The sequence below is a fragment of the Callithrix jacchus genome, chromosome 10, assembly GCF_049354715.1.
Source record: "Callithrix jacchus isolate 240 chromosome 10, calJac240_pri, whole genome shotgun sequence".
NCBI lineage: Eukaryota > Metazoa > Chordata > Mammalia > Primates > Cebidae > Callithrix > Callithrix jacchus.
Window position 1 is genome coordinate 24,181,143 of NC_133511.1, and position 121,896 is coordinate 24,303,038.

A 121,896-nucleotide genomic window follows, 5' to 3' on the forward strand; every position below is an offset into this window, starting at 1 on the left:
ATTTGCACATGTGACCCATGAGATAGCAAGAAGAAACAATTGCACATACCCAAGGGCTTTCCAGACCTCCCCTTTACTTCCACCCATCACCTACTAATCGCGAAATCCACCCCCTGTACATTTCTAATAAAAATGCTACCTTTAAGTCAGCGTGGGGAGACAGATTTGGGCTTGACACTCCTGTCTCCTTGTGAGTCAACTTGCAATACAAAACTTTTCTTTTCTCAAAAATCTGGTGTCATAGTATTGGCTTCTAGCATATCGGGCAAAGAGCTCCTTTTGCTCAGTAACAACTGCACTACAAGAGATGTTACAAGAAGTCATCTAGGCAAAAGAAAACAGATACTAGTTGGAAGTAGTACTAGTTGGAAGCAGGGAGAGTTCCTGAAATTGCAAAAAGTAACCTTAGAGATATGAACTAAATGTAAACTCAAAGAGTACTTGAAATCATAAGTGTATGGATAAATATAAAAAATATTTTTCCTAATTTTTAATATCCTTAAAAATAAATCAAGGAAAAATGATAGAGCAGGGATATAGGTTGCAGTTTTCAATCAGGTAGTGAGGTTAGGCCTCATTGTGAAGGTGATATTTGTTTAACAACTTGAAAAAGATGATCAGAGCTTTTTGCAATAATATCAGCTACCCTAATGTACTATTGAGTAATCATGGCTAAATGAAACATCTGTCTCAGGCAATAAATTTTATCAGACATCTTAGTAACTATGTCTAAATCCAAACCACCAGATCTAAAGGGAGAAAAATTTGGACATACTGAGAGTTTAAATGAGCAAAATATCTGAGCATTTTAAGAAATCACAAGTAATATAATGAAGGTAACTGTTAACACCCAATTCTCTTCTGCAGACACCCAGCTATGGCTGCTCTCAATTCCATCTAAGGGTACTCAGCTTCAGAAAGGGATCTCATAACAATCAGTCTTTCAGGGACTAATAAACTTGGTATATGACCACCTGTAGTCCACATTTCTTATTTTTTGTATTAGGAATATATAGTATATTAATATTATATTTGTATTTAAAATAATTTATATTTTAATGAGGACAGGCATTTTACCCAAAGCAATAAATTTCTATTTGGAGAAACTGAAATCTCAGTTAGCAGATGGGTTATAGATGTTTCCGGTCAGAGTTAAGAGATAGAGCCCTCATGGAGAAGTTATAAAATTATAACACAAAGGCCAAAGCCCATGTTCTTCCTAGCAAGGCCTAATTATGGTTATGAGTATATGCACAAACTTATGATTGCTTATCTTCCTCCACGGCCCATATTCAACCAAGGCTCAGCAGTAACAATGCCTCATATGTAGATTTTCAGTGAGAATGTTGCCACATCCTTCAGTGTTATTAATAAATCCCATTCCTTGTTCTCAATCCCACTACACAAAAATTTACATCTAGAGAAAACAATTCATTATGAACATCAAATAAGCCCCATAAGGTAGAATCTCCTTGAGACTCAAAAGCAAATAAGACCTCAGGGATTCATTAAGAGTTGACTTTTCTCTAAGACCCTTTGGGGATTCTTGTCTGGATGATGCAACGCTAGTGCAAGTTCCTCTGAGTTGATGTCACTTCAGAGACTGTTGCCATGGAGGCTTCATTTCAAATGCATCTCAAAATTTAGCGTATTGCCTTTTTGTTTATTTTTATTTTTGTTGAGATAAAATTCACCATTTTAAGCCTTTTAAAGTATACATACCGTGGTGTTTAGTACATTCTCAATGCTCTGCAACCATCAACACATTTTTGTACCAGAATATTTTATAACCCCCAAACAGAAACCTCATAGCTAGCAAACACCCCTATTCCTTCCTACTTCCAGCCCCTGGAAACCACTAATTGGCTTTTCATCTGTACTGATGTGGCTATTCAGGACATTTCATATAAATAAATTTATACAATATGCAACCTTTTGTGTCTGGCTTCTTTCACTTAGCATAATGTTTCCAAGGTTCACCCAGGTTGTAGCATATATCGGTACGTCACTCCATTTTTATGGCTGAATAATATTATATTCTATGTATATGCATTTTATTTATCTTTTCATCAGTTCATGGTCATTTGGATTACTTCCACTTTTTGGCAATTATAAATAATACTACCTGAAGGTCAGCCAAAGGTGAGATCTTAGAGCTAGCGCCTTCTCAGATCTTTTCTGAGTAGTGGTCAGCCTTGAGTATGCATGTGACCTTCTAGGTTCCCGGGAATACATGGGGGCTTTTCAGAGTTTGTATTTCCTAAAGCATCTCATTCTCAGTCTACTGTGTCAGGCTTTTGGTTCGTCTATTTTTTTGTCCCCGTTGTTATCTCTTGCTTTTAACTGTGTCTACTACATTTGCCTTTGAATACTTATAAGAAGCCCCACTTCCATACTCCCATTTGGCACCCTACAAAGCCACCTTAGCCCTGGGAGAGTCCCAGGTTAGGCAGGATACAGGCAAATCCCTTGAGCTGATCTTTCAAAGAGCCACCGGGGAAGCCAAAACAAACATCAATTTTTTTTTTAAATCATCCATGGAAGGATGAGTGGATAAAGAAGCTGTAATACACACACACACACACACACACACACACACATGCACGCACACACAGGAATGAGTATTATTTAGCTTTAAAAAAGGAGATTTTGCCCTTTGAGGAAACATGAATGAACACAAATCTAGAGGATGTTATGCTAAGTGAAATAAGCTAGATGCAGAAGGAAAAATATTGCACACAATCTCTCTTATATGTAGAATCTAAAAAAATGTCAAACATATAGAAGCAAAAAAGAACAGTGGTTACCAGCAGCAGGTGGGGAACTGTGGAAAAATTTGTGTCAAAAGGTACAAAATTGCAGTTATGTACCATGAATAATCTAGAGATCTAATAAATCTAGTTCTCTGTAGCATGAGAACTACAGTTAATAATATTGTATACTGAAAAATTTTCCAAAAGAGGATTTTTGGTGCTCTTACCACACACCCACACACACACAAAGGTAACTATGTGAGATTATGGATATGTTAAACTGGTTATGATAGTAATTATTTCAGTATGATATGCATGTCAAAAATCATGTTGCACACCGTAAGTTTCTACAATTTTTTTTAATCTCAATTTTTTGAGAATATGATCTGTGTTATACTACCTCAGGTACTGGGTACTTGTGCTAGGAATGTGGTCTCCTGTCTTCAAGACTGTTGCCAACTAGGAAAGAGCTGGAGAAGCCCCCAGAATGAGTTAAAATGCCACCAAGCTCTCGTATGAACTTCAGCTTTTTTTGCTTAAGTGTTTCCTTGGTTGATGCAAGTTTTCTTTTACTGGTATTCATAATTCTAAGCAAGTTGATTCTGAAAGTTTTTAGCAGTTTATTTGTTGCTTTTGTAGGTGCAAAAAAGAGTTTTGGAGTTCCCTACTCTGCCATTTTTGCTGACATCACTCTAAAATCAACCCCCTTTGTATCCCACTTGGATAACAAATTATATAGCATTACTAAGTATTCAGACAATAAACTGGAATCAGACTGATCTAAGTAAAAATGCTGGCTCTGCCACATCCTAGCTGAACACAGTGATAAATTTGTTTAACTTCTCTCTGGACTTCAAATCCCTTAACTTAAAATAAAGATAATAATGCCTAAACTCAAAGAATTATAGTGATAAATTAATGGTGCTATTTCTGGCACCATTATGATGTAATGTGCTTTCTCTGTCTTTACTACTGCAACATAAAGCTTAAAGACCTTTTCCCACACCTAAGAAGGAATATAGGATAGGTATTGTTATTGGGTGTGGGGGTAGGAAGGGTAAGTGAAATAAAATAAAACTATGTGTTTTATTTCTTTTCTTTTCTTTCCTTTTCTTTTTCTTTTTTTTTTTTTTTTTTTTACACAAGGTGTCAATCTGCCACGCACGCTGGACTGGTATAGTGGTGTGATCTTGGCTCACTGTAGCCTCAACCTTCCAGGTTCAAGGGATTCTCCCACCTCAGCCCCTAGAAAATGCAAAAAAAGAAAAAAAGAAGAAAGAAAGAAATACAGGATTCTTCTTTTTTCCTATGCTAGACAATCAAGAGTATCAAGAGTAGAAGCACTTGTCTTTCAGGTCATCAGGTGGGCCCTCTTACAAGTGTACTAAAAAGAAAATAATAATAATATTTTAAAAGAGTAAAGCTGGTGCAATCACAATGCCTAAGAGACACAGGTGCACAGATATGAGGCTGCAAACTAGAGGCTTAGTTCTCAAATGTTAACATGCATTAGAGTTGCCTAGAAAAGTTGTTAAAACTCAGATTTCTTGGCCCCATCTGCAGAGTTTTTGATTCAGTAGGTCTGTGGGTGGAGCCCAAGAATGTATGTGACAAGTTCCCAGGCAGTGCTGATGATGCTAGTCTGAAGACCACAAGCTGAGAACCACTGAGCTAGAGGCAAGGCAAGACCACAAGCTCAGGCTCTTCAGGCTTAAGTTCCAAGTCATCTCCATTACCTCTGTGACCTTGGGAAAATCTCTTAATCTGTAATTCAACTTCTTCACCAACTAAAAGCATAATTCTAGCTAATAAATATCACCTTTCCCCAAGATACATATGAGAATGAAATGACTTAAATGTGTGAAAGAAATGCCCAAACTCTACTTAATTATGAAGTATCATTAATTATATAAGTTAAGCAACTATCATAGCTAGAATTTACATTATTTCCATATTAGGAAATGAACAGTGAAGATCCATGTTTCTAGAATACATGTTTGAAATGTGAATACTTTGTTACTAGGAAGATAATAGTGCCTTGGTTAGACACATGATGTGAACACGTGAATGATAATAATAATCACAATAGTTAAAATATATTGAATGTTTCCTATTTATTAGACACTGCACTAATTTAAACCTCACAGTCCTATGAGGAAGCCACTTGTAATAATTTAAAATTTGTAGCTTAAGAAAGCTTAGGCTTCAAATGGTCAAGTACCTTTCTCAGGCTCACACAGAAAAGATCAGAAGCAAGGTTTCTAAATAGTATGCTTACAGTGCTATTTGCTGATTCATCTAATTTAGACATGATTGATTTATGGTCCAAAATAGTAGCTAACTCATAATAATTATTCAATTATTTATTGTATGTTATTTTATTTTATTTTATTAAGATGGAGTCTCACTCTGTCACCCAGACTGGAGTGCAGTTGTACAATCTTGGCTCACTGCAACCCTCACCTCCCAGGTTCCAGCAATCCTCCTGCCTCAGCCTCCCAAGTAACTGGGATTATAGGCTTCTGCCACCATGCCCTGCTAATTTTGTATTTTTAGTAGACATGGGGCTTCGCCACATTGCCCAGGCTGATCTCAAACTCCTGACCTCAAGGGATCTACTGGCCTCAGCCTCCCAAGGTGCTGGGATTACAGGCATGAGCCACTGGCCTTCAATAATTTTTTGCTAAAAGAATTGCTACCAATTAGATTTGATTGGAATTTACTTTTCTTATGTCCCCCATCCCTAAACTTTCTCTCCTATCTTCCCAATATAGATAAATCACAATATTCATTTTTCAACACTAAATGTCTACTGTACATGGGGATTTTTTTTACTTGTTCTATTTTCTTTTTCCCAGAGTAAATATTGTCCTCATAGCTTTCTACGTGCTGCTTCTTAATATTTCCACACACTCCATTATAACTGTCAAGTACCCATCAATATTATTTCCCAAAAGCACAAACACATGAGACAATATGTCAATTTCATTTTCTCCTGGAGGACTCCCTTTTCCTATTCCCACCTGGATTGCTCTCCAGGCTTGAAGCATAGCTGTCATCCTGCAACTTCCTTTTGCTGCACTCTTGGGTTGGATCTGCTCTTTTCTGAATTCCATGTCTTGGTTTAGAATCAGACCTTTGTTTTGCTAGAACACTTTATTCAAAAGCTCCCTTAAAGAAAAGAAAGGAGGAGGAGGAGGAGGAGAATGCGGAGAAGGAAGGTGGGAGATAATTTTTTGAGTTCTTATTTTTGAACATATGTTTAGTTCTAACCCTTATATTTAAAAACATTAAGAATAATTTTTGCCATGGAATATTGAAAGGATTCCTCTGTTGTCTTTTATTATGGTAATCACTATTACCATTCAGATTTTGAATTCCATTCTCATTTCTCTTATGTGCAGAACTATCAAATCTAACAAATAAAAATACATAATACTCAGTTAAATTTGGCTTTCAGGTAACAAAATATTATTGGTATAAATATGTCCCAGGCAATATTTGGGATATACTAAAAATTTGTTCCTGTTTATTTAAAAAACAAATTTAATTGGGTACTCTGTATTTGACCTGGAAGCTCTATTTCCATGTAATATTTTTCTCTCTCCCTGGAAGCTTTCAATATATTCTCTTCTCCAGAGTGTTCTAAAATTTCTCAACAATGTATGATCTCTTTTTCTTACTTATTGAATGCTTATGAATACAGTATATTCAGTGAGTTCTTAATGTGGGGGGAAAAACTTTCAGCCCTAGGAAATTTTCTTAATTATTATTTTCTTCCCATTTGCTATTTCTGTTTCTTTTTCTTTCTGGAATCCATGTTATTGACAGATTGAACCTCCCCTCCTAGTTTCCATTTTTTTTTTAATTTTTGTTCATTTCCCTAGGAGACTTTTATCAACTTCACTTTGTAGGCTTTCTATTGGAATTAGAACTTTGCCTGTCATATTTTTATTTTCAAAAAAAATCCTCTTTATATAGACTGTTTATTTTTCATATCATTCTGTTCCTATTATGTGCACATAACAAAGGACACTTTTCAACAATAAATATTAAATAAAGATTCCCAGAAATACTAATACCTTGTAACTAGGTTACTTCACTCACTATCTTTATTCTGAATTATTGTATTATATAATCCTTCAGACTTGAGAGAAAATAGCTTTTTCACCTGCATTGAACCTTTCTTTCCTCATCCATATCTTAAAATCACAAAATCAGAGGATTAGCGAGATATAGAGTCATTTTGTCCAATCATCCAACCACCCATCTTGTCTAGGACTCTTTATGAGTTATCTGAATTGGGGTAACAATTACACAAATTTAGGAGCTTGAAACAACAGACATTGATTATCTCACAGCTCCTATGGGTCAGGGATCCAAGCCCAGCTTAGCTGGGTCTTCTGTTTAGGGTTTCACCAGGCTGCAATCAAGGGATTGCCAGGGCTGGATTCTCATCTAGAGGCTTGACTAGGGAAAGATCTGTTTCCAAGCCCACTCATGTTGGCAGCATTCTGTTTCTTGTGGCTGTAAGAATCACAGAAGCTTGCTTCTTCAAAGCCAGCAACAGAGACAGACTCCAGAAAAATGGGAACTAACATTCTTACACAATCATACACACAGAATCACATCCATACCATCGCCTTTGCATTCCATTGTCATGAACCTCAATTCACAAACCCACCCACACTCAAGATGAGCAGATGACACTAAGGTATGACTACCAGAAGGCAGGGATCGTGGGGACTACCTTAAAATCTCAACCTTGGCACTATTAACATTTGAGAGCCAAGAATTCTTTGTTTTGAAGGGCGGTCTTGTGCATTGTAAGATACTTAGCAGCCTGTCTGGCCCCTAGATGCCAGTAATACACTGCAACCCCAGGTAAAAAATATCTCCAGACAGTGCCAAGAGTTCCTTTGGGGCAAAATCACCCCCTTTTGAGAATCGCTTCTCTGTAGGAATAATCCAATCACAGCAAACAACTTTCTCAAAAGAAAAGTCCTATTTGTTCTTACAAGTTATGCATTTCTTCTACAGCATTTTTTCTGAATAGCAAAAATAAATAAAAAATAAACGTGTGTGTATTTGTATGTGTGTGTCAGAAGAAGGTGTAAAATCCAGTGATACAGTGATAGCAATTGCTTTTTTAAAAACTGAGACATTCACATACTGTGAAACTCATCATTTTAACAAGTACAATTCAGTACTTTTTAGTATATTCATAAGGTTTTGTGACTTTTACCACCATCTAACTCAGAATATTTTCACCATCCCAAAAAGAAACCCTGCACACACTAGCAATCACTCCCACTTCCTCTCTTCCCCCAGCTTCTGACAAACACTGATCTACTTTCTATCTCTATAGATTTTCCTATTTGGATCAGTTCATGTAAGTGGAATCATAGATAGGTATGTAGATAGATATACAGATATAGATATATAGATATAGATATACAGCCTTTTGCACCTGGCTTCTTTCACTTAACATAATGTTTTCTGTGTTGTAATATGTATCAGTACTTCATTACTTTTTATGGTTGAATAACATTCCATTGCATGGAAATACCACATTTTGTTGATTCCTTCATCAGTTAATGGACATTGGGGCTGTTTTCACTCTGTGGCTATTATGAATAATGCTACCAGGAATATTTATGTTCTTGTGTAAGCTTATATTTTAATACTCTTGGGTATATACTTAGGAATGGACTCACTGGGTCACATGTTTAACTTGTTGAGTGACAGCCAAAATTTTCCACAGTAGCTGTACCATTGTATAATGCGTTCCAATTTCTCCACATTCTCAGTAACAATTTTCCACATTTTTATTATAGTTATCCCACTGGATGTAAAGTGACATCTCATTGTAGGTTTAAGTTGTGTTCCTTGATGGCTAATGATGTTGAGCACTTTTCCATGTGCTTGTTAGCCATTTATATATTTACTTTACAGAAATATTTGGTCAAGCCCCTTCCCCATTTAATTAAATTTGTCTTTCATTGTTGAATTTTAAGAGTTATTTATATATTCTGAATCCTAGACTCTTATCAGATATATAACTTCCAAATATATTCTCCCATTTTGTAGATTGCTTTTCACTTTTTTGATAGTGTCCTTTAAATGCACAAAAATGAACTCAATTTTGATAAAGTCTAATTTATCTATTTTGAATTTTGTTGCTCCTGCTTTTGGTGTTGTATCTAAGAATCAACTGCCAAATCCAAGGTCAGAAAAACTTATTCCTGTGTTTTCTTCTAAGAGTTGTATAGTTTTAAAAGCAATTGCTTTTTAAAGACCAAACTTCAACCTGCATTTTTGTCTTAAATATCCCAAGATTCCTCTAGCAGTCCTCTTGGCCAGCAACATACAATTATCATCAGCTACAAGCCTTTCTGCCCTAACCATGGGTTGACCCTAAAAATGGAAAACCAATAAACAGTGATTTGGGAATCAAAGCTAAAAACTAGAAAAATGGTGAAGCAATGAGAGCAGCTGAGATTTTGCAGGGGTAAAATGTGAAATGGGAAGAGGAAGTCAAGGGCATAAAGACTTTTTGGGACTTCAATGTAAAGTGCACACAGAGGAAGGTAATCCAGTTCAAATTACTTCGCTTTTGATTTGTGAGCATTTATATTCTATTTCTAGATCCACCTACTTCTAACCTTGACCTAACCTGAATTTTCCTGAGCTCCTCTGAGCATAGGAGGCAATAGATCCTACCTATTTTTCTTAGTTCCTTTATTTTACTCAGGATAAACTACATTCCAAGTCTAATTTGCCCAACTAAACAACAAAATTCTCAGTTGACATTAATTAATCCTTCTGTGGCAGAACACAACCTGTCTAGAGTCATAAATGCTGGCTTTTCCACAACCACATGGCTTAAGCCCAACTACAAGTTTATTGGATTCAATTTCATATGCGAAGCAAACCTACTTATTGGCATAAATACACAAAGTGACATATCCTATTTCTTTTCATATTTTCTTTCATTTTCAATACATATCCCCACAAACATATATATAATTTTTCACAAATACATAACTGTAATATCATGTACACTTTTGTGGGTGTGTACAATTCTTTGTTCTTTTCTTTCTTCTTTGGTGACATTGAGCCAATACCACAGACATGACACATGCAGACACCTATAGCAATGTTTCTTCATGGTCTTCTAACTTTCACATCTGTGTGCATTAAAATTCAATTCATTGAGCTCCATTAATACTGATATGCATGGCCTGTCAGAGTGCAGATTGTACTTCTTTTTGAAATGATTTCTCAGGAACCACACCATATGACATTTTCATGCCATCAACTTCCCTGTAATTTCGCTGCTAACTAACCTCCCCAAAGTGAAAGGATACCTACTATGTTAGATCATAGGGCTTCAAGTCCAGGGAAAAACTAAGGATGATTTACAGATGCTTGAGGGCAACTTATGTTTCTACAGCAACTGAGCATTTGAAAAATATGTTCATACACATCGTCCCCCTTTATGCTTACAACATGCCTTGGGAGTTGACATTGTAACTCTTCATTTTACAGATAAGGAAATGACTTGTCACTCCATAAGTAGTTTAACCACACTACACTGTACTCTCTAGATTTGGAATAATGTCAGTTTTATATTGTCAAAGTCTAGTGAATATTTTGGGATTGCCTATACAAAAAGAGAGATTAAATTTCAGAAGCAAAGAAACATCCAAACATAAGAAGTAAAACATAAAAAATTTTATCTTTAAATATGTGAAAAGTTTATAGGCAGGGAAAACACCAGGTCTATCTCATTTATTCTAACCAATTTAATCTCTGGAACATTCTGTGGCTGGTCTGACTCCTAGAGAACATTAGTAGTAATGGCATGAGTGAAATGCAGGAAACAGCGCAGCCGGTCGAGATGCTCACTCCTAGCTCCATCAGGAGAATGGCTGCGGGAAGTCACTCTACAGTGACAGAGTTAATTCTCAGGAAAAAGCCAGCGAGGGCTCCAGCTCCCCTTGTCCTAGGGATCTGTTTTAGCTCTATAATGGAGGCCCTCATCTTGATCACTCTAGTTTTCCTTAATTCTCAGCTTCACCCTCCCATATATAACTTCATCAGAAATGTATCATTTGTGGATCACTGCAATTGCTCTACTAGTACCTTTAAAATACTGATGAAGTTTGTGTTTCAGAAGACCATCATCTCCTAAGAGGACAGCATGTCACAGCTTTGTAATACTTCTTGTTTATATTGTCATGGCCAAATGTAACATGTGGCCCAGCAACTACAGTCATCACATTTCATCAAGTTAGCTTGCTGCTGGTAGTTGTATATTTATATGGAGTTGACTAGTACAACAACATATATTGTGCCTTGTATTAAAACAGTAGTAGTGTGAGTTACTGTCAGTCATACTTATCTCATGCGTTAGCATGTATATTTATAGGATAATTTTTTTACTTGATTCAACATTATAGTCACCAGATTAACAATTTTTGTTTTTTAATCCATTTCTCTCCAGCATTCTTCACATCAGCTTTACAAAGGGCAAATTCTAGGATTTTTCTATGGGTCTGATGCATTCATGCTGTTGCCTTGTCCTCTCTTGGACTGCGTGATCCAGAGAAAGGCGGGTGCCATGTAGTGAGAACATTCAATCAGCTCTATGGAAAGGGCCATATGGTGAGGCACTGAGGCCTCCTGCCACACTGAGGCCTTCTGCCAAAAGACACATGAGACAGCCATCCAGAATATGAATCTTCCAACCCCAACCAAGACATAAGATGACCAAAGCCAATCTCTTGACTGTAACCTTTGAGCAACTCTGAGCCACAGCAACCCAGCTAAGATGCTACCAAAAACAACCCAGCTAAGATCCTACCAAAAACAACCCAGCTAAGATGCTACCAAATGCCTGACCTGCAGAACCTGGAAAATAACAAATGCTTGTTGCTTTAAGATGTTAATTTTTAAGGTAATTTATTACTCAGAAATAAGGCACATATGAAAAGCTCAAAGTCATTACTAATCAGGAGAAAAGCCAATTAAAGTAATAAGATATCATTTTATACCAGTAGCCCTAAAGGACCTAGAAATTCTAGTCCTGGACATGTATCCCAACTGAATTTTCTTTTAGGACCAAAAGGGGAAATGTATGTTATTTGTGGAAGCAAAATGAGTCTCCAGCAACAGGCAAGTGAATAGATAAAGTGTTTGCAGCAGTAGAAACAGATTCGCTGTGGACATAACAATATGGATTGACTTTAGAGGCACAGTGCTGAGTGTTTTTAAAAATAAGAAACAGAATGAAATATAATATGGAATATTACTTACGTATTTTAAAATTATGAAGCACAGACTTTCAGGCAAGGTGCAATATGTCATGGCAGGTGAATGCTCCTGCAGCAACACATAGAAAAAGCTATATCAATAATAAAAAGTATGTTTATGGATATCTGGAAGCTACGAAATAAATGAGAATGAGATTAATTGAAATTCCAGAGGAGACAGAACCATTTTGCAGTAAGATAACAAGTTTTTTCTGTTTCTGGGAGACTTGGTCCAAGAAAAGGGCCTCAGCTGAGAAAAAAAATGAACCTTCAAAGCTTTTAATGATTGTTACCAGATGGAGTGACAATTAGAAACTTGAGAGACTTCACACACATGGCCAGTTTTCCCCAGAGGACATGGTCTGTGCACTGGAGTCATGTGGACTGAAGACTAGAATAGAATAGAAATTTCTAAAATACAAAGTGAAAACTCCTACACTCTGTGATGCTTAGTAAACAAAGACCCTCCAGAAGGATGGGGTCTGCATTGAACTCACTGATCCAAACTCACTGAGCCAGTGTTTTCTTAAAAACATTCACCAGATTTTGAAGCAGTAGGAATCTAAAGTGCCAAAGGAAACCCTCTAAAGAGGATAATAGAATCTCTCAATCTTTCATAGCTTAAGAGAAAAGACCCAACAGGTTCTCAATCAAAAACCTGGAAAGGTCAAGCTTAGGAATGGGGAAAACTAAATGTAGACAGAGCCTGACTAAAATTCCAACACAGGACTAACCATGCTCAGTTCCTGGTAGAATTGAATCAGCTTCTCATCCTATTTACCTAATAGAAGGACGAGCCATCTTTGGTGAATGATAACATCATCTAGAACGTCTATGGTTATGGTTTTGTATACACAATCTTCAGCATACAAGGTGAAACTACTAGATGTACAATGAGATAAGACCATATGATCAATAAAAAAGATTAAAACGTAGACAGTAAAAGCAGATCCATAGACTTAGATTCTAAGGTTAGCAATAAGAATTTTTAAATAACTCTGATTAGCAAGATCAAGAAAATATAAGATGGGTGAATTGGATGAAAGCTGTGGATATTTCTGCCAGAAAACTAGGATCTTTAAAAAATAATCAAGCAGAATTTTCCGAAGTGATGATAATATTCTAATTGTAATGGGGTGTGGATTACACAGGCTTATTCATTCATCAAACTCGATGTATGCACACCTCAACTTTGTTCATTTAATTATATGTAAATTTTACCTCTAAAAAAACTGTAAATAGGCCAGGCACAGTGGCTCACACCTCTAATCCCAACACTTTGGGAGGCCAAAGCCAACAGATCATGAGGTCAGGAGTTTGAGACCAGCCTGGCCAACATAGTGAAACCTCGTCTCTACTAAAAATGCAAAAAATTAGCAGGCATCTGTAATCCCAGCTACTTGGGCGGCTGAGGCAGTAGAATTGCTTGACCCAGGAGGCAGAGGTTTTAGTGAGCCGAGATCACATTACTGCACTCCAGCACGAGCTACAGTGAGAGACTCCATCTCAAAAAAATAAATAAATAAAGGCCAGACACAGTGGCTCACACCTGCAATCCCAGCATTTTGGGAGTCCAAGGCAGGTGAATTACCTGAGGTTAGGAGTTCAAGACCACCCAAACCAATGTGGTGAAACCTGTCTCTAGTAAAATACAAAAATTAGCTGGGTGTGGTGGAACATGCCTATAGTCCCAGCTACTCGGGAGGCTGAGGCAGAAGAATGACTTGAACCCAGGAAGTGGAGGTTGCAATGAGCCAAGATCACACCATCGCACTCCAGCCTGGGCAACAAGAGTGAAATTCCATCTCAAAAAAAAAAAAAAACTAAATTAACATTGAGGTACAGTTGATGTGCATGCTGAAATGTTTAGGGAAGAGAATATCAATGTCTGCAAGTTACTTTGAAATGCATCCAAAAAAAGATGAGTTAATGGATGCACAGAGGGCTGGATAGATGAATAACAAATCAAACCATGTGAAGTGCTAATGATAGACTTAAGGATTGCATGCATTCACTATAAAATTATTTCAACTTTGCTGTATATTTAAAATTGCATAACACAATTTGATACAATAAGAAGACATGATTAATAGCATGCCAACAAATTTGACAGTTTGAATGGAAAATGGACAATATTCTCAAATTTTTAACTTATTAATGTAACAGTTTAAAATAGTTTGCAAATTCTTTGACACTCCTTCAAACTGTGTAGTGTAACTCCCTTCCCTGTGCATATGGAGACTTAATGACTTCCTCCTAGTGAACAGCAAAAAGCAGAAACAGCAGTTTCAACTTCAGAGATTAGGTCATGCAAGGGACTGTCACTTCCTGTTTGCTTTCTGAATTGAATCATCTGCTCTGGGAAAACCAGCACCCATGTCACCCTAAGGAGAAGCCTATGAAGTAAGGAATTGAGGCCTACCGCCAACACTCAACAAGAAACTAAGACTCCCAGCCAGTAACTGCTTAGTGGTACAAAAGTGGACCCTGCAGCTAGTAAACCCCTTAGATGTCTGCAACTCTGATCAACGCCTTCACTAGACCCTGAGCCACAACAACCTAGCTAAGCCCCTCCAAATTCTGATCTATAGAATATTTGAGATAACAATTTTTTTTATTTGTTTTAAGGCATACATTTGGGGGTAGTTTCTTATGCAACAAGAGAAAACTAGTGCATTTAAGCTATGATAAGAGAAACTAGAAAATCTGATTAGTCAGGCCGGGCATGGTGGCTAATGCCCATTATCCCAGCACTTTGGGAGGCTGAGGCAAGTGGACTACCTGAGATCGGGAAGCTCAAGACCAGCCTGGCCAACATAGTGAAACCCTGCTTCTACTAAAAATACAAAAATTAGCTAGGCATGGTGGTGCATACTTGTAATCCCAGCTACTCAGGAAGCTGAGGTGAGAGAATCGCTTGAAGTTGGGAGTCAGAGGTTGCAGTGATCCAAGATTGTGCCACTGCACTCCAGCCTGGGCAACTGAGTGAGACTCCATATCAAAAAGAAAAAAGAAAGAAAAAAGAGAAAATATGAATAGTCAAATATTGACTAAGGAAATTGAATCCATTACTAAAATTCCACACTAAGAAAATCCTAAGACTAGATGGTTTTACCTGTAAATTCTTCCAAATATTTAGTGAAGAAATAATACCAATATTGCACAAGCTTTTACAAGAGAAGGCAGATCAAGAAGAAATACTTCCTAACTCTGTTGGCCATGCAAAACCTGCCGATGACCTTATAAGAAAGGAAAATTAAATCAAACTCTCTTTTTTTTAAATGGAAATGTAAAAATCCTTAACAAAATATTAGCAAACTGAAACCAACAAAAAATTTAAAAGGTAATATATCTGAACCAAGTGAGATTTATTCCACAGATGCAAGAGTAATTTAACGTTCAAAATAGATCAATATATTTCATCACAATAATGAATGTAAAGATGAAAATTACATGAGCATCTCAAAGCATGCAGAATATTTTTAAAAATTAAATGTTTATTCATACCCAGAACACTTAGCAAGCTAGGAATAAAGGAGAACTTGTTTAATGTGCAAAAGAGGCCGGGCGCGGTGGCTCACGCCTATAATCCCAGGACTTTGGGAGGCAGAGGCGGGGGGATCACGAGGTCAAGAGATCGAGACCATCCTGGTCAACATGGTGAAACCCCGTCTCTACTAAAAATACAAAAATTAGCTGGGCATGGTGGCGCATGCCTGTAGTCCCAGCTACTCGGGAGGCTGAGGCAGGAGAATTGCTTGAACCCAGGAGGCAGAGGTTGCAGTGAGCCGAGATCGCGCCATTGCACTCCAGCCTGGGTAACAAGAGTGAAACTCTGTCTCAAAAAAAAAAAGAAAAAGAAAAAGAATGCCTACCAATCAAGAAAAGCAAAGAAAAAACTACCATGAACATCCTGCTCAATAATAACTGAAAATTTTCCCCCTGAGAGGGGCAGTAAAATGGAAGATTCTCATAAATACAATGTGGAGCAAAAGAAGCCAGACACAAAGGAGTATATACAGTTGATTGCATTTTCATAATGTATAAAAAGGCAAAAGTAATCTATTAGAAGTTTATATAATGATTACCATTTGGAAAAGCTAGAAGAAAGGAGCAGAGAGCTGGTTTCCAGGGTGTTCGTAATGTTCTGTTTATTGATCAGATGAATATGTATTAAACTGTATCCTTGTGGTATGTGAATGTTTCTCTAGTTTTTGTTTTTCAAATTTTTTATTTAAATAGCTTTTGGGATACAAATAGTTTTTGGTTACACGGATAAAGTGTATGGTGGAGAAGTCTGAGATTCTAGTCACCCACGTAGTGTACACTATACACAATATTAAGGTGTGTATATTATTCCTCAATAAAAATGTATTTTTAAAAAGCTAAAGAAGATACATACATACAAACCAACAATAAACATTTGCAAAAACATACCTAATTAAAAGAGATGTGGTGTGGGGAGGGTAATGGGGAATAGAAATAAAGGATCCTTCTGCTGCCCCATGCCTGATACACTCCAGTTAGCACACACAGGGCAGCTCTGAATCCAAGTTGGCCTCTAGCCTGTGGGATGGGGAGAGAGGTAAGCCCAACCCAAACGTCTGTGGCCTAGGAAAAAAAAAAAAAAACGTTCAAATAGAGGTCCAAACACCAGATATCTATAAATATTAAAAGTTATAAAGCCAGTTAACAAACTGTTGAATAAAATGTTATCCTTGCTCACTTTGACATACATAAACACACACACCGAGCTTCATAATGATCAGGAATGCCAGGTTCAAATTTAGAATCCTCAGACTCTCCCAGGCCCCTGGCCCAATCTTCTCTTCCCAACCCTGCTAACGCCCACATTGCAAAAGAACCTCACAATTGCACATGTGGACACCCCGTCTTATAAATTGCATCCAAACCCCAACAACCAGCCATTCCTTTGGCCTAGAAGTGCATACCAGCAGCACAATCTTTCCTTGGGAGGTTACTGCTGAGAAAAAGGCCCACACAGCTCCAGGAAGAAGGCTGGGGCTATTTGGACAGGGCCTTACAGAGTTGTTTCTAGCTGGGTACACGGACTCTGAATGGACGTATCCCCCTGACCCCACATACTCCTTGCCTCAAGAGAGAACACAAAAAAAGACAATAAGGTTAAGAGCCTCTGTTGCCAAGTTTAAGGGCAGCACTAGAGACAAGAGTGCCCTATTCTCTACTCACCCAACCCCACCAAATTGATGTAAGAGCTGACACTTGCGCTACACTTTACAGTTTACAAAGTGCCTTCACAAACAACACTCTTAATCAATCCCCACAATCTTGTAAGTTTATTACATACAACTATTTGAGAGATGGTGAAACTGAGCTAAAAGTGATTTGCCTGAAGTCACACAGTTAAAATCTGAGTACTCCTAGGTCTCCAGTGAAGGAGTTTTCCCTCCAAACTTTAAAGGCTGTGCTTTTTCCACAACTCAACACTTCCTTGCATCCCCCAGCTTTCCAAAAAATTGATGGGCTAAAAAGGAATTGGAAAATGTAAATATGTAGTTGAAACATTTTGGAAAAAAGACCAGAGTCAGGGAAGGAAATATAACACCAAATACAGAGCAGTTTCTGGGAAAGAGTCTGGGCCCAGAGCAAAAATCATCACTGGGACAAAGACTACCATGTAGGGTAGCAATCCCAGCTGGGTCATGGGGGCTCCATTCCCACCCCAAACCACAAAATGAGGGCCTTCAACACATTTAAGCAATCCTAACCCAAATTCTACACCAATTACACGGGGGGGGGCCTGGCTCCACAGCCCTCCTTCTCTCCACCACCCTGCTGAAAATACTTTATTAATGACAAGGCAGCATAAAGCCACAGAACTCCATCTGCTCTAGGATGATCCAGACAGCAGCGTGGCACCAGCTCCAGGTGAGGCCCGACCCTCCTCCAGCAAGGACCCGCTAAGGCTATGCCTCCCTCTAATTAGCATGGCCTGGCTCAGGGCCTGGGCAGTTATTTAGGGAACCATCGCCTGCTCCCAGCATAGATATCCATAAGGCTGGGGCATCAGGCACTTTCTGCTCAAAGCCAGCTGCCTGAAGCTGCCATCTCCTCATTCCACCATCCCAGGACCCCTCCTGCCACCTCTGCACCCCCAAGTTCAGCAGCATCATGTCACTTGCACACACAGCTGCAGAGTACATGCTCTCGGATGCCCTGCTGCCTGACCGCAGGGGTCCCCGCCTCAAAGGACTGCGCCTGGAACTTCCCCTGGACCGGATAGTCAAGTTCGTAGCTGTGGGCTCCCCCTTGTTGCTGATGTCCCTGGCATTCGCCCAGGAGTTCTCCTCCGGTAAGTCGCTTCCAAGACCCAGTGCACAAGAGAGACATCTCTTCACGTCACTCTCTGAATGGGCTCTGAAGGGAGATGGTGTGCACAGTGACTGGATTCCATGATTTCGAGCTTGGCTGGATTACCCAAAAGGCAGATGATGCATGAGTTCAGGGCACCAGCAAAGGAGAGGCACCAAAATGTTTGAAAGTCATCTCCAAAATATTACAGTAAAAAAATTAGTTGTAATTTTAGTATTCGTATATGTTACTTCATTTCAAGCAATTAAATGTTTATTTTGGTTTTCAGTATGGATGCCCTTGGCGATGCTTTTAAGACTTTAGACCTCTTCATCTTATCTGGGCTGTCGCCAAGTCTCTTATTTGCTCTGGGCCCTCTTCCCACCCATAGCCCCGCAGCTCCAAAGTTACTGATTTGAGAACACGTGTTAAGTGCCTGAGACCCAGACACATCGGAGATGCTGGATGAACCCACTGCTTCCTGTCTACAAACCCCAGCCGCACACACAGACAAGAGCATACACATACATCTAGGGTTTCAGGTGCTGGATTCACTCAGCAAATCCACTACCTTTTTTAAAGAGAATGTGGACTTCCTGAGAACTGAGACTTCTGGCTTTCCTTTCTGGCAATGCTTACTACAGTTCCCAAAAAGGTATGCCAGCCTCCCACTGCCTCTTCATTCATCCACACCAGGGGAGAAGAAATGGCTCCCACTTCTGCCTCTTTCTGGAGAATGATGTGAAAACAAAAGACAGGAACTCTCCTCCAAGCCCACTTTCCTTCCGGCATAATTTGCCCACTCTTTCTCTTCATTTAGGCTCAGAAGCCCAGGCAATCAATCCTCAACATTTTAGAGCCTAAAGGATGTCAGTTATTTAAGGAAAGGGACATCACCATCAAACTGCAAGCCTTCTGGTACCAGACTACAGGAGCACAAGGAGCCCAGGGGGTGCACTGAGAGCAAAGAACTGCCAGACCCAAAAGGATGAGTCAGCACTGGCAGGCCCAGGCCATATAGTGAGATATGTCCAGGAGTGCCCTGTCCTACTGTGACATGGCAGTGCTCAACCCAGAAAACTAAGGTGTGGGAAGAAGACAGTCCCTGCCAGAAGCAGAAACTGGGGAAGAGTTACATGATTGCCCCTGAGTGCCCACTCCTCCACTCTCAACGGCCTCAAAGCTGTATTACTGTTGCAGGGTCTCCGATCAGCTGCTTCTCTCCCAGTAACTTCAGTGTCCGGCAGGCGGCCTACGTGGACAGCTCCTGTTGGGACTCACTGGTTCACCATGAGCAGGACGGGCCTGGCCAGAACAAGATGAAATCTCTCTGGCCCCACAAGGTAAAGCAAACCACTGTAAGGCCGGCTTCACAGCTGAGTGGAGTAGGGCAGAACCGCTTCATTTTACTCCTTCTTGCCTCTATCTCCCCCATCCCCAACCCATGTATTTTCATCACTTACTTTCACATTTCAGGCAGTCTCTGAATCTGGTGATCTTTTGTTGCTGAATTTTATCTAATTGGAAGCTTTGTGCCTATGGGTGAGGCATATAAACAGGCAGACTTCGGTTTAAGGTGATCCCTTTGGTCTATTTCGTTAGTATCTGAAATATTGACTCTGTAGTCCTCTCTCCTGGGCTTATGAGTTTCCTCCTAGAAGAGTCATTCAATCCTTAATTTGTGGGAAGGGGCAGGGTGCAACTGGAATTAAGCCTGTCTGCCAACCCTCTGGGAACTTGGCTGTGGGTCTCACCATTCAGAGTTCACTCAGCTGCTCACTCTGTCCTCAGCATGTTTCCCCTGCCTCAGTGGACCCAAGAGCAGAGTTTAATCTGGTTTAATCTCTCCAGGGAGTAACCAACAGCCTCTGTTAGGGGAGGGAAAGAACAGCTACTTGTCTGCCTCACATAACAGAAAAGATACACAGGCTGTTTCTTACACAAATTTTTCCAAAAAGTTCCGTTTTGAGCCCCTCCAGCATGCTTGTTTTCAGAAGTATCTGGTGTGTCCAATTCCTGGTTCTGTGGTGAAAGCAGCCTGCCTGTTCCTGCTGCTCTCCCATCCTCCGCATGGCTGGCGTCTTCTATCCTGCCACTTCCCAGTTTTCAATATTGGGTTCCTTTGTCTCTTCTCCTGTTCTCCCTAATCTTATAAAGATACGTCTTCTTTTATGCCTCATTGACATTCTAATGGGGCTTTAGGAGGCAGCAGTGGTAACATGGATGTTTGATTCACGATGTTTAGTCAGAAGACACTCGTAGCATTTTCTAGGCATGACAGTTTACAGGGGCTAAAATTGCCACAGTTCTAGGACTGAGACAAAACCAGATACTTAATGGAAAGAGTTCATGAGATTTCTGTCACTAGAAGTTCAGGAAGGATCTAGATAGTTAAAAAAAAAAAAAATAGGTCTATGGTAGAGGAATTCGTATATCAGAAAAGGGTCAGATTGCCTGATAATCAAAATCACCAGAAGCTCTTTTTTTTTCTCTTTTTTTTTTTTTTTTTTTTTGAGACGGAGTTGGTTCCCTCTTGCTGCCCAGGCTGGAGGTCAGTGGCACAATCTTGGCTCACTGCAACCTTTACTTCCAGAGTTCAAGCAATTCTCCTGCCTCAGCCTTCCGAGTAGCTGGGATTACAGGCACATGCCACCATGCCTGGATATTTTTTTGTACTTTTAGTAGAGATGGGGTTTTACTATGTTGATCAGGCTGGCCTTGAACTCCTGACCTCAAGTGGTCTACTTGCCTCAGCCTCCCAAAGTGCTGGGAATACAGGCTTGAGCCACCACGCCCAGCCACCAGGAAGCTCTTTAAACCCAAATTCTCAGGCCCCACTTCAGCCTACTACAACAGAATCCCTAAGCGTGAAGGGTTTATTTTCAAGAAATGTCCTTTTTTAGGAGCAAAACGGTTCTAATTTTCTCTAGAGCCTGGTGTGCCTTTCTTAACATGTCTTTCCTGTTTAATTCAGAAAACATAAACACACACCTTTCTTTTCTACCCCGATGCGATCAATTATGTATCCTCCCTTTTTCTTCAAACTGTCTTCTGAAAACCATCCCTGGTTCAGGAGAAGCTATAAGTGAGGTGGTCATTCAGGGAATAAGCTCCAAAATCAAGACAGCGTATAGTTCCAAATCCTGGCTCTCCTACCTACTTGATGTCCAACTCTGCACGAGTTACTTAATTGTTTTATGCTTCGGTTTCTGTATCTGTAAAACAGAGATGCTAACTATATCTACCTGATGACATCCTTATGAAAACCAAGTAAAATAATCCATGTTTAACCCCTAGCAAAAATGTAGCTTTTAAAAAATTTTTGCAGGCTGAACATGGTAGCTCACACCTGTAATCCAGCACTTTAGGAGGCCAAGGCAGGTAGATTACTTGAGAAATGAAGACCAGCCTGGCCAACATGGTGAAATCCTGTCTCTACTAAAAACACAAAAAATAGCCAAGTGTGGTAGCAAGCGCCTGTAATCCCAGCTACTCAGGAGGCTGAGGCAGGAGAACTGCTTGAACCCAAGAGGTGGAGGTTGCAGTGAGCCAAAATCGTGCCACAGCACTCCAGCCTGGGTGACAGAAACGAGACTCCATCTCAAAGAAAAAACAAAAAGAAAAAAATCTTTTTTTTACTGTAGCCAAAATAGTTGTCCAACCCTGCTAGGTATGGTAAGTATGATGAGGAAACCTAAGGAAAAGTCCCTATATTTTGCTAGGGCTGCCGAAACAAAGCTGGGGTGGCTTCAACAATGAAAATTACTGTCTTGTGGTTCTGGAGACTGAAGTCCAAGATCAAAGTGTCATCAGTATTGGCTCCTCTGAGGGCTGTGAGGGAAAGGTCTGCCAGGTCCCACTCCTCAGCTTGTAGATGCAGTGACCTGGGCAGTCTCCCGGCATGCATGTCTGCTTCTTTAAGTGGCTTTTTTTTTTAAAGCACATCAGTCATAATGAATTAGGGGCCCACCCTATTACACTATGACCTCATTTTAAATTAACTAATTGCATCCACAACAAACCCATTTCCAAATAAGGTTTCATTCTGAAGTACTAAGAATTAGGACTTCAGTGTATGAATGGAGGGAGGTGGACATGGACACCATTCAACCCATATCAGTCCCTTATTGCCGGTAGATAATGATACAGTCATTGAGGAGACAATTCCTAAAAGTACGCTTATAGATTTACATACCTGAAAGAGCCCCCAAAGAGTCCCGAGACAGTGTCTGATGGTGTAGTTTGGCATTACCAAGAATCCAAAAATCAGAAAAGACCACTGTGCATCAGACAAGTCCAGGAAGGTGACAGGAAAGAAATGGGATTTTCTCTCCCTTAAGAAAACATGGCCTTTGCTGGCCAGGATCCCTAGCTAGCTAGCTGCCCAAACTACTTTGAGGGAGGTAGGGAGATAGCTCTCTCTCCCTCCCTATCTCTCTATATGTATCTCCCCATTCTCCTTCTCCTTCCCCTTCTCTTTTCTCTTCCCCCTCCCCTCTCCCCTCCTCTTCTTCCTGGCACCCCACACAGACCCTGGGTCAGAAAAGTGAACCAGGGGAGCATGAAGGTGCACATCCCTTCTCAAGCAGCCCTCCCTATACTCAGCCAGGTCAGTAGGGAGCCTCAGGGCCTCGGCCTGGGCGAACCCATTCCCCACACAGCCTTCCTCTGCTGAGGCAGGAACTGAGAAAAGGAGAGCCCTTCACTCAATGCTGTCACTCGGGGGGTCTCAGCAGCCCCAGCCTCCCTTCAGCTGCTCTCACCCTGCAGGCCCTCCCCTACTCCCTGCTGGCCCTGGCCTTGCTCATGTACCTGCCAGTGCTGCTGTGGCAGTATGCAGCTGTGCCAGCCCTCAGCTCCGATCTGCTGTTCATCATCAGTGAACTGGACAAATCCTATAATCGCTCCATCCGCCTGGTGCAGCACATGCTGAAGATCCGGCAGAAGAGCTCTGACCCCTATGTGTTCTGGGATGAGCTGGAGAAGTGAGTTGTCTCTTCCGTCTTTTTCTGAAAAATTCACTCAAGCATTAAAATGGTATTTTTGCATAGTCATCTTTAAATGATCTTCCATGCCATCCTTCGTAAGAAAGCAAAGTGCTTAACACATCATCTTATTAACTTTCTAGTGTTTCTGTAAAGGAAGAGAGAAAGGAGTCTTTCTCTAGTGTACAAGTGACCACACTGAGCCCACAAAGGAATTCATCTCTCTGGAATTCCACCTTCATACACTACTCCCTTCAGAAACCTTAAATAGCTTTCTTCATGCCCATCAAAAGTACCCAAACTTTCCCAAATATATGTTCAAGGCCCTCAGCACACTGTCAGCAACTACCTTTTCAAAATTCTAACTACCAGGTGACAAAACCTTCCATTGCACCTAGGCAGCCTCCTCCTTTTCCCCTGAACAAATCATTTATCTATGTAATCATTCCTCCACCTGCATGCAGGCACTGTCCTGGGTGCTTCTGATACATTCGTGTGTATGTGTTGGGGGTGAGGGCAGGAGAGACAAAGCCGTACCTACCCATGTGGGGCTTACATTCTATTAAGGAAAAACAGACAAATAAACAGAACACAGGAGTGAAATATAAGTTCTGAGATAATAAGTGGAATGAAGAAAAGAAAAAGTAGGGGCAGGAGGAAGCTGGAGGGATAGAGTGCTGTAGTTTTATACAGAGTGGCCAGGCTAGACCACGCAAGGGGACAGTTGCATTAACATTTGAATCATGTTGTCCCGTATTTATGCACATACTCTACCCTCTGAAAAATATTCATCTCTATCTTTTGAAGCCCAGATTTCAGTCAATATTTTTCTTAAGGGTTTCTGAACACTGAAGGCCACACTGCTACCTCTGTCTCCTAAATTTTGCAGCTACTATGGTTTATGTCCATGATTTTAGCAACAAACCAAGTGTCATTTTTAGTCCATATTTGCATGTCTTATCTGCCCCTTCCCCAAAAGCCAGGCTCTAAGCTTCTTCAGAGCACAGACTGGCTTACATGTACCTGAACACCACAGCTCTCAACAAACATTTGTGAGCCAAATTATTTATGTAAAATGAATGAATTACCCCAAGAATCATACACATAGTACACAAGCCAAGAACCAGAATGAACTTTTTTTTTTTTTTTGGAGACAAGGTCTCGCTCTGTTGCCTAGGCTGGAATGCAGTGGCACGTTGGCTCGTTATAGCCTCAGTCTCCTGGGCACAAGCAATCCTCCCTCTCAGCCTCCCAAGTAACTGGGACGATAGGTGTGCACTACCACACCCAGCTAATTTTTGTATTTTTTCATTGGATGGGGTCTCACTATGTTTCCCAGGGTGGTCTCAAACTCCTGGGTTTAAGGGACCCTTCTACCTCAGCCTCCCAAAATGCTGGGATTATAGGCATGAGCCACCATGCCTGGTCCAGAATACACTTAGCTAGACTCCCAGTCCAGTGCTAATTTCATAAGCCTATTCTAGAGCTGCTGCTTCAGCTTAGAACTTCTGTCTGCCTTCCTAGGCAGAAATCCAGTGTAACAAATCATTAATCACTGATCATTCACTGGGTTTATCACATTGCAGTTAGTACTTGGAGAATCAGGATATACTCACATGCCTCTGTTTTAGGGAGAAGTATGGTTATGCTTGGGGAAGGCAGATTTTCATGGCAGCCAAGAATGCCATGTTGAAAACACAGATCTGTTGCTTTGTCATATGGCTCTCTTGGAGTATGGTTCTAAATGGTCACTACTAACCTTGCCTCCTTTCTTCCACTGCCTAGGGCTCGGAAAGAACGATACTTTGAATTCCCTTTGCTAGAGCGATACCTGGCATGTAAGCAGCGTTCACATTCACTAGTGGCTACCTACCTTCTGAGGAACTCCCTATTGCTCCTCTTCACCTCCACCACTTACCTATACCTTGGGCATTTCCATCTGGATATCTTCTTCCAGGAAGAATTCAGCTGCTCCATCAAGACAGGACTGCTAAGTGATGAGACCCATGTCCCCAATTTAATCACATGCAGGCTGACACTGCTGTCTGTTTTCCAGATTGTTAGCCTCTCCAGCATAGCAATATACACCATATTGGTTCCAGTGATAATATACAACCTCACACGACTATGTCGGTGGGACAAACGACTCTTATCTGTCTATGAGATGCTCCCAGCTTTTGACCTCCTCAGCAGAAAGATGCTAGGATGTCCCATCAATGACCTCAATGTGATCCTTCTTTTCCTCCGAGCTAACATCTCTGAGCTCATCTCTTTTAGCTGGCTGAGTGTCTTATGTGTGTTAAAGGAAACAACCACCCAGAAGCACAATATTGACACAGTAGTTGATTTTATGACTTTATTGGCTGGCTTAGAACCCTCAAAACCCAAACACCTCACCCACCCAGCATGTGATGAACACCCGTAGTTAAAAAGCCGTGGAGCAAGAAATTTTGTGGAAATTCTCTCTCCTTCCTCATAATACATGCATACTAATACACACACACACAACGCACTTTAGAATTGCTATGTTTGGATTTAACTGAATATCTTTTATCATATTGTCCTAAAAGTAAGAAGATATAATCAAGACATGGAAATAAATGTGAAAGCTGGAGCTGAAGAGTCAAAGAGATAAAAAATTAAATCTAGAGCATTCTATGACGATAGTATAAATAAAAAGAAATGAAGTCTAGATATGCTGCAAGGAAAGAAGATTCTAAAGGCCATTTATGGAGGCAATTCCATAATCCTTCTAGGATGTACATTCTGCTGACCCCAGAGAGCAAGTGAGGCAAGCTGTCAAGAGATTAATAAAGATGTAAACCCCTGGAAACCCTTTGGTGTGGCCTGAAATTCTAGGAGTTTACCCAGCTTACTCTGTGGAAGTTATCAACCTTGCCCAAGTCCTCTGTAGCCTCCAAAGTGCACTGGGAGATGATGGCTTCAATTTGTAATCTGCTCTTGGGATGTAAGGACATAGTAGAAAAAGACCAGGGCCATGTCTCAGCCATGAGTAGGGCCTTCAGATACCCAGATACACTTTCACCATCTAAACCAGGAACTCATTTCACCAGGGGCTGTGATTATGGGCTATGGACTCCTTCACAGCTGTTAATGGGGCCAGGTATGCTTTTAATACTCCAGAGGACACTATACCTTCCCTTATAGCCAATCACTGCATAGCAAGCACTTAGAAATGGGTAGACAGTAAAGTGCTATTGAACTTCTTTCTCTCCTGATTTATCACCCCATTTTACCTTCTAACTCCTATTCCTACACCTATAGTTAATGGAACTTTGATCTGACTTCAAAGATGACACTCAAATACAATATCATGTTGTCTGCCATTTTATATTTCTTTTTAGGGCTGCATATTATGCACTTCATTGGAGAATTTTTGTGTAGGCCATTTACACCCTTCTTCATAAAGTTAAGTAGAAAAGTTTTGTTACTTCTGACAAATTCAGGTAAATTTACCTAAAACAAGCAAAGAGCTGATAGACATTCATCGATGGTTTCCTATTGTCACTGGGTTCAAGTCCAACTCTTCAGTTGGTACACAAGACTTTCCATGACTCAACCCCTACTTACCGCTTCAGTCTCCTCTCTTGCTTCTCTCTACACACATCTTTCACACTGATCAACTACTTGCAGTTTCCATGCTTCTCACGATGCTGAGCCTTTGAATATGCTGTCTCTACCACCCAGCATGCCCTCCTTTGTTCTTCACTGGGCCAGCCAACTACTACCATTCCTTCAGAGTCTGCCCAGATAGATCTCCTTTAAGAAACGTTTCCTATCTCCTCCCTCCTACCCTGACTGGATGCTGCCAAATAAAATAAAACCTATGAAATAAACTTATTACACCATATTAACATTGCCAATTTACTTCTCTGTATTTCCTTCTTAAACTAAGGTTCTTAAAGGTGGTATCATAATTGGCACTAAGTAAATATTCTTCTAAACATATAAGGAATGAGTTGCTCAGTGGAATCACCTTTTTGAGCACACAGATCCAGCCTCTAAACAGTCCTACATGGAAAAAGCTTTGTACACAAAGACGTGTTTTCAATGGAATTGACCAAAAAGCCAAAGAACATGGAAGTAATTATGCAAAATATAATACAGCCATAACTGGAATATTAACCAGCTACTTTAAATTATGCTTAAAAAGAAGCTATAGTAACACTTGTGAAATTGAAATGACATAATGGTAAATGAACAAAAAGGAAACTTTACTTTTCAGTATTCTCTAATCTATATAAAAATTCATGTAACATTATGGATTTTTTAAACCTTTCTTGTACTATATTTTCTAAATTTCTAAAGTTCAAATGAAATGCTTTGTAAGTGTTAGGAAATGCTTCCAATGAAGAAGAAACGAAAAATATTTTCATGCAAATCCCACTGAAGTCCATTGGCCAGAACAGCCTGCAAACTAGGACAAAGGATAGCACTTTTCTTCCCACTAGATGTGATACACATATATGAACATAAATAATACAAATGAAGTCAGATCCCAAAGCCTGCAAGGACAAAATACAGTACAACAGCAAATAAATCAGGCAATTAACAAACAAGATTAAAAAAAAAAAAAGGAAAAGAAAGAAAAGTCTCTTCCTATTACAGGGATTATTTTCAGGTTCCAAGGTAAAGCACCAGTCTATATTATCAAAGGCATTAATGTGGATATTTTAGGAGCTAAAAATAATCCTGGTATTTTCCAAAACTGAATAGATATGGCTGCCTTAAGTATGTTTGTGAAACACTGGCACCTTGAAGAGTTAGTGCTCTATCAAAAATTCACTCAGGTCCAACAAGAGCAGTTTACAATATGGATGATCATAAAAAGAATTCTATAAGCTTTCCTCTGTATTAAACCGATTTTGCCAAGACCCTGTCATTGCTTTTACTATTTTCAGAAATTAAGTACCTGGGTCATCAGTTCTAAACATGTTTTTTATTCTGACGATACATTACGTATTATAGTGTTAGATTTTTCTCCAGTAGTGAACTTATTGTTTTAGCTATGTAACATACTTCCTGAATTTCTACACTTCTAAAAGTCTACATTTTGAGCCGGTTATGATGGCTCACCCTGTAACACAACGCAGGCAGATTATCTGAGGTCAGGAGTTTGAGACCAGCCTGGCCAACATGGTAAAAACACATTTCTACTAAAGATACAAAAAGTAGCGGGCAGTGGTGGCAGGCGTCTGTAATCCCAGCTACTCGGGAGGCTGAGGCAGGAGAATCACTTGAATCCACGAGGCAGAGGCTGAAGTGAGCCGAGATCGCAACACTGCACTCCAGCCTGGGTGGCAAAGCCAGACTCCGTCTCAAAAAAAAAAAAAAAGAAAAGAAAAGTCTACATTTTGAAAATATAACAGTCATTATGTATCAGTAGAGTACTTCACAATGTAGAGATCCCATTCACCTCCACTATTACAAACTTCAGAATCCAAAGACTATATTCAGTTTAGAGAGAAAAAAGCCAGAGTTACTAAACTAGGTATTGCCATCACTGGTAGAAGATGCAAGCCTTCTGCTATCCGGCCTGGGTCATTTACCAATACCGCACCATAAAGATTTGTCTATCCTCCTTAATTTTAAATAGACCTTGGTTATAAAGTTAGAACCACATAAATGTACATATTATGTACAGAAATATACTTCTGGCTTCAGTAGGCAAACATTTACTGAGTGTCTACTTAGTGCTAGTATTAAAACCGCGTGTTAAATCTTTCATCTTCCCTATTAGAAAGAGCCAGGGCCTTTCTTCCTATTCACTACTGTGTTCTCAGCTCCTAGGAAGATCATAGCATTAGAAGGCCCTGTAAACACATTTCTGTGAGCTGCATAAAGGAACGAGGTGGGGAAGGAAGCAGAGCACTTGGCCTTCCCTTTGTTCTATAGTCTGGGAAAGCCGGTCTGCACGACGCATGAAAAACGTGTTGAAATGCAGTGGCCCTGCGGGGGAGCGTGAACCAGAGCTCGCGTTGGTAAGCTTTTTGTTTGTTCGTGAGTTAGTTTAACAATAGTACCCTTCAGCTAAGCACAAAGGCGCCCGACACCCGGATTCCGATCCCGGCCATTGGCCATCCCTCCGCTCCTCAGCCCTCTCTTTCCGCCAAGCTGGCCAGGGATTGCACACCCACTCTCCCTGCCCCGGAAGTTACACGCTGCCGGCACCGTGACGTACCTTCCGGGAATGGCTTACTTCCGAGACAGACACGGAAGTGCTGAGAGGATCCGGGAGCCGGGTGGGTTGTTAGGGCCTCTGGCGCTGCGGTCAGCCCTGGGAACGTCTCGGAGAGCTGGATTCCTAGAGGCCCGATTCCACTAGCTCCGAACAAACGAAACCAGCGCTCCTGCCTGCTCCCTGACCTAGGATCCGATGCCGGCCGCGTCCTGGGGCCCCCGTAGCGGGGCTGGACCATGAGCCTGCTGGACGGCCTCGCCTCTTCGCCGCGGGCCCAGCTGCAGTCCAGCAAGGCCAGGATGAAAAAGCTTCCGAAGAAGAGCCAGAACGAGAAGTACCGGCTGAAGTACCTGCGGCTGCGCAAAGCGGCCAAGGCCACGGTGTTTGTGAGTCTGACCCGCATCCAGCCGGTCTCCGCCTGGAGACTCGCTCACGAAGTCTTTCCCCAAGCGTTCCCCCTCTTCCCAGGGTGACAGTATTAATATAGTGTTGGCTTTTCCGTATACATTACCACTTGTTAGCCTTGTGTCCTTGGACATATTACGTGATTTCTCTGTGTCCTAATCTGTAAATGAGGTAATAACTACCTTGCAGAATAATGAAGATTAAATGAGCAAAGAAAAGTGCTTGGTGCCTAGAAGATATGTTAATAAATTTTAGTCGTTATTATTGCAAAACTCTAGGAAATGTGTTTGATTCTCGAGATACAGCCCTGATAATTAGGCATTATTTTTAAAGTGAGAACACTGAAGCCCAGAGAGATGATTTGCCCAAGGGTAGTGTGTCAGAGCCCTGACTCCAACTTAGATGCCGTGATTCTATTTTATAACTTTCACTACACAGCCTATTTTCTGAGCACCTTACTTCCCCATAACTGACCCCTTGCCCAAACATGTACATAAAACTTTCAATAATTTCCCCCCTCTAAGCTTTGAGTGTTCCAAATGTTTCTTCCTTTTATTGTAGAAGCACTGGGTTTATTGAATGAATACACTTACTATAGCTTGCCAGCCATAACTTTATATTAGAATATTTTGGCTTGCCTCAGTGCTTGGAAATAGAGGTGGAGTCCTCAAATGTCCTACCACATCCAAGTCAACAGTTTATCTCTTCCCTTTACCAAAAGCTCAGATGTCTCTCAGCATTTTTGGAAGCATAAGGAAAGGTGCAGAAATTATAATACACGTTCCAAAAACGCTTATCCAGCACTTGCTATGTGCATTGCTTACTAGTTGCACTGGAGAGGAACGAGAAAAGTAGAACTAAGAGGACTTGGCATCTGATTGTTCCCTTTCTTTTATCCCCTGTATGTCAAAGGTACCTAAAGCTTGGAATTTATTTCCAGGATGTTGGTTCCATCAAATACATGAAGGTTGTGTGAAGAAAAGGGATGTTGTTTTGAACATTGAGAGTTTGAGGTTCCACCTATGGAGCATTCAGATTCAGCATTCCCTTCAGGATTGGTGCTTGGGAGATAGATTGAGACATCAGTTAAAAAAAAAAAAAAAAGATGATACTTGAATACATATAAGTATTTCTCTATTTGGGTTAGATAGGCTTTCTAAGTTTCTCAAGAATTGAGGCACTTGGGAATAGACAGTCTTTATTTTACAGTATTGAATTTAAGCATCTATGGATTTAAGCAGTATGCCTTTTTCTCTACCAAACGCTATACTAATTAGGGTGACCATTAATCTTGGCTTGCCCAGGACAGTCTTGGTTTACCATATTGTTCTGGCATAAGCATTAATAGCACCCCCTTTTCACTCAAAGGTGTCCCAGACTGGATAATAAATTAGTTACCCTGCCCATAGTAGAACCTTACTACCTTTACGTATGGATCTATTTATAGCTTGTCACAAGGTGGAATAACTCTTCTTTCTCACTCAGCAATACAAGGTTTTTGATTTGAAATATAGATTCTCTTCCCAGCATATTAATGTAATTGTTTATTCATTTTATATGATTGTATTCAAAATTTTACTTAAAGGAAAATGCTGCTATTTGTGATGAAATTGCTCGTCTTGAGGAAAAATTTCTTAAAGCAAAAGAAGAAAGAAGGTGAGCTGGCTTCATTTTGTGTTCATCACATTTTTGGAGCTTGATAATGGTGTTACTGCTCTGGAGATTTTTCTTCCCACTGGGATTTACATGCACCGCATAGTCCCTTGGCCACTTGATCAAACACAGAGAAACTCACAACCTGTGGCATTGGTTCCTGCACACCCAAGTTATGTTGGGCCATGATGATGCGACAGCTCCTCTACTCATCTTTCTGAAAAAGCCATCTTGCCACATCTAGTAAATAATCTTATTTAAACCCCCCAATTATAAAAGCTAAATGATAAAAGCAACTGCCTCTCATTCTACAAACATTTATTCTGTACATACTATTCTGTGCAAAGCAAAATGGGTATATATACATCTGTAAATCATGTGCCTTTTAGAAGCCTAACACTGTCCAACATCAAGGTAGAGAAGCCGTCCAGATGCAAGAGATAAGCTACAGTTCTTATCCTATCTGTGGCTTCTTGGAAGTATTCATTATCCTCTAGGGTTTTATGGTTGAGAATCACAGGGTCCAATTAAGAACCTTACTTTTATGAGTGTAGTAATCTCATATACAATTCTGGCTTTTCCCAGTACTTGAGTATAATACTGAATTTAGACAATTGATTAAGTTCATTCCTCTGCTCCTTTTCCTTTCTGACCTCAGGTACTTGCTAAAGAAGCTCCTCCAGCTTCAGGCTCTAACTGAAGGGGAAGTGCAGACTGCAGCTCCCTCCCACAGCTCCAGTTTGCCCCTGACTTACAGTGTGGCCAGCTCTGTGGGAACTATACAGGGAGCTGGGCCGATTTCTGGGCCCAGCACTGGGGCTGAGGAACCATTTGGGAAGAAATCCAAGAAGGAGAAAAAAGAAAAAGGCAAAGAGAACAACAAACTGGAAGGTACTTTGGGGAGATGTTATCAGTTGCCCCAGTGACTCACCTACTAATGACAGACCTGGTACTAACTGAGAGATACATATGGCTACAGATAGACTTCGAGTCTCATCTGGTTAAGGAACCCTAATAGCCCTGAAGAAATAAATGTATTAGAGCCACTTTGGGTGGAGAAATTCTGGCTAGACTTCCTTAAATGCAAGTGGAGCAGACAGACTTCCTCCTTCCCTCAGCTCTCTGGGTTGCATTCCATTTGGTCTTTCCTAGAGGCAGGGAAATGGGCTAGGTGGCCTTTTGAGCACACTGCTGGTTTGGGAAATTTCTGATCTTACAAATGAAATAAGAGGCCTTAAAATGTATAAGGCTTTTAGCTCCTAAACACTAATATGGGCAAGTTAGAAAGCTACTCAGGGCTTTGGGGGAATACCCCATATGCCCATTCAGTAAGTATGTAAAACCAGGATTGGCTTATTGCCCTTACCATTCACATGCAAATTTTTCCCTTCCCTTCAACATTGGGATGTGACTAAAGTGGGTGACCCCAGATTTGCGTTTCAGTTCTGAAGAAAACATGCAAGAAAAAGAAAATGGAGGGAGGTGCTCGCAAGCTGGTTCAGCCCATTGCCCTGGATCCCTCAGGACGGCCTGTGTTCCCCATCGGACTAGGGGGTCTAACAGTATATAGCCTGGGGGAGGTGAGTGAGACCAGCGATATATAGAGAGGAGAATCAGAGAAATGTGGGAATGGGGTTGAGCCTTCCCTCCCTGTTCCCATTAGCAGCAGCCCCTTGCTGAGTTATACCAACCCCAGAATATCTCCAGTCCCTGCAAAACCAGGTCAGTGTTGTCTGCTACATAGCCTGCTCTCTGTCTCTGATTTGTCACTCTTTGCAGCCCCAAAGTGGTTCTAAAGGCTACCACAGGAAACTGGACTTCTAAATTCTTCAGTGACCTCAATCCTAGGTTGGGGGAATGTTTTTTATAGATCATCACCGACCGACCTGGCTTTCATGATGAGAGTGCCATCTACCCCGTGGGCTACTGCAGTACTCGAATATATGCCAGCATGAAGTGTCCAGACCAGAAGTGTCTATATACCTGTCAGATAAAGGATGGTGGTGTGCAGCCTCAGGTACCCTAATAACCACTGTTTGTCTTTAGAACCTTCTCTGTGCTAGGCACTTAATATGTATTACCTGTTCTGATACCTTACAAGGTGGATACGTATAATCACCATTTGGGTAATCCCAAAATGCAGAAAAGTAAGTGGCCCTAAGTCACACCTCTGCTAATAAGTGGTTGAGCTTGGATGTGAGTCTGTTATCTGTCTAATTCTCAAACTGAGGCTCTTTTCTCTTGAACCATGCTACTTCAACTGCTGACTTTGTGACTATGTAAGCCTTGATCAAGCCTACTTATGTGAAGTACAGGCCAAAATACAGGGAAGGTATGGTTTGATACATTGCCATTTCAAGTTGGACTATTATGGAGTTGGCAAAGAAACTGCATATTAGTTTCTGGCTGTACATACTCTTAGACCTTAGAGTCTTAAATCCTAGTCTTACTAACTACCTTTTTCATCATTTTGAGACAGTTCATTTTCTCTAACCATCACCTCCTGATTTTGGGGGGTGAATAGACCATTTTCAGAGTTTTAAACTTCATTGAGGAAGTTACAGATCACTAGAGAGTAAGGTGGAAGGAAGTAGAGGCAAGGCAAGGAATCTTTCAGCAGAAACTGGGAGAACCCTGAGACTGCTCGACTCTTGTAGATAATACTGCATCACGCCTATCACAGCACTGTTAGGCATAGTTGAGAGCTCATATGACCTTAATTATGCAAGTTTCTTTAGAAAGACTCATTTTAATGGTATACCATATTTATAATATATCTATAAATGCAATGCAAATTTAATTGAAATCCTAATAGAAATTGATGAGTCAATTCTTAATTTCCTCTGAGAAACAAAATGCTAAAACATTTTTGAAAAAGAAGAATCCGTTGTGTTTTTAGTTTTTTAGCTCATTAACCTAATTGGACATTATTTTTAGGTTTGTGAGCTAGGAAACTAGCTTCAAATTTTGTTCCAACTAACGTCAAGTGGCTGAAGTGTGTGTGTGTGTGTGTGTGTGTGTGTGTGTGTGTGTGTGTACTTGCATATAAATATATGTAATACTTGCATCTGTTTCCAGATGATTTCATTTTATTGATATATTTGTCTACAAGTGGCAATATGACTTTTTATTACTTTAGCATTGTCAAATATTTTATTTTACAGATATGTTAAAAGAAAATGTAAAAGAATTTCTTATACTCTTAGGGTGAGATGAAAGGCTTTCTTTAGCAAGACATGAAATTTAGAAGCCATAATGGAAAATAATAACATACTTAACTATTAAAAATGTAAACACTTCTGAATGGCAAAAGGCCCCATGATCAGAGTTAAAACACAAGCAATAAACAGGAAGAAAACATATGCCAAAGGATTACTACTAGATAAAATGCTCCCGTAGAGTAAGAAAAAGCAATATTTAAAAAAAAAAAAACCCACAGGCATTTCACAGAAGTAGTACAGATGGTAAAGAGTGGGCCTGCCTCATCAGTAAGTGAGGAAATGCAAATAAAACAAAAATGATATCTTATTTGATCCTATTTTGCTCATAGGCACCTATCAGAGGGATTAAAAATATCCAGTGCTGGCTGGGGTGGAGGAAAACAAGTACACGTTAGTAGGAGTGAAAATTGGTAGTCTTTTGGGAGGGCAGGTTGGCAGTGTCAACAATTTTAATATGTATATCATTTGACCCAGAATATGTCTAGATAGTCCGGTATCTAGACTGCACTAGGTACACATTTGCACCTAGAGAAATGTGCACATGTGAACAAAGTAACACGTAACAAGGTGCATTGCAGCAGTATTTGCAATAGCAGGAAATCAGAAATAGCCTAAATACCCATCAACCAGAAAATGGTTAAGTAAAATACATCCATCCTTCTATGTACAGCAATTGAAAGAATGAGGTAGAGTTACACATTAGTACTAACAAGGAAGTATCTTTAAGACTAAAGTGTAACATTTCTACCCTTAATGCTCCTTACTCAAGTAGGGTAAAAATTTCAATACAAAAAAGTAATTGAAATGGACATGGTGGATACTAAATAGTAGAGCAGTGCTGGACTACTTGAAATTAATTGCTCACAGTGTTTTCATTAATTAGCTGAGAAATAAATATAAAACATTAGAATCTTAACCTGGCAAGATATGCCATTGGTTGAAATAAGAAAACCACCATTAACTAAAACTACTCACAGGATAATTTATTACTTATACAATTGACAGATCTCTAAAATTTGACACAGTAAATTTAATCCAGTGAAATAGTAACCACAGAAGAAAACTAACAGTAATAGAATCTATACTCAGTAAAATCTGCTTTGACTTTTTTAGAAATCAGTAATGTTCAATATTCTAAAAAATTATACAGAAAATAAAGTAATAGCACTCAGGATAATTTGAATGAAGTAAACATTGAAGAACTAGAAATTGTTTAACTGAACTTTATAACTAGTCAAGGAATTTAATTGGCTAGGTAGAACTTATTACAGAAATATTTTCCTGGCAAAAATATCATTGAACTTTATAGAAAACTGGCCACATAATTAAATCAGCTAGTTAGCTTCTTACAGTTATTGCAAAAATATTTTCTTGGCAGAAATTCCTCAGGATTAGTTTAATTTCAATGCAACAGTTTCTTTTTATAAACACAATCAAGACTTTAACACTCAAAGCAAATATAAGGAAATGGCAGTTTGCAGTCAGCCTGTTTTTCTAGATCTTGTAAAACTGACAAGACTCCATGGAGAGTAATCTCATTTGTTTTTAAAATACCATTTGTATTTGTACTTAAGGATGTAAGTGGATTGGAAAGGTATATAACAAATTAAATGCTCACCTTTGGAAAGCTGTCAACCAAGAAAGGTAGAATTGAAACAATCAAAGGACTTTCTCTATGGACTTGGATTTTTTTTTAATTTTTAGCAGCCCTGTAGGAAAGTATTTGTGTCCCTTTCGAGGATGGTATACATCAGCTTCAAGCTCCAGAGTAAAGAAATATTTACAGGAGTAGTATGCTTCTCTCTCCTTTCTTCTTGAGGATTGATCTCATTGTTCGTTTATCTTTCTCAGTTTGAAATTGTTCCTGAAGATGACCCCCAGAATCCCATTGTCAGCTCTTCTGCAGATGCTTGCCATGCAGAACTGCTCAAGACTATAAGCGCTACTATGTAAGTTGACCAAAAGCTTGAAAACAGGCTAAAAGATCACTGCTGGTACAGTGAAACCCTTACTCTCGCTTTTAATGAGTGGAGGTCCCTTATTTTATAGAAACCTATCCTGGATTCTCCTGACATCATACCAACTAGAGCCTCCACATTAACAAAGTCAAGAAAGCTTATCCTATGTGTTCATACCACTATTCTGTTCTTAAACCCATCTTCATCTCCCTCTAAGCTCTCAAACTAAAATTATCCCTCTCCTGTTTAGGGGGAAACTAATGCCTAACCTGCTTCCAGCTGGAGCTGACTTTTTTAGGTTTTCTCATCCAGCCATCCACAACCTGATCCAGAGTTGCCCAGGAGCTCGAAAATGCATGAAGTAAGTGTAGTCAAATTCATTCCCTTTAGAAAAGCTCAGTGATCAGCCAGGGCAGGGACTGACAGTTACTACTTTGTTCACTGAGCTTCTTTGTCCAGAGCCTGCTTGCTTCTTGACCAGTATGGCTCAGTATTGGCCCTCTTAGCCCTCTGTTCAGGTTAGCAAGAGCCAGGACCCCACTGTTCTCTTGATTATGACTATTTTCTGTGTATACCATGACAGCAAAAGAGGTGGGAAATCTAGCGGAATAATTTGTCACTAAGAGGCCTGCTTTTAGATTTTTGTTAGCTAATACGTGTTTTAGATATATATGGGAGGAATATAAAGAAAAAATACCTGATCCCTTTGGAGGTGAGAATGGGTATTTATGGCTAGCAGATAACTCTCAAGAGTGATTTCCTTTGACTCCACAGTTACCAGTGGGTGAAATTTGATGTGTGCAAACCTGGAGATGGGCAGCTACCCGAGGGGCTGCCGGAGAATGATGCAGCTATGAGCTTTGAAGCCTTTCAGAGACACACCTTTAATGGAGATCAGAATGATTGCCTTCTGCCAGGTATCTTTAATTTCACCCTTCTGGTTTGAGAATTGACTGTTTAGGCTACCTTCCCATCTTCACACATAGCTGAGTTACCCTAAATATCTAGGTATTGAGTGATAAAAGCTTTCACTGAATCAGCCTTGCAGAATGCTGAGTCAGAGGGGAACCTGTGGCCTGCATAGCTTCCTAGGTTACTCACAGATGTCACAGGGAGCACCTGCAATCATAGTAAGGCAGGGTGCCCCAGAAACTAAGGTATCTCATTCTGTAACCTAAGCAAGACCAGAGCAGAACACCAGGGGAAGGTTTACCATTCAGGGAATAACATTCAAGTAAAGTCAAAGCCTTGGCCCTGCCTGTGTTCCATGAATTCCTCCCACAAATGAGTGATCAGGGGTTCAGGCTTTGGGGTCATATAGGGAAAACTATGGGTTAAAAAATGGAATTGAAATCATCACTCTTTGCCTAATATACTATATAACCCACTTAATGCGTTTCAGTTTTCATTGTAAAAGTATCTTTCCTATCCTAACAAAGGCAAAATTGAGCTGACAGATGCAAGGGTGTTGAGGAATTGATTGAAAGGACATGTACATGTCTGACCACAACAGTCTCCTCAGACTCCCAAGCAGCAGTGGAACTTAAGGAATTGTTTTCTCCAGGATCCTTGGACCTCCCGGAGCTTCAGCCTGCAGCCTTTGTGTCGTCTTACCAGCCTGTGTTCCTGACACATGAACCCTTGGTAGATACTCACCTGCAGCACTTGAAGTCTCCATCACAGTGTAACCCAATTAAGTCTTCAGATTGAACAGGAAGGGATCAGATGCCACATCATTTTCATCATGATTAATTTAACTTAAACTAAGATTTCAGATATGTGGAAGAAAGCAGCAATTCAGAAGCAAAGAAGATATTAACATATTTCATCATGGATCCTGTGGTGATAGTTTTCCCTGGGAAAAACTTCAGCTCCTTTATTTTTAGTAATAAATTTCTCTTGTCAATTCTGTTTATTTTCATCTTGTTGTAATCAGGATATAATCTTTTTTGCTTGGCTCTGCCTGAGGTAGAGTAAACTTCAACCCCTTATAAGCAAGAGTGATAGAGAGCTGCTATCTTAGTCTATTCAGACTGCTACCACAAATACCATAGACTGGGTAGTTTATAAATAACATGAATTTATTTCTCACAGTTCTGGATGCTGGGAAGTCCATTCAGGGTGCCAGCAAATTCAGTGTCTGGTGAGAGCCCACTTCTTAGTTCTTAGACGAGTTCTTAGTCTTAGAACTTCCCAATTGTTACTCTCTGTGTCCTCACATGGCAGAAGGGGAAGGTAGCTCTCCGGGATCACTTTTTTTTTTTTTTTTGAGACAGGGTCTTGCTCTGTCTTCCAGGCTGGAGTGCAATGGCATGATCTTGGCTTACTGCAACCTCTACCTCCCAGGTTCAAGCAATTCTCCTGCCTCAGCTTCCCAAGTAGCTGGGATTAAAGGCATGTGCCACCACGCCTGGCTAATTTTTTATATTTTTAGTAGAGATGGGGTTTCACCATGTTAGCCAAGATGGTCTTGATCTGACCTCGTGATCTGCCCACCTTGGCCTCCCAAAGTGCTGGGATTACAGGCGTGAGCCACCGCGCCCAGCCTCAGGGTGACACTAAGCCCATTTGAGAGGTCTCCCCTTCCAAAGGCCCAGCCTCAGGGTGACACTAAGCCCATTTGAGAGGTCTGCCCTTCCAAAGGCCCAGCCTCAGGTGACACTAAGCCCGTTTGAGAGGTCTGCCCTTCCAAAGGCCCCACCTCCCAATACCGTCACACTGGGGGTTAGAATTTAACTTATGAATTGTAGGGAGAAAAAAACACTAAGTCTGTAGCAGCAGCTGACTAACGAGGGAGATGGGGAGATTGTGATAAACTTCTACTCTTGATTCTGGTCCTAATTCAAGGAGTATCAAGTCTCAGCCCCTGCAACCCAGGCTGCTGCTTTATTTTCATGTATCATCAGTCAAATCTGCTTTAACTCAAGATGGAAAGTCTAGTCCAAGGTACACTGTTCATCTTTTTCTTCACATTTTGCACATTCTTCAAGGGGAGCTTTAAGCCTTTGTTTCACACCTCAGAGAATGTGCTTTTCAATACATTGAAACCATATAATAACACAAATTCATATATAACATAATTAGGGGTTAGTCCCATCCTCTGAAACAGACTTAGTCCTGTCTTTTCATTAGCCATGTAATAATATAATTCCGTGTTCCATGCAACTGGATTTTTGGACCCTGTTAATAGCATTAAGGTAGAGTTTCCCTGTGTCACCTAACAACTCATCACTACTTGTGGGATGCCTTAGCTACTCATCACCAGGTTACCAAGGGCTGTCTGGAAAGGGAGGAACAAAAGGACCCAGAGGTAGAAGAATAGGGAAGCAGTGGTGAGAACTGAATGGTTAATACACTACTGTTTATAATTGCCAATTGAGGACAACACAAATGGGACTGGTATTTTATAGTAATAAATCTGACCAGCGGAGGGAGGGATCAGGCAGCAGCATTTAGAGCACACCACACTGGCCACTGTAAACTCAGAAGCAAAGTTAACTGGCATTTTATGATTTTGAGTATAGTCTTTTTATAAGTTGTATATGTTTTACAATGTAAAGGAAACAATCTAATGAATTTTGTATAATGGCAAATCAGGTGGGAAGGGGATTGCTTAAAATATTAATGTAGTGTTTTTCTTTTTTTCTCTGCATAAATTGAGAATACTGGCACTTATACAAAAGTGATAGATGCTTTTTTCATATAATAAATATTTTCCCACTATTATAGCCTGAGTAATACCCATATTAAAAGAGCCTCATTTTAGAAAGACATTCAAATTTTTTGGAACGTATCACATAAAGAAACATTGAAACTTTTTTCAGCTACAGTGCGTATACAACTATAATGTATAGGTATACCACATATACCTGTATGGATAGATGTATAAAATGTTTTTACTATGGATTGATTTAAGAAACCTGAAAAATACTGCCATAATATACTTAAACTACCTTTTCATGTATCAGATTATTTCATTTTATTTATTTATTTATTTTTATTTTGAGACAGAGTCTCATTCTGTCACCAGGCTGGAGTGCAGTGGCACGATCTTGGCTCATTGCAAACTCTGACTCCCTGGTTCAAGCTATTCTCTGCCTCAGCCTCTCAAGTAACTGGGATCACAGGCACATACTACCACGCCCAGCTAATTTTTGTATTTTTAATAGAGACAGGGTTTCACCATGTTGGCCAGGATAGTCTTGATCTACTAACCTCATGATCCAGCCACCTTGGCTTCCCAAAGTGCTGGGAATACAGGCATGAGCCACCGTGCCCGGCCAATGATTTTTTTAAATTTGACAACATCCAGTGTCAATGATGGTGAAGGAAAAAAGGACTACCTTGGTGAGAATGTAAGTTGTTTAATCCTTTGGGAGGTTTAAACTGTAGATATCAAAATTTTAAATACATATTTATTCCATTCAACATTAAGGACCCTAAGAAATAATTGGACAAGTGTGGTATGATGTTTGCATGTGATATTCATTATACTATCATTTTAATAGTAAAAATTGTTAAAAATCTATATGTCCATTAATAGGAAATTGGTTAAAGTATGAGGCTTCCCCAAATTGAAACACTCTAAATCTATATTCTGTTTACATAAGAAAATTATTTTGGTAAAGTAAGTCAAAAACACAGATTACAACATAATATGTAGTATATAAAATTATATAACTCAAATGAATGGTTCAGCAAAATAGTGTTTCTCTGAATGATGAATTTGGGGGTGATTTTTACTTGCTTATACTTTAATGTCCAAATTTTTTAAAGTGATTATAAATTCCATTTTAAAACTAAAACGTTCTTATATTTGGGGAAATACAGTGAATTCCCACATAATGTTTTAAATTATTCAGCCACTAAAAATAAATGTACATGATTTCATTAACAGTAACATATTCGCTACCTAAACCAAGTTTTTCACACTATGTATTCTAGGTTCCTGGAGGTGAAAGAAACCCGGACTTAAAGAGTTCTTGGCTACCTCTAGCTGCCTCCGAATTAGAACAGCCCATGGGGGTATGTGTATTGGGGGTGGAAGGGTGGACAGGCATATTGATGTTTTCATAGGCATCAATCTGTTACGAGGTTCATGGTTTCTATCGGACCAGATGCATGAGAGGTCAAAGCACGGGCAATAGGAGTTAATTGAATGAACTGAACGCTAGGAAGTCCTCAGGGGAGCCAAAGTTCTTTGTAGAGTATAGATTTTTTGTTTCTTAACTAAATAAAATCTTGGCACTGACAAAAGCTATGCCTGCTGTTTGGAGCTATACCAGAACCCCTTGGAACTCTACAAAGGGGTAGAACTAAAGCAAAAACCATCACTCACTCTACAAACTGATTATAAATTTCCTTTTCAAACAGTAAAAAGTTCCTAAATTGGGGGAAATTTAGTGAATTCCTACATAAGGTTTTAAATTATTCAGCCACTAATAATAAATTTACATATGACTTCATTAATACATTCACTACCTAAACCATATTTTTTACACTGTGTAAAATACATTATATATGTAGAGTGAGTGATACTTTTTGCTTTAGTTCTCATTTTTCACATTAAGGGGAGGAAAGCTACCCAGAGATAGCATTATTTCTTTTCACATGCTTCAAGGACAATTTGCAAGTTTTGACTGGAAATAAATATATAGACATCGCTAGTGATTATTATTTTATTTCTAACTTCTAATAGGTAATATAATTTTCAAGTACCGTTAGCTGTTTTTCATCCATCAATAAACTGCATTAAGATTCTTAATAATAAACACAAAAGGCCTCTTTCACATTTGTATCATCTGCATTATTTTTCTACATGCTTGTTATGCGGCTTTACTTTCAGCCTCACTCTTTTCTTCCAAATGGATTATCCTTAAATCTTTTACCTTTAAAGAGTCTGAGATTTATATTTAACTTGAACGACACATTTGCCTCTGTTGCCTCTACGTTCATGTTTTCATAAGCCAGAGTTTCTCAGCTCTCCTGTTTATGGCAGCCCAAGTGCCTTCCCTGGGCTACTACCACCTGGCCCTTGCTTTTCATTCCTTAGGGCAGTCCCTTAGCACCTCCCAAAGTGCCTGCATGTGTTTCTTATTTCTTAAACATTCATATTATCATTACTTAGATTGAAGGAAGAGAACTGGTTTTGGTTTGAAGAGAATACAAATAGATCTGTCTTAAATAATCTGAAAGACTCTAATAGTAATAAAGTTTCACAGGAGAAAGACTTCAGTTCCACAAAAGGAAAAACTTGGGAAGTTTTGAATGGAAAGTTCATACAGAGATTCAGTAATCACCTGTCAGAAATTTTGTAAAGAACATGTAACACCAGCTGGCCTATGCGGCCTTTAAAATCTCTTCCAATCCTAAGATCCCACAACTCTGGATAAAAGGGGACAAAAGTATTAGACATTTCACTCCCAATTAATATGAGGGAAGTGAATGACATTGAGGTCCAATTTGTCTGTAGTTCAGAATTTGTCCAATACAGACCTTAGACTCAGGGACAAAACGCAAGCATTTCAAGTTACCTACCAGCCTGGGCTCATCAGAATATAGAAACAGCCATGTGCTAGCTGGAAGCCATTCAATGAGGCTTTCTATTAGTTTCCTTTAAAAGCAACGGTTATTATTGAAACTCCTAAATGCTAAAATCTAAAGAGCCCATCCTTATAGCTAAGTTCTGATCATACTGAAACGGTCATTTGGCATCATTGCTCTGATGAGCAGGAACCTAGTCTGTAATGAAAGCAATGAAGGGAGGGGCTGGCAGGGCACTGCTGGGGTGATACAGGGGACACTGCTTATATTCGCAAGGCCATGTGGTCCAGGCATAGCGCAGAGCAACCACAGTGCCATGACAAGAATTGGTTGTCAGGGTCAGGGTCTGGGTGGAGAAGGCGTTCATGGAAGCTGGAAGCCACTTGCATTGATGGTCACTGCAGCAGGAGATCTAACAAGAGAACCATAAAATAGGAACGATCAGAAGGGTGTTCTAAGGAATGATCAGAAGGGTGATCTAAGGAATGATCAGAAGGGTGATCTAAGGAATGATCAGAAGGGTGATCTTCTAAGAAACTAGGTGCTGCTCTTTCAGACAGAATGGATGGAAGTGGAGGAAGGAGCCACTCTTCACCAAGGACCTATTCCTACAGTAACCAGAACAAACCTGAGCCCACTTTGGATCTAGTCAGCAGTCACAGGTTGATAATAGATTTCCATGTGGTTAAATAAATAATAAATAAAACATTTGCTGGGGGAGACAAGGAAGCATGATCACATGAGGCATTTAGGGAAGGGCTCCCTGAACATTCTTTGGGTGATCCCTCCTGCTAAACAGCGAGGCAGGTGGGAATTTAAGTGAACAGAGTGGCTCAGCTACTGCTGTTCCTCTCTGGTACTCCCAGGGAGCTGCAGAATGAAGAAGGGGCACAAAGGAACTCTAGATACAAAGCCTTTCTGAAGCCAGAAGGCAATCTGGAAGAGGGAATACAAATTATCTAGAACCCAAAGGCTAAATTCTGTCCTGGACCAGATGATGGGCAGACCACCAGCAACTGACAAAAGAGGAGAGCTCAGAATGCAGACTTCTAAATTCACCTAGAACCCAGTGTGGAAAGAAGCTAAGTGGGGTAAGTGCCAACCAAGCATCTGAGGCAGGTGGATACTGTAGTTAGAATTCCAGAAACAGCAGCCCTCAACTCCTGTGTAAAGTTTGCCTTGAATATTCTTTTCTCTCCTCCAATGCATTCTTTTCACACACCCCTTTCCAGCCTAAGACCTCATGATTCCCAAAGTCACTCATTTAAATGTTCCATGCAGGAATGCCTCCACCCCCCCACCCTCAACTATAGAAGACTCCTGAATAACCTCCTTCATCAGTGGCCCCAATTCCACAGCAGAATGACCCCTGCTAGGTATTAAAAGGAGTCTCATTATATTAAATCACACGAAGTTACAAATCACTAAAAATAACCCTCTCAAAGGAGAACCTGAACTCAGAAAATGTCAAAATTTAGGATAGTGTAACAAAAAAATACACCTGAGGATGAGGTAAATATTCTGGAGCAAGGATCTTTCAATAGGTGACCTACAAATAAAGCTGTAGGTCCAGCCCTGAGCAAAGATAGTTGCTCTGGGAGAAAATATTTGAAAGGAAATTTAAAATTTTTTTTTTTTTGAGACGGAGTTTCGCTCTTGTTACCTAGGCTGGAGTGCAATGGCGCAATCTCGGCTCACCGCAATCTCCGCCTCCTGGGTTCAGGCAATTCTCCTGCCTCAGTCTATTTTAATATGGACTTGTCTTCCCTTCCTTGATCGTTCTATCAAAACTGCCTTTAATCTAATGAATTAACAGCTGTTTATGTGTGGCTCTGAGATGAGCTCAGCCCCCAATCAACCAAGACCCACCATATTGTAATGTTACAATGAAAGAGATGGCCTCAGTGTGGAGGAAATCTTGACTCCACCACAAGATGAACCCCTGTTTTTACTGTTGTTCTCACCTCAAATATCTTGTTGTCCCTTTTCTGCACCTGGATTTCCTGGTAATATGTGATGTTGAGCAGCCCCTTATGACCCAAGAGTTCTATCTTCTCAGGCAGTGGTCCTTGAAAGGTCAAATTCTTCTCACCGTAAGCCAGAGCACGGGCTCCCAAGTGCAGCCGATAGGCCACAGTCTGTTTATCTCGAGGGTGGATGCTACAGGATAAGGAAAAAGTAGAGAACTTTGGGTTTAAGCTCAACAATAACCACATATTTTTTTAAAGGGGAATTATACAAAGCACCCTTTATGAAAGTAGGAATGAATTTGACTGACCCTGATCAGTGGCTAGTCAGCTTAAGAGAAATGGTGAATGGTAACCATAGATGGGGCTCTGGGTCTTCTATGGGTTGGAAACCTTGAAACAATAGATGGTTTGGAAGGAAGGAATAAAAGGAGGGATGGGAGGAGGGAAGGAGACACAGGGGAAGGAAAGATACTGGAACTAACCTAGGAGAGCTAACTCATAAGACTGTTCCTAACCACTAAAAGGTTTCTTCTGAATCAACTGTTCATTATTTGGTCCCCTAGAGCTTTTATTCATTTATTCAATAAATCAGTCAAGTTCTTCCTACAATCCAGACGTCGTGTGTTGGACTCCTCTCACATCCTAAGTTAGTGTGTGGTATTCACTGGGGCTGATCACAGATATTCCAGTATTCCTCCTCTGAGGCTAGAGGAATGCTGGAATCCCATTTCCTGCTGTCACAGAAGTTAACCACGGTCTTGTGACTTGGTTTGGCCAGTGCAATGTGAGCAGAAATGACTTGTGTGGGAGCACTGAATTGCCAGGATGAGACTTTAAGATGACTGTGGAAGCACAGGTCAACTTGCCGCCTCTATTGCTCTGGGTCTGTGAATGATTACAGTGAGCAAAGTCTCTCTTGACCTTCTTTTAACATAGAGTGTGAGCAAGAAATAAATTTTTGTTGCATCAAAGAACTGAGATGTTGAGGGTGTTTGTTGTTACTGCGGCACATCCCAGCAGACATGATTCTAAGTGCCAATCCTCAGTCTAATTTGCCCCTCACAAGTGAACATCAGAGTGAAAGACTATAAAGAACATACACTGTTCATGCAAAGCCCAAGAAGCCATCGTACCTGCCAAAAGGCGAGTCTCTATCACAGAGATCCATAGCTACGGCCATGAAAGTTTTGGGCATCTTTAGATTGGGGACATAGCCGAAGTCTGCTGTTTGATGCCAGCGGATCTGGGGAAAACCATCTGAGCGTATCTTAGACAAATACGAAGATAACTAGAAAGCAGAGACATTGTTAATTTTATTGCATCTGATTCCCATGCTGGAGTTTTTTCACTGGCAGACTCTGCTTCTGCTTCTCTCATTGCGTTCAAATGCTCATTCAACAAGTATTTACTGAGCTTCTTATCACTGTGGCAGTGTCTTTCCAAAGACAGCTGCAGCAGTTCCTCTAATCCCATGTGCCCTCTTGGAATGCAACTTTGCCACACCTCTCATCAAGCAGCAGGGTCTTCTCTTTGAATCTGGGATCTGTTCCGACCCACAGAATACAGGAGAAATGATGTTATACAGCTACTGAGTCTTGGCCTTATGAGGTCTTGCCTTCTGATTTCATCCTCTTTTAACCCTGAGCTGGTCATGCTGCCCAGCTACTGCTGGAGAGATTATGCAGAGAGAAGGTCCTTGGAAATTGGAAGATCATAGAAAGAGAGACTCTAGTGTTCCAGGAATCCCAGATAAGAGACCAGTCATGTGGATTTCTAGATCCTCCAGTTCAAATTGCAGCCACATAAACAAGCCCAGCTGGCATCACGTAAGGCAGAGATGAGCTATCCCAGGTAAGCCCTACATGCCCAACCCAAGGAATCATGAGCAAAAACTATGGCTGATGGTTTAAGCCACTAAGTTTTGGGGTAGCTTGTTACAAAGCAATAGATAACTGATATATCTGTATACAATACGCTAGGCACTGTGGGGAAGCAGAGAAGAATCTGCCCTTGAGCATGTGCCGAATCGCATCAAAGACCCCAATTCTTCACTCCTTCCTATATCCACACCCTCTTGCCATGTGGCTTTGCAGTTCCTCCTGCTATCAAGACAAGTATGTTTCCCAACCCCTTGATTCTAAGCTCAGCCATGTGGTTTGCTTTGACCAATAGACAGAAGCAGAAATGATGATGTGTCACTTCCTAGCCTAGGCCTCAAGAGACCCCACATGGCTTCACTTGCTATCGCCACAAGAAGGACAAAGCTAGCCTGGGCTAGCCTGATGCTCCCTGGAGAAGGACAAGAGATACAGAATACAGCTGCTGCGTCTAATCCACTCCAGCACCCCAGACTGGAGCAGAGCTTCCCCATTGACCCACAGAGGTATGAAAGAGCCCAAAAATCTGCAGCTTAGCCAAATCCCCCGAACCCCAGCTCCCTAGACAGAGCTATCTATGAAAGGCTATTTTAGGCCGGGGGTTTTTGAGGTAGTTTGTTACATGGCAGTAGCTAACTGGTACAAGTACTTTACAGCTTTGTTGCGGACAGACCTACACATAAGAAATAAACATAAGGGTTTAATGGGTTTATGGTTCATAAACCTATAAAATAGTATGGAATAAATGCTAAATCAGTGGCACAGATGGCAAGTACCAAACATTTAGAACAGGCAAATATTATTATAGGAAAACGTGGCCTTAGAATTCATAAAAACATTAAATGGGCACCAAAAATATGAGAAATCACTACCGGCAGTACAGCTCACACTTCACATGTCAGGACCATGTAAGATGCAAAGGTGGGGAAGAGAATGGTCATTCTGAGAGAAGGGCAATCCAGCTGGACTGGGGGATTTGTGAAGGAAAGGCAAACCCGGAAAGACAGCAAGGCAAGTGTTTGTATAATTGATACTTTTGCATTAAGCAATAAAGAACTGTAGAGGTGACAGCTGCACAACATTGTGAATGTGCTAAATGCTGCTGAACTCAACTGAACTGAACTGAGCACTGTTAAGTGGTCAATTGTACATTACGTGAATTTCATCTCAATTAAGTAATTAACAGAGCCACTGAAATTATTGACATGATCAAAGGACCATTTCAGTAGATTGCTCTAACAATCATACATACGGCTGTGGCAAAAAAACAAATAAAGGACTTACCGCACAGAGACTAATTCGTTAAGTAGCTATGATAATATTCTAGACACAAAACAACAAAGGTCTAATCTACAAAGATAGTAATGGAATGAGATGATGAGACATAAGATAAACCGACAGAACTGGGCAACCAGCTGGATATGGGGCAAGAAGAGAAAGGCTAAAATCCATCACTCGGAAGCCACAGCATCTGAATTAACTGTATGGCATCTCAGGCATCCAAGTAGCACCAGAATATTTGGGGAATAATATTGTTCCAGAAAGGACCTGTGAAGGATCCTCAGCTCATGCAATATCAGTCAGCTTGTTTATTTATTCATGCTTTTAACAAATATTTACTGAACACCAACTCTGTGTCATGCACTAATATTGGCCTAGGAGATAGTGAACAAAATACAAAAATCCCTTCCCATTCCTATATTCTAGTGGGGAGAGACAACCAATAACACAATAGATCTGTAAACTACATATCCTATGAGAAAGTGATAAGTGTGCTGGAGGAAAATATAATGGGGGAAGAGGAGAGAGTGTCAGAGTTGAATAAAGACTAGAAGGAGGTGTACAAAGAAGCTATGAGGGTATCTGGGTATGTTAGGCAGATGACCCACAGTGACCCACATTCTTATTCAATACTCTCCTCTTTGTGGTGATGGGGGGACTCATACCTGATTCTAACCAATTGGCTATGGCAAAGGTAATGGGATATCATCCTGTAATTATGCTGTATATGGCAAAAGTGAAGGGCTTTTGTAGATGTTACAAGTAAAGTCCTCAGTCAGCTGACTTCACATTCATCAAAAGGGAGAGTATCATGGTGAGCCCAACCCAGTCAGGTGAGTCTTTTCAAAGAGGATCTACAAGTCAGACCCTCTCCCCTGCTGGCCTTCAAGAAGTAAGCTGCCATGAGTTCTACAGTTTCAAGGAAGTGAATTCTGCCAACAACCACATGAGCTTAGAGAAGAACTCCAAGCCTCAGATGAGACCCCAGCTCTGTCTGACACCTTCACTTCCACACTGAGCAGAAGGCTCAGACATCTCACCCACAGAAACTGAGATAATAAACGTGTGTTGTATCATTTTAAGTTGCTAACTATGCATTCATTTCTTACTCAGCAACAGAAAACTAGAACAGCAGAAAAAGAACTTCCCAGGAAGAATGGAAAAGAAAATAGCAGGCCCTATGAGGGGAGTATGCCTAGCATGCTTAAAGAAAAGTAAGGCAGCCAGTGTAGCTGGAGCAGCGTTTGCAAGGCAGAGAGAATTAGGAGGTGAGGTTGGCGGGTAACGCAGGCAGGGGGCACAACATGTATGGCCTTGTTGACCTCAGCACACGAGGACCCACTGGAGCCTTCCAATGTGACTTACACTTCAAAGGATCACTTTGATATACTGAGCATATCCTAAAGAGGGAGAAGAAAAGGTAGAAGCAGGAAGAAGACCAGTTAGGAGGCAGTAAGTCAAGGGAGAGATGATGGTGGCATAGACTAGCGTAGGAGGAGTAAAGGTAGTGAGAAGTGGTCAGATTCTGAATGCAGAGTGAGTTAACAGGATTTGTTTTCATCTAAACGGAAAGTTGATATACTCCTACTCCTGCAAAACACAGAGGCTCCAGAAAAAATTCTTTACTATTACTATGATACATGCAGTCCAGCTTCCTTCCTTTTCTCATGTTTACATCACCCTGTCCTTTGATTTAGATAGCATTTTATTCTTAGCCCCAGTTCCAGCCAATGAGAGGCATCAACCTGTTATCTCTCTTTTACAAGCGATGATCTTACTGTAAGTCAAACCACAAACTGGGAAGCAGTCTGGGCCTGCAACAACAGTTTTTTGACTCCATTTCAAAATGTCTGACCCCATCAGAGGACTGCATTTTACACAGACTGTTCCACCAGCCTATTACTCACACAGCCCAGAAAATACCTGACATCATCCCTACAAATGCGGCCAAATGCAACTTTGAATCGAGGATATTTTCTGCTCTCTGAGTTGCTCCAGAAAGATGAGAAAATCATCAGGAGAACACAGAGAGGTTGCAATAGTAAAGAGAAAGGAGCCTTAGATATGGTATGGAACTAATAGGATATTTCCAATTCTCTTATTAAAATTCTCTTAGGCAAATCAGCTTTAATATAAGAAATGCAAAAAGATGTTTCTGGAGCTTCACAGTGGAATCTCATGAAGACTAGAAGATGGAAATAAAAAGATCTAGTAAGTCACCCTACTTCTTCCACACAACACCCAGAAGGCAAAGTAGAACCACGTGCACCAGCCAGGGTCACAATGAAGATCACAGCAACAAAGCCACAGGAAAGAGCCTGTGGTAAAAACCAGCCTGAAGCTCAACAGGGAGCAAGCTAATAGCCTCTCAAGCCAAAAGAATTTTCTCAAAATGGCAGTTTGCTGAGAATTCTTGCAGCAATTCACTCTATTTCATTAACTGCACTACTATATACTCGCCACATGGCGGCATCAGCGTATTCCACACCCAAATGAAATTCCTGTTTTCCTAATCTGAGATAGAGTGGGGCACTAATCCCTCTCCCACAGTGGCTGGTAGATATACTGCGGCTAATAAAGGCATAGATCAGCCAAAGAATATAAAACCGGCCACGCTCAGAGGATTTCACAAATAACATGCTGCAGTTTGTAGTCTGTTCAACTGTTCCTCCAAATCCCTTTTTAAAAAGCACACTCCTTGGGACTCCAGCCCCTAGCCTCCTGCTTTCTCTCCCAGGCTGCAGGTGGCCTCTCTAATAATAACTCAGATACACATGTCTAGCCCTGGTCTCTCCACGGAGCTCACGTCCTCAATCTCTAGCTGTACTCTAGTGACTGTAACCATCATTTCAAACTCAGCACTTCTATGAAGCCAGTTCCTCTTTCCTTACAGACCAACTATCCCTCCAGATTTTCTGATTTCTCTCATCAATAATATTCAACACTAACATTATCTGGCATGTTCTGGGCTTTATATGAATTAACTCATTCAATATTTAAAATAACAAAGAGGTCCAATATCGTGTTCAAAATCACATAGGTCAAGAAGTGTCAGAGCTAGCATTTGAATGCAGTTAATCTAGCTCTGACTCAGTCTGAACCATTATGTTGTCATGTTGGGTATTTCCCTTTGGAGGGATATGTTTATAGTTCCAGTCTTCCACAAGTAACCAGAATGTTTGTGCTGGTAATAAGAAAGTTAAAGCCTGGAGCTTAAGGGACTTCCACTAAACTGTAAGGCATAAGTACAAGGACCAGGTCTCTCTGTTGCTATATTTCTAGCATCTCACAAGATTCACAGCATATAATAAGCATTCAACACATACTTTTGATTTGAGTTGACTAAAGTCATATTCAAATCACCATGTGCACAGGCCAAGAGAGGAAAAAAGTACTTCCAAAGCCCAAGCGTAGTTTCCACCAACAGTGATGCAGCACTGGTGACAGCAGCTGCTACTTTGAAAATAATGAGAAGAATAATCTTATTTCAAAGTCAAAACAAATGCAAGAAAGAAGAAAATAATCATAAGACATTTTAAGTGAAAAGAAAGTCTATACAAATTTAAAAAAAAAAGCAGTGAAATAGGACAAGGTAGAGGAGATGGGAGGATGGTAAGAAGAAGGCATCTGTGGGGCATGCGGAGGCAGGTGTCTGCAACTACGTATGTCCCATTTACACAGTAAAGCCTCTCTTGTCATGTTGTAAGATAGGCATTGTTTTTATATCACCTTACTTGTTTGATTTCCTATGTTCTAGAAAAACCAGAACTACCACCCTCCTAAAAGGTGTAGGTCATGTGAACAGATGGAGGCTAGGCAATTATGAACTTGGTCAAATGTTTATTCTTTTTATGCAAGGCTGAAAGCAGAATCTTTCTGACTAGTTATCTCTAATTAAATGTATGGTTTCAGATGGACACAGGGAGGGGAACATCACACACCAGGGCCTGTCGGAGGGTGGGGGGCTGGAGGAGGGATAGCAGGGGGTTGGGGGATAGGGGAGGGATAGCATTAGGAGAAATACCTAATGTAGATGATGGGGTGATGGATGCAGCAAACCACCATGGCACGTGTATACCTATGTAACAAACCTGCACACTCTGCATATGTACCCCAGAAGTATAATAATAATAATAATAGTAAATAAAATAAAATAAATGTATGGTTTCTCTTGCTATCTTCTTTCATTCACGTGTTAAGCCGCGATTTAATGAGTGCCAACCAGCTACATACACACCAGGGATATAAGTGTGACCCAGGAAAATATAGTCACGTAGGAAACCTCATGCAAATAAAAAGGGAAGTAGAGAAAAAAGGAGCATCTAACCCAGACTCTGGATAGTCACAAAAGGCTTCCTAAATAATATGTAGGCTGAAAGTTAAATATTATTAGAGTTTACTAGGAAAGTATGTGCCTGGGAGTGACAGAGCATGGTGCATTCCAGGGAGTGGAAGGGATAACACCACGTTGGGAAGGGGGAGGGAAAATGGACTTTCTTACAGACACTTGCTAAGAGTATAAGTTTATACAAATTCCTGAATTTCTACAGAGAAATCTGGGGACATGTTCAAAGCTTTATAAAAGTGTACCTTTTGACCTAGCAATTTCATTTCTGGGAATTTACCTTAGGGAAATAATCAAGCATATATGCAATGACTTAGCAACAAGGAAAATAAACATGCTAAAGCTTATTAAAGCAAACTTTTAAAACAACATAAATGCCCATCTATAGAGAGCTAATCAAATAAACTACAATATAACCATATTTCAGACTCTGCAATCATTACAAACTGCATTGAAAATTAATATTTATTGACATAAAAAATTTACTACTCTCTAATTGAGATACTACTTTAAGAGAAAATGCAAGATACAGTAAAGATCTATTTCAAAAATGAATGAGCTTATTTCTGGATTATAAAATTATCAATGTTTTTAGCTTTTTTGCTTATCTTTTTAATATTTCCTCAATGAAACTGTAATGCTTTTTTAATAATATTAGTTACTTATCAACATTTTTTGAAGATTTAATTGTCCTATCAGTGAACTGAGATGAAGTAAGTCTTACATTCAGATCCTTATCAGTACATTATGAGGACAAAAAACAGAATATGAACTCAGGAAAAACATCTAAATAGCACATCCCCACACCAATGCCCATAAACCTCCTCCTCTCAATACAGGATCATGTACTGACATGGTCAGAGAAACCTTTGCCCACATCATACCTGGACAAATCCAAATGGGAAGAACTGCTCTGTCTGCCCCTGGGAACCATGGTGGAAGGTCTGGCGCCAGTCTTCAATGAGTGCAGGGAATGTGCAATTGTACAGATCCGTGTTATAATTTATATTGGATTCCCCTAAAACAGTCCAAATTGTAAGTGGAGTTTGGAGTAGACTGCAAATGGCCACACATTACTCTCCTCCCTCTATCCATGCCCTGAATTAGTGGTCTTCCCATGGTCTGTCTAGACTGGCCTTGTGACTTGTTCTGACCAATGGGGCATCGGCAAATGTGGTACAAGCAGAGGCTTGAAAAGCACTTCAGGTTTGGGCTCTGCCCTCTCCTGGAACCCTGAGACTATTATATAAATAATAAATGAGTCTACACTGGCTTGCTGAAGGATAAGAGGCCACCTCAGAACCATGTTACAACAGTCCCCAGACAACACATGGGAGGGAGAGACCATCCTAGGTCATCCAGACATCATACAACCTGCCAGGTGGCCAAAGACACATAAGAGGTCCCAGCAGGAATTAGCTGAAGTAGCCCAGAAAGGAAAACTACCCTGATAACCCACAGAACAGTGAGCTGAATAAAATTATAAAGTTATTGTTGCTTTAAGCCACTAAGTTCTAGGGTGCTGTTATACAGCAAACACTATCTGATACAATGGAGAAAGAGTACACTCAACACTTACCCTGGTACCATACCACCCCTTTCAGGGTCATATTGCACAGTGGATGGATCATGGCATTCCAGAGAACAGAGTGCTTCCTGGGACCAGTTACTGTATCAGATGAAACTGATCTGAAATCATACCATGCACAAGTGTCACCAGAGAGCCAGTAACTGATCACATAAGGGTCCCTAATTGGGCATCTATCCCCTTTCCCTTGTGGCAAACTTCTGACAAAAGCAACACAGAATTAAAATTGAATTGAGGCTGGGCACGGTGACTCACGCCTGTAACCCCAGCACTTTGGGAGGCTGAGGTAGGGGGTGGATCATGAGGTCAGGAGTTCAAGACCAGCCTGACCAATATAGTGAAACCCCATCTTTACTAAAAATACAAAAAATTTATCCAGGTGTGGTGGTGCAGACCTATAATCCAAGCTACTCAGGAGGCTGAGGCAGGAGAATCTCTTGAACCGGGGAGGTGGAGGTTGCAGTGAGCCGAGATCATGCCACTGTACTCCAGCCTGGGGAAAAGAGCAAGTCTCAGTCTCAAAAAAAAAAAAAATTGAATTGAAACTCTTTTACTTGAAAACATGTGAACAGTCTCCGAATTTTACCTCCAGGTTATTCCCAAAATAAGTGTATCGGTCAGCTTTTCATGAGTCCGGAGTGGGTCATCCCAGTTTCCAGATAAGGTAATTAAAGTCCCAGGGAAGGAGTGCTTTATTGTTGAGCATCTCACATGGGCAATACATTGATTTAACTTTTATTAAATAAGCCTTTATTTAATGGACAGCCATTTAGGTTGTTTTAAACTTTTTGCTTTTATAAGCAATGCCAGGATTATCTTCTTTGTAGCTAAGTCATTGCATACATGCTTAACTATATCCATAAAATACATTCCCAGAAATGAAACTGCTGTGTCAAAGGGCATCTTTTTTAAGGCTCTGAACACGTTCTCAAATTTCTCTGTAGATTATTTATATGAATTTATCCTGTAGCTGCCGCGTGTGAGAAGCCCACTTCCCCACACCCTCAGTATTATCCCTTCCACCCCCAGAGATCTGGTCTAACGCTCCCTCCTACTCTACTGCAGGCCATTCTTCCTCTTCCAAAGTTGAACATCTTCACTCCTCCACAGGCAAGCTTGTACCCAAACTATACCAAGAGCTCAAGCCCATCCTCTTCCCACAGGCCTTCTCAGTGTGAGTGAGACATGGTCCATGAAAGCAGGTCACATACTGCTCATCTCTATGTTGATGTTAGTATCGGGATTTATATTAACTAGCCCTTTCTCTCCCACGTATTCTTCTTGATTCAGCCTTTCCTAAGTGGGTGTTCATAGTCAGTATACTGATACATTTCTCTGAGTACATGTTTATAGCATTTGTTCTTCCTGTTGGCCTGTTTATTTTTCTAGGCAATGCAGCACAGTGGTTAGGTGCACAGACATTGAAGCCAGACTTGCCACTTCCTAGTCATGCCCATGAACGAGTTACTAAATCTCTCTGAAACTTAGTGTCTTCATCCACAGTCTTTAATAGTCTCTATACTTCAATATATCAATATATAATATGTATTCATTATATTAATACTTAATATATATAAAGTGCTTAGTACAGTGTCTGCCATATAAAAAGCTTTCAGTAACTACTAGCTATTACTATTATTATGGAAAAAGATAATTTCTTTTACATGTTCTCAAATGATTGTGATGGCATGACATGAAAATAATGCTTTCCCTATGCTTGAATAAATCACATACATTTAACATATACTGGGACATTCAACATATACTTAACTCCCCACAGACAAACATGAATCTCTCTTACATAATTCCCTGGTAGGCTCTTTCTCAGACTGGAGAATGCTGTCTTACCCTTGTTTAGGGACCCCACAGGCTTTCAGTGACCGTCCAGATGACCAGGCTTCAATGGGTGTCCCGCCCCAGCTGGAGGAGATCAATCCGATGGGATACTGCAGAGTGTCATAGAGGTGACGCCCAAAGAGCCAGCACACTGCTGACATGTACTTGAAATTTCCATGGCCTAAGTTTTCTGTTCAGAGAAACAGTAAAAAAAAAAAAAAAGAGTCAGGTGTGGTGGCGCATGCCTGTAATCCAAGCTACTCAGGAGGCTGAGGCAGGAGAATCGCTTGAACCCGGGAGCTGAAGGTTGCAGTGAGCTGAGATCGTGCCACTGCACTCTGGCCTGGGGAAAAGAGCGAGACTCCGTCTCAAAAAAAAAAAAGGTGGATGGATACAAACTGCAGCTGCTAGGTGGGTCTAGGTGAGAAGGGTGAGCCGAGGTCATTCTTCTGTTCTTTTCTAAGACTTTTAAAAGTAGGATAAGATTGAGAGGCACAGAGAAGATACAGCATCAAGACTAACATGCCGGTCTGGACACTATCATCTCTTCCAAACCTTCCCTAAGGAGAATCTTTTCCAAGGAAGAAAACCATAATCTTAGTGATAGTTCCCTTTTATCTGTCTTCATGTTTTTTCAGTTGCTCAAAATGCTAGTTCTCATAACAAGGAAAGAGCGCTCTCTGCCTGGGAGAGAGGCAGATACAATAGCGATTTTGCTCTCAGCCTGAGTATAAATAATTCACTTATATAACATGAAAGTTAAAGCTCTCTGGCTAGGCAATAGGCTTCCCCGTGCTTCCCATCACTTACAGGCTCTGCAGACTCTCGGATAATCAATCATCTCCCTCAAATAAATGAGAGGTGGGAAGGCCATCACGTCCCCATGCTACTCACTCTCTTCTATGTCTCCCCTCTTACTCAGCCACTCATTCCCACCTAGCTCTGTGGAAGGGAAAAAGCAAGCAGGGGGCAACTTAAGAAGAAACATGTATTTTTTTTTCTGGGTAGCTTAATACCCAATTTTATAGCTATGGTAAAGAGGGTGGGCAGGGTGGCTCACACCTGTAATTCCAGCACTTTGGGAAGATGAGGCGGGTGGATCATCAGAAGTCAGGAGTTTGAGAACAGCGTGGCAAATATGGTGAAACACTGTCTCTACTAAAAATACAAAAATTAGCTAGGCATGGTGGTAGGCACCTGTAATCCCAGCTACTTGGGAGGCTGAGGCAGGAGAATTGCTTGAACCCAGGAGGTGGAGGCTTCAGTGAGCCAAGATTGTGCCACTGTACTCCAGCCTGGGCAACAAGAGCAAAACTCAGTCTCAACAAATAAATAAATAATAAAATAAAATAAAAATAAATAGCTATGGTAAAGAAAACATGCAGAGATAAGTAATGGAAAATTTGGCCCAAAAAGGCAACAGAAGCCAAAACTAATGTTTAAATTCTCAGCACAGTCTAACTCATTCGTCCAATTACACTGCCCAGTAACCAACAGAGGCAAGAGTGAGAAATTTCATGTTAGAGGAAAGCTGGTGAAGAGCGGAACATGCATATATACACAAGGATGGGATCAGTTCAGCCTAAGGTTTATTAAAGACATACTATGGCTAAGTCACTGGCACTCCAATACTTGATAGAATAGGACAAGTATTTAGTTGAATAAAATATATGGCAAAAGATGGCAAGTGCCTCAAGAGGTACAAACAAGTATTAAAAAGTTTTAACACCAAGAAAGAATATCAAATGAGAGGCAGATCCTAAAAGTTCTGCTAAAGACTGACCTCCCCTCCCCACACTGTGCTTCCACAATACTCTGAGCATTGCTCCATCACTAGACTTTGCAATAACCCTCTGTTTAGTGTTTCCCTTAGCCCACTACACTATTAGCAGGGACTTTACCTGATTGACGTCTATATCCTCAGTGTCCAGGACACAATGGAGAGTCAGTGTTTGCTGACTGGTGGAGGGTGGCTGTGCCTATCTGGTATAAAGGTGTTTTCACTGGCAGTAGATAGAGGGGAGTGGCAAACAGGAAGGAAGAGAAGAGCTGGGAAAGCCTTAAACCACCAATAGAAGTTTAATAAACAGAGCTGGCACTTTAGGCAGAAGAAAAAATACACAAAAAGGCACACAGAATAGGAAATATTCTGAAAGTATTTGGCTGGAGCAGACATTACAAAAGAGAACAGTGGAAGATAAGACTGGAGGGGAGGTTGGAGCCACATCTTGGAGTAAAGAAAATGGAAAGCCACTTGGAAATGCTTGAGAATAAGAATGTAGCGGGTAGGCAAAATAACAGACCCAAAAGACATCCACACACTCATCCCTGAAACCTATGGATGTGTTATCTCACATGGCTAAAGGCACTCTGTAGATGTGATAAAGGTTAAAAACCTGAGATGTGGGGAGTGTCCTCGATTATCCAGGTGGATCCAATCTAATTACAAGAGCCCTTAAAATCAGAAAACCTTTCCCAGCAGCAGTGATGTGATGACAGAAGAGGTGGGAGGCCTGGCACGGTGACTCATGCCTGTAATCCCAGCACTTTGGGAGTCTTAGGCAGGCAGATCACTTGAGGCCAGGAGTTCAAGACCATCCTGGCCAACATGGTGAAACTCTGTCTCTACCAAAAATACAAATATTAGCTGGGTGCAATGGCATACACCTATAATCCCAGCTACTTGGGAGGCTGAGGCAGAAGAATCACTTGAACCCGGGAGGTGGAGGTTGCAGTGAATCAAGAGCATGCCACTGCCCTCCAGCCTGGGTGACAGAGTGAGATTCTCTCTCAAAAAAAAAAAAAAATGAAGAAGAGGCAGGAGAGAATCTCAGTGTGGGAGAGATGGATCCTCTGTGCCCTTCTTAGATATCTGCCTTGCCTCGCCTCTTTCAGGCTGCTACTGAAATGTCGCCTTTCTCAGTTGGGTCTTCCCTGGCTACTCTAAATTGCAAACCACTCTCCCATTCCAGCATCAACACTCCCTATTGCCTCCCTTCCCTGGTATATTTGATTTATTTATTTTTGTCTCATTAGTACATATCACCCATTAACCTATCCTGTGATATCCACATTTATTCATTCCATTTCTGATTTCACAAAGTGAAAACAAATTCAGATAGCAAGGCATGATGCGTTATCCAAATTTGATTGAGTCCTGAGTTTTGGATACCATGTAGTAAGAGTTCATAGAGCAAAGGATTCATCCAAAAATTTACCTGAATCCATTCAGTTCCCGAGCTCTTTTATATAGAGAGTTCAGATAGTGTGAGACTGGATAGCATCAGATACTTTGCCATAATTTACTAATTTTATGATTCACTTTCAGTATTTCCTCACACTAGACTGTAAGCTCCATGAGGTCAGGCATTCTTGCCTGTTTTACTCACTATGATATCCCAAGCACTTGGAATAGTGCTGAGCACACAGCAGACACTCAAATATTTATTTGTTAAGTGAATTAATACTTGAAAATGTTGGAGCATCTGAGCACCAAGGAAAGCATGCATAGGAAAAAAAGAAAAAGTCCAGGGAGGACACAAGGACCACATCTGAAAGAAGGGAATGAAGAAGCAAAGAAAAAGGGACAGAGAAGCCAGAGGAGGAGAACTAGGAAAGGAAAGGAAATCACCAGGCAAGTGAGGAGGAACATGCAGTTTCTAAAGGAGGTGGTCCACAGTGCTGAACGCAGCAGAGGTCTCTAGGTTTACCATTAGAAGAACAGTAGTGTCTATGGCCATACCACCCTGAACCGACCCAATCTCATCTGATCTTGGAAGCTAAGCAGGGCTGGGCCTGGTTAGTACTTGGATGGGAGGCTGACTGGGAATACAGGGTGCTGTAGGCTTTTTAAAAATAAAATAAAAAAAGAACAGTAGGAACTTCCAGGTGAACAAATTGTTGAGGTGGAAGCAGAAGCCTGGTGACAAAGGGCTGAAGAGTGAACACAGAGAAAGGCAGTGAAAAGCATGAAAACAGGAGATGTTCTAGAACGGTTTAACAAAGCAAAGGAGAAAGATGAAGCATCTGAGAAGGGTGTTTGTGAGGTTTACTACTGTTTTGTTTCATGAGAATAAAAGAAAGGCTAAGCTCAGAGAGCAGGGGCTGTGTGTTTGGTCACTTCTTTGTCCCTGGGGCCTGGCACAGATCCTGACACAGAGCAGTCATGAAATGCTGAATGGACTGAGGGGGAAACCACACCGCCTATGGGATTAAAGAAGGCTCTGGAGAAAGCAGAACCCAAATCAGAGTTAGCCCTGAAAAGAGACCAGTCAGTTGTCTAGAGACACAGAAACAAGGGAAGAAAGAGAAGAGGATTTGGAGCGAAGGCACTGGCGAGAGATGCTGGCAGAGACCATGCCGAGGGGCCTCGATATTTTCACTGCAGGTGTCGATGGAAGAGTCATTTCCCACAGCAAGAGGGAAGATTTGTTGGTAGTCTTGGTAAGAAATCTGAAATAATCACCATCAGGAAGGATCAAGAATCAATAAGAAAGGAAGACATGAGTGGTAATAGACAGATAAGAACCAAATTCAGTCTTATAAATTCCACTTAGGACACTAATCCATTATATAAGAGACAGCATGTTCAAGTGCTGTGTCACATACCTTTAGTGGGCTTAGACCACTGCAAGTCAACGGCGACAAGGTCCTCCAGCTCCTGCTCTGCTTGAATGGGGGAGACAGAGAAGATGCGGACAGACTGGTAGGCAGCTGTGTTAGACAACTCCCTTGTAGCATTTAATATCTGGAAAAGAAATTGAAACATCATTTAACCTAGTGGGTGGCGAACTAGCCTGACATCTCTTAGTAAACATCAATCCTCTGAGCTCCTGAGCCTTCAATACATTAAGATCAAATTAATAGCCAAAACCAATATGCAGACTGGATCACCTTGATCCACTTTTACCAAAAGAGACCATGATGAATCATGTTCCCAAAAAGGATAGGAATATAATGAAATCTGTGATCTTAAAAAGCCTTGAAGTAGCTTAGGCTAAAGAATATTGCCCCGCATTCAGCACACTCTGATACCTTGAAACTATTTCTGCTCTGAAAAAGTATCTCATAACACAAAACCATGCCAATTAACTTCTTTTTAAAATAGTGGTTAGGATACTCTGTGGAACCAAAAAGGCCATGGGAAGGTAGAATTGTCCAATCCATACCACAAAGAGAAGCGTGCTCAGCACCTAAGAAGTGACTGTTAAACTACTGAAACATGCTGGAGTAAGTCTCAGTTATCCTTCATATCTACAGGGTGTTGGTTCCAAGAACCCCCCCACCCCACCTACCCACCAAACCCCAGCATGCCAAAATCTGAGGATTCATGTCCCTTATGTAAAATGCCATCTTTGTTTATAGCCTACAAACATCCTCCTATACTTTCAATCATCTCTAGATTACTTATACCTAATGCAATGTAAATGCTACTTAATAGTTATATGTTGAGCAACCCTAATCTGAAAATCCAAAATCCAAAATGCCCCAAAATCCAAATTTTTTTTTGTGTCAACATGATGTCAACAAGTGGAAAATTCCACACATAAATACTTAACACAAATTTTGTTTCATGCATAAAGTTATTTTAAAATATGGTACAAAATTACCTTCAGGCTATGTGCATAAGGTATATAGGAAACATAAATGAATTTCATGTTTAGACTCGGGTACTGTCCCTAAGATATCTCATTATGTCTATGCAAATATTGCAAAATCCAAAAAAATCCAAAATCCGAAACACTTCTGATCTCAAGCAACTTCAGATAAGGGATACTCAACCTGTATATATTGTTTTTTCAATGTGTATTATTTATTGTTGTATTGTCACTTTTAATTTTTATTCTTCAAATATTTTCCATCTAAAAATATTGAGGTCGGGTCTGCACATGTGGTACTGGTGGATACTCAAGGCTGACGGTATCCTCATCTTGGTCTTGGTAAATCACCAAAGAAAAGCAAGGGAGGCATGGAGATTGGAAAGATGGTGCTCAGGGTAACAGCTCAGAACAGCCCCAAGGAATTAAACAAAGAAAAGGGTTCATCCAGAGATAAATCATGTTTTCCCAAATCACTTTATTACACTTCATCAACTGTCAGGAGTATGAAAGGAGTGACTGAGAGTTTTTCTGGACAAGAATGTGGGTGCTATACCTAGTACCTTCTTTGTTAGTGCAGTGAAGAAGCATCCTTCCTCTATGAGCTTATGCATAAGTGCTATTTCCTTTCATCCTGACATTTTAGTTATTTTTTTATTTTAAAACAAATATGTCAGAAATATTTTATTCTGCTTTTTAATTTGTGTGTTTCTTCTTGAGTCCCTTCTATCCCCCTGGACTGGCCCAGCTTCTCCCAAAACAAAGGACTAACAGGAGCATCAGGAAGCCGTTACCACTTGCCTCAGGGAACAGGCGCTCCAGCTGAGTCGGGGTTGCCACAGTGGCCAGAAGCATAGGAAGCCGGATACGTTCCATTGGCTGCTGGTCACAGAGTTTGCAGCTGGCTTGCTTTCTGCCCCCACCCACCACAGAGAACACAGCTGGCCCTCCAGCCACAGCATAAAAGAAACTCTCAAGCAGCTGGGTGCCCCTATGGTGCATTTCACTGAAAGATGCTGCCCCTTGAATCGCTTTGGACTTGCCAATGAGCCTGCAGCACCCAGTAAGATGATCAGATGGAAATGAGATGGCTCTTTTGGTCACAGTGGGAGCCACAACCTGAAATGCTCCCTTGGAAATGGCAGCTCTAGGGTGTCAGGGCTACTGGTCTTCCCATTTTCCAGACAGATTACATACGGTCTCAGGAAAATTCCACAGGAAATCCATACCTGGCAGGTTTAATGTAAAGTAAACATGAAGGAGTAAGAACAGGCTAATGCACTCACAGTGTATCTGGCAGGGAAATTATTTTTCAGCAGCAAGTACCTGTAAAAAGCCGCCTCCTTTGGAATTCAGTTCTGCACTAAGCACTCAGGATTGTATGTTGCTTCCATGGAAACAGAGGATGAAACTGCTTTCATTCTCTCCACCCACACTAGCTTCCGCACTGACTGGGAACTCAAGTGCCTCATCGCAGTGAGACGCCAGCTTGGGAGGCAGTATGGGAGAACATGCTACGTGTCTTTTAGACCCGTTGCTAACACTGTAGAGTGCTGTGAGGCCAATAGAGTCAGAATGGTTGGCATTCTCCTATATTGATACCAGCACACAGAACTGGATCCAAAACATTAACTGGAAAACTTCCATTTTCAGACACATTTGTGTGTAATTTCAAGCCAAAACTTGAAAGCCACAGAGAGTGTCAGCAAAAATGGGGGTGGGGACCATTCCTTCTGTACCTGACAACATAATGACAATTACTTCAGAAATTGGTATCCTTTCCCAATAAATAGGCCTTTTTGATGAAAGCATTTCCTCAGGGATATGGGCAGCAAACTTAGGAATAAAGAGATTGCAGGAAGATTTTCATTTAAATGACACTTGGTTTCCCTGCTGATGAAAGGGGAAGCCTTACTCCATCTGCTGAGATCAGATTTCATCTCATCAAACACCTCAGTGTAATTATTTTTCTACCAAGTATTTAAATGAGGATGTAAATGAATACCAAGGTATTTGAAGTCATTAACGCCTCAGAGGCTGGGAGAGAGAACCGCTGCCTCTCTAGGGACTGGACCGTTCACCATCAAAGCAGCTGCTCACTGGTGTTCGTTTTGTAACCTTTATACCACATTCTTGAATTAATGAAGACACGTCAAGAATCTATTTCCTCAGAGGATCTTGGCATGGGGTCTACATAGGGGAGTAAAGCATGTATGTGAGTCTGTGTGTGCATACACACACACTGAAGGACAGAAACTTTACTTAAAAGAATTTGGAAATTCTGTACGTTATTTTACCTTCTACTATGGCACAGTTCTAAAATTGAGGAGATAACTATAAAAAAAAGCCACCCTCATAAGTCCTGTGAATCTTCTGTTGGAATGTGGTACCAGCCCTTCTCTTCTGGATCTTAATTTCTCTATTTGTAAAGAAGGAACGTGGGGAGTTCTGAGATATTGGAAAATGGGTTTCCTGATGGATATTGGCCATCTTTTTCTGAGCACAACTAGAAATATCCAAGTCTTAAGACCTACCCTGACTTAGGAGGCGACAGATGAACATTTAGACTTTTCTCCATTTATAAACATCTCACTCAGCGTTATAAATAACACTCAATTTTAAAATTCCACTTTACCCTAACAACAAGATGGGCACGCAATCTGCCATTTCCTTGATTTGAATGTGAAGAGTGGTAGGTTATAGTGGAAATCTTACCTCCTCAGAAAAGTCATATGGAAGGAGGGAAGGAGAAAGACGTGTGTGTGTGTGTGTGTGTGTGTGTGTTGGGGGTTTGTAGGAGGAAAGGAGCAAAAGGAATAAAGGAGAAGCCATGTAGAACATCCTTTTAGTCAAAATATAAGGTTTCATAGGCTGTTAAGAGACTAGAAAACTTGGCTTTTGGTACTGTCAGCACCTAAAATGTTATCTTGCAAACTAAGTGTATGATTTAAACAAAAATAAAAAATAAAAATTACCACTTTTTCAGATGGAATTTTTCCTATTCCCCTATATCTCAGAGCTTGGAGCCCTAGCTTTATACAGAAGATGCTTAGGGGTAAATTCTAGGCAGGAAAAATATGTTTACTCTTAACAATCAAAATCTGATTTAGCTTGACAGAAAATGGGACGGGATCCCCTGGCATAGACTGCTGTTGAGAAAGTGACTACATAGATACAAACATATCCGGTCCATGCCTTACTGTGCAAACAGGGAACTGCAATTATAGCATTAAGAAAAGTACTGTTTACCTTAATGAGTTAACAGCAATTCTGCTCTATACAAAAACCATCTTTTCTATCAAGAAATAAAACTTCAATTTTGCCTCCACTCTATTATGCTAAAAGATAGTCCAGTCAAAGTTCAGTTTAATAAGCATTTTAATTCAAAAAGCCCAGCTTGGGCAACATAGCAAGACCCTATCTCTATAAAAAATAAAAAATTAGCTGGGCATGGTGGCTCAGACCTGTAATCCCAGCTACTTAGGAGGCTGAGACAGAAGGATCCCTTCAGCACAGGAGTTCTAGGCTGCAGTGAGCTATGATCACACCACTGCACTCCAGCCTGAGTGACAGAGAAGAACCTTATCTCTTTAAAAAAAAATAGGGGGGCTTCCATATATATAAATAAGACAGAAAGTAAGCATAAATAAAATGTTGATAAAGAAGACTTCAATGTAAGAATTTAAATTCTAAATCAGAAAACTAATGATGAAATAAAGTATATATGTTCATTTTGGTATCATTAGTTAGCAGTAGGCTACAAAAAAAAGAAAAACTAAGAAATAGAAGCAAAACAACAAATCATAGAGTACATGAATGTATCGAATTTCACACATTTTTCAAAAAGAGATGAATTGAAATCATGGTCTAGTTGTACAGAGGTTTACATCTCAAATTTAATATTTCTCAAAGGAATGATTAAAAGCCAAGAAAATAGGCCCAGCTTGGTGGCTCACACCTGTAATTCCAGCACTTTGGGGGGCCGAGGCAGGTGGATCACCTGAGGTCAAGAATTTGAGACCAGCCTGACCAACATAGCAAAACTTCATCTCTAGTAAAAATACAAAAATTAGCCGGGCATGGTGGCACATGTCTGTAATCACAGCTACTCGGGAGACTGAGGCAGGAGAATCAATTGAATCCAGGAGATGGAGGTTGCTGTGAGCTGAGATTGTGCCATTGAACTCCAGCCTGGGAAACAAGAGAGAAACTTCATCTCCAAAAAAAAAAAGGCAAGAAAATAAAAATCAACTTGAGAAGAAACTCTCAGTTTTTAAAAAAGTGCTAGAGAAAACAATACTCCTTCTAGGTTCCTAACCTTTTAAGTTCTTAACCTATGTAGAATATATTAGCACCAGTCAATAACTACCTATTTAATCAATAAATTATCTCTTAAGATGGTTAAGTCAAATTAATGAATTCATTCAAAGCACTTAGAACAGATCTTGGCTCATGGTATTCAGTAAATAGAAACAGTCCTGATTCTCCTCGTTGCCCCTTTATTCCTCCTTCTTCTCCTTCTTCATCACCAACACTGTGTATTATTGCTGAGACTCTGCAAATTACCTGTAAAACAGTCATCTGCATGTTACTCTGCCCACTACAGAGCCAGACATCTCCAAACAGGACATCATGAACTCTCATGGTGAAGTTTATTTTCTCCAAAGTCTGTTGTGCCATCACTTCGAAAGGTCCTCCAGGCTTCATAGGATCCAGTACCACCATCCAGGTGTTAGAATGAGCTGAAATAGTAACAGGACTCCAAGGAATTAATCAATCAATTAAAATGAAATTAAAGCCCAATTATACTCATTTGTGGCTATTCCCAGCCTCTATAATAAACTGAACTTAAAGCTATGAAGATTGGCCAAATTTCAGACAAGAGGATAAAACTAACAAGAGCAGCAACATTTTTATCCTTAATCTGTACCAATCCCTCTTTAGTTTTAACTGAAGCATTTACAAAAAAAGTAAGTTACCCAGTTATAATCCTAAATGAGGATAGACAAAAATATGCACAGATTAAAATTCAAGAGTTTAATAGAAAACATAAAAGAGAAATTTTTATTATACTATCCAGCTGTCAAAATTAACATAATTTCATCTTTTAGATTAGCATAATGTCCCAAACTAACCTGCAATTACTCAATCAAATGTGACCACAGGGTAGAGAAAATCACTGATAATCTGGAACTTCCCCTGGCTTGACAGTATCAGCCTTGTCTTCACTCCCCACCTCCTCCTGTGTTGCTAACAAGGATTAACACTACCACTGGTCCAGGTTCTCCTAACAGCAAACTGTTGAGTGGAGAAACTGACACATCAAAAAGTAGTGGGAGGCATATAAATTAATCTTTCTGTGAAAAAGATATTCCAATAGGCCCAATTAATTATTTTTACAGAGTTGTCTACAAGATTTAAGTCTTTGGGACTCAATTAGGGAGATGAGAAGCTATCCGAGACCCAATTTCAGAAATTCATAGCATATTCCCTAGAACCACCCTTACCACCCTGCTCCTTCTCATCATTCACCAGACCACCTCTGCCATCAAGAAACTTAGAAGCTTCAGGAAAATATCTGCAAAATGGCAAAAATTATGCCAAGGAGAACCAAGCAACATGAACAAAGTTGATGAAACAAGAGTGGGAAAATAGAAAAAAATGAGATATTAACATTTTAAAATAAATATTCTTGGCATTATGCCAAAGAAGATGAACTTATTTATAATTTGTACCCATCAGATCAATGTAAATTTGTAAATTCAAAGGGAAAGAATGATAAGAATTGGAAATGAAGCATCCTAAAATTACTACATCCAATATGAGAAACAATAATTCTAAATATACCATCCAAGTGCCTCCTATGTGCTAGACACTGCAAAGTTCTTTCTAATCAGCAAGAGCTAAACAGAAGCATGAGATGTCCCAGTGCACAACAGGTGACTAGCAAAAACTCAATTCATAAAATACTACTCAGAGTTCTGGGGAAAATGTCCAAAAGCCCCAAGTCATCAGGGAAAGGGTGCATGTTTGCTCCTCTTAAAAGCATAAGCAATTGAGCTTGCTACTCCCATGCCTAAGAGGTTAATTAAACCCTAGACCAAATGTTCAATATTGTTTTTATCCCATCAATAGCTACAAGTCAACATATTAAATGTATAATTCACCTAAACCAGAAAAATCACTGTTTTGGAAACAGTGGGCAGCTAGGACAGATTGTGTCGCACAGGTGTGATGTGTTCCATATGGCTCACACTTCTGAGCAGGCAGACACTCCAATCTGTCCCAACTCCAGGCTTGCCAAGGTCTTTCCAGGCTGCCTACACTGACACATCTTACTGGTGCTCTGTCCTTCTGCCACCAACGTTACTCACTTATGATGGTGAGGTCAACCCCCAGAAAACCAAGGACTATTTCTTAGTCTTCTATGGTTATACTATTTATTCCTATTCAGTGCTATTAATTAGGTATTTACCCCTAGCCTCAATCCAGCAACATAGCTGGTAAAGAAAACTACCTTCACCAGAGGTTCTGAAAAATTTTGCTACCCAGTAATAAAAAGACAATGCCCAAACTATTTGGGCAAAACATGGCAATACCATCCTACTACAGCCATAGGATGCACTCCCTCTAGGGCCTAAGGAGTCAAAAAACTAGGCATCAAGGCCTGAGCCTTATTCCCAAGATTGCCCTCCCAGAGAAACCTCCTTCCAACTTCCTCAAAGACCTTGGAAAACTTCCTTCTGTGCTAGTCCTCAAGATGTTACTTTCGAGTTTTTTTTTCTTTCCTACTTGATAAAAGAAAAGTAACCTCTGGCCAGGCGTTGTGGCTCATGCCTGTAATCCCAGCACTTTGGGAGGCTGAGGTGGGTGTATCATCTGAGATCAAGAGTTTGAGACTAGCCTGGACAACATGGTGAAACCCCATCTCTACTAAAAATACAAAATTTAGCTGGGCATGGTGGTGGGCACCTGTAATCCCAGCTACTTGGGAGGTTGAGGCAGGAGAATCACGTGAACCCAGGAGGCAGAGGTTGCAGTGAGCTGAGATCACACCATTATAGTCCAGCCTGGGCAGCAAGAGCAAAACTCCATCTAAAAGAAAAGAAAGAAAGAGAGAGAGAGAAAGAAAGAAAGAGAAAGAAAAGAAAGAAAGAAGGAAGGAAGGAAGGAAGGAAGGAAGGAAGGAAGGAAGGAAGGAAGGAAGGAGAAAGAAAGAAAGAAAGAGAAAAAGAAAAGAAAAGGAAAGAAAAAGTAAACTCTGACAATAACAAGTGTTAAGAACAGTTAACTTCCAGACAAAGCAGGGAAAACTTGATGCACACCAGAGAGGTTACTAATGGTTAAACCAATTCAGAGACAGTTCATTTAAAACAATAAGGATTTGCTCCTATGTAGTACATACAAAGAACAGTGCACCTGTGAAGACTGTTTCTTAGACCAAAAGCAAGGGTGAGATTAAAAAGGGAAAACCCACCACGTTTCTTATCAGTTCAGGACTGGTTGGTTGAAATGGAGCTCACCACAGGCGAATGAAGTCCATTTAAGAGGTATTAGAAACGGTATTGACCCATGAAGTCCATAAGCTTGAGTCCAAATAATAGACGACCAACTAACCACAAAGAGTTCGCCATCCAGCTGGCTTTCTGCTGATCCAGATCAGCTTTCTGAACAAGTGGCTCTGCATCCTTCTTCTGGGCCCTAATCACTTGCTATCAGCTATTTCAGGCCAGGCCCAGGTTTCTGTAAATTTTCATTTTCAGTGCATTCAAATCTCTGCTTCCTTGCATTTTTTCTTGTACCACCTAGGAAGATTAATTTCCTTTTTTCATTATACAGCTATTTAGAGTGCTTAATGTGGCAGGCACTCCATCAAGTAAATATTAGGAAGTAAACCCCATCCCTGGGTTACACTGGAAAGACAGCCATGTAAATTGACTAGGGCTTTATGTTTTCATATCTAAAGGTTAGCATTTCTGGTAGCCTATTTCTTTATTTCTTTTTTTCTTTTCTTTTTTCTGAGACAGTCTTGCTCTGTTTCCCAGGCTGGAGTGCAGTGGCATAATCTCGACTCACTGCAACCTCCACCTCCCAAGTTCAGGCAATTCTCCTGTCTCAGCCTCCCGAGTAGCTGGGATTACAGGCACACGCCACCATGTCCAACAAATTTTTGTATTTTTAGTAGAGACAGGGTTTCACCGTGTTGACAAAGCTGGTTGCAAACTCCTGAGCTCAGTCAATCTGCCCGCCTAGGCCTCCCAAAGTGCTAGGATTACAGGCGTGAACCACGTGCCCGGCCTCTGGTGGCCTATTTCTTATTGTTGCTCTTCCCAGCCAAGGGCAGTGAAGAACTCTCTGTCTCCACCTTCTCTCCACCTCCCAATTAACTCCCACCTCCAAATGGGAAGAACAAGCAAACAAAAGAAACAATGAAAATAATTTGTCTAGAGACATAGTCAAAAAGTGCTGTCTTGCTTTCCTTTTCGACATTGATATCATATGTTAATTATTTTGTTCTATTATTGTGCCAAAATCTCAGATGCTAAGAAGAGAAAAAGGAAAATTATCCATGACCTTTCCCTTCTTAAGAATAACCTAGAAATGAACAAAGCAGACCTCTTCACTCCCCACCCCCAACCAAACCACCCAACAGAACCCTAGTTCCTCACTAGCTGCAAAGTGGCTCAGTGTTTTGTAGAACTGGCTTGGAAGTCAAGAAGGCCTTACTGACTACACTGCCCCTCACCAATCTACATTTATTCTGTAGTAACCTGAAGTTCATCTCCACCACAAAATATGAATGCAAAGGGAAAAGGTTTAAATGCTTTTGTATCAATAAAACTGCTCATACAAGTTATTTACACTATAGCCTGTGGTGGCAGACATATCCTAAGGTGACACCCCAAAGTCAGACAGTTGTGTGGCTGGCAGAATCTGTGACTGGCTTCTAATCAACAGAAAATGGCAAAGGGAATGAGATGTCACTCTTGTGATTAGATACTGTTCTATGGAAAAGGTGAAGGGATTTTGCAGTTGTGATTAAAGTCCCTAATCATTTGACTTTAATAAAAATCCAGATTTTCCTGGGTTGGCATACATCATCAGGTGAGCTCTTTCAAAGAGGCTCTAGAGGTCAGAGATCTGAAACAGCAGAGGTGTTGCCATGAACTCAACACCTAACTGAATTCTGCCAGCAACACAAGGGAGCTTGGAAGCAGGTAACTCGCTACTCACCCCTCCAGATGGGAACACAGCCTGGCCTACACCTTGATTTCAGCCTTGTGAGACCCTGAATAGAGAATCCGGCTAAACCATGATTAGACTTCAGACCTGCAGAAATTGTGAGAGTGTAGAAGCATGTTGTTTTAAGCACCTAAGTTTGTGGCAATTTACTATGCAGCATAGAAAACTAGTATGCAAATTAGCCTGGCATGGTGGCAGGTGCCTGTAACGCCAGCTACTCAGGAGGCTGAGGCACAAGGATCACTTGAACCTGGGAGGTAGAGGTTGCAGTGAGCCGAGATCACACCTCTGCACTCCTGCCTGGGTGACAGAGCAAGACTCTATCCTTAAAAAAAAAAAAAAAAAAAAAAAAAGGGAAAAGAAAGAAAATTGGTATGCATGACAACCAGGGGCAGGGAGGGCTTTAGGCTTTTGCATTATTTTAAGTTAGAGAAAATATATCTATTTACCTCAATCATGATGATAAATATAGACAGACACACTGTCATTTTATCACCTATGTCAAAGTGAGAGGATATGCCCTATTTTCCCTGATTGGATTCCTTGTGTCTGAAAGAATCATCTTGCATCATTTGACAACATCGTGTGAACCAACCCAGTACCTGACCATGGTCCCAATCATCCCCCAGGTGTTAATTTTCCCAATTTCTAAGTGTCAGTCTGCTAGAAAAAAACCTTTATACTGTTATATCTTACTTTGTCCTGGGTACCTAGGGGACTATGGGTAATAAGTTAAATATTACCAGAGGTAGAAAAAGCAGCAAATTGAGGTAATGTGGCTGAAAATCTCAGAGTCCTCATTAAAATCTAAACCAAAAATGCACCCTCCAGTATTCTCTGTGATATCTCTTTTGAGAGATATTTTCTGCCTATGAAATTTCTTACATGTCTACTTCCTTTATTCCAATTAACACTTCATCTGTTTTGCTTCATGGGCAGAACAAAGTAGGAAATCCATTGAAGCAGGTTTACAGATCTCTCTAAACTCAAATACCTTGCCCTTTTCTATCAAGTAAATGAGGAAAGTCTAATAAATAGGTTCCCCCCACCACCACCAATAACATCAACCCCTTTTCTTGTGAAATTATCATCAGTATCCATGAATCACTCAATTATCCTAAGTTACTGCTGGTTATTTTAACTACAAATAATACATTCCTTTGCAGTGAAGTTGCTGGAGCACTAGCTGAGCCTAAATTACTAAATGTGAAAGGATGGAACGGGGGAGTGAGTTCTTGAAAGATGGGCACATTTGAAAGATAGGTATTCTTCTTTATGCTTTCCTAGGGTTTCTGGCTCAGTGTTTTAGGCATAGTAAGACCTCACTCAGTGTTTATCGAATTGAACTCAAGACAAATGACCAGCTTCATCATCACTGTAAAGGAAAAGGGAGGCTCCTCTCCTACTTACTACCTTTCATTCCACCTAGCCTCCTGCTTCATCTCTGCCCACCTCAAATACTAGGTCTGAAACAGGCATGAAGGGAGGAAAAACTCAAAAAATAATGTACAGGGACTTTTTAAACTGAAACCCTATGTAATAATGTGTGCTTTCTGTATGTATCTCTACAGCACTATCTTGTCTCTGTCACCTAAATATGTATTGGTAACTTAACTGTTAGTACCATGTAAATCCCATTTCTTATTTTTAAATCACAGCAGTTCTTTGGATTTCTAAGTCAGCATCATTTACTGAGAGGGCCATTATTTGTACACAATGCTCCATTTCCAAGGTGGCCCAGCACAAACAGAAAGCACTGAGAGTCCCTTGAATCCTTGTCACCAACAGCATTTAGTTCAACAGAGAAGCACGTCTCAATCAGCTGAAGCTTCACTTTCAGGTCTCTTAGTTTACCCAATAACATTCTTATCTTAAAAAGTCTTAAAACCCAAGAATTAGAAGCACTTACCTTACATCTATGCCTGGCATATTGTATTTTTAAATATTTGCTGAATGGAAATGAATTTTGAAGAGATTGCATCAGGGTATGGCTCACTCTGGATTGGATCATCGGTTCTATATATTGATAAAACTAACCAGGCAAGCCTTGCTTTCAGGGGCCAGTACAATTCCCACAGGCAGCCCTGTCACATATATATGCTAGCCATTGCTCAAACCACCAATTTGTACCTGAACTCTACCTCCACCTCTGAGCAGCCTCCTCGTCTGTCTCATTCTCACCTCCACTTCACACAGTTATAGAGTTCTCTGTAACATCCAGCCCTGAGCATGCCTTCCTGCATCCCATAACTTCTAGCTTCACCTCCTCCGCACTGTCTTCTACATCTTCATCTCTTCTAGACAGAGACTCACTCCTTTGTAAGATCTCCCTGCTCGTGAAAACTGCTAATTCTCACCTTCCTGAACATCGTCATAGCCACTCTATGAGGTCAAGCCCTCATCATCTCCTGCTTGGATATCATAGCAGCCTGCCCACAGGACCCACCACCTCTATCTTACTGATCTCCAATCCATCTTCCACAGGTTGCCAGAGTAAGCTTTCTAAAATATCTGATCATATTATTTTGCTGTTTAAAAATCTGTCAGTTTAGAAAAAAACATACACTCCTTAACAATGACAAACGAGCCTTTCCAACCTATCTCCTGTCATCTGCCCAGTCACACACCCACAGTGTTCCAGACCAACCAATCTGCCTGGCATCTCTCTCATGGCCCAGGTATAGTCAGGCCTCCACACCTTTGCCTGGCTATTCTCACTAGCCGGTGTGCCCTGCTCACCTCTTGAGATGAGCCTCAGACTATGTAATTATCCCTAATCTCTACAAAGTACTCCCATCGCACCTTGTTCTTCCTCACTATAGCACTTATCACACTTAACTGTAACTGCTTATTGTCTTCCTGTCTAACCTGCACACCTCATTGAGGGAGAGGCCGTATCTGTTTTACTCATTGCTGTATCAGCAGTACCTAGCACAGTATGGAGCACATAGTAGGCTCTCAATAGATATTTGAATGACTGACTAATAATATTGGTGGTAACAATCATGACTGCTAAAACTTACTCTGCAATTGTGCGCCAGGCACTGTTACAAGAACTTTATACCTGTTAGTTCACTGAATTCTCACAGCAATCCTGTAGGTATTATGAGGACCTCCACTTCACATATAAACTGTGACATGGAGATATTACATTACACGTCCAAGATTACGCAGCCATATAAATGACAGAATCAGGATCTGAATGTAATCACTTCCAGAGCCTACGTTCTTACCCTTTTTCCTCCACACTGTCTCTCCCTTTATATACAATTCAGCTCAAATATCACCTTCTGTGGAAACCTTCCCTTACCACCCAGTCTGAGTTCAGTGTTTCTCCTCTGTACCCCAGGACATCCCACATGTATCTTCATCATAGCATTCATCATACTGTCCTATATAACTTGGTATCTATTTCCATTATTCAACAAGTTTCTTGAGAACAGGAACTTTGAATCCATCTTATTTTTCTTTGTATCCTCCGTGCCTAGCACGTGGCAAATATTCAAATAACTTTTACGGATGAATGGACAGACGGATGTACAGACGGAGGGATGGATAACATGAGCTGGAGCATTAGCATTCATTTTCAGATAATCCAGCAGGTGGCAGAAGAAGGCAATAGCTGAAGAGAAATGGACTGCCTTACCTTTCACACTGGTCACTTTCTTCATGATGGTTTCCTGACCTTGGCACAGGGTCACGGTCACTGTGGCTCCAGGAGTACCGAAGCCCCATATCACTGCCCCAGCAGGCTCCTTCTGCAGCACCACGTTATTACTGATGTATGAAGCAAAGCGAAAACCAATACCTAAAAAATTTAGCAAACACTGAGGGGAGCATCATCTGATTCAGCACCAACTAGATTGAGTGAAACAGCAAAGAACATACGGTCTTTATGCAAGAGAATTTTAACATGCTAAGTCCTTTTGATCGTCTAAAACTAGATCTTCTTCCTCCTAATTAGGCAAGCAACATAACAAGAACACTTTCCAGCAGTATGCATCACAGAACACAATGACCACTAAGGAAAACTCCCAGAGCTCAAGGCAACCAACGAAACAGTCGTCTTTCCCTTTCAGAGCTCTTGATCTTTCTTTGCTCTTAGGCTTGGCCCTAACATTGGGCTCTCTCCCCCTAAACCACCAAAATGCTCCTTTCATGCACCCTACAGATGGTGTTTATAAGAAAAATAAACTACTTCCTTTCCCTACTTTCCATTACCACACCCACTCCTAATGGCTGGGAGTAAAGCAGCATACCTCACTCCAAACAGCCTTCCCTAATCTTTTTCTCCTTCTCTATCTCCCCCTTTCCATGCCACTGATGCCAATTTCCTTCAAATAATGCCCTTTATCACGGTTTTCTGTCAAGCCACTGTACTGCACCGAAAATTCTAAATAAGCCTTTATAAATATTCATGATAAGTCAGCTTCCTTCTCAGGTAAATTCAGATAATTCAAGACACAGAAATAAGGTCAGTGAGAGACAGAAGGTCAATGTGTCTGAACAAAGGTCTTCTGTCACAATTTTACCCATTCCACAACCTAAATTATACAAAAAGGACAAGAGAAAGCATACTAGAAACTGGATTCTATTCTAGAGAGTCACTAACAAGACTGAATAAGAACTCACTTTAACGAGATCATTCCTATTTTTAACATCCAGCCTATATAGAAGTATTTTCTTAATAACAAACATCCATCCAAATTATCTCAGCGCATTCCTCATCAAAACTTAACAAGGAAAAAAACAAGTTACATTCCAATTTGTCTAAACAGACTCCAAACTACCTAAAAGAAAATTAGTTAACAAAATTAAGATGTTTTTAAGCATTTTAAACAAACAAAAAGAAAATGATAGGCAGAAAAGAGAATCAGAATTAACAAGGCTGACATTTTCCTCCCTGGAAGCTACAAATGATGATGGCCCCTTAGGCTATACTTAACAGGGCAGCACAGCTAATGCAGTCGCCTACACAGCTCTGTGGCCTATTTATCCTGCTCTTGGAATAACAGCCCAGTCCCTAAAAACTCTCAGCTCTCTCTTATGAGCTAGTGTGATCATGAAACCTACATGACAATGAAAGATCACCCAGAAGGCCTACTAGGCTGGAGTTGCACAGTTACCATGAGCAAAATGCTCTAAGAAAAGAATACAACGCCCCAGAATTGCATAAGCAGGTTGGCAGCCTGCTGGGGGGAAGGGGGAGGCACATGTGTGGGAGGGCCTTGTCTTAGGTAGGTGCTTCATATGGAACCAAAAAAAGGAAAACCACAGACATAAATAAGAGCTAAGCAGAGAGAGGGTGGGGGTAGGGGAATGGAGTGAAGAAAACCGGTTGCAGCTTGCACATTTGCATGCAGTCAGTAGCCCATCGGCTAGGGGAAATACCTTTCCAAGTCAGTCCATTTTCACCAGCATACACTTAGTGAACATCTTTGTGGATGACTCTGCAGGGGCTAAAGAGTTTTAGAGATGGAAAGGATCTTCACAGTTGTGGTACAAACATGTTACTTACTGATCAAGTAGTATGATCATATTACTGATCAAGAAACTGAGACCAAAGCAGATTTTTTTTAATAGCATGCATGTTCATCAGTTAATTTAACAAATATTTATTGATGCCTACTATTTTAAGCATTGGGGATATAACAATGAAAAAATAATCTAGTAACAGACAAAAATCCTTGCCCACAGGGAGCTTCCACTCTACTGGAGACTTTACCTGTGGCAGGCATGGTGCTAAACTCACCACAAACATTAATGTCCTTTGGTCTCAAATCACATAGCTTATGACAAAGTTAGAAAACAAGTCACTTGATTCCAAACTTGAAATTCCCACTTTACCGAAATTAGATACTTGTGACAAATCAAAGAAAAGTCATACTTCTTGTCCTTGTAAAGCTTAAATTTTAAGCTCATTAGAGTAGACAGTGGAACATCAAGGAATCGAGCAATGGACAAAAAACAAAAAGAGAATGAGAAAGAGAGCAAGGCTGATCATTCTTTGTGTCAAACACAAGACACATACATTTAACAGTTGATCTTGTTTGTTTGTTTGTTTGTTGTTTGTTTGAGACAGTCTTGCTCTGTTGCCCAGACTGGAGTGTAGTGGCCCAATCTCAGCTCACTGCAACTTCCACCTCCTGGGTTCAAGCGATTCTCCTGCCTCAGCCTCCTGAGTAGCTGGGATTACAGGCACCCGCCACCACACCTGGCTATTTTTTTTTTTTTTTTTTTAATTTTTAGTAGAGACAAGGTTTCCCCATGTTGGCTAGGCTGGTCTTGAACTCCTGACCTCAAGTGATCCGCCCACCTCAGCCTCCCAAAGCGCTGGGAATACAGGCACGAGCCAACATTTGGATTTTTCAGGTCTTCAGTTTTTTCCTTCATTTAGCGCTGGAGTAGAAAAACAGGAAATAGTATTTTGGGGAAGAGACCATCATTAAAAGTGGAATAACACAGATAGGACAGTGGTTACCTCTGGTGAGGAACTGTGGATGCATTGGCAAGGGGCACAATGGCAGGCTGAATAGACTGACAGTGTTCTAGTTCTGAAGTTGGGTGCTGCTCTCATGGGTGTTTATTTTATTGTGTCACTGTTACATATAATTTTGTGCACCTCCAGTATTACGTGGTAAACATGGGCACAGGAAGAATGCCTTAAAGGAAAGATGTCAGGATATGCAACCAAGTAGAGTACTAATGAATGAAAAATGTAATTAATGAAGGTGATATAACAGTAAGACCCAAAGGAGGAGATGAAATACTGACACTAAAATAAATAGCTTTTAACTGAAAACCTCCCCACCTCATATGATGGATCTCAAAGGTCACTGAGTGGAGATAAGAGTCAGCAGATGGCATACAGAGTGCTAGCAGTTTGCGCTTTTGTTAAACTCTGAACAATCATTTATGGGCTGCAGTTTGTCTGAATCTAGGTACTTCTCTGGCTCTCAGGTGGAGCAGCAGACATTTTTCTGCATGCTGTTCTCCTGCCCCAACTTTCATTTCTTAACATCTCCAGGGTCCACTCTTTGAGTGTTTTGAAAAAGAAAGGAAGAAAATCAACATTATCACTTTAGTTTGCATTAGCAGATAGATTCCATCTTCTGCTTCCTCCATACTGTGACCCAGTGTCCAGCCTAGGGTATTCGAATGGCAAGATCTAACCTGCACAACAGCCAAATCGAGCCACCCTCCTCCTCTATGCCACTCATATTATCCCACCACCAATATCTGTAAGCTGCACCAGAAAGCAAAACTGAGCCTTAAATAGTCTGAGCTAGTGAGGAGGTTGTATTTCTTAGCCCTAATAACCACTTAAACTAGTAAAATTTAATTCCCCCACGGAACCCCGCCTGAAGCAAACTCTCCCCAAGGGCACCACTGAGGGGGCAGCGCTGAATGAAATGTTTTGGATGATTCAGTCACCTGTTTCCAAATATTATCTAACTAGCTTCGCCCCCTTCCCTGAGCTCCTCTGCAGTTACTCCAGGACCCCGAAAGTCTCTTTCTGGGCACATTTGGGCCTCCCCACTGAGACAAACGGCACTTTCTCCTTGCTCACACGCTGTATGTTAGGGATGGTGAGTGGGAGTGGAGAAAGCGGAGAGGCCGGGGTCCTGCAGCGGATCCCTGCAGACCAGGCCTAGGTCTGAAATAAGAGTCCCTAGCCAAGCTAGGTTCCTTGGTCGACCTTTGAGAAAGGGGCACTGGTCCGTATCCCTGAGGGGACGCGGAGTCTCGGAGCCCGTACAGGCTGAGGGGCAGGGGTCCAGCCGAGCCGGGCCGCCTCACCTGCATTTTTGTCGGCCCACAGGATTAACGGCAGCACCAGCCCGACTACAAGCCCCGGCGTGACCATACTTGCAAGGATCTGCCTGCGTCCCGGGACTGGGAAGGTGAACTCCCCGCAGGAGTGGGGCGGGAAGGGGGCGGGGGCTGGGAGGGGGCGGGGCCTGGGCGGAGGCGAGGCCGGCTCCACCCTTTTCAGGCCCTGCTGTCTTCCGAGCCTCCAGCGACCGCAGGGCGGGGCCGTGCTCGCCCCTTCCCGGCCGCCGTAGTTTTTGTTTTTGTGTTTTTTTTTTTTTTTTTTTTTTTTTTTTTTTTAAAGAAATAACGGTTACTTAGCAACGAGAAAAACAAGAGGAACCAGCGGCACCAGCTGGGAGAGAAAGGAGGTGAGGTCGCTTCTCTACTTCCTCTCCGACACCAAAACTTTGCCTTTTCCCTTTGTTTCTCATATTCTCTCAGCATCCCAAACACAGCCTAGAGGCAGCCTATTCTGCGGGAGTCTGAAATCCCAGGTCCTCAATGTCTTGCTCTCGACTACACGGGTCTACCCCCTCCGCCCTCCCTCCTCTGCCTACATTGGTTCACGGTCTCGCCAGTCCTTTTCACCGCCCTAGAATGATTCAATACCCCCATCTCCTGCTCTCTCAGAAAAAGCAAAAGAGAAGAGCCCGGCGTGGTCGCGCGCGTTTGTAATCCCAGTTGCTCCGGAGGCTGAGGCGGGAGCACCGCTGGAGCCCAGGAGTTCGAGGCCAGAGACACCGTCTCAAAGAAAAAAAAAAAAACGATGAAACGAGAACCCTCCATAGACTGAACCTCATTAAACCGTCTAGTTCCCCCAACCTGGACCCCTACCATGGCCTCTGCCTCTATTCCTCACTGACACACACTTTCATATTAACAGTCCCTGAGGATTCTTTTCATACTCAGTAGCTCAGTCCTCTGCTTAGCAGCTACCCTTAATCTAGCCCTTGTATTCCAAGACAGGAAGAGATAGCCTGGTCAAGAAGAAACCGGAAAATATAAGAATCCCAAAACTTTAGAGGCTGGGATTTCAAGATCATGACACACCCCTATCCCATCCCATCCCTCCCTCACACCTAGGCACGAACAACCCCATTCCACAGTACAAAGGTGTTCCAAGCATTATGGGGTCATGCTTCAGAAGTGGCAGCAAAGGGAAAGATTGTGCAACTTCTTCGTTCAACAAATTGATTTCTAGAACCAGGACTAATTTCTACTCTTTAATTAAAAAAAAAAAAAAAATATATATATATATATATATATATATATATATATGCTTGAAAGAGGGTATTCTCGGCAATTGATATTCAGTTTAACTTTTTAACAATCATTCTCTCTAAATTCCTGTGTGATAGTAAAAATTTACTGTTACCTTTTGAGAATACTAAAGGTAAAGAGACAAAAAGTCATATTGAAATTGTGATTTTTTGTAGTGTTTTAAAAAAACGATTTGCCCTAGTGAATAGGTCTGTTTGTATTATTCTCATTCATAACGGAGAATTCAAAACTCTTTGGAAGAAATGAATGGACTTGGATTGTGTTGGGGAAAAAAAGAATTCAAGTCCAAAAAAATGTGGGTCTCAGAAATAATTCGTTGGCATAGTTGTGATTATATAAGTAAAATCAGACAAATTTAAAGACAGTACTCTTTAATGAATCTTTAGGTTCCATAGGCAGTTCTTACCAAGAAGATGTCGATTCCATTCTCCAACACCCACTGTCGAATTCCACAAGGATTTGGGAATCTTCTTGAAGGGCTGACACGCGAGATTCTGAGAGAACAACCGGACAATATACCAGCTTTTGCAGCAGCATATTTTCAGAGCCTTCTAGAGAAAAGAGAGAGTAAGCTTTCTAAAAGTAGTCACTTTTTTAAATAGGAGACTAAGCCTTTGTTTATGGTAAAACTTGCTTAAGACCATCTCCATTCTGCAGAAAGCCTTTATGAGGCAAGGAATTTCAGATAACAGTTCTTGCTCTTTGAAACAGTATGTACCTCTGTGGTATGTTCTCTTAAATTAGTTTCACATTATGGAAGATTACCAGTTCATTATTCAGACCTTCTTCATTGTATTTCTCACAGACATACAGTGTAGAAGGTAACTTCAAAAGAGCATACATTTCTCTGGAGAAATCAGTGGGGGTACAAAAGATCATACAGTCTACCCTCACCACATTCCAGCACACTGTTCCCGTGTCACCCTGGCAGTTGACTATTATTCCTGAGATGGTTGTCTGTGGTTTCCTTTCCATTTTGATTCCTTTCATTTGAAAGTATTATAAGTGCTGCAAAAAGAATTCTGCACTCCTTAAATAAACTGATATTCACTGGGGTATATGAAACTGTACTGCAATAAAGGCACAGACAAACTGCTTTGAAAGCTGGACTGCCAGCCTGGAAAGGTAATTTCTATTCTTTATGCTAAGTCCCATCCTGCACAGATACCAAGATACCCCACTAATAATAACTCTTTGGTTCAAAGCCAAAGCAAAGTCCCTTCACTCCCATAAATAAAATTTCTAAATCTCCAACCATGAAGGTTTATGACTATCAGGACTTGACCAGTTTTGTACTAAAAACCTATCCGTAGCCAGACATGGTGGTGCACACCTTTAGTACCAGCTACTCAGGGGCTGAGGCAGGAGGATCACTTGAGCCCAGGGGTTCAGAACAGTAGTAAGCTATGATTACACCTACGAATAGCCACTGCACTGCATCCTGGGCAACAAAGTGAGTCCCCTTCCCCATTCCCATGACCCCCGCCCCAACCCCCAGAAAGCCATTCTTGATTAGAACATCCATTTTGTGTAAACTCTTGTCATCATTACTTTTTATTACAGCATTCCAGTGGAGTGGTAAAGGTGACTAGAAATAGGCACAAGCAAACATTCTATTGTTATCATTTTATAGTGGAAGAAAACCTAGCACAAGGGTAGAATTAAAGCAACTCCCATACACACTTCATAGCTCCACCCGCTTGCTTTTTTGCCCTGCCCTCGCAGAGCTCAAAATCTCTGCCAATTTCCTGAATGTTGCCGGTCTTTTCCATATCCGGTCAGTGTGAATATTTGTTGCACAATCTGAAACTTTAAATATTTTCCACTGAAAACATTTGGTAAACTATATATAGAAGAGGAACGTTATTAAGAGAAATTATGTGGCAACAGACTCTGGGACCTATTTGAGTGTAGAGGTAGGAGGTGGGTGAGGATTGAAAAACTACCTATCAATCATTATGCTGATTACCCTGGTGACAAAAATTGTCTCCACACCAAATCCCCTCCACATAGAGTTTACCCATGTAACAAATCTGCATATGCATCCCTTGAACCTAAAATAAAAGTTGAAAGGGGGAAAAAAAATAAAATTCTTTGGAAAAAGAGGTGAATTGTAGTGAACATTAGTTTTATTATAAGATTAACTACAAATTCATGCAGTAAAAAGTCTTTAGTCATTTATTTAATTTTAGAACTCAGAAACATCTCATCATGAAAACATTTGCGTCATTGTTATCAGATCACGGTAATTAAAGCAAATGATTCAGATTAATGGTCTCAGGACACTAGCTCTCTAATAAACAATGGGTAAAACCATTTGAAAAAATTGTAAGCACCACACCCAATTACACCCTTTTCAACCAAGGGCAAATTATCTAGATGATATAAGTTTGAGAATTCACTAACTCAGTCTCCTACACAATGCAAGAATTCTCTTGCCAGCATTCATCATAGGTGGTTACTCGTCTTCATTTTTATTTTTGTGACAGGAAATATGTTAGTATATGATTTAAGTGGTATTTCAGGTCACTAGAAAAAAAGATGGACTCTTAAATTATTTTGAGATTTAAAAAGGAAAAAGATAAAATTGGATCAATTTCTTATACACAAGGACAAATTCCAAATTAGTCGAGTATATAAATATTTTTTTAAAGAAACTGTACAGATAAATATGGATGAATCTCTCTATAAGAGAGGAAAAAGTTTTGCTAGGTAAATTGCTTTAATTGCTTCAAAAATTCGGAAGCAATTAGAGAAAAGATTGTTTTAATTTGACAACATAGAAGCAAACTTTTACATGAGAAAAAGCACTGTGAGGAAAACAAAACTACAAAAGACAAACAGAAAAAATGTTTGCAATTTATATCTCAGTGGGTTAATAGCCCTAATAAATAGTTTGAAAAAAAAAAAAAACCAGTGTGTTATAGGCTATAGAACCCAATAGAAAAAATAGGCAAGAGATATGAGCAAACAATTCACACAAAAAGGAATGCAAATGGCACTCACAAAAATATATTCAAACTAATTCATAATTGATAATAATAGAAGTCCAAATCAAAACTGCACTGAGCTTCCAATAACAATCCCTCCATTATATTGGCAAAAACTCAACATACTCTGTAGGCACTGCTGTGTGATAATAAGCATTTATATACATTGCTGGTGGATAAGCAAAATGCCATAATTTCAAGGAGGGAAACTTAGCAATACCTACCAAAATTATATATGTATTTAACCTTTGACCCAGAAGTTCCACTTCTACATTTTTCATTGCATTATTCTTTGTAGAAACAACCCAAATGTTCATAATACAAGGTTGAGTGAACAAACTATATAGTACATCTACACAACTGAATAATACATATTACTGTTTTCAAAAATGAGAAAGATTGCTTGATGATACTATAGGTGATACTATGGAGTATCAGGATATATTCAGTGAAAACAGCAAGATGGGAAAAAGTGTGCTTAATGTGCTACTTTTTTTTTTTTTAATAAAGATGGGGGATCTCTCTATATTATCCAGACTGTTCTGAAACTCCTGGAGTGCAGTGGTACAATTGTGGCTCCACTGCAACCTCCCAGGCTCAAGCAATCCTCCCACCTCAGCCTCCCAAGTAGTTGCAACTATAGGCATACACAACCACACTGGGCTAATTTTTGTTTTGTTTTGTTTTGTTTGTAGAGATAGGGTTTCACCATGTTGCCCAGGCTGGTCTCGAACTCCTGAACTCAAGCAATCAGCCAGCCTTGGCCTCCTAAAGTACTGGGATTACAGGAGTGAGCCACCACACCCGGCTTCGATTATATTTTTAAATGGAAAAGTAAATATTTAAAAACTTAACATTTACCTTTAGGAGAAAGTGAACACAGTAGAGGGAACGTGATATAAAATATCTTGAATTTGGAGTCATAAAAGTTTAGCATAGTTATAATTTTAAATTTAAAAATTGTTAAGCAATTTCTAAACCGTAAAAGCAAAGTGAAACATAAGCCTAACTAGTATTGACTGAGTGACATACACACACTGAAAGGAATTATTTCAAGTGATATTAAAATGCAGTAATTTGACTGTGCATGCCTAGTGCATATATCCTAAAAACAAAATGAAATTATATATTGTAGAACAAAGCAAGTAAGCAACCAAGCTAGTGTTATTAGGAATAAGATTTTTGGTATAGGAAAAATGACATTCAAGTAAGAAAATGAAAGAGGTTAATAAAATCCTGTAATCCTAAATTTGAGTTGAAAAATATCAGTGTGACCTCATGTTTTCTCTCTTTGAAAAATGAAAGAAGTATTTTCTGGCTTTGTACTTAAAGGCCTCAAAACAATGCCCAACCCAGTACCAGTGAGTACCTGGCTTCTAGGTTGTCGTCACTAAATACCATTCCCAGGAATGAAGGCTTCTTGGAGAACAAGCTAATTTCATGAACTTGGCAGGAAATATACAAGATTAGGCTGAACACCTTGCCATACCAGAAAAGAAGGATGCTATCAAAGATTACGAGAGGTGTTTCCAAGGGACTCAGGAACATTTGAGCACCTGAATAAGCTACCACTGCACAAATGTTTAACAATTAGAGCTTCAATAATAAGAATAATACATGCATTGGATTGAAATGCATCCATTTTCTTAAACATTTGTGAATTTGTGGTTGTTAAAAACATTCATTGGTCATCTTGAAAGGATTCTAGAAATTCAACTGATTATTCTGAAAACTGGTAAATAAAAGGAAAGAACTAAACCTTTAACCTTTCTTTCCTGTAAGAACTGTTCTTCAGAGTAACCAAACAGTTGATGAGGAAAAGTTCTCCTTAATGAGTACTCCAGAAAATAAATAAGTATTGATCGAATTAGAGCATTACCATTTCACAACCTCTAAAAAAAATGATCTAAGCAAGGATCATCAGGGGGCCCATAAAAATTATAAAGGAGTAACCATAAATTTTATGACGGAATTACACAGCACTACCAATTAAGTATACTTACTGAAAAAATCAAACCATCAAACCCAAATCAGATCAACCCTATACATCTACCTACCAGTCTACAGGAAATTGAAAGGCAGAAGAATTTGTTAAAAGCCACCATGGGGACAGTCAGAAACATCCAAACTATGAAAAACTTCAAAGGGAAAATGACCTAATTTCATCAACAAATAAATTGCAAGGAAAGATTATCAGACTGAGGGATCTTTAAAAGAAACTTAAAAGACATAACAAAGGACTGGGCATCCCCATTTTGGGGATCCTGATTTGAACCAACAAATAAATAAGACAATGGAAGAAATTTGGATAGTTGACTGAATAATTGATAATATTGAGGAATTATTAATATTTTAATATTAATATTAGTATTTTGAAGTATGATAATGTGGTTATATTTTAAAAGTATATATTGAGATACATTCTGAAATAAGTAATTGTAGATAAAATAACAGGATGCAAGGGGTTGGTTTAGAAATAATCAGAAGAAAGGGTTGTAGATAAAACAAAGTAAATCACGGGTTGATAATTGAATCTAGACAATATGCACATGGGAGTTTATTTTCCTATTTACTTTCTAAGTTTGAAATTTTTCATACTATAAAGTTAAAGAAAAAATTGTTTAAAAATAAATACCTGTCTTTGTCTATGTCAACTGTCTACATATTATTTTTAAAATTTCTTTCATCCTTCACTTTTCCAAACTTTCTGACAACTTAACATTTAGTTTTATACATTTTTCTGTGTTTACTAATGCATGTTTCTAAGTGTCAACATTTACATTTAGGTACTGGCCTTTGTTCTTTCTCCCATTTTATTATAAATTCTCTTAAGGCAGAAATTATGTTTTTAGTGCTTTTCTAAATATCCCCAAAGGCTCATCCAATGTTCAATTGGTAATTGTATATTTAATAATCACTGGTAATGACTGCAGTGCTAGGCTATGTACAATGTCAACAAGATTTTGGACTGTCAGTAAAGAACCTGTAATTTGAAACAAGAAACTCCACTTACCATAATGCATTCAAATAAATCTGAAGTTATTATATTTTTATTATTTAGAAACCAACTTGATCCAGCAGAATGGTAATCACTGGTAATGTCTGCAGTGCTAGGCTATGTACAATATCAACAAGATTTTGGACTGTCAGTAAAGAACCTGTAATTTGAAACAAGAAACTTATATTTGTGTTACTATTCTCCATTTACCTTGATGCATTCAAATATATCTGAAGTTATTATATTTTTATTATTTAGAAACCAACTTTGATCCAGCAGAATGGGGGAGTAAGATAGACGACCGCTTCTATAACAATCATGCATTTGAGGTATGGTCCTTTGAAGCTATTGGATTTGGCTATTTCTTCTCTGTCAACAGCTAGCAATTATTAGGCTATCCCCAGAATTGTGAGAATTATGTGAGGAGGCATCACAAATAACTTATTAAATCTTTTTAATTGGTCTGGGATTTTTTATGAGAATTTTTTTCTAAAGTATCTGAGTCGTGTACAGATGTTTCACTTAAGTTTAACAATGATCAACAGGAAGAAGGCGCTTGAAAGTTATGAATAATTATTTCATTATTTATTCTTCAAATGTTTTCAGCATCACAGTGCTTAACAATAGCAGGTACTCAACAAATAATTACTGAATTAATAGGTGAATAGTCTATATTAATAGTCTATTTCATAGACTAAAACACTATTAGTCCAATTATTTCATTATCAGTGATATATTACAAAAGACTAATTATAATCAAAGATGGTAATGGTATAGTTTTCTCTATAAAGCTAGTTTGTTCAGAGTCTAAGCCTATATTTCTCTTTAGCAGCTTTACAAAGACAACTTTTTCAACCAAGTTTCCTCAAAAAAAATTAAACCCTAAACCAAAGGCACTAATTGCATATAAGGAATCAGTGTCCTGCTTTGTATCTAGAATGGTTCTGGTTGTGTACCATCCTTGGGAGAATTGAGAAAAGAGGCACTCAAAACATTCTCTGTATTCTATGACTTAGATAATGAATCCTGGTTGAAAAAGGCTGTGTGGTATCAGCATTATTGGAATCAACTGGAAACTTGATAGAAATTCATAGTCTCACAGGAAACATGAAAAACAAGGAAATATGACACCCCAGAATGAACATAACGATTCTTCAGCAATAGATCATAACCAAAATGAAATTCTTGAGGTCTCAGGTGAGGAATTTAAAATGCTGGTTTTTAAATATGGTCAGTGAGGTGCAAGAGAAATCTGAAAAGCAATACAAAGAACTCAGTGAAACAATTAAGGATATAAATGAAAAATTATTCAAGGAGATAGATTTTTATTTTTAAAAAACCCTAACAGAAATTCTGGAATTGAAGGAAATGCAAAATATATTCAAAAGCTTTAACAATAGACTAGACTAAGTAGAACAAAAAAATTCTGAAACAATCCAGTCAGACAAAAATAAAAAAGAATAAACAAAGCCATTAAGACATTTGGGATAACATAAAGCAACTGAATATTTGAATTATTGGTATCCCCAAGGACATAAAGATCAGAAGGTTTAGAAAACCTATTTAATGCAATAATAGATGAAAACTTTGCAAGCCTAGCAAGAGATTTTAACATCCAGATATAAAAGGCCCAGTGAATCCCCAAATGAATACAATGCAAAAAAAAAAAAAAAAAAAGTTTTCACCACAGCACTATCTAAAGTCAAAGAGTGAATTCTAAAAACAGCAAGAGAAAAACATCAACTTTGAGGGAAAACCCATCAGACTAGTAACTATTTCTCAGCAGAAACCTGACAGGCCAGGAAGAATGGGATGATGATTCAAAATGCTGGAAGAAAACAACTATCAGCCAAGAATTCTACATTCACCAAAATTAACCTTCATAAATGAAGGAAAAATAGGCTTTCCCAAACAAGCAAACTAACCTTGTCCTGCAAGAAATGTTCAAAGAAATCCTCAACTTAGAAGCCAAAAGATGGCATTTAGCATCATGAAAACACACAAAAGTATAAAACTCACACAAAGGAGGAAGAGAAATGAACCAAATGGCACCACAACAGAATTCCACCAATCCACAATGACAAACAGTAAGAGAAAAAGAAACAAATAATATATAAAATAACCAGAAAACAACTAACAATATGACAAAAGGAACAAAACTTCACATATCAATAATAACTTTAAACATATATGGATGAAATGCTCAACGTAAAAGCTATAGATGGGCTGAATGGATTTCTTAAAAAAAAAAAAAAAACATGATCCAACTATGTGCTTCTAATAAGAAACTTGCCTTACCTGTAAAAACATATAGACTTCAAGTAAAGATGTGGAAAAAGATATTCCAGGCCAACAGAAACCAAAGCAAGCAGAAGTAGCTATAGTGATATTCAGTAAAACAGTTTAAGTCAAAAACAGTATAAAACAACAACAAACAAGTTCACTTTATAATGAAAAAGGGATCAGTTCAGCAAGAGGATGTAACAATTGTAAATATATACACACTCAGCACTGGAGCAACCAGTTCATTTTAAAAAATTACTATGTGTAAAGACAGAGGTAGACTGCAATGCAATAATAGTGGGGGACTTCAACACCCCACTCATAACATTAGATTATCGAGACAGAAAATCAACAAAGTAACTGATATAGTTTGGCTGTGTCCCTACCTAAATCTCATCTTGAATTGTAGTTCTCAGAATCCCCACATGTTGTGGGAGGGATGCAGTTGGAGGTAATTGAACTGTGGGGGTGATGGTTTTATAAGGGACTTTTCCTCCTTTGCTCAACTCTCATTCTCTCTCCTGCCACTCTGTAAAGAGATGCCCTCCACTGTGATTGTAAGTTTTCTGAGGCTTCCTCAGCCATGCAGATGTGTGAATCAATTAAACCTCTTTTCTTTATAAATTACCCAGTCTCAGGATTTCTTTATAACAGTGTAAGAACAGACTAATACAGTAATTTTTTTTGAGGCAGAATCTCATTCTCTCACCCAGGCTGGAGTGCAGTGGCATAATCTCAGCTCACTGTACCCTCCACCTCCCAGGTTCAAGCGATTCTCCTGCCTCAGCCTCCCAAGTAGCTGGAATTATAGGTACCTACCACCACACCCAGCTAATTTTCGTATTTTGTATTTTCACCATGTTGGCCAGGCTGGTCTCAAACTCCTGGCCTCAAGTGATCCATCCACCTCTGCTTCCCAAATTTCTGGGATTATAGGTATGAGCCACTGTGGCCTAGCTAATACAGAAAATTGGTACTGCAGAGAGTGAGGCACTACTGTAAAGATACCCAAAAATGTGGAAGCAACTTTGGAACTGTGTAACAGGCAGGGGTTGGAACCATTTGGAGGGCTCAGAAGACAAGAAGATGTTGGAAAGTTTGGAATTTCCTAGAGACTTGTTGAATGGGTTTGACCAAAATACTGATAGTGATATGGACAATGAAGTCCAGGCTGAGGTGGCCTGAGATGGAGATGAGGAACTTGTTGAGAACTGGAATAAAGGACACTCTTACTATGCAAAGAGACTGGCGCATGTTGCCCCTTCCCTAAAGATCTATGGAACTTTGAACTTGAGAGAGATAATTTATGGTATCTGGTGGAAGAAATTTCTAAGCAGCAAAGCATTCAAGAGGAAGCAGAACATAAAAGTTCAGAAATTTTGCAGCCTAATGACACAATAGAAAAGAAAACCCCATTTTCTGGGGAGAAATTCAAGCTGGCTGCAGAAATTTGCATAAGTAATGAGGAGCCAAATATTAATCACCAAGACAATGGGGAAAATGTCTCCAGAGTATGTGAGAGACCTTCACAGCAACCTCCCATCACAAGCCTGGAGGCCTAGGAGAGAAAAAATGGTTTCCGGGACCAGACCCAGGGCTCTCTTGCTCTCTGGAGCCTTGGGACATGGTATCCTGTGTCCCAGCTGCTTCAGCTCCAGCTGTAGTTAAATGGGGCCAATGTACAGTTCAGGCCATTGCTTCAGAGGGTGCAAGCACCAAACCTTGGCAGTTTATACGTGGTGTTGAGCCTGTGGGTCCACAGAAGCCAAGAATTGAGGTTTGGGAACCTGCACCAAGATTTCAGAAGATGTATGGAAACACCTGTATGTCCAGGCAGAAGTTTGCTGCAAGTGCAGAGCCCCCATGGAGAACCTCTGCTAGAGCAGTGCAGAAGGGAAATGTGAGGTTGGAGCAGCCACACAGAGTCCCCACTGGGGCACTGCCTGGTGGAGCTGTGAGAAGAGGGTGACTATCCTCCAGACCTCAGAATGGTGGATCTACCAACAGCTTGCACTGTGCACATGGAAAAGCTGCAGACACTCAATGCCAGCCTATGACAGCAGCCAGGAGGGGAGCTATACCCTGCAAAGTCACAGGGGTGGAGCTGACAATGTCATGGGAGCCCACCTCTTACATCGGCACACCATGGATATGAGACATGGAGTTGAAGGAGATCATTTTGAAACTTTAAGGTCTAATGACTGCTCTATTGGATTCAGACTTGCATAGCATCTGTACCACCTTTGTTTTGGCCAATTTCGCTCATTTGGACCAGGCGTATTAATTGAATGCCTGTACCTACATTGTATCTAGGAAGTAACTAGCTTGCTTTTGATTTTACAGGCTTATAAGCAGAAGGAACTTGCCTTTCTCAGATAAGACTTTGAACCTGGACTTTTGGGTTAATGCTGGAATGAGTTAAGACTTTGGAGGACTGTTGGAAAGGCATGATTGTGTTTGAAATGTGAGAGCATGAGATTTTGGAGGAGCCAGGGCCAAATGTTATGCTTTGGCTGTGTCCTCACCCAAATCTCATCTTGAATTGTTGTTCTCCTAATTCCCACATATCATGGGAGGGACCTTGTGGAGGTAATTGAATCATGGGTGTGATGGTTTTATAAGGGGCTTTTTCCCCTTTGTCCTGCTCTCATTCTTTCTCCTGCCATCCTGTGAAGAGGTGCTTTCCACCATGATTGTAAGTTTCCTGAGGCCTCCGTAGCCATGCAGAGCTGTGAGTCATTTAAATCTCTTTTCTTTATAAATTACCCAGTCTCAGGTATTTCTTCATAGCAGTTTGAAAATGGACTAATGCCATAACATTGAACTTAAATTTGACTTTAAACAAATGGACCTAACAACATTTACAGAACATTCTATTCAGCAACTGCAGAATATATATTCTTTTCATCAGCACATGGAACATTCTCAAAAATAGACCAAATTATATTAGGGCACAAAACAAGTCTCAACAAATTTTTAAAAGTCAGTATAAAGTATCTTGTCAGACCACAGTGGAATAAAACTAAAAATCAACACTGAGAGGAATTTTGGAAATGGTACAAATACATGGAAATTAAACAACATATTTCTGAATGTCTACTGGATCAAGACAGAAATTTTTAAAAAGTTTGAAACAAATTTAAAGTTTGAAGAAAATTTTTAAAAAGTTTGAAACTAATTAAAACTGGAAACAACATACCTATAGTATACAGAAAAAGTAGTGCTAAGAGAGAAGTTGATAGCAATAAATGCCTATATCAAAAAAAGTAGAAAGATTACAAATTAACAATTGAAAGATGAACCTCAAGCAACTTGAAAAGCAAGCACAAACCAAACAGTAGCAGAAAAAAAGAGAGAACAAAGATCAGAACAAAACTAAATGGAGACTAAAATAAAAATACAAAAGATTAACAAAACAAAAAAAGTGGTTCTTTGAAAAGATAAATAAAATTGATAAATGGCTAGCTAGACTAACCAAGAAGAAAGAAGACCCAAATAAAATTAGAAATGAAAAATAAGACATTACAACTGATGGTACAGAAACATAAACAGTCATCAGAGACTATGATGAACAATTGTACACTCACAAACCAGAAGACACAGAGGAAATAGATAAATTCCCGGAAACATACAACCTACCAAGATGGAATCAGGAAGAAATAGAAAACCTGAACAGACCAATAGCAAGTAGTAAGATTGATTCAGTAATAGAAATATGCCCCCACCATCACCACCAAAATAAAAGGCCAGGCTTAATGGATTCATAGCCAAATTCTACCCAGTTCTACATAGAAAGAAGAACTAATACCACACATCCTGAAACTATTCCAAAAAACTGAGAAAATGGATTGTCCCTAAACTCATTCTATGAGGCCAGTATCACCCTGATATCAAAACCAGACGAGAACCCAACAAAAACAGAAAACTGCAGACCAATATTCCTGATGAATAGATGCAAAAATCTTCAACAGAATACCAGCAAACAGAATCCAACAGCACATCAGAAAGGTAACACACCATGATAAAGTCAGTTTTAAACCAGGGATACAAGGATGGTTCAACATCTGTAAATCAATAAATGTGATACATCAACAAAATGAAAGACAAAAACCATATGCAGAAAAAGCTTTGATAAAATTCAACATCACTTCATGATAAAAATTCTCAACAAACTAGGCATAGGAGGAACATACTTCAAAACAATAAATGCCATATACAAAAATTCCACAGCTAATACTATACTGAATAGGAAAAAAAGTGAAAGCAGTTCCCCAAAGAACGGGAACAAGACAAGGATTTTTCACCACTCCTATTCAACATAGTACTGGAAGTCCTAGCCAGAGCAATGAGGCAAGGGAAAGAAATAAAAAGCATCCATATTGGAAAAGAGTAAGTCATTATCTCTGTTTGCTGATATATATAGACATAGATATATTATATTATATATAGATGATTATATATTCAGAAATGAGGTCTCACTCTGTTATCCAGGCTGGAGTGGCATGGTGTGATTATAGTTCATTGTAGCCTTGGCCTCTTGGACTCAAGGGATCCTCCCATCTTAGCCTCCCAAGTTGCTAGGACTACAAACATGTGCCACCACACTGAATAATGTTTTTGTCTTTGGAAAGATGGGGTTTTGCCATGTTGTCCAGACAGGTCTCCAGCTCCTGGCCTCAAGTGATCATCCTGCCTTGACCTCCTAAAGTGCTGGGATTTCAGGCATGAACCACCATGCCTGACTGCCAATATAATCTTATATCTAGAAAAATCTAAAGACTCCACCAGAAAACTCTTAGATTTGTTACATGAATTCATTAAAGTTTCAGGATACAAAATCAATGCACAAAAATCAGTAGCATTTCTATGCACTAATAACAAGGTGCCTGAGAAAGGAATCAAGAAGGCAATCCCATTTATAGTAGCTTTAAAAAACAAGGAGTAAATGCAACCAAGGTGGCAAAAAATCTGTACAAGAAAAAATGATAAAACACTGATGAAAGCAATTGAAGATGACACAAACAAATGGAAAAACATCCCAGGCTCATAGATCAGAAGAATTAACATCTTTAAAATGGCCATTCTTTTCCTGAAAACAATCTACAGAGTCAATGCTATCCCTATCAGAGTACCAGCTCACTTTTCACAGAATTGGAAAAAACAATCCTAAAATTCATATGGAACCAAAAAAGAGTCCAAATAGCCAAAGCAATCCTGAGCAGGAAAAACAAAGCTTGAGATATCACATTATTAAATGATACTCAAATGATATTATAGCTTGGTGCAAAAGTAATTGCAGTTTTTGCTATTTCGGTAGAAAAATACCGCAATTACTTTTGCACCAAATGAATACAAGGCTATAGTAACCAAAATAGCATAGAACTGGTATAAAAACAGGCACATAAATCAACGGAATAGAGAAGAGTCAGAAATAAACCCATATACATATAACCAACTGATCTTTAGCAAAACTGATAAGAATATACATTGTGGAAAGGACATCCTCTTCAATTAATAGTGCTGGCAAAATTGGAGACCCATATATAGAAAACTGAAACTAGATCCCTATCTCCCATCATATACAAAAATCAACTCATCATCAATTAAAGATTTAAACATAAGATCTAAAAGTATAAAAATGCTAGAAGAAAACCTAGGGGAAACTTTTCTGGATATTGGTCTAGGCAAAGAATATATGACCAAGACAACAAAAGCACAGGCAACAAAACCAAAAATAGACAAATGGGACTTAATTAGGCTAAAAAGCTTCTGCACAGTGAAAGAAATAATCAACAGAGTGAAAAGACAAGCTGTTGAATGGGAGAAAATATTTGCAAACTATTCATCCATCAGGGGACTAATATCCAAAATACACAAGGGAGTCAAACAGTTCAACAACAACAAATAAATAATCCCATTAAAAATGGGCAAAGGGCTGGGCATGGTGGCTCATGCCTGTAATCCCAGAACTTTGAGAGGCAAGGCAGGAAGATTGTTTGAGCCCAGGAGTTTGACATTAGCATGGGCAACATGGTGAAACCCATCTCTATAAAAAATTAGCCAGACGTGGTGGTGTGCACCTCTCTGGGAGGCTAAGGTGAAAGGGGAAAACAATACTTTGAATTGGGAGGCTAAGGTGCAAGGTTCACTTGAGCCCACAAGTCAAGGCTGTAGTGAGCTATAATCATGCCATTGCACTCCAGCCTTGGCAACAGAGTGAGACCCTGTCTCAAAAAAAGAAAGAAAGAAAAGGAAAAAGTAACAAGAACTTGGAAAAGGACATGAATAGAGATATTTTAGAAGAAGACATACAAGTCCAACAGGTATATTTTTAAATGCTCAATATCACTAATCATCAGAAAAGTTCAAATCAGAACTACAATAAGGTATCATCTTACCCCACTCAGAATGGCTATTATAAAAAAGACAAAAAAATATAACATATTGGCAAGGATATAGAGAAATGAGAACTCTTATACACTGTTGGCAGGAACGTAAATTAGTACAGCCTTTAAGGAAAACAGTACGGAGATTTTATAAATAACTAAAAATAGAACTACTATTCAGTCCAACAATCTCACTATTAGGTATCTACCCAAAGGAAAATAAATTAATACATCAAAAGATACCTTCATTTTTATGTTGTTTTGCAGCACCATTCGCAACAGCAAAATTATGGAATCAACCTGCATATCAGTCCAATGGATGAATGAATAAAGAAAATATGGGATATATACACAATGAAATATAATTCAGCCATAATAAAGGAAGAAGTTATGTCTTTTCCAGCAACATGGATAAAACAGGATGCCATTATCTTAAGTAAAACAAGCCAGGCACAGAAAGACTTGTAGTAGATGTTTACACTCATAAGTGGATGCTAAAAAAAATGTGTTCAAATGGACATAGAGAATGAAATGATAGTTAATGGAGACTCAAAAAAGTGAGGAGAGGTGGGAGGGGGGATAATAATAAGAAATTGGTTAATGGGTAAAATGGACATTATTTGGGTAATGGACATCCTAAAAACCCTGACTTGATCACCAGTCCATTCCTATAACAAATCTGTACATGTACTCTATTAATTTGTACAAATATTTTAAAAAAGAAGAAATTCAAAGTATTGTCTTCCCCAGGTCCACAGATCAGAAGTTACATTTTTAAAAGATCACTGGAGTAATTCGTAGGTACATTAAAATTGGAGAACACTGCTCTAGACAACTGAGTTAATACTGTTAGCCACAAAGCACCAGCAGATATTAGAACTGAAAAGAATTAACAAAGTTCAGGTTTTGATGGTGTTCTCCGGTAGATTTGAGGGATTTCCTGAAGAAGTAGTTGTCGCTTCTTACATGAGTTTGAAAGTGAAGTTCCATCCATTTGGAACTTCTGCTTATTTCTGCTTATTTCTATTTTACTAGATTCTCTGTGTTCATGTTTTATTTGTATTCATGTTTTATTGAAATAAAGTAATAATGTTGAAAATTTTAAATCCTTGTATCACATAGCAATTCTGGAGTTTTTTTTTTATTCTAAAGGTTTTATTTGATTAGATTACATATTCTTAAATTTCAGTTTCATGGGTTAAAGAAACTCTTTCAATAGGTGTGAATTGGCAATGCCTTTAGTTTGGGGAGGAAGACTTAACCATTTCAAAATAGGCAGAGGTGGTTTCTCCTTTTATATTTAAATCATAAAGCAAAACGCCACAGCAAAACTTGCTTCTTTTACTAGTTTTAATTCATAAACCTCACTCAAAATTCAACTTGACGCCACACTATAGAAGACAATGCCATTTATTTTATTCCTATTTTAGAAACTATTGGAATCTCTCTTTTATACTTTGTTCAGGATTCATTATAGCATCTTATCAACTTTTAGTATAGGACAGTGGTTTACTTTGAACATAAAACAGTGGTACACACATTCCAAAAGCAACAGATCAAATGTTTTGCCAATTATTTGGTCTTTAATATTTGTTTACACATATTCCCTTAAGAGCTTTAATTATTTATTCTTGTTTTAATGTATTTTCCTTATTAAAGATAAATATGTAGTATTTAATTCCCTCTAATTCTCAGTAATTTAAAGTAATTTTAATTACTTCTAAACAGTTTTATACAAGACTTTGCTAGTTTGGAAACATTGCTAATTTCGCTCTCTCCTATCTGTCCAGAAGCAAGAACCACCTGAGAAATGTGATCCTAAGCAAGAAAAGTCTCAGATATCTGCGAAGGAGGAAGAAACACCAGTCACCATCTTAGTATGTAATATTTTTAATGTACTATTGAAGAATGATATTGCCAAATTTAAAATTGAACTCCAATGAATGTCTGTTATCTTTATCGTCAAAATTATGATTTTTACCTTCCAGATAATTAACATCAAGATAAATTCCAGATAAAGATTAACATCAAGATAATATCTTGATTAAATTAAATACTAAATATGTAGTATTTAATTCCCTCTATTTCTCAGTAATTTAAAGTAATTTTTAATTACTTCTAAACAGTTTTATACAAGACTTTGCTAGTTTGGAAACATTGCTAATTTCGCTCTCTCCTATCTGTCCAGAAGCAAGAACCACCTGAGAAATGTGATCCTAAACAAGAAAAGTCTCAGATATCTGGGACGGAGGAAGAAACACCAGTCACCATCTTAGTATGTAATATTTTTAATGTACTATTGAAGAATGATATTTTCATGTACAAAGAATGATATTGCCGAATTTAAAATTGAACTCCAGTGAATGTCTGTTATCTTTATTGTCAAAATTATGATTTTTACCTTCCAGATAATTAACATCAAGATAAATTCCAGATAAAGATTAACATCAAGATAATATCTTGATTAAATTAAATACTAAATATGTAGTATTTAATTCCCTCTATTTCTCAGTAATTTAAAGTAATTTTTAATTACTTCTAAACAAGACTTTGCTAGTTTGGAAACATGGCTAATTTCGCTCTCTCCTATCTGTCCAGAAGCAAGAACCACCTGAGAAATGTGATCCTAAACAAGAAAAGTCTCAGATATCTGGGAAGGAGGAAGAAACACCAGTCACCATCTTAGTATGTAATATTTTAATGTACAGATAAAATAACTGGTAGATCATTTTCAGCCATGCCTCTTATGATCAAAAACTCATTTTTCCCTTAAAAATAAAATCTTATTTTTCAAGAGTGTTAATGGATGGAAAATCTCCCTCTGGGGAAGGGCAGACAGAACTCACAGCCCCAGTTGTGATCCTTCAGATTCATCTTCCACTTTGGGAATTTTTCACTAACTGATGCTGTCACCACTACACAATAGCAAACATTCAGAGATAACAAAAGAAAAATCACAGGGAATTACATAAAGCCAAAATAATGGCTTCACAGCAATATGGCTTATTCATCTTCGACGCATAACCCCCTACAAAAATGCCTCTGTGCCTGATGTACTACATCCAAGCAGTCAAGACATAGAGAGGTCCACCCTCAAAGATACCTATATTCAGTGGTGTGCTAGAGCCAGCTCTCAAGAGACAATTGTGCACATTTCTACCCAGGCTCATGTTCAGTAATGTCACTTTAATAACTTGAATCATCCACAATGAGAATTTTAAGACCATGGCAAACACTGCAAATCTGGGCTTTGTTTTTTTCTGGAGAGCCAGTTGTTAAAACACTTACCAGTACATGATTGTTTATATTCTTCATAGTCCAGACTCTTGTGGACTAGGCCTCATAAGAAAGAAGAACTCACTCTACAATGTCGAAGTTCAAACTTCTGAGTTCTTTTTTATGTCTCAGGTCCCAGGTAGTTGCCCAGTAACTGGCACCCAGAATGGATATCTCCTCAAGGAATACCCTACCTCCTACCTAGTAATGTGTGACTTTTCCCTATAAGATGTACAGGTTATTCCAGAATTATATCAATACAACCCAATAAGCCTAACACTAAGATGTAACAGGACGTCAAGGAAGAAGGGAGTTTTATTTCCTTACATCTTTCATAGCTGCTCTTACACAGGTTTTCATGAGTTTGAATAGGGATCTCATTGATTTCCAACTGGACTGTTTTCATTTGCCTGTATTAGGATGTCATCTCAAAGAATTTAGTACCATTCTGTTTGCATTTAAAAGTTTGAGCTAGATTTGTCTTACTATTTATAATGGGGGGCTGGGAGCTTGAGCAACCCAAAGGCCCATTAATATGAGATTGAGTAAATATTAAATAAAAGTACATCAGTATAATATAATACAATGATGTCATAAAAAAGAAGAATGGGCAGAGTTATACACTGACTAATAACACAGAAAAAGAGAACCAAGATATATTGTTACATGGAAAAAGTAGCTGCAGAACTCTGTGATTAGCATGATCTCATTTTTAAAATAAAAAGGCATATATATATACCCATATGAATATATTTGCATATAGAGAAATTTTGGAAGGATATAGATACTCAACTCATAATAATGGGTATCTCCCTGGAGCAGGATTTGAATAGGGGGAGAAAGCTTTCACTGCCAATGACATTTGAGTTTTTGAAGTGTATACATATCATTTCTATAATATTTAAAGATATATTAAAAGCTATATATTTATTCAGTTGTACACTAATGATTCATGCATTTTACTATCTGTAAATTTATACCTAAAAATGTATACCCATTTTTTTTAAAAAAGATGGTATGTGCCAAAGTTCAACAAACCATGTTAAAACTGACTTTATTGGACTAAATGGATTTCTCTTTGGTACTTCACTTTAAATGTATGACTTTGATTAGCTAATCATTTAGAAATTGAGAAGTTATTTCTAATTTATTGTATGTAATTATGATTATTTTTAGACATAACATTTATTATTATTCTTAACATTTTTACCATGCCTCAAGGATTCTTTTTTGTCCCTCCCCCAACCCCCCAAAATAGTACCTATTTAAGGAAACTGAAATAGGCACTATTCTGGGGGAAGGAAAGTTGGCAATGATCTTTTGTTGCTGGGACATATTAAAGAGTAACAAAACAAAATGCCTGCTATTTTGGCATTTGCCATTCGGTGCATATACAATGTGACAATATATGAAACTCCCTCAGGAAGCAACAGATCTCTGATAGTTGCATCCCTAAATTGATTAAATTTTATGCATATCTTTTTATGGCATCAAAAATACGGCATGTTTAAAGAGTCTATGACTTTTTCTCCTTTCAATGAAGGACTCTTCTGAGGAAGATAAAGAAAAAGAAGAGGTTGCTGCTGTCAAAATCCAGGCTGCCTTCCGGGGACACATAGCCAGAGAGGAGGTGAAGAAAATGAAAACAGATAGTCTTCAAAATGAGGAAGATGAAGAAAAAGAGGAAAACAAGTGAGGACACTTATTTTTACCTCCAGGAAACATGAAGTATAATTCAACTCCATTAATCTTCTTGTTATTGTCATTTTTTCCTGAGTAAGGAAGATTCGATGTTGTGAAATAACATTTGTTGCTGTTGTGAAAATCTGTCACGAGCATTTGTTTAATAAGGGTACCATTGAAACATGCCACTTGAAGATTTCTCTGCGATCATGAGTTTGTTTACACTTGTCTCAAGCCTATCTAAGAGACCCTTAGATTTAGAGTTATAGAACTAAAGTATCTGAGATTACAGAGATCTCAGAGGTTATGTGGTCTCACCATTATCAAATAAATAAATCCTCTCTATCACATCCCCCAAAGATGTTCTTTAGCTCCTGTTTCACTCCTAGTGATAAAGAATTTCACTGCTTTTTAAGGGTAGTCTATTTAAATTTAGAATTGTTAGAAAGATAAGCTGGGTCAAAACTCTGCCTGCTTCAGCCTGGCCAACATGGTGAAACTTCATCTCTACTAAAAATACAAAAATTAGCCAGACGTGGTGACATGCGCCTGTAATCCCAGCTACTCAGGAGGCTGAGGCAGAAGAAATCACTTGAACCCAGGAGGCGGAGGTTGCAGTGAGCTGAGATTGTGCCACTGTACTCCAGCCTGGGCGACAGAGCAAGACTGTCTAAAAAAATAAAAAATAAAAAAAAAAATCTGCCCCCTTGTAAATTTAACCCACTTGTTTTCATTTATCCTACATGCATTCGATTATTTATTGAAAATGTATTGAGCACTATTCATGTGCTGGGGATTAGTAGTGAATACTGTTCTTACACTCATGCAACTTACAATTTTTTATTGTTTTGCTCTCCAGAACATCACATTGGAAAAAGCAAAAGCTATCATATCATGCTGTCTTCTTCAGTTAAAACTTCCCAAGTTTTTTTTAATATACAATGGTATATGAAAAAATATACAAATGGTAATGGCTATTTTACAAACTCAGAGGCTTTATATCTTATTTGAATGGTTCACTGAACCATTCAAATCCTCGGTGCCTTATTTTTTGAAAGTTCAGTCTCTCCTTTTTGAGGCCTCTCTAACCTTGATTGTCCAAGAAACTGAGGGTTCATGTCTTAGACCAAAGGGTGCAGTTCTCTTCCCAATACAAAAGGTAGAAAGTACAGTCTTACCATTTAGTTAATGCTGTTGCCTTCTACCATAATGTTGTAACATAGTCCAGCAGACTGAGGTGATTGGCTGGTTCCAATTCCTGCCTGCACCACAGTGGATGGTTTTAGTTCCAGGATTACATCTCTCTTCATTCATAGTTATATAGCCATTGTTCCCAAAGGTCAAAAACAAGGCAGGATGGCCCGGTCCTGAGGAGTTTCTAAAACCAGATATATTTTATGTCATAACAAATACTCTTCTACAAACACTTTGATCCTTGTCATAGGCTTAGACCTACTCTTTCTCCAAAGCAGTTTTATTTCAGGTGCCTCACTGCCATTCCTGGCACTGAGCCTTTATATCAGGCACTGCAACAGAGGTTCACCTAAGTGATCTCCACTCAAACACAGTTGATTCACACCAACCCTTTTAAGGTTATGGCATTCATTCTCCAATGTCCACTCATACAGGTGGCCTTTCTCCTTCTAAAGTCTTGCTGCCACTGTAGAGAATTTCATGCTAGCCAAATACAAGTCTCTAATATCCCCCTTCCTTCCCTCCTTAACCCCTCTCCTCCTGGTTTAGAGAGGAAAAGAAATCAATCCTCCAGGATTCCAGCTGCTCATCCCTCCCATTCCACGGAAAGCACCAGCTTCCAACACCTTCCCCTCCGGAACAAAGCCATTCTGCTTAGAGGATTATCAAGGTGGACCCAGAATTTATGCAAAGATTTAGATTCCCTGACCTGGAGAGGAGACCAGAGAGAGAAAGAGATTTTTTTTTTCCATAGTGAATATATAGCAGGAAAAAAAAAAAGAAATAAGTTAGCTTTTTTAGTAATTCTCTTGTTATAAAGTAGCTAACACTGCGTTCCATACACATACACACGCACACACGCATACATCTAGTGGTGGTGATATTTGTAGTGAAGGAGAAAAAGGAAAATTTGAGCAATGGATGTGATATTATGAAAACAACACATATGAATGACACTTTATTAGAACTTACCTGGTTTTCCTCTTATCTCTCTGGCTGTTCCTTCTCAATTCCCTTTCCTGGTAACTCTTCAACTTCCCAACCACTGAATACTAAGGGCCCTTAGGCTCAGTCTTTTGACCCCATTTCTATACTCACTCGATTTCCTGCAGTCTCATAGCTTTAAAATCCTTGTTCTTTTTTTTTTTTGAGACTGAGTTTCGCGCTTGTTAACCCAGGCTGGAGTGCAATGGCGCGATCTCGGCTCACAGCAACCTCCGCCTCCTGGGTTCAGGCAATTCTCCTGCCTCAGCCTCCTGAGTAGCTGGGATTACAGGCACGCGCCACCATGCCCAGCTAATTTTTTGTATATTTTTTAGTAGAGACGGGGTTTCACCATGTTGACCAGGATGGTCTCGATTTCTTGACCTTGTGATCCACCCGCCTCGGCCTCCCAAAGTGCTGGGATTACAAGCTTAAGCCACCGCACCCGGCCAAAATCCTTGTTCTTAATGATTACTCCCAGACCTTTCTCTCCTCTGCCTGAGAACTTCTGTATCTATATGCAACTGCCTATATAACATCCCCATTTGGATGTCTATAGGCATCTCAAAAGTAACATATCAAAAACTACTCCTGATGTTGTCCCCAAATCTGAAACTTCCCCACACCCAAGTTTTCCATTCAAAAATGGCTGCTCCATTCTTCCATTTCCTTGGGCCAAAAACCTTGAATTCATCTTTAATGCTTCACTTTCTTTCACACCCCATATACAATCTATCAGCAAAACCTGTGGGCTGTACCTAGAAAATAAATTCAAAATCTGCCTACTTCTCACCACTTCCATTGTTACCACCTTGGTCCTAGTTCTTATGATGTCCTTGTGAATTACTGCGATAACCCATACTGGTCAGTGATTGTCTCACTACTGCTGCACAACCCATTCCAAAGTCAGTGCTTTAAGACAATTATCTTTTCTCTTGGGTCTGTAGGTCAGTAGTAATGTAGCTGAGCTAGGCTGGACCACAACCTCAAGGTTTGCTTTGGGTTCGTGGGCTGACAAGAGGAAGGTCTGCTTCAGGCTGTGGGCCCACGGGTCAACTGCAGCACAGCGCCTCTGCTTCACGTGTCCTATTCTGAGCCCATGCTGAAAGATGTTATCCAGGACAAGCTCTTCTCATGCTGGCCACAGAAGACAAACAGGAAAACCCAGCATTCAAGAGTACTTTAAGCTTTTGCTAATAATATCACTTCCACTGACATTCCATATTTAAAAAAAAAAAAAAGTCATCAAATGAAGCCCAAAGAGGATGAGGAAATACACTGTTCACCATGTATGCATAATACTACTACAGAATAGTGAAGAATTGGGACCAGTAATTTAATCTGCTTTCTTGATTATAATTATATCTTTCCCACATGCAAACTAGACCCACTTCTATTCCAAAACCCTGAAAGTTCCATCACATCTTTGAAGTCCAGGATCTCATGATCTACATCAGGTCCAGATATAGCTCTTCCTGACATAGAGACCTATGAATTAAAAGAGCAAGTATCTTTTTCTCACATACCAAACATACAACAAATGATGGATTAGCAACAATAATAACCACAAAAAAATACCCTTATTCACAAAGGAGAAAAATGGAGGCAGACCATAGCCACTGGTCCATAACAATTAGGAAATCTCACTGGACAATGGTTGTCAGGTTCCTCTATTGGAGGGAATTACGTTTCATGATTAGGTACTGGTTCTGCTCCCTAAGAATGATTTTCCAGTCTATCCTCTTGGTTCTACACTCTAGGAAGTCATTCTTTTACCCTCATATTCCTTAGTAACTTGCAAAGGACATTAGAGAATATGCCCTTTTTGGTGGATAAATGGGTTCTTCAACCTGCTTTTTGCCTGTAGAAAATTAGAGCCCAATAATCTGTTTATATCCTCTAGAGTGTCAATCTCTTTTAGCTGGTACTGGTACTTTTGCCAATAAAGTTTTTTTTTAAACTTTGTGGATTTCCTATGAATTTGACTGTAGTCAACTCCATGTGCCAAAAGATGTGGTGCACTCACAATTTCTTTCAAGATATACCTCCCTTTGTCTCTCTCTCTCTCTCTCCCTCCAATACTATTAAGAGTGAAAAATTGGAACCAATATTTCAATATATAAAGACTTCTATCATAACTGCTGAGCATTCACTATCCCTTCTTCTCCCAGCTTCCACCTTATATTACTCAGGGTCTCCAGAGAAATAGAGCCAATAGGATATATATAGATATATGACTAGGAATTTATTATGGGAATTGGCTCATGCACTTATGGAAGCTCAGAAGGCCAACAATATGCTAAGAGCATGCAGAGAACCAGAGAAGCCAGTGGTGTGATTCAGTCTGAGTCTGAAGGCCTGAGAACCATGGAAGCCAATGGTATAGCTCTCAGTCCAAGGCAAAAGTCCTGATAACCAGGGAGTGGGGCTGCTGGTGTGAGTCCGGAAGTTTCAAGGTGCAAGAACCAGCACCTCTGGTGTCCAAGGGCAGAGAAAAATGGATGTCCTAGCTCCAAAAGAGAATTTGCCCTTCCTCTGCCTTTTAGTAGGTACTGGTACTTTTGCCAATAAAGTTCTTTTTTAAACTTTGTGGACATCCTATGAATTTGACTATAGTCAACTCCATGTGCCAAAAGGTGTGGTGCACCCTTCCCAAGAGAAGTTACCCTTCCTCTGCCCTTTTGTTCTACCCAGGTCCTCAGTGTCAGTGTGCCCACATTGATGAGGGCAGACCTTCTTAGTCTACCAACTCAAATGCTAATTTCTTCCAGAAACATTTTATCAGCTATATGAGCATCCCTTATTCAGTCAAGTTGTCACAAAAAATGAACCTTCACATGCCTTTTCCCCTTCTCAATACATCAGCCAGAGTATCCTATTATTATTTAAGTCACATCATGTCACTCCTCTGCTTAAAACCCTCAATGGCTCCTCATTTCACTCAGAGTAAAAGTCTTCCTTATGGTCTACAAAGCCCTCTGCAGATCTTTTCTCCTGTTACTCTGACCTCCATATCACTTGTTCACTTGGCTCCAGCCACTCTGGCCTCAAAGCTCTTCCTCAGACATTCCAGGCATGCTCCTGTCTCAGGGATTTTGCATATGTTGTTCCCTCTGCCTGGAATGCTTTCCCCCAAGCATTGCCCCATTCCTTCACGTCTTTAGTCAATGAGCAAGTCAGTGAGACCTTCCATGAACCACTCCCCCTATCTAAAATAGCTTTTTTAAAAAGCACTACTCTTTCTCCTTTTTATTTATCTCCTTAGTTCTGGACACCATTTAATATATCTTGTTCACAGTCTGCTTCCCTCAGCAAAATCTATGCCATGAAGATAGAGATTTGTTATTCTGTTCACTGCCTAGTGCCTTTTTTACATGCAGTGGGAAGGAGTGAATCACTTCTAGTGGCTCATACAGAAGTTGAAGGAGCCCTAGCAAATCTCCTTCCATCTAATTAGCTTTGATTGGGTAATACATCTCTCCTTGAATCAATTATTGAGGCCAAGGGAAAGGAATGTGCTCATAAGTTTATGCATGTGACTAACAGAACGTGTCCCTGGAGTAGGTCAGTTCTGCCCAAAAATATTTGGCTGAAAGTAGAGGAAATTTGAAGTCTCCTATAGGAAATAGAGGAATAGAGGAATGTTGTCAGCCAACAAATATCCACCACAATGCTTTAATCACCACATGGCTTCTCACTACGCTGCATTTGTGAATTATTCATCAAAACCAAAGATGAGAGAAGTATCAAGACTAAGAAGAAGAAAAATGAAACAACATGTGAGGGGTTAACAAGACATGGGAAGGTAGAAATTTGGGTAGCCTGCCACATAAATTGCAATGCTAATGGTGCTTCCTGGAACTATGCAATGTAAAAAGGAGCAAAAGAAAGAGCTTTGGGTGCACCCTTCAATAGCTCAACTGGTAGAGCAGAGGACTATAGACTATATAGACAGAGTTTTGGGTCTAGGATAATATGAAAAATCATGAGAGAAAGAGAAGGAGAACTTGAACTGTTTTAGAAATATATGCAAAATTTTTCTCCGTGGGAAGCTAAGTGTGAGAGTTTGTCAACATGAATTTTTCATAAAACATTCTTATGAACACTGTACCTATGGAGAAGGAGTCTTCTGTCGAGACCATCAAGCAGTTCTTTTTAATAGACACAAACCCAGCATAATTTGGAGCGAATTTTTCTCTGATCCATGGTGATATGAAGCTCAGTCAAACAATGTCTCTGTGATCCGAGATGAACCCAGGTTAAGGTCTCGAATTGTCACTGTCATTCTGTCTCTAAGCTATTACATCATTCACTTTCTTTGTTCTAAAGCAAACTAAACAGTAATTTCCCCAATTCCTCAATAAAATTAACTCAACAGTTTCTGTACCTCAAAACAACTTGAGCTTTCCCTTTTTATATGCTTTCAACTTTTATAATAGATTAGGGAGTACGCGTGCAGGTTTGTTACATGGGTATGTTGTGTGACACTGAGGTTTGATCCTGTCACCCAAGTAGTGAGCATAGTACCCAATTGTTGATTTTTCAGCTCACTCCCCACTCTTTTCCTCCTGGTCTAGTAACCCCCAGTGTCTATTGTTCCCCATTTTTATGTCTATGTGTATTTAATGGTTAGCTCTCACTTATAAGTGAAAACATGCAGTATTCGGTTTTCTGTTCTTATGTTAATTTGCTTAGGAAAATGGCCTCCAGCTTCATCCATTTTGCTACAAAGGACATTATTGCATTCCTTTTTGTGGCTATGTAGTATTCCATGGTATATATGTACGACGTTTTCTTTATCTAATCCACTGTTGAAGGGCACCTAGGTTGATTCATGTCTTTGCTATTGGGAACAGCACTGAAATGAATGCATGTCCTTTTAATAGAATGAATAATTTTCCTTTTGGTACATATCCAGTAGTGGAATTGCTGGGTGAATGGTAGTTCTCTTTTAAGTTCTTTGAGAAATCTCCAGTGCTTTCCACAGTGATGAACTAGTTTGCATTCCCACCAAGATTGTATATAAGCATTTTCTTTTCTTCTCAGCCTCACCAGCATCTGTTCTTTTTTTACTTTTTAATCACTGCTATTCTAGCTGGTGTGAGATCTGTCTCACTGTGGTTTTGATTTGCATTTTTCTGATGATCAGTGATGCTAAAAATCTTTTTCATATGTTTATTGGCTGCTTGTACATCATCTTTTGAGAAGTGTCTGTTCATATCCTTTGCCCATTTTTAAATGGCTTATTTGTTTGATTTGTTTTTGGTTTGTTTGTTTGGGTCTTCTTTTTCTTTTTTTTTTTTTTTGAGACAGTGTCTTGGTCTGTTGCCCCTGTTAGAGTACAATGGCACTATCATGGCTCACTGCAGCCTTACTCCCACCTCAGCCTCCCAAGTACCTGGGACCACAGGCTCATGCCACCACATCTGGCTAATTTTTTTTATTTTTATTTTTGTAGAGACAGGATCTTCCTATGTTGCCTAGGCTGGTCTCAAACTACTGGGCTCAAGCAATTCTCCTGCCTCAGCCTCCCAAAGTGCTGGGATTACAGCCATGAGCCACTGCACCTGGGCCTCATCTCTGATTTCTTTCACCAGTGTTTTGTAGTTCTAGAGACCTCTGACCTCCTTAGTTAGATGAATTCGTAGGTATTCCACTGTCTAACATTTGGATATATTTCAGCAGATAACATATTATCTTCAAATTTGGATTTTCCCCTGAAAAATTATTCCAATGTTCTTGTTTTATTGGGTGGGCATCATGGGGATGGGGTTGAGAATCCAGAAAGCAGGTACTAATTTCCTACCTGTAGGTTTCTTTGCTTGAGGATATTTCTAGAGTGCATATCTCTCAAGAAACAGGACTAGGACTCTACTTTTATTCCTGTTTTCTCTTTCTTGCTATCTGTAATGAACATATAATCCATTTTGTATCAATTTATGATGTTGATAAACTCATTTTTCCAATCTGAAGTGCTTGTTACAAATATAGCTATTCAAACTGACAATTATTTATGCCTGTGATGCTCTCAGAAGAGAGTGTACGTGCAGAATACAATACTTTAGAATGTGAAATTATTTTCATGAATGAAATATGCTTCAAAGTAAGCAGCTCTGTTGTGTACAGCCAAAAAATTAAAGCCTACTGGGAGTAATGTTATTATAACTAAAATCTCAGGAGCCACCGCACTCATCACCACACACTTTGACAAAGGACTGTCCACACTGCAAGGCCATCAGATCACCACAGAAAGTGTGTGAACTACTACCTTAAGGGGGTGAGATATAATGGGGAAGGTATGAGAATCTGCCACTGTTCTACCCCTGAAGACACACCTTATCTCAGAAGGCTGCTGACCAAAAAGTATAGCATCTTATACAAAAATAACTAAGATGAATTAAAGACTTAAATGGAAAACCCCAAACCATAAAAACCCTAGAAGAAAACCTAGGCAATATCATTCAGGACAGAGGCATGGGCAAAGACTTCATGACAAAATGTATAGTATCTTACACCACTGAAACTGTATTACTAAGAAGTAGGGTACAGTTTAATAAACCAAGTACTAACCCAATTTTGGAAGCTATCAGAAAAACTTGCTTTTTAATTCCTTGAAATGACAGAACATATGCTCATCTGAACCCTTAATAAGCAGTTGGTAGGAAACCATGATTACTGCAGTGCTGTTGTCCCAATAATGAGATTAGAGTCACTTGCCTTTAGATTGCTTGGGTAATGTAGTCAATGCTGTAATGTGCTACACAGATCTGCCCCCTCCCCCCCACTCTTTCAGGACTTAAAGCTGCCTCTTTTCTAAGAATTGTCCTCAGCATTAAAGTTGTGCCCTCCCTGGGGGCAGCCCCCATCGAATGACTAGTCAGTGATCTGGTACCAGGGCTGATCCCCCACCTCAAATTTAGACACTTTTGCAGAACCATCCCAGCTGTCACCCAAGGGATTGACTAAACCTTTATCACAACCTTATTGCAGTTCAACCTCATCTATCCAGTCTTGCATCTCTGTCATCCGAGTGTTGTTCCTGAATACACTCTTTAGTAAACCACCTATACTCAAAGTCTGTCTCCAAAACTATGCCCCAAAAACCTGACCTACGACCGATTAAGTAGCAAATCTCTGGCATACTTGTGCATTTTAAAACCCTTTGTAGCTTTGTAGATGCCACCACCACCTGGAGCCTTGTAGTATCAGCCATGGTCAACCCCACCGTATTCTTCAACATTGCCATTGACGGCGAGCCCTTGGGCCACGTCTCCTTCAAGCTCTTTGCAGACAAGTTTCCAAAGACAGCAGAAAACTTTCGTGCTCTGAGCACTGGAGAGAAAAGGTTTGGTTATAAGGGTTCCTGCTTTCACAGAATTATCGCAAGGTTTATATATGTCAGGGTGGTGACCTCACACGCCATAATGACACTGGTGGCAAGTCCATCTATGAGGAGAAATTTAATGATGAGAACTTCATCCTAAAGCATACAGGTCGCGGCATCTTGTCCATGGCAAATGCTGGACCCAACACAAACAGTTCCCAGTTTTTCATCTGCACTGCCGAGACTGAGTGATTGGTTGGCAAGCACGTGGTCTTTGGCAAGGTGAAAGAGGCATGAGTATTGCAGAGGCCATGGAGCGCTGTGGGTCCAGGAATGGCAAGACCAGCAAGAAGATCACCACTGCTGACTGTGGACAACTCTAATAAGTTTGATTTGTGTTTCATCTTAACCACCAGACCATTCCTTCTATAGCTCAGGAGAGCTCCCCTCCACCCCACTTGCTTGCAGTGTCCTAGAATCTGTGCTCTCGCTGCAGTTCCCTTTGGGTTCCATGTTTTCCTTGTTCCATTCTATGCCTAGCTGGATTGCAGAGTTAAGTTTATGATTATAAAATAAAGACTAAATAACAACAACAGCAAAAAACCCTTTGCTTCCTCTAATGTGACCTGTATAAAAATTCAGTGATGGGCATATCTGTCTGTCAGGGGCTAATCTATAACAGAAAAAAATACACATTTCTTCTCTAAATGAATTACAGTTACCAAAACCCCAACTAGTAATGCCATGGCTCAGTTGCGTTCCTCTCAAAATTCATATGTTGAAGTCCTATAACCCCTAATGTGATGATATTTGGAGGTGGACTATGAGAGATAATTAGGGTTAGATGAGGTTATTGAAGGTGGGGTCCCTTATGAGGGTGTGCCTTTATAAGAAGAGACACCAGATAGCTTACCTTTCACCCAGCCTCCACTCACACAGCCACCAAGGAGAACGGTCATGCGAGGACACATCGAGAAGATGGCCATCTGCAAGCCAGGAAGCGAGCCCTCACCAGAACCAGGAACCCTGATCTCAGACTTCCAGCCCCCAGAACTGTGAAAAAATAAATTTCTGTTGTTAAGTCACCCAGCTTATGGTATTTGTTGTGGCACCCTAAAAAGACCAAGATAAGTAACAACTGAGCACCTGATATGCACAAAACTTAATACCATGTCAGTGTTTACCATCTTTTCCAAACCACTGACATAGTAATTCCTTTCTAATTTTGCTAAAATGCACATACCTGAGTGACAAAGGGAAGAGAAAAATGGAATGGACGAGCTGATGGTGAGGGTTCAGGATTAATTATTGGATATTAAAATGAGAGAAGGTGGCAATGATCAGTTAGCTGCCACGTTGAGCCTTACATCAGAATTTTCTGGGGGGGGCAGCCACTTCTTGATTATCTAGCATCACTTCCACTTCCACCTTCTCCATTTCTACTAGTACCTAACTTTTCTTTTTGGGTTCCAGAACATTCATCAACCCAGAACAAAGATTGAACCAAACCTGGAGATAAATCTAGATTAGCTTAAGCCAATCAGCACCTTCCATCACTCAGCAGCCTGTCATTATTTCCGAACCCATAATTTAGGACTATTTAATTAGGATAGTATTTCACAACCAGGGGTGATTTCACCACCACCACCACCCCTCCCCACCAGGAGACATTTGGCAATGTCTGGAGACATTTTTGGTCATTATCACGGCTCCAAGTGGAGAAGGGGAGTGCTGCTGGCATCTAATGGGCAGATGCCAGGGATGCTGCCCAACATCCTATAATCCTCAGGACAGATCCTCCCACAACACAATATTATCTAGCCCAAATGCCTCAAATATGTTTGAGACCAGCCTGGACAACATGGTGAAGCCCCATCTTTACCAAAAATATCAAAAATTAGCTGGGCATGGTACCACGTGCCTGTGGTTCCAGGCTACATAGTAAGCTGAGTTGGGAGGATTACCTGAGCCTGGGAAGTGGAAGTCGCAGTGAGCGAAAATTGTGCCACTGCACTCCAGCCTGGGTGACAGAGTGATATTCTGTCTCAAAAAAAAAAAAAAAAAAAAATTAAGACTGTAGAGGATGAAAAAAGTATATAAATCATGGTCCTTTCCTCAAGGAAAAATATACATTCACTGAGGAGATAAGACATACATCCACAGAAAAGTTTTACCACAAAAAGCACAAACCATAAAAGAAACATCTGATAAATATGAACATATTAAAATTTAAAACTTTCATATATCAAAAAAAACACCATAAGCAAAGTAAAAAACACAGCACAGAATGCGAGGAGATATTTGCAATTCAAAATGCATAAAATTAACAAATGATTAGTATCCAGAATATAAACTCCTACTCAGTATAAAAGCTTTGCTTAGGAATGGTAAACACTAAATTCATGATAGTGATTATCATAGGGGAGGAACAGTAGGAGAATAGGATTGAAGAAGGCCCAAAGGACAGTGCATATACATATGTTTTATTTCTTTAAAAGAAATAAGACAATGTTAAGATTTAATGAAGCTGGATGGTGGGAATATGAATGTCTCTTAAATTATCTTCTATTCTTATCTATATGTTTCAAATATATTTCACCAAAAAAAAAATTTTAAGAATTCCCGCAAATCAGCAAGAAAAAAAACTTTTTTAAGTAAACAAAAAATATGAGCAGCCAGAAGAAGTGTCTCACGTCTGTAATCCCAACTCTTTTAGGAGGCTGAGGCAAAAGATCACAAGATCAGGAGTTCAACACCAGCCTGGGCAACATAGCAAGGACTCATCTCTACTAAAAATAAAAAGTGAAAACAAATAGCCTGGCATGGTGGCACATACCTGTAGTCCCAGTTACTTGAGAGGCTGAGGTAGGAGTATTACTTGAGCCCAGGAGGCCGAGGCTTCAGTAAACCATGATGGAAACATTACACTCCAGCCTGGGCAACAGAGCCACACCCTGTCTCAAAACAAAACAAAAAAAAAAACAAAACACATGAGCAGAAGAGAAACTCAAGTCCAATAAACATATGGCAAAATGATCCTCAGCCTCCTCCACAAGGGAAATGCAAATTAAGCAATAGTGAGATGTAATTTCTCATTCATAGATTGGCAAAATGCAAATGCCTGACAATACTAAGTGGATGATGTGGAAGGACTGGAACTCACTAATACTGCTTTTACAAATGTAAATTGGCACAATAGCTGATCAACACAATGAAAAGCACACTTAGAGTTTAAGAGGGTCAATATATAATACCCCTCTTCCCAACCCAAATTCTGAACCAACTGAGGGAAACTAAGGAGGAAAGCAGGGATGAAAAGGGTAGTGTTAAGGCCAGGCACAGTGGCTCACACCTGTATTTCCAGCAATTTGGGAGGCTGAGGTGGGAGGACGGCTTGAGGCTAGAATTTTGAGACCAGCCCGGGCATCATAGCAAGGCCCCATCTCTATAGAAAAAAAAACAACAAGGTAGCATTTAGAAACAGAATATCAGATGGGACTATGACTGAATTTGACCAGTAGTTAATATACAGCCCAGAATAGATCAGGGGACTCTCCCCGATATGAATACCATTGCTGCCTGGACTTTGTGTCTCCTCATATTGGGGAGAAAGTGAAAATGCCTTTGTTTGTATGAAGGTGGAAACAGTCAATTTCGTGGCTGTATAGAAATTTAAGTGTGTTTAGTTGTGTGCATATGAGTTGCAAGTAGCCAAAGAAAACCATACCAATTACTAAGCTGTGCCTGCTCAGCTTCCAGTCCCACTTTGAGATACCTTTGTGATGCTGGGGTTAAGCTCTGCAAATCACATTTCTCCCCTGCCAGGTGGATCCCTCTTAGGCTCAGACAATAGGGCTCCTTAGAGGAGACTCCAAGGCTGGAAGTGGAGAGTGGCACAGTCTTCCAATGCCTGTCAATATCACGTTGCTTCTTCCTCACTCCCGAGCAGCAATTCAGTCCAGACACAGTGAAATCAGTGTCCCAGCACTCCCGTTCGGCCTCATCATGCTCTCCCAGAGACACCAGCCCCAGCCCATCAGGTTCCTCCTCAGAGAACTGAGTTTCAGCTCTGTGAGGCTCTTTCTCCAGGTTTCTGAGTTTTAGTAATTCCAGCTTCCAGCCTAGGGGCTCCTTCTTGAAGTTTCTATCTTCATAATAGCTGTGTCTTCTCTTTGAGCTTTTTTAGTCAGTATGTTAACAATTCTTTATATCAAATTCTATCTATTAAAATAAGTATAGTGGTTTCTGTCTCCTGATTATACCGTGACTTATTTGGATGGAAATTAAAATGTCTGATTTTTTTTACTTAGAAAGGTGGATTGGAGGCTTCTAGATAAACATGGATGACTAAAAACATACAGCTAATTCTGCATCCTCTAAAAACTCCATTAAAACAACAGCAAACGATTTTAACTAACACATGGGTAGGGAACAAGAAATGAGACAACATTGACACGTTTTGAAAGTTGGAAACCAAATTCACCCAGCAGGACTATGAAAGCCAAATCCCAAACCCACAATGAGGAAGGCTGAGAATCAACACAATTTGCATCACAAAATTCACAAATAGCACAGGATTAGCAAGTACGAGGTACCTCCAGAACGAGAAGTCAAAGTTGGATCCCAGCACTGTGGGAAGCTGAGGTGGGTGGATCACTTGAGATCAGGAGTTCCAGACCCGCCTGGCCAACATGGAGAAACCCCGTCTCTACTAAAGATACAAAAAAAAATGTGTGTGTGGTGGTACGTGCCTATAATCCAAGCTTTTTGAGGGGCTGAGGCAGGAGAATCACTTGAACCCAGGAGGTAGAGGTTGCAGCGAGTAGAGATCAATGCCACTGCAATCCAGCCTGGGCAACAGAGCAAGACACCATCTAAAAAAAAAAGAAGAAGAAGTAAAAGTTGAAAGGGCTAAATATCAAAACCATGATTAAAAGCCATTTGAGAAATATTCCATCCTTAAATTCAATGCCACTGGGAGCCTGCCCCTCCCTCATACTGGCAGAAATCTGGAAGTGTAGAGTCCAGAGGAAACAGAATAGTCTCTAGACTGGGAGGTACCAGGCCCTTTTGAGGACAGAAATACCATGCCCGAGGAAGAGGATTCAGTGATCATGGGTGTACTGAATCGTAAGTACAGAGACTTCCAATTGTCTTTCCCACACAATCCCCAGAGCACTGGTAGAAAGATCCTAACCTAGATGTGAGATTGGAGGGTCCTTCCCTGAAAACATCTGGCCTAAAGATTACTGACATTAGGAGTTCTCAATAAATGTCCGATCAAATAACTTTGAAACTCCAAGTTGAGACTATGCATGTCACATGATCAAGACCATGCTCCAATCAACTTTCTGGTTCCCCACTCCTGAATACAATCACTGTGGATTGGCCAAGGATTGTGAGGTATTTGGGAAAACAAATACTTTAAAAATAAATAAATAAATAAATTAACTTCGATATCATTAATATCATCAGAGAGGAAGGAGAGATGTTACATGCAAATTTTTAAAAGAAACATCCAGAAATGAATAAAAAGAGCTTTTAGAAATGTAAAGCTTATTAGTAGAATTTTAAAACCCAAATAGAATTTGGCAGTTCCTCAAAAAGTCAGACATGGAATTACCATATGACCCAGCTATTCCACTTCTAGGTATAGCCCAAGAGAATTGAGAACATGCTCACACTAAAACTAGTGAATATGTGTTCATGGTAGCATAATTTGTAATAGCCAAAAAGTAGAAACAACTTGAACATTCATCAACTGATGAATAGATAAACAAAATGTAGCATATCTTTACAATGAAATATTATTTAACCATTAAAAAAAGACATATATGTATTATTACATGCTAGAACATGGATGAACCTCAAAACATTATGTTAAGAAAGAAGCCAGACACAAAAGGCCACACATTTTATGATTATATTTGTATAAAATGTCCAGAATAGGCCGGGCATGGTGGCTCATGCCTGTAATCCCAGCAATTTGGGAGGCCGAGGTGGGTGGATCACCTGAGGTTGGGAGTTCAAGACTAGTCTAACCAACATGAAGAAACCCTCTTTCTATTAAAAAGACAAAATTATCTGGGCATGGTAGCATCTGCCTGTAATCCCAGCTACTCGGGAGGCCAGGGCAGAAGAAATGCTTGGATTTAGGGGGGCAGAAGTTGTGGTGAACCCAGATCGTACCATTGCACTCCAGCCTGGGCAACAAGAGCAAAACTCGGTCTCAAAAAAAAAAAAAAAAGTAGATTAGTGATTTTCAGTGCTGGAAGTAGAGGGGAATTGGGACTAACTGCTGATAGGGTACAGCATGATAGAAGTATTTTGGGGATGATAGGGTACAGGGTGATAGAAGTATTTTGGGGATGATGTAATTTGTGCAATTATGCAAGTAGTAATTATAATAAAAATACAATGTAGTAATTATAATAAAAACCACTGAAGCATACACTTTCAAATGGTGAGTTTTATGTTATGTGAAGCATATTTCAATTTTAAAAGGCTTTTAAAGTAAAACTCAGCCAGACACGGTGGCTCATGCCTGTAATCCCAGCATTTTTAGAAGACCAAGACAAGCAGATCAACTTGAAGTTTGGAGTTCGAGACCAGCCTGGCGAATGTGGTGAAATCCAGTCTCTACCAAAAGATACGAAAATTAGCCAGGTGTGGTGGCACATGCCTGTAGTCCCAGCGACTTGGGTGGCTGAGGCAGGAAAATGGCTTGAACCCAGGAGGCAGAGGTTGCAGTGAGCTGAGATCACACTACTGCCCTCCAACCTGGGCGACAGACCTAGACTCTGTCTTAAAAAGAAAAAATGCTATCAAAAATAATACTCAATAGAAGGATTGAAGAAAAAAAGTTAAGGAAATGTCCCAGAAAGAAGAATAAAAAGACAGAGAGAGAATAGAAGAGAGAAAAACAGAAATTTGGGGAAAGAGAGAGCAGTGAAACAAAATAGAGTAACTTATAGATGAAAATTCAAGAAAGATTTCCAGAACAAAAGGGCATAGTTTCCAGATTGAAAGAACTTATAATTGTCTAGAGCAATGAATAAAAGCAAATCCAATGCAAGGCGCATGGTAAAAATTTGTGAAAATTTGACTGGGGCAAAAACAAGCTTCTACTAGTTTCCAGATAGAGACAGACAGAGAGAAAGACAAAACAGTTCACACACGAAGAGTGAGAACTCCAAAGAATTTCAAACATCTCAGTAGAGTCCACGGGAAATTCCTTCAAACTTTCTTTTAAAAAATAAAACTATTGAGATATAATTCATATGTCATACAATGCACCCATTTAAAGTGTACCATCTGGCCAGGGACAGTGGCTCCTGGCTGTAATCCCAGTACTTTGGGAGGCCAAGGTGGGCAGATCATCTGAGATTAGGAGTTCAAGACCACCCTGGCCAACATGGTGAAACCCCATCTCTACTGAAAATACAAAAAATAGCTGGGCATGGTGGTGGGTGCCTGTAGTCTCAGCTACTCATTAGGCTGAGGTGGGAGTATCGCTTGAACCCAGGAGACAGAGGTTGCAGTGAGCCGAGATCACACCATTGCATTCCAGCCTAGGTGACAAGAGCAAAATTCTGTCTCAAAAAATAAATAAAAGAAAATAAAATGTACAGTCCAATGGTTTTTAGTATGTTCACAGTTGTGCAGCCATCACCAAAATCAATTTTAGAACATTTTTAATACCCCCAAAAAAGCGCCATAATTATTAATAGTCACTTCCTCTTTCTCTCCGCCCCATCCTCTCCCTACAATCCCTCAGGCCCAGGCAATCACTTGTGTACTTTCTATCTCTATATATTTGCCTATTCTGGACATTTTTTAATTGACAGATAAAATTGTATGCATTTGTCATGTACCATATGATGTTCTGAGGTATATACCCATATCTGAACAGTTAAATTGAATGTATTGCCTCATATGGCTATTGTTTTTGTGATAAGTACGCTTAGATTCACTCCCTTAGCATTTTTCTTTTTTATTATTATTTTATATTTAAGATGGAGTCTTTCTCTGTAACCCAGGGTGGAGTACAGTGGTGTGATCTTGGCTCAGTGCAACCTCTGCCTCCCAGGCTTAAGTGATTTTTCCACCTCAGCTTCCCAAGTAACTGGGATTACAGGTGCACACCACCATGTCTGACTAGTTTTTTTATTTTAGTAGGGATGGGTTTTTGCCATGTTGCCTAGGCTGGTCTTGAACTCCCGGATTTAAGTGACCCACCCGCCTCGGCCTCCCAAAGAGCTGGGATTACAGTTGTGAGCCACTGCACCTGGCCACATTTTTCAAGCATACAGTATATCATCATTAACTATAGTAATTGTGCTATACAATAGATCTCTTGAACCTATTTATCCTACCTGTAATTATGTAGTTATGCATCTCTTAATGACAGCGATACATACTGAGAGCTCTGCCTTTAGATGATTTTATCATTGTGCAAACATCAGAGTGTACTTACACAAACCTTACATGATACAGCCCACTACACACCTAGGCTATATGATAGTCTATTACTCCTATTACAAACCTGTACAGCATGTTATTGTACTGAATACTATAGGCAATTGTGACACAATGGCTAGTATTTGTGTATCTAAACATACCTAAACATAGAAAAGGTACAGTAAAAATACAATATAAAAGATTAATAATGATACACCTGTATAGGGCACTCACCATAAATGGAGCTTGCAAGACTGGAAGTTGCTCTGGGTGAGTCAGTGAGTTGAGTGGTGCATGAACCTGAAGGCCTAGGACATCACCATACACTATTGTAGACTTTATCATCACTGTAAACACTGTACACTTAGGCTACACTAAATTTGTAAAAATAGTAAGTGTGCTACAAGGTTAGGATGGCTACAACATCACTAGATTACAGAAATTTCTTCAACAAACTAACTCCCTCATAACCTTACAAGACCACCATTGTATATGTGGTCTGCCATTGACTGAAATGTAGTTATGTGACACATGACTATACATCCTTTGACCAACACCTCCCTATCCCCCCATCAACTACTCAAGCCTCTGGTAATCACCATTCTACTTTCTACTTCTATGAAGTTAACTATTTTAGATTCCACATATACATGAAATCATTCAGTGTTCATCTGTCTGTACCTGGCTTATTTCACTTAACATAATGTCCCAGGTTCATTCATGTCCGTATGAATGACAGTATTCCATTCTTTTTCATGGTCAAGTAGTATTCCATTATGTATATGTACCACATTTTCTTTATTCATCTGCTGATGGACACTTAGGTTGATTCCATATCTTGGCTATTGTGAGTAATGCTGTAAACATGGGAGTGCAGATAGCTCTTCAACATACTGATTTTATTTCCTTTGGATACATACACAGTAGTGGGATTGTCTTCAAACTTCTCAAGGAAATTAATCTGTATGTCACCAAAATGTCCTACAAGTATGATGGTAAAACAAAGGTATTTTCAGACATGCGTGGCTGAGATATTTTCTATTTTCCCTTCTATACCTATTCTTCACTGTGTTTATGCACTAGGAGGATTTGTTAAATAACATTCATCAGTGAGCTCCCTGGCCTTCTAGTTGGACAATGGCAGGCACCGGGAGGAGATCACAGGGCAGGGGGAGAGCGAGGTGATGATATTCATTCCCCTTGCCTCCCTCCCTGGTTCCCATGGATTGCCTGCATTCCTCAACAAAGGCCATGGCTCTTATCAAACAGTCCTCTTCTATAGCTACTCTCTCCAGGTTCTACTAACTGCTTCCTCCCCTTGATCCTTTGGCTTACCATCAACATCTCTGAGGTTCTGTCCCATCTCTTGTTGGTTTTTATCTACTCCAGAGTATCAGTTACCTATTGCAACATTAATGCTGCATAACTGCTACCGCAAAAACCAGTGTCTTTTAAAATACTATTTTTTTTTCTCATATATCTGCAGGTCAACTAGAGTAGGGCTGCCTTAGGCTGGGCTCAGCTGAGCATTTTACTTGATGCTTTGCTAGCTAGAGCAGCTATGCTTCCTGCTGTAGATCTATGCAGTGGTCGGAGCAACTCTGTTCTCCATGTATCTCATCTTCTTTAGCAAACATGTTTCTTATGGTGGTGGCAGAGGCACATAAGAACAAACAAGAATATGCGATGCCTATGAAGGCCTAAGCTTGGAACTGGCATGCTGTCATTCCCACCCACATGTCATTGACTGAAACTAACCACATGGCCAAGCCCAAAGACACAAGGCAGGGAAGCATGGTCTGCCCATCAAAAAGGCATGAAAGGATAAAGATACAGATAGGGATGAAGAATTGAAGTCAATTATTTAATCTGCCACCCTGCCTTCATGTTTATTAATATTACCTTTATTTAATCCACATCAATTATCCCCATCTGAGTGTACCTTAGCACCTAGAGCTTACCTACATTTGAGTGTGGCTTAGTGGATGCCTCATGTTGCCTTCTGGGGTCCAGAGAAATGTAAGAATAGATACCAGGAAGGGACCAAGAAAACAGACCCCCACAATAGGATTCTGATATTCTATTGCTTTTGTATTTAAGAAGTACAAAACTAACCTCCGTACCAGGAGAACAGTGGATACTGGTAATCCATGGCTTTCAGTGGCATAACAGTTACTAGACTTACTCTGTTGGTAGCAAAGAATAAATTCAAGGAGGATGGCAATAGAAATAAAGTGACTGTGGTACCTAGTCACCATGGTGACAATAGTGATTATAAAGACGGTAGAGTTAACTGACTGTCTCTGATGGCTCTAAACAGTAAACAGGGGAAAAAAACATATTGAAAGCCTTGGATATCCAACCAAAAACATAATGGGAAATCAGAAAGTCTCTAAGATAGCTCTGATGGAGTCCTTCTCCTGTAGTCAATGGACTGATATGGAAGAAGACCACATCTAGAAAATGATGTTGATAGTTGCAGAGATGAGAAACCAACTAAATACTCAAATTCTCCAGTTTCAGTTTCTTACAATAAGCAAAGGGTACTAGTGGGAAAGAGATGGGACCCTGAGAGATGCAACACAGACCTTTGTACAGACATGGAAGAGACTAAGAATCTGAATGCTAAAATCCCCCCAATCCTCTCTGAGGAAATTTATACCCTACAACCCCAATTCCATTGAATAAAATCCTTTCAATGACTATTTCTCAGGCAGTTCCCTTACAAAAAAAAAAAAAAAATGACTTTCCTCAAGATCCACCGCTACTGCCCCTCACTGCTTCCAGATCCACAAGGAAAGTAAAATGCCGGCATGGTCCGGATTGCAAAGTACAGAGGTTAGGCCTACAGGAGATAGACGTTATGCCAACAGAGTGGCAGAACTTCGGGACAACTCATGGCGGCGGCGGCAGCAGCAGCAACTGCTTGGGCGGGTACGGTGGTGACTGAGCTACGAGCCTGAGCCAGGCTGCGGGTGTGCGCCAAGCCCCGGCCGGCCCGGCCCCCGCGTGCCTCCCAAGCTCCGCACTCCTGATGCTGCGTGGATGCTGAGCCCCTCCGGCCGGGACGGTGGTGAAGTATTTCCTGGGCCAGAGCGTGCTCCGGAGGTCCTGGGAACAAGTGTTTGCCGCCTTCTGGCGGCGGTATCTGAATCCCTATAGACATAGTACACCTGGAGGTGACCCCTGACCAGAAACTGCTGTCCCAGCGACTCCTGACCAACACCAACAGGCCGAGCGACTGTTTCCTGCCAATGTTGCTCACTCGGTGTACACCCTGGAGGACTCTATTGCGGACCCACAGAATCAGACCATGACCACCTTCACCCGGAACATCAACCGCGCCCGCCTGATGGTGGTGGATGAACAATGTGTTTACTGTGTGAATTCTGACAACAGTGGCTGGACCGAAATCCGCCGTGAAGCCTGGGGCTCCTCTAGCTTGTTTGGTGTCTCCAGAGCTGTCCAGGAATTTGGTCTTGCCGGGTTCAAAAGCAACGTGACCAAGACTATGAAGGGTTTCGAATATATCTTGGCAAAGCTGCAAGGTGAGGCCCCTTCCGAAACACTTGCTGAGACAGCCAAGGAAGCCAAGGAGAAGGCAAAGGAGACGGCACTGGCAGCTACAGAGAAGGCCAAGTGCCTCACCAGCTAGGCAGCCACCAAGAAGCAGCAGCAGCAGTTTGTGTAGCCAGCCCCCCACCACCGCAGCACCCCAGACAGCTTGGCTTAGCCCCTCTGCCCTCCCTCCACTGTACTGTATCATTAAAAATCAACTTCCAGCCCAAAAAGAAAAAAAAAAGAGTTGCAGAACTTCATCAACTTTTATCAGCAGGAGTATGGGGAACATTTATTTAAGTGGATTGTAAGGTTGTTAGGCCAAGAAGAATGTAACTTAAGACTTGATTAAGCTGAATTTATGGAAATGGGTGCACATTTGGTGATGGGCGAAATGTGAACAGGCATGAGAAAGCTAAATAAAATGGATCTATTATATGCAACTTTATTAACCCCTCCCTAGTCATATCCCCCCAGGAGGTCCCAGAGGCCACTCCCTTCGGTAAGGCAGTAAGAAATGAATTAAACTGACTAATTCTCAAACCTTAAACGCTGCC

The 121,896-nt window shown here is 40.0% G+C and overlaps 4 protein-coding genes and 2 pseudogenes across 9 annotated transcripts; 5 read left to right on the forward strand and 1 right to left on the reverse strand.

Annotated features, from left to right (window-relative positions):
• The first annotated feature begins 17,927 nt into the window (after positions 1 to 17,927).
• PANX3 (pannexin 3) lies at positions 17,928 to 27,270 on the forward strand. 2 transcript variants are annotated; one of them, XM_035264950.2, is made up of 5 exons: positions 17,928 to 17,980; positions 18,243 to 18,404; positions 19,604 to 19,746; positions 23,174 to 23,388; positions 25,174 to 27,270. In XM_035264950.2, exons 2-5 carry the CDS (start codon positions 18,254 to 18,256, stop codon positions 25,811 to 25,813), a joined length of 1,149 nt encoding a protein of 382 aa, XP_035120841.1. In that variant the 5' UTR covers positions 17,928 to 17,980; positions 18,243 to 18,253; the 3' UTR covers positions 25,814 to 27,270. The 2 variants fall into 2 exon arrangements, with proteins under 2 accessions (XP_035120841.1, XP_002754589.1); XM_002754543.6 differs by lacking the exon at positions 17,928 to 17,980 and having other exon boundaries at positions 18,095 to 18,404.
• Positions 27,271 to 29,632: 2,362 nt separating this feature from the next.
• TBRG1 (transforming growth factor beta regulator 1) lies at positions 29,633 to 38,733 on the forward strand. Its single transcript, XM_002754544.8, has 9 exons — positions 29,633 to 29,976; positions 31,581 to 31,651; positions 32,307 to 32,539; positions 33,092 to 33,228; positions 33,519 to 33,665; positions 36,721 to 36,818; positions 37,078 to 37,188; positions 37,602 to 37,744; positions 38,392 to 38,733. Exons 1-9 carry the CDS (start codon positions 29,827 to 29,829, stop codon positions 38,535 to 38,537), a joined length of 1,236 nt encoding a protein of 411 aa, XP_002754590.2. The 5' UTR covers positions 29,633 to 29,826; the 3' UTR covers positions 38,538 to 38,733.
• A 3,758-nt stretch (positions 38,734 to 42,491) lies between these two features.
• On the reverse strand, positions 42,492 to 79,005 carry SIAE (sialic acid acetylesterase). Of its 3 annotated transcripts, none has more exons than XM_078339760.1 (11): positions 78,908 to 79,005; positions 77,424 to 77,506; positions 74,754 to 74,915; positions 66,431 to 66,606; positions 60,876 to 61,014; positions 56,280 to 56,457; positions 54,423 to 54,532; positions 53,728 to 53,861; positions 46,474 to 46,628; positions 45,335 to 45,530; positions 42,492 to 43,782 (listed from the first exon to the last, which is right to left on the reverse strand). In XM_078339760.1, the coding sequence occupies exons 3-11, from the start codon at positions 74,776 to 74,778 to the stop codon at positions 43,564 to 43,566; spliced, it is 1,332 nt and encodes a 443-aa protein (XP_078195886.1). In that variant the 5' UTR covers positions 74,779 to 74,915; positions 77,424 to 77,506; positions 78,908 to 79,005; the 3' UTR covers positions 42,492 to 43,563. The 3 variants fall into 3 exon arrangements, with proteins under 3 accessions (XP_078195886.1, XP_078195885.1, XP_003734168.5); XM_078339759.1 differs by having other exon boundaries at positions 77,406 to 77,506; XM_003734120.6 differs by lacking the exon at positions 77,424 to 77,506.
• Positions 59,996 to 60,114, forward strand: LOC118145943 (5S ribosomal RNA; annotated as a pseudogene).
• A 225-nt stretch (positions 79,006 to 79,230) lies between the features above and the next one.
• SPA17 (sperm autoantigenic protein 17) lies at positions 79,231 to 100,533 on the forward strand. 3 transcript variants are annotated; one of them, XM_002754545.7, is made up of 7 exons: positions 79,231 to 79,290; positions 80,590 to 80,770; positions 86,450 to 86,520; positions 96,651 to 96,737; positions 97,049 to 97,135; positions 97,459 to 97,545; positions 99,680 to 100,533. In XM_002754545.7, exons 2-7 carry the CDS (start codon positions 80,617 to 80,619, stop codon positions 99,830 to 99,832), a joined length of 639 nt encoding a protein of 212 aa, XP_002754591.4. In that variant the 5' UTR covers positions 79,231 to 79,290; positions 80,590 to 80,616; the 3' UTR covers positions 99,833 to 100,533. The 3 variants fall into 3 exon arrangements, with proteins under 3 accessions (XP_002754591.4, XP_035120844.3, XP_054097664.2); XM_035264953.3 differs by having other exon boundaries at positions 97,462 to 97,545; XM_054241689.2 differs by having other exon boundaries at positions 96,654 to 96,737.
• Positions 100,534 to 120,678: 20,145 nt separating this feature from the next.
• LOC100401660 (PRELI domain-containing protein 1, mitochondrial-like) lies at positions 120,679 to 121,472 on the forward strand (annotated as a pseudogene).
• The last annotated feature ends 424 nt before the right edge of the window (positions 121,473 to 121,896 follow it).

Coding starts and splice junctions, on each gene's coding strand:
- SPA17 (XM_002754545.7), top strand. CDS start 80,617: ATGTCGATTCCATTCTCCAACACCCACTGTCGAATTCCACAAGGATTT. Junction 97,136..97,458: donor AAACACCAGTCACCATCTTA/GTATGTAATATT, acceptor CTATCTGTCCAG/AAGCAAGAACCACCTGAGAA. Junction 97,546..99,679: donor AAACACCAGTCACCATCTTA/GTATGTAATATT, acceptor CTTTCAATGAAG/GACTCTTCTGAGGAAGATAA.
- TBRG1 (XM_002754544.8), top strand. CDS start 29,827: ATGAGCCTGCTGGACGGCCTCGCCTCTTCGCCGCGGGCCCAGCTGCAG. Junction 33,666..36,720: donor ATGGTGGTGTGCAGCCTCAG/GTACCCTAATAA, acceptor TATCTTTCTCAG/TTTGAAATTGTTCCTGAAGA. Junction 37,745..38,391: donor GAATGATTGCCTTCTGCCAG/GTATCTTTAATT, acceptor TGTTTTCTCCAG/GATCCTTGGACCTCCCGGAG.
- SIAE (XM_003734120.6), bottom strand. CDS start 78,974: ATGGTCACGCCGGGGCTTGTAGTCGGGCTGGTGCTGCCGTTAATCCTG. Junction 66,607..74,753: donor GAAAGTGACCAGTGTGAAAG/GTAAGGCAGTCC, acceptor TTACTATTTCAG/CTCATTCTAACACCTGGATG. Junction 54,533..56,279: donor TGTGGGGTCCCTAAACAAGG/GTAAGACAGCAT, acceptor GTATGATTTCAG/ATCAGTTTCATCTGATACAG.
- PANX3 (XM_002754543.6), top strand. CDS start 18,224: ATGTCACTTGCACACACAGCTGCAGAGTACATGCTCTCGGATGCCCTG. Junction 18,405..19,603: donor CGCCCAGGAGTTCTCCTCCG/GTAAGTCGCTTC, acceptor TTACTGTTGCAG/GGTCTCCGATCAGCTGCTTC. Junction 23,389..25,173: donor TTCTGGGATGAGCTGGAGAA/GTGAGTTGTCTC, acceptor TCCACTGCCTAG/GGCTCGGAAAGAACGATACT.